General features: G+C 39.9%; 1 protein-coding gene across 3 annotated transcripts; it reads left to right on the top strand.

The window, feature by feature from the left end:
- Positions 1-21861: 21861 nt before the first annotated feature.
- Positions 21862-99302, top strand: LRRC8C (leucine rich repeat containing 8 VRAC subunit C). Of its 3 annotated transcripts, XM_004420867.3 has the most exons (3): positions 21863-22092; positions 66862-67003; positions 92670-99302. In XM_004420867.3, exons 2-3 carry the CDS (start codon positions 66866-66868, stop codon positions 94941-94943), a joined length of 2412 nt encoding a protein of 803 aa, XP_004420924.1. In that variant the 5' UTR covers positions 21863-22092; positions 66862-66865; the 3' UTR covers positions 94944-99302. The 3 variants fall into 3 exon arrangements, with proteins under 3 accessions (XP_087303963.1, XP_004420924.1, XP_087303952.1); XM_087447837.1 differs by lacking the exon at positions 66862-67003 and having other exon boundaries at positions 21862-22092; XM_087447826.1 differs by lacking the exon at positions 21863-22092 and having other exon boundaries at positions 64820-67003.
- Positions 99303-112671: the final 13369 nt, after the last annotated feature.

Here is a 112671-nt window from a genome sequence, read left to right as displayed (position 1 = left end):
GTGCCCTGGGCAGCACCCACATCTCCCTAGAAGCAATCAGGTAGCCAAGTCACTGTGCAAAGGAGGGCATGTTGGGTTCCCCATTAACAAGCCTTTATCCATCACCAGCAGAGTACTGCTGAGAACAGGGCAGTCAGTCTTCTTTGAGACCATATGCCACAGTCACTCTCTTGTCTGTCCTCCTGTAGCCAGGCAGCATGACTTAAAGGAAGAGGTCTTGTTTCTTGTAACTGTAGATAGAAGAAGCTTGAAAAAATGAAATCCAAAGCCACATGACTGGTATGATGCCAGTGGCAGAAAGATAACCGTGTTGACTTTTTACTCACCTGGTATAAGAGAAGCCCCTAGCCTCAGTACCTTGAAAAAGAGACCTCGGCAAATACAGTCATTTACATGTGACTCACTGGAAATCTTACTGTTCTTGCCCTTTTGTGCCCTGTGGGATTTAACAAAGCAGCAATGTGACCTGACCCCAGTGGTTTTCTTTTGGCCAGAATCCATATCCTTCGGGCAGTGCTGGACTTCCCACATACATTCCTGCAAGCCCACCATATGGAACTGCATGGCCATCCTCTATGCTATGCCTTTCCAAACCTCCACGCCTTTGCCCATGCTGTTCTCTCAACAGAAGTCCCTTCCTTCCATATAAATAGGAAGATATCTATCTATCATCTATCTACCTATCTATCTAATGTCAAACCTCAATTCATTCTTCAACACTAAGGTGAAATATCATTTTGTTTCTAGCACCTTCTCTGACCACCTCCCTTCCCCCAAGTCAGAGTTAGGTGCTTTTATTCCTAACCCTTATAACAATTTAGTGAGGTTATTTATAGATTTCCTCTTCACTGAATTGACGACAGCATCCAAATCTTGTTCATCTTCTTATCCCCTTCAACTAGTATAGTGCCTCACACATTGTAGGTACAGAATGAATAAAACACAGAAAGCCAGGCATTGGCAAACTGTCCTGAAGCCAGTGGGTCAGCCAGAATGCCTCAGGGCAAGTGTATGTGCCAGAAACTACTAGTGGGTACTTTTGTGGACAGACTGTTAAAACAATGAGAAGTCACTGAAGGTTTGTGGGCGAGGAAATGGCATGAGGAAGTAGAACTTTGGGTACATTATTTGAGGGTGTAATGGTGGGTATGATAAGGTTAAAGGATGAAAATCTTATGCCCATTCTACAGAAGAGAAAACTGAGGCTTGAGGAAGTTAAATGTTTTACCAAAACACACAAAGCTAGTAAGCAAAGAAATCTGGTTTAGAATCCAGATCTGATTTCAGAGTTTGTGTTCTTAGATACTAGGCAACAACTCAGCCAAATCTGCCAACATCACCTTGAACTAAGGTCCTGTAGGTCTTCAGGAAATGCTGTCCCAGCTGTGTTAAGTTTGACTCCAGAATGTCACTAACCCTCGCTGGGCCCACTTCGGTTTCCTCTTCAATAAGATGAGGAACGTTGAGCTAGGTGACTGTAAAGCCTATTTCAGGCTCTGAGATGCTATGATTCTCTGTAGAATACAAATGGACTTCCTAACCTGGAAATCAGCTCTACCAAAACATAAGTGCACTTGTGTATTGACCCCAAAAACTTTTTCACAGGTTGCAATCACAACTCCAAAACTCAACAAAAGCTGTGAAATACTGTCTTAGAGGTCTAATCATTCTTCCCAAAAGGGCATTTAAAATATGCTCAGGTGCTAAAGTATAACTGTTGAACTCAAAGAAAGTGTCTGTTTATCTGAAGAGTCACTCTTAAGTCACAGCAAAGTTTCCACTCACTCTCTACAGCCTTAGGGCCTTTATTCAACCTGTAATTCTGTATCATACTGAAATGAAGTTGAGCATTGTATTACCCAAACCTGTAGCACCCCACCCCATCGCATAAGTCTCAGTCAGACATACATGCGATTCTCTGACTTCAGGCTGAATTTTAGGGTAGAATGCATCAGAAAATATCTGTGTGGTTCAGAAGGAACTCTGAAAAGTTCCCACCCAAACCACTGAATAACATCCTGTTGTTGTTTTCATCAAATCTGTGCAGTAACTCCTTTGATTCGGCTCTCATTTGGAGTGATCTGTCCGATGCCATTTTTCTGAAACATTCGGAACAAGATACAATCTCATTATGGTCAGCTACATAGAGTGGACCTTTCAGAGCATAAAGAAACATCTGTCCTCCATCTGTGGTGCCTAAAAAATAGGACTTTCAATAGAGTACATTGTAGGACACTAAGACTTTTAAAGGGCAAGAAGTCCATTTTTGACTAAAATCTCAATAAATATGTCTACCAGAATATTTTCATCTTACATACTCTTTTTCAAAGAGCATTTCAAAGGCCACTAGAGCAGAGGGTTTAATAAGAATATAATCTCTAGGTTCAGCCAGACCTGGTTCAAATATTTGTTCTGTCATGTACTAGCTGTGTGATCTTGGAAAATGACTTAACCCTGATAATTGTAGGTTTTCTCAGGGATATAAAATAGAGAGAATAATAGTACCTACTCTGGGGGCCGGTCCGTGGCTTAGCAGTTAAGTGCGCGTGCTCCGCTGCTGGCAGCCCGGGTTCGGATCCTGGTCGCGCACCAACGCACCACTTCTCTGGCCATGCTGAGGCCGCGTCCCACAAACAGCAACTAGAAGGATGTGCAGCTATGACATACAACTATCTACTGGGGCTATGGGGGAAAAATAAATAAATAAATAATTAAAAAAAAATAGTAGCTACTCTGGGAGATAATGTTTTCAAAGAGACTGGCACATAGCAGAGCACTAAATAGACATCAATTGTTGTTCCTGCTTTGCTGTTGCTGTTGTTAATACCAGGGGCAGAATGGCCTGATTCCTGGTGCAGCTGAAAGAACACGGGATTTGGGATTAGAAGACCTGAATTTGTGCTCCACCACTGCCACTTACTAGTTGTGTGACCTTGGGGAAATCACTGAATCTTTGTCAACTCAGCTTCCTCGTCTGTAAAATAGGGAAAATAAAAATAGCTAACGCACGAATAACAACCATGAGGTGCAAATAAGGTGATTTACGTGAAGTTACTTTGCCAACTGCTAAACTCTGTATGCATGCGTTATTTTGTTAGTGTTAAGGGCTGAATGGTTGTGTCTCCTCCGATACGCATATGTTGAAATCCTGACCCCCAATGTGATAGTATTAGGAAATGGGCCCTTTAGAGGTAATTTAGTTTAGGGGAAGTCACAAGGGTGGAGCCCTCATGAGGGGAATCTGTGTCCTAGAAGAGGAGGAAGAGTCTACGGCTCTCTCTCTCTCTGTCTTGTGATGACAAGAAGTTGGCTGTCTGCAAGCCAGGAAGAAGGCCCTCACCAAGAACCAGATCAGCCAACACCTTGATCTTGGACTTCCAGCCTCCAGAACTGTGAGAAATAAATTTCTGTTGTTTAAACCACCCAGTCTATGGTATTTTCTTAAAGCTGCCTGAGCTGACTAAGACAAGTACACCACCAGAACTGAAGAACATATCTAATTTTTTTATTCAAGAATTTTCATTTACAAAAATTTTAATTATGTGCTCAAGTGATTATAACTGATTTTCACTTAGCCACAGAAGTGAGGATTCTCTGGATGGACTAAGGCAGCACTGGGGTTAGAACGTCTGCCTTCCCCAACAAAACATCGCCATCACTGTGTGCTTGTCTTAGACCTGACCTCTGTGAACATGTAAGGTGTCCTGGTCAAGAGTCCCCATGTCTGAGGAGGTGCTGAGACAGAGAAAGTTGTTGCCTATGGTCTCTGCCTATCAGGTGTTGTTTTTGATGTTGTAATTGTTGGTTTTTCAGATTTCTCCTCCCACTCCCTTCCTAGAGCATTTAAAACAACTCGCAATTCAGTCACTTTCCACCATCCTGGGTACCTGATCCACTCTGTCCTTCCCCTAGGGTAGAAGCCGTTGGACTTGGGCCTTTGATATCAGCCAAACTTAAGTTTGAATCCTGCCCCCACAACTTTCGAGCTGTGTTACCTTGGGCAAGTCATTTTACCTTTCTATACCTCAGTTTTCTCGTTGCAAAATAGGAGAGAATAAGCATCTCCCTGAGTGGTTGGGAAAATTACATAAAACAGTACATTTAAAATTCTTAGAGTCATATCTGACACCCAGAAGGTACTCATCAGCTTCACCTTCCTTTCCTTGAGCCCTCCTTTTACCCACTTCTAGCTTCTTATATCTGATTATTGACACCTCTCTGGGGCCTTTGGTGAGACAGTCACTAACAGAGTCAATAGCTATTATGAGCCTGTAAGAAAGTGTCCCTGGGGAAACATTAATCAATACTCCTAAACTAGAACTCTTGCCCCAAGTCTTTACAAACACTTGGGGCTTTGGAATATCTCAGTAAGAACAACAGACTTCTATTGAATATATTTGCTAATTGAATATTTGAAAGTGTGTGTGTGTGTGTGTGTGTATGTGTGTGTGTGTGTGTGTGTGTAAGCTTGGATATTCACAGAATATCTCTGTTGGATGCACAAATAACTGGTAACACTGTATACCCATATCTTTTTGTATTTTCTTTTAATTTTGCATCATGTGCAAGTATTACCTATTCAAAAATTACTTTAAAAAATGTTAGCGATATTGGAATAAGTTCTCAATTTAGATATCTAGAAAGAGTTCTTCAATGCCTCGAAGATTAGTATAGCCTCCAAAACTTTCTAATATATGAACAAGGGAAATTGTGGCTCTTGAAGTTCAAAATCACAGTCTATTAATAGCCAGAAGAAGAGATTCTAATCCTGTGACAGCCTTGCCATAGAATACGGCCATGCAACGCTTAACAACGAGGTGATTTCATCGTTGTGTGAACATCATAGAGTGTCCTTACACAAACCTAGATGGTATAGCCTACTACACACCCAGGTCATATGATACTTATCTTATGGGACCACTCTTGTATACGCAGTCTGTCATTGACTGAAATATTGTTATATGATGCATGACTGTATTTGTAAACAATTTCCTCAAGATTTGTAACATAACCATTTGTCACCAACAATAGTAGTAATGTTTATGGAGAGCTTACTCTGTCTCAAGCACTGTTCTGTGTTTATTTCACACATTACCGCAAATTAATTTTCACAGCAATCTTATGAGGTGATTCATTATTATTCATACTAGAAAATTGAGTCTCAGAGAATTTCTTAACTAGCAAGTGACAGAGCTGAGATTCAAACTTGTTTATTATAAGGCACAGGACTGTCATAAGGATTAAATAAATGAATACATTTAAAGTGCTTAGAAGAGAATTGCTTGTAGTAGCCCTCCCCATTAAGTGCCAACATTAACATTCTGGAGTCAGGGACAAATTTTAGAAACATGATTGAGTCAGCAAAAGTATTTTGCTGTCATTTTGAAGTCATTTCAGTAAACTGAAATGTAAGTTAAAGTCCCATTTATTCTGTGACTAAGGGCTCTATGTTTTTCAAGATAGTTTTCCCTTTGTTTTTATTTCCTATGTGTGTCATTTCCTAGAAGACCATCTGCCACCAATTCCAAGTTATTTATGTCCCACTTCCCACTATTTTTATGCTTTTTCATCAGAGAGATTTTTAACATAAAATCGGAGAAAGGTAACATTTTTAAATCTCACCATTAAGATGACCACCCACAGAAGCCAAAGTTGTGTTGTTGGATCTTTCCTTTGTGGTTTTTATTGGATTGTGCTTCTACCTGTGGGAGGTGAGAACAGTTGGAGCAGGAGACCCAAAGGGCAAGTTGCCTTTCCAGGTGGTTAGTGCACAAAGACAGTTTGAGAGCCTCTGGTTCCAGTGTGTTCAGGAATAGCATCCACATAACTGCCTGATGCATAAAGCAAAGGAACAAGTTAATATCTGAGCCTGACTGACTGAAAACAGACCATGTTTCTGCATTCAAATGTCAGGCTCACAAAAACATAAAGGACAAGAGAAAAATACCTCCCTATTGCTGCCAGAACTGCACTGTCCAATCTGATAGCCACTAGCCACGTGTGGCTGTTAAGCTCTTGAAATGGAGCTTGTTTGAATTGAGATGTTCTGTTAGGTGTAAAATACACACTGGATTTCAAAGAATTCATTAAAACCAATAAAATATATCAATGTTTTTATATTGATTACATGTCGAAGGGATAATACTTTGGTTGTATTGGGTTAAACAATATAATTAAAATCAATTTCATTGCTTTTTTTTTTTTTACTTTTTAAAATGTGAATACTAGAAAACTTAAAATTACCTATTTGGCTCACATATTTCTACTTGGTAGTGCTGCTCTAGATTAAAGTGTAAACTTCACCTTGACCTGACCCTTAAGTCTCCAGTACCTTAGAAACATTAATATATAAAGTGACTGAATTCAGGTCTAGAAATAAGTATACTTATTATGTACCTACTAAGAGTACAAAGATTAATAATGCAGAGTTCTTGTCCTTAAGAAAAAGAAACTGAACTAAGATTCATTGAGTCCTACTATGAGCCAGGCACTGGGCATCCTTGCAAGCTAGTTATTATAATTCCCACTACACAACTTGACTCCAGCATTCATAGCCTCCTCCATTAGGGGCCCAGAAATCTTCTTCAAAGCAATATGAATGGAAGCATTCTCTTCCCCATGGTCTTCTCTACACCCTCAGTCATAAATATTCCCTTTCCAACTCTAGCCTATGTGTCTTAGTCCTTTTGGGCTGCTATAACAGAATACCACAAACTAGGTGGCTTATAAACAGCAAACATTTTTTCCTCACAGTTCTGGAGGCTGGGAAGTCCAAGACCATGGCACCCACATGGCTAGGTTCTGGTGGAGGCCCTTTTCTGGATTACAGACTGCCAACTTCTTGCTGTGTCCTCACAAGGTGGAAGGGGCAAGGAAGTGTCTGGGGTCTCTTTAATAAGAGCACTAATCCCATTCTTGAGGGCTCTACCCTCATGATCTAATCACCTCCCAAAGACCCCACCTCCTAATACCATCACACTGGGAATTAGGATTTCAACATATGAACTTTGGGGGGTACACAAACATTCAGACCACAGCACTGTGTAACTTTCCCAAAAGGAACAACTAAATTGGCCAGTGGATGTGTACTTTCTATAATGTATGCCGCAGTGACAAGACCTTTCTTTACCTTTAAATTTGTGAACTTTTGAAATCCCATTAGATAATTAACTGCAAGGAGACAATATTGCCATGCTAGGAAAGCATTGAAACTGAGTTATTTACTTCTCAATCATCTCAGCTTCTCACCACAGAGGAATCAGCAGAGATTACTCATTTTTCTTGAAGACAAAAGCAGTAGTTCTTTTAGATTTATTTCATTTGATAAGTTTTGTTGTTCAATAAGTAACATGTTTTCATTTTACCCATTTGGATATCTAATTGGCATCTCAAACTTAACGTATTCAAAACTGAATACCAGATTTGCCATCCCACCTCACCTGTTCCTCTTATACTAGTCCCCATCGCAGAAAATGGGCACTCCATTCGTCCTGATAACCAGGCTAAAAACCTTGAAGAAATCCTTCACTTCTCTCTCATTCACACCCCACATCCAATCTGTCAGCAAATCCTGTCAGCTCTACCTTCAAAATAATGTATTAGCTGGAATTCAACCACTTCTCACCACCAAATGACAATTCCCCTGGTCCAAACCATCACGGGGCCTACCTCCGATTACTGCCATGGTATTCTAGCTTTGTCCCCGTTCAGTCTACTTTCAGCACAGCCGCCAGAGTTACCCAAACACAACTTGGATCCTATCCTCTCTGCTCAAAACCCTCCAGTATGAGAGTGATCCCAGTGAAATTCTCTTCAGTGGCCCCTAAAGCCCCACGCTCATGGACTCTGGCCGTATTGGACATCTTGCTGTTCCTCAAAAACTGCAGATAGTCTCCAACTTCAGGGCCTCTACCCCAAAGGCTCTTCCTCCCATATCTGCCAGCTCACTCTCACCCCACTTCAGGCCTTTCTCCAACGGCCGCCTCTTCAGTGAGGACTTCCCTGACTGGCCTATTTTAAAGTTGTACTTGTGCTGCCCAAATACTCCCCTCCCCTGCTTTATCTTTCTCCATAACCCTTATCACCAGCTAACATATCGTGCATTCTGCTCATTTGTTTTACTAGTTTCATTGTTCGTCTCCTCCAAATAGAATCTCAACTCCACAAAGGTAGGGATCCTATTTTCTTCACTGCTGTCTTCCCAGTTTTTAGAACAGTGTATGCCACAAAATAGATGTTCAATAAGTATTTGTTAAATGACTGAAATTTTCAGATGAGGAAAATGAGGCACAGAGAAGCTCAGTTTATAGCCCAAGGTCACAGGACTAGTAAGTGCAGGAGTCAGGGTTAGAACTCAGCCAGTGCTCGCTGGTTCCGCGCTCTCAGTCTGGTTCAGGAGGCGAGAGGGGGCTTCCTATGCAACCACAAGAGCTGGCTGGCTGTGCTGTGCTGTGGGGGAAGCACACACCAGCGTTCAAATGTAAATCCTGCTAGAAGTCCTGAGTTGAAACAGAAACAACTCTTTTGGCAGCATTGTTGACAGTTGCTGAGATTAAGGAAAGTAATTTGAAGGCGTATGCTGAAGCTTTCCAGTTTTAAGACTGGCTTTAACTATTTTTCTTTCAGCTGTAGCTTTCTGGGATAATGAATGTACCATATGTCTGTATCTCTGAGTTCCCATACAAATTAGGAAACTAAAAATGCCAGATGATTAAAACAGATTTCTGCTTGTTTCCATGGGAAATCAACTGCTGTGAAACCTTAGGAGACGGGAGGGAGACTGTGTCAGCCCGAGGTGTTCTCTGCAGCCCAGGCTCCAGTCCACAGGCTCTTCAAAATTTTGGACAGGTGAGATGCTGTCCGAGGCTGCCCGCCCTGCTGGTGGCTAAGTGAGACTGCGAAGGTCAGCACGTCTTGTCCTACTCCTTTCAGCGTCCTCCACCAGGGGACTGGGCACTACATTCCAGGCCCTCCAGTGTTAAGTCTCCAGCCAACCATGCTAGGAAGGGCCGCTTACTAATGACAAATAGACAGTAATGCAGGGCCCCAGCCTCATCTTCCCAGTGTGGTTTCAGCACATTTTGAGCCTTCTAGCAGATCTTCTGGTGGACAGAGGGGGCACCATAAAGGAGCCTTGCAGGAAGAGGCACTGCTGACTACTCACAACTAGACAGAGTTAATTTCGGGGGGGTTGGGGGGGCAGCATTCTGTATACACACCAGAGTGTGCCCTGGGCAGCTGTGCCAAGGATGTCTCCAGGAGGCGGTAATGATTACTTGTTCCCACCTGCCCCTGAATTAGCACCAATTTGCCTAAAAGAGAGAATGCTGAGAGAAAAACCTGCAAGATTTCAGTGTTGTCTTGCCAGTGGCAATCTCTGACTTGTCTGGAGAAGATTGGCTCAGAAGCTCACTCTAGCCTAAGTTAAGGGTTGATAAAACCATCCCTCTCCCAGGTTTAGGGGGAAGAGATAACCTTTTTCTGCTTTTCTAATCCAGAGTGTGACTCGGGCATGCCAGAGTGAGGCCCAAAGCTGGAAACTCTGCAGTCAAGTTGAGTGTTGAGTTTAAATTTGGATCCAGGCAGCCCTGAATGCTAACGCTTGTTCTCTAACTGATGAGATCTGAGACCTCAGGGAACTCGGAGCCACCGTTTGAGTGTCTATAAAGTGGGGATGACAATACCTCCTCCTCGGAGAGGTTATGAGGGTGAACTAAGCTAGCTTAAGTAAAAGCATTCATACCGAGCCTGGTGGGCAATAGGTGTCCAATGCCTTTTGGCTTCTCTTTTCTTTCCCTCTGTTGCTATGTTTTACTGCCAAAATTGGAAACAGATAAGTTGGTGAACAAGAGATAGACAATGCCCTTCCTCCTCCCATAACCACTATCACAGCACTAGCAGCTTGATGCTTCTCAGAATTGCTACTGTGGATGCAGACAGTGCAGAGGATTCCAAATCTTCACACAGAACATACCCATTTACTCGTAACTCATCAGCCAGGCTCGGTTGCCTTGTCTAGGTGGAGTGTTTCTCAGAGAAATTAAGGGGAGAAGGACACTTACGTTGTCTTCTGCCAAAATAAACCATTGCCAGGACCCCGTGGAATTAAGATCATAGATCACAATGCATTCCAAATACCTTGACCTGGGCTAGTCAAAATATTTTGACTCCTCTTGTCTTCAAATGATTCACAGACATGATTCTCTAGTATGAGGCCATCCTAACAGGTTCCATGTAAGATAGATTAGAGAAAGCAGTATTATCATTTTGTGGTCCTGGGGAGGCTTTTAGTAAATCAATCTTTCCATTACAGCTATGATATACAAAATCATGCTCTGGTGACTTGATCTATTTCTGTAGATTCCAGTAATAGCTACTTAATACTGTCTCTGTTCTGTTTCCACCCTAACCTGCTTCTGACACTGACAACCCAAAATTGGCACAGACTCCACAGGTTAAAGGCAAAGTCCCCCACAGGACTGCCCTCACTTCAGATGCTAGCCACAAGTCTTGAGAGGTCCCCAGGCCACCTACACCTCTGCCCAACTGGCTACACATGCGGGGGCTCCATGACCCCCTCAGTTTTGATAATTCACTAGAATGACTCACAGAACTCAAGAAAGTGCTATTCTTATGGTTACAGCTTTATTATAAAGGATACAACTCAGGAGCAGCAAAATGACATGTCTAGGGTGAGGTCTCGGAGAGAACGCAACGCTATGCCCTCTCCCCATGGAGTCAGGGCATGTTACCATCTGGGCACATCTATAAGTTTGCCAACTGGAAAGCTCCACTGAGCCTCAGTGTCCAAGCTTTGTATTCAGGTTTCATTATGTAGACATGATTGATTAAATCAATGGCCACATGATTGGACTCATCTCCAGACCTGCCCCCCACCACCCCCCAGGTCACGCTGGCCCAAAGTTTCAACACTCTAATCACATGGTTGGTCTTTCTGATGTCCATCCCCCATCCTGAAGCTATCTAGAGGCCCACATGAGTCACCTCACTAACTAAACAAAGACACTCCAATCGCTCAGAAAATTCCAAAGGTTTTAGGAACTCTGTACCAGGAACCAGGGACAAAAACCAAGTATATTCTTTTTCTTTAATCTTTTTTTTTATTGCCATAATGTTTGTTTATAACATTATTTAAATTTCAGGTGTACATCATTATATTTCAACTTCTGTGTAGACTACATCATGTTCCCCACCAAAAGTCTAGTTACCATCTGTCACCATACAAATATGTCCCTTTACCCCTTTTACCCTCCTCCCGCTCCCCTTCCCCTCTCCCCAGTAACCACCAATCTATTCTCTGTATCTATGTGTTTGTTTGCTGTTGTTGTTGTTTTATCTTCCACATATGAGTGAAATCATACAGTATTTCTCCATCTGACTTATTTCACATTTCACTTAGCATAACACCCTCAAAGTCCATCCATGTTGTCACAAATGGCAAGACTTCATCTTTTTTTAATGGCTGAGTAGTTTTAAAACTAAGACAGTGAATTGCTTATATAGACATAAGTTCTGCAATATGACAGATATTTCAGATAAGAATTTTTCAAAAAAATTTCATGGGTTTAAATTTGGGGGGGAGAAATGGTGATTATTTTAATGTATCACGAGTGATATGTTAAATTGAAATAGAAATGAAATAGTAAAAGTTTATATATATATAGTTTATTCAGGCAGTAAGTACTCATAATGTTTACTTTTTAAAAATTATTATTATCTATCAAGCTACAAGATGTTGACTTTTAAGAAAACTAGCAACTGGCAGCTCTTCATGTTTGTCCATATACTTTAAAAAACTTGAAAGAAAAACTCCTCCTTTGACCTTATGTTAAAATAATTAAGTCAACAAATAATTTTTGAACCTCAACTATATGGGAAACAAAGAAAAAAATGTAAAAGTGTTAAAGAAAAGACGTAATTAGCTGTTGAATGTTAATAAAAATTAACATTTATTGCATGTTTACAATGTGTCAGATGCTGTACTAAGACACATGTATTAAACCATCTAATCCTCACAACCACACTATAAAGTAGGTACTGTAATTATCCCGATTTATCTATGGAGAAACTCGGGCTCAGAGAGGTTAAGCAACTTATCCAAGTTCTCACGACTATGGAAGACGAAAAGATGACTAATTACTGTAAGAGATTACAGAAAAGAAAGTGTTAGAAAAGCTTTATGGAAATAGGATTTGAATAGGACATTTAAAGACTAATGGAATTTGGAAGAAAGTGAAGAGAGGAGAAAAGGGGAGTGAGAGACATTAGAAGGTAGTATAAAGACAGGGACAAAATCCAGAAGGTGGGAGAGAGCTATAAAGCCACCGAAGGCATGTGCAGATTTGATTAGAGGGTTTCCTCAGAGCAAATATTACAACACTTAGGAAGGTGATTTTGCCAAAAAACGTTGGCCACATAGGCATTCAGTTAACATATAAGTTATGAGAACACGCAATACAAGTTAAAATCCAGATAAATTCAAATCCTTTTAGCTAAGGAATCATATAACTTCCATGCAGCTACCTGAGGTCTCACAAAGATCAGGAGATGGATTCATACTTGCTTCTCTTGAACCTCTAGATTCACTCCAGATTTGAGAGGTAGAAAGTTCCACTGAACTCTTGGTTCTTCAAGGCCTTGACAGGAAGAGAGAAAAACACCCACCAATCTCCACAAAAGTTATTCAGCATGACGATTCCCTCATTTTCTTGTGAAAGTGGTGGCAGAGGACACAGAAGTGAATCTTGCTTTTATATCTGAAATTTGTACCATACCATTCATCTTCAGTGGCCAGAACACTGAACAGATCTAACATTGCAGAGTTTTACATGAAACCTTCTTATCACTAGCTTTCAGAAATCATTCTGGAGTTTCAGAGGCTGGGCAGCAGTCTATAAATGCTGTACATTGAGTGATTTCCTCATCATTCTAAGAAATAATCATCCAAGATTTTAAAAATTCCTTTCCCCTTAAAGTCCTCAGAAGCCCCCACTGTTCTCCACCTCCACACTCCTTGGGAGATTGGATGGGATAAGCTACCAGTCTAACTTGAGGAAAAGCATTGTGATATGATTTTAGTCTAGAAAGGGTCACAATGTGCCCATCTGGGGACTGTGGCAATTGTAGGTGATTTGGTGGCTGATAGTAACACCGCTCCTGATCACCAAAAAGTAAACCTTGCCCAAGTAAAGAAGTGATAACTTAAAATATTGTTGCTTTTTCCTCCTTCTCTGGATACAGACTTAAAGACAAACACTCAACATCTATTGTGTATTTGTTTCAAATTATTAAAAGATTTTTCAAATGTATCTTATAGTAGGAGTTTGAGACACATCAAAAGCTTATGTGGAAGATTTCAAGGTGGCTTAACTGGAGTGGCTCTCTACTCAAAATGGGCTACAAAATACCTCTCTTCTCAGTCAACATCGGTCGATGATGGATATAATTTACCCTTAATGGTTCTGAAATATATCCCTTATAGAGAAATGAAGAAAAATCCTATCTGGGAAGATAAGGATCTAGAGATAAAACTCCAAAGAAGCAAGAAAATTAATGTTTATTTCTCTTAAGCATGCCAGGAAAAAAATCACATTTTCCAGCAGTTTAAAAAATTCTTATAAGGCAGAAAGGGAGTGGTAAGAGTGTGGCCTTTGGAGTTAGGTTGGTCAGATTCCATTCCTGGCTCTGCCACTTCATAGCAGCATGACCTTGGGCAAGTGACATTACCTATCTGTGCCTCAGCCTCCCTATCTGTGAAATGGGGACAGTGATAGTACCTACTTCATAGTTTGTTAGGTGGATTAAATGAAGTAATACATGTAAAATGCTTTAAACCACACCTGGCATAGAGTACTCAACAAATGTTAGTTTACTACCCTATTTGTGATGTTCAAATCACTGTGGCAAGTTATCAGCCTACCTCTTAAAATTTCCAGACTAGATTGTTCCCAAGCTGATTATTGTGATATTCTAAAGTCCCTGAAAACCTTTCAATGAGAAAATGTTTGTTTCAAAGCAAATGATCAGAGGCCTTATTACAGAAAGCATAATTTTGAGTTCTGGTTTAGCCAATGAAATCAAGAGTTAATATGAAATGACATCAGATCAGATATAAGCAGACTGTTGTCAGCAGCATTTTACAAGCTGAAGACTATTGGGGACATTCAAGAAATCTGGACGTTTTCAGACTCTTAAATGAGACCGCAGTTGTTTTCATGTTGTGGAAAAAGCATCCTCCCTTTGGTCAAATGAAGCAATTTATCGTATGTGAACTCTAATCTTTTCCTCTTTCTACATTGCTTTTGGAAGCAATCAGTGCAATAAACTAAGAAGAATGCCCCCCCCCACACACATCCATTCTTCATGTAAGATGGTACTTCCTTTTCATTGAAGATTAAATTTTAAATTCTTTTTTAAAAACAAGATAAAACGTAAAATATTTTCTAATAATTGTAATGAAATGTTATCATGCTGGACAGAAATTCATAGTGCCTTTCTTTGAAATTCCAAAATCAGAGTGCATCACTTCTAATCTCTCTCTACTGAATGCTCCTCAGAAACGAGGATGGATGACTATAAATGCTCAACAGGGGTAGAAAAGCATGCATGGGAGAGAATATTCACAAGACCAGGGATGATTCAGGAGGGAGAACACCCAAGGGTATAAGTTATTCTACCCATGTCCAACTCATAGGGAGGAAAAAGCCAGTTATTATCAAGAACTGTGAAAGGTCTGAGACTTTGTTCTCCTTGCAACAAAAAAATTAGCATGTCAGTTTCTCAGATGCTGATAGAACACATGAAACTCCTGGATCAGAGATGAAAGAAAGTTTATTACTCACAGCAATAGCAGGAGCCAGAGTATCAGCATTTTTGTGTCAGTTCCTGGAGCCCCAATTCCCAAGAGAAGATGCAAAGAGGGCCAGATGGCACCTTCACACACAGTAGGTTGTGTTACAGGAGAGGAACCATGAGCTCAGGGAATGTGAACCTTTTATAATGAGTGTAAGTATGCCTGCCCTTTGCTCTGGAGAGAAACATTATAATATTATTATTACACTGGACAGTAAATATGCTTGCCTTTTGCTCTAAAGGGAGATATTATCTCTATCTTCGATGGCTATTCACTATACAAATATCCTTAAAAAATTTAGTCTGGAAGAAAGGGCAGTCAGTGCCTTGCTCACAAGATGTACAGAAATATCAGAGACCACGGAGAATTGTCTCCTAACAGTCATCAATAAATAAACTATTCTATGCCATTCCTTTGAGTGTTCAAAATGTATCTTTGTCTTACACTAGCTTCAACTATTTCTAAAAGGATGTCAAAGAACCCAGAGGCAAATCGCATATGTAAAAGCGAGGGAACTATTCTTCAGTATAAAAAGGAATAAGGCTACACTATTACCAGTGAGAATGGGTGCTCTTTGTCCTACTAAAGATGACAGGCACTCTATTATAGCTGATGTTTGTAAGGAAAATAGCTGCAGAAAACATCTACCAAGAGGGCTTATCTTGGTAGGCATTCATTAAATGAGTTAATAGGGCCTATAATTCCCTTCTCTTGCCAAGGAGAAAAATAAAGATTCTGCAGTCTTTAACTCTAGAATAACAATTTAAATATTCTATTCTGAGAGATTTTATTCTTCTTGGAATGTTGATAGATGTGACAAAGGAAATAGTTCCATGGTCAAAAGAGCTTAGAGAAATGCTAGGTTCAGCAAAGTTAAACAAGTATTTTTAATGCAGGTCTTACAGCCCTAGGCATGTTAATACGCACTGTGAATCTCCAAGAGGGATATAACATTCCCCAAGTGAATTTGACCTACAGACCCCTATTTCTCAGGATAGTCAAAGGGTAGAGTTCCTCAGAAAGCTGCTTGAAAATGCCTCAGTAGAGGAATGGCTCTATTTCACCGGCAGTGGATGGTGGAAGATAAAGGTTCTTTGGGAAGATGCTGCCTGACTGGTCTTCCCTATTCTAGACAGATTTCCCATAGACAGCAGCCTGGATGCCTTCTTTCTCCCTTGATTACATGTTGGTGATTATATCCATTACTTACTGAAATCTAGGGAAGATAAATATGTACATTTTAAGATCTATGTGAAAGTTTTAACACTGAACAAATCCTAAGAAATCACCCATTCTAACTCCTTCATTTCAGATATAGAGACTGAGGACCCAAAGATATTAAGAGACTTGTCCCAAGTCACACAGTTAGTCAATGGCAGAGGCACACCTGGAACCCAGGTCTCATTAATTCCAGTTCATGCTCTTTTCACTCATAGCAATAAAAGTGAGCATTAATGATCGTTGTCATTGATACTGAGAGGGCAAACCAGGCTTTCTTGTTGTTTTTTTCCTAGGGGGGTAAACAACATGAGTGAATTCTGGAAATAATAACTGAACTTTAAAAAGGCTCAGGAAAATGTATCTTGTATCAGTATGGGTGGTGGTTTTAAGAAGACAGCATCGGGGCATGGTTGTAGCATTTTCTAAGCATACAAAGCGCCACTCATGATAATTTTCCAAAGAGAGAGTCATGTTTATGTGAGTAACAAGAGCATCTTCAATTTCACTACCCTGATAAAATTTCTTGAGCCATCGATCTTCATGCCTCAGAGAGAGCAGCTTCTTCGTCAAAAGAAAGAAGAAATTCCTCAGGCTTGAAATTAGGTGCTTTGTCAGGGCTGATGTCATTGAAATTTGAAGCAAGTCAATGTTAAACTGTGATCTGAGATGTTCTATGGTATCTTCTATACGCATAATAAGATATGGTGTTAAGAAAAGACTGAAAATTTTGAATCCTGGGATAAATGAGTTACCTTCCTTAAGAAGTATATCTTAACGTATTTTTTAAAATAGATAAGGAAGTTCTAAACCCCTTAAGAGTGTTTCATTATCTTTATAATAATTCACTTCATGTATAGAGCCAATCATTTGTAGATTTAACTAATAAGTTAATACATGTAGCATTCTTAGATCAGTGGCTGTATGTGCTTAACAAATAGTAGCAAGCAAATATTATCTAGTAATGCAGTTATAGCAGTGATATTTAGGTGCAAAAAAAAGTCACTCCTGAGAATGTCAAACTTATCTTTTACTTTAAACTTATACTACATATCTATCATGTGAAGGTTACTTATCATTGGCCCATGTGAACAATAATTCTAAGAATGAGGCTCTCTGCCTCATATATTTCATATTGCTTAAACTCAGAGCCACAGACACTTGATCTTTCATTAAGAAGTTTGCTTTCAGTCATAAAATGCTTTTTAATTAAAGAGTAAGCTGTAAAATCACCTCATGAAGGCACATTTTTTTTTAATAATTTTATTTATTTTTTTTTCCCCAAAGCCCCACTAGATAGTTGTATGGTCATAGCTGCACATCCTTCTAGTTGCTGTAATGTGGGATGCGGCCTCAGCATGGTCGGAGAAGCAGCAGTTCCGTGCGCGCCCGGGATCGAACCCAGGCCGCCAGCAGCGGAGCGCACGCACTTTACCGCTAAGCCACGGGACCGGCCCTGCAGGCACGTTTAGGATGTGAGTATGCTATTGGGAAAAGCACAAATGAATCCAATTTCAAAAACTACTGAAAAAGTGCATCATTAACCTTACTGAATATACTTGATGGAGACAATTTAAAAATAAATATTCCTTTTCCATTTGATTGAGTACTCTGAAATTAGACTTGCCTGAGTCCAAATCCTAATTCTTCCACTCGTTGGTCATATGACCTTGGCTAGTTACTTGATTATTATGTGCCTCAGTTTTCTCCTCTATCAGTAGGAGAAAATACCACTGCCTACCTAACAGATAGCTACGGAGATTAAATGAGGCAATACATACAAAGCTAGTACTTACTTAGCAATGTAGTATGCACCTAGTAAGTGCTTATTGATTATTATTATTATTTCCAAAGAATATCTCACAGGTTAGTGGGACCAACTACTTCTATCTTGGCGGGGGATGGGGGGGGTGGTTTAAAATATACAGGGCTGATTTTAGAAGAATTTGACCCATAGTTTTGTAGTATCCTATTTTTAGGTTCTCAGCACCACCACTCTCTCCCTTGGCACAAATTCAACTGCCATTTTAGGGTCAAGACCACATTTGACCACATTACCTCTTGGGGAACTTCCTGCACACAGAACATTCTCTAGGAGAGCTTTTATTCTCCCTGTCCTAGCATTTTTAATGGCACTAAGTCAAGGATTTCAAAACTGTTGCTAAAGGTGGGTTTTGTCTGGCAGCTATTAATTCTGAAGGTGCTATTGGTTGCAACAGTGTTAACAGCCTAAACTTAAAACAACAATGTTTGCTGTTAGCTCAGGACCTTCCTACAAAGCACAGAAACGGTCTGGGGAGCAGATGTGCACAGAGTGGGTAGAGAACGCTGCGTAAAATCCTGCGGGTGTTTTGGTTTAGAATTTAGATTTTACTTTCGCTATTACTAGGCCAGGATCCACTGACATCAAATACCAACAAAACAAGCAGAGCAGGTTGGTCTTAAAAAACAAGCCCAGCACCGAAAAAATCAAGGTTTAAGCAGATACATATACATAATTGTAGCATAAACTCTTTATGAGCTAAAGGATTCAGGTTCTAGAGCCCGCAGTTTAATACAAACTATCCCAAAAGTCAGAACCAGTGCAAGAAATTGAAACAGTTTAAAATTCCTTCTTTCAGGCTGTATGCTAGGTGTTAACATAGAGATGAAGAAAGATGTGGTAGTGGAGCAAAAATGTAAAGAGCCAAATGGCAGCACATCACAGTAAGTGCTGAATCAGAGGTTCGAACTGAGTGCAGTGGGAGCACAAGGAAGGGAGAATGACACTTGTCTGCAGCCTGCAGAGACTTCACAGAGAAGGCGACTTTTGAATTATGCCTTCAAGGAATGATACAGCCCAGCCTGCATTTTCTTGTAGCTAACAACAAAACAACAATGTAATATAATTACCATTTCCATACAACCCACAGAGAGGTTGCAGATATTCTTTCTAAGTCTCACCACAACCCTACAAAGTAGATATTGATGTTCCAATAGACCGATGAGGAAACTGGGGTTCAGAGATTAAGAAGCTCAGGGTCACGTAGCTAGTGACCCAAGATTTGAGCTCAGATCTGTATCGTTCCAAATCCCTTACCATAGCCCTGCACAGCCTAGAAAGATCCACTTATGTTCCCTATTGTCAACCAGTACATGGTTAACTTGTAACCATGTGGAGTCTAAGGGTGGGAACTCACTCTGGAAGACCATCTAGAATGTCAAACTTTGGCCTAAAGAATTGAGTCTTAAGTGAAAGGTCAGGATGATGGCTCTATACGTATACGCAGTTCATCTAGTCCAGAGTACCCTCTCCTTTCTCTGAGCTTCAACCACTTGTAGTTCAAAATAGATTATTCTGATTTATGTGCATGCTTGATTCCCTCTCCCATGAACTGTGAAAACCTTGATGTCAGGGAATAAGCGTTATACTTCTTTGAGATCCTCAGGGTCCAGCACTCACAGAAGTTGGCTGATTGCTGATTCGCCTGGCACTTTACTGAGGCCTTGAGAAGCATGCATGTTGATTTGAGTTAGGTTGACTGAGGTGAGGTGACTAGACTTAAGGTTTACATGCTATAAAGTAAGGAAAGGAGACCTAAGCAGTATAACACGGTGGTTTTCAGACTAGTGCCTCTCAGCCTTCAGTGTGCATGTGAATCACCCGACTCCATGTAGAACTGTCCAGTTCACCCTATCAGAGAGCAGGCACAGATCAGACAAAAGTATTGCAATTAAGCAACTGAGAGCTGGTGGTGGGGGCTGGGGAGGGAGGGACTTAATTTGCAGGGATTCAAATCCCATTTCCAAACTCTGTTGCTGTTCCTCGTCCTTTTGCTTTCATGGCAATGAAGAGCAGTTAAGTACAACAACAGCTACCGTTTAGTCAGTACTTATGAAGTGCGTGGTACTGTTCTTGGTGCTTTCAGCATCTTATCTACTTCTTACAGCAACTCATAGTACTATATTTACAGACTGATGACGGAAAAAAATAAAAAGTGTCAGTAACGTCCCTACATTTACACAGGAAGAGCAGGGATTTATTCCTGGTTCACCTGAGTCCAAAGTCTAGCGTTGAATGGCTCCTTGACACTGGGTTGTGAGGGAGCACTTGAGGGATGCCTAAGCTAGAGGTCAGAGGGCCAACAGTACAAGGAGGATTGAGGTGCACTCAGAAAGCACTTGCAGAATCCAGCCCTCCACAGGAGGTTGACTTGCCTCACTGAGTGTTTAAATCCAGGTAAGGTGTTCAGGAGCTGGAGCCACCTCAGATAGCACCTAATGGCTCGCAATGGAGTCACATTTTTTAGCAAACTGCTAAAGTCAGCCTCTGCCTTTTCCCCAGGAACTCTGAAGGAATTTTTCCACCTGCCATCTAGGAGGAAGGCCCCATCCTAGATTTTTGTCTTGATCTAGGTTTACTAAGACTGGTGTTAGTGTCATCTCCTAAGGCCTCAGAGGGTCTAAGGTGTCTTCCGGGAAAGACCCGACAACAGTACCGGAATTGGAAAAAGTGTAGTACTTTGTCGGACAAGTGGGGGGAAAGCAGGTAAAAGCCCAAGAGAACAATTTTTGGACAAATTTTCTTTTCATTTTGGCTTTGAAACAGAAATAGGGTAAAATGAGGTGCCTGTTTTCTTAAGGGTTGCTGTGTAAGAGCAAACCAACTAGTGAAAGACGATAAGTTGTCTATTAATTGCTCTACTCAGGTGCATCTGGCTTTCCCCCACTGCCAGGACAGAGCACTAGTTTAATTTTTGGTGCTCTTAGAATAGTATTGACGAGGCATCTCAGAGACTTTATACTACTTAGTCATCTTGTCTACATTTTTTCACTGAGCAGAAGATTTTCCATACAGATAGCTGTCAGCTTTCAACAAGGTAGAGTTGGCGTTTTCATCCTGAAATTGGATAGGAGAATGTGGAGAAGAAAAGCAGGGCTCAGATCAACAGATAAGGGAGAGCCCCTCCCCCATCCTCTTTAAACAACAGGTGGCTTTAATGCGCAGCGTCAACTCCTTTATGCACAGCAAGAAATTGTAGGCGGAGCATTCAATTTCAGCTTCCCTAGAACCTGCAGCTGAGAGATCAGGGAGCCCGCCTGTCAGTGTCCAGGAACACGGTGGTTCCTGCCGGAGGGGAGACTCGGGGGTCAAGGGGCTCGTTGGCTTCACGTCCAGGGAAAATTCGTTTTTGCCTTTCTCCTTCTCGTCTCCCTCCGTGCGTCCCATCACTGCCTCCCACCCTTCTGTTCTCGTGGGGAGAGGGAGCTAACGAGGAGGGATTATCCTATCCTGACCCCAGGCCTTCAGAGGAGTTCCCAGAAGGGCTATTTTTAGTGGTAGCTGCTCCTCTCTAACTTACCCAGGGGAGGAGCTGCGGTAGTGGAGCGGACGCTGAGCGCAGACAAGCCTCGGGTTTTCCGCGCATTGTTAGGGATGAGGGGGAAGGTAGCAGAGGCAGCCAACTCCCCAGGCAGAGGCCGCCAGGTGGGCGTCTGGGAGGCCGAGTGGCCCCGCCGGACAGTGGCGGGAGGATTTTGTCCACGTCCTGAAGAAAGTCGCCGGCGGCCGGCGGCAGCCCTCGCTGGCTGGTCCCGGGCGCGGGGTGGTCTCTGCAGGGGAGGAAGTTCCCGGCCACGGCGGCCTGCGTCACAGCGGGCTGGGACCGCCGAGTGGGCTGGCGGGCGGCGGCGGCGACCCCGGGGCCGGGCGCTGGGCGGCGCTGGCTGCCGCTGGCCGGGCTGCGCGCGGGGCGGCGCTGGAGGCGGCTCCGGCCGCGGCCGGGGAGGCGGAGGGGAGGAGGGCTGCGGGGCTGGGGCGTTAGCTGCGTCCCGGCTCGGAGCCCGCGAAGAGGACTAGGAGGAAGGCGCCGCCGTGGCCGCGGCCGCAGTGCTCCGGGCGCGACAAGCCATGAGCAGCGGCCCCGCGGGCGACCCCGCCGTCGCTGGCCGTCGCTGAGCCGGCCGGGAGACAGCTCGCCGCTCCCCAGCGCCCTCCCCAGCCGGCACCCTCGCGCCCAGAGGTAAGGGCGGGGACCGCGGAGGGATGGAGAGCGGCGGCCCGCAGGGGACCGCGGGCTCGGTCCGCTAGGTGCGCGGGAGCCAGGACGGGCCCCGCCTGGCTCGCGACCCTGCCTTCTCCCTGCTCTAGGGCAGGCAGAACGTGGTCGCCCGCCCAATGTGTGGTCCTTGGAACCATCCGCTGCTAGGGCTCAGGGACCCGCCAACCCCCTACCCCACCCATCCCACGGCAGCCCCAGTGCCCGGGCGAGGGACCCCCGGCGCCAAGCACACCGCGGCAGGTTCTGCGGACTTGGCTGGGGGCGGGGGGGGGGGGCGAGGGGGACAGCTGGTGGAGGATGAGGAGGAAACGCGGCCACGGCCGGGGGCCATCCTCGTTCTTCCTACCTTAAAAATCCCTGAGACCCTAGGGCCTGTCCCTTCTGATCTGCTCTCCCCTTGCTACCCCTGAGCCCCTGAAGTTAGCACTTTGGAGGAGAGGAAGGAATTTGAAGGTCTCCGAAGGGAACGAGAGCGCGATGTCTGCTCCTTTGCAGGACCAGAGGGAAGAGCGGGTTTAGCCGGATCGGGCGGGCCCCAGAAGCCAGGTGTCTAGGCCGGCGGTAGAGGCCAGGACCCGCTGCTTTCAACCAAACCCAGGCTCGGCGGTCTTTCCCTTTGCAGCTGGTTCCCAGCAACGAGGTGGTTCTGGATGGAGTTAGCAACTCGGAACCTTAGGATGTGCTCTGTAGACGCTAATTCCTTTCCTTTCCCCCTCAGCCAATTCTTCCCTCCCCCACCGCGCGCTTGCCGGTGTACATCAGATTACACTTCCTCCAGAACCTCGCACCGTACCTAGCTTTGAACAACCACAGACACCTAGCCCACATCCCGGGACGGATATTTCAGAGTGTTAAGGCCAAACTTCACTTGGTTTCAAATTCTTTTTCAGCGTTTTCAACTCCCAGCAAACCAGTTAGGAAACACTTTCAAGTCCGCATCCTCCTTAAAGTAAAAAATATGAACCAGTCAGTCCTTGTGGGAGTGCTGGCGCTGGGCAGAGGGAGGCTTGAATGACCCCATTTAATTCAGCCTTATGGGGGAGGAATAGATGAAGGAAATAGCAGTCCTGTTTTAGTCACGTACTTCTTACAAGCCCTTGGTAATGTAAGAAATGGAGCCTTAACCAGTGGTCACATTTCCCTACAGGTATGTAGAGGTTTACGAAGGCATACATAGGCTTCATAATGGACAAGTCAGTAAAATGCCATCTAGATGAGAGAGGAGGAAAAGTGATGGCACCCTCTCACCTGGCACAACTCGGCAAAATCGCCAGAGCCAATCAGCTTTATACATCTATACATTTCCTTTCTTTATTTTTTAATGATTTGTGTAAACCCAAAATGTAAGCTGAACCTCCCAAAATTGGCTCAGATTCATAAACCATATGTTGGATGTCTGGACATGGATAACAGATTAGATGTATATAACTCGATGATATTTTCATTTCTTCTGACTTGCTTAAATAGGGAAGACCAAGGTACAGGTGTAACCCTGATTTACTTTACTTTGGAGTGATTAACTTAAATACTGTCTTGAGGTCAGTTAGTTTGTCTGCTTTTGAAGGGGAGGTGGGGAGCAGCTTTGCAAGGGTGAAGACTTTTCATGGTCCTCATAATGGATTGACCACAGATAGGGCCCACCAACCCGAGTGGTATCAGAGGTAGCAAGCATGTTTAACAATTTTCTTATTAATAAAATTATCAAAGCCTTTGTTAATGGTACTAATCTCTTATTTCTCAGATTGACTAAGCACTTTGTTTAATGAAATGTTTTTAGAAGGGAATGCTTTCAGTGAAAAAAATGTATTAGGGACTGTGAGAAAAGACTAAGGACTAAGAAAAGAATGAATAATTTTCCACTTATATGAAATTTATCTTTTAAAAAAAGAACGAAGTTAGCAATATTTTTAACTCCTAAGGTGTCCAGTTTTTACCAAATTGTTATGATTTTTCAATTTAAGTTATAGTCACCAATAACATTATAATAGAGCCCAAGTTTAAAAAGAAATGGTGTGGAAACTTATTTTGCCAAGCATTGTGTTAATGGTTTAATATGGTACATTACTATGATATAGTCGAGCTGCTCTAGGTACCTAACATACATTATCTCAGATTCTTATAAGAAACGCTTAAGGTGGATGGTGCCATCCACATTTTACAGAAGAAGAAAGAGGCTTTAGAGTTTGTGACTTGCCCAAGAACATACAGCTAACAATGCCTGAATGAGCCCAAGCCTCTTTAGCCTTAAAGGTATACTTTTCTGTTATCCAAAGCTGCCTCTTTTTTTCCTACACAAATTTATTAAATTACCATAACAACTAAATGAAGAAACTAAGATTGAGGAAGTAAAGTCACCTGTCCAGGGTTTTCCATGTAATTAGTATATAGCGAATTCAAATTTGGAATCAGGGCGATCTGTTTTGAAAACCCATGTTCTTGCCACTGATCTCTATTAAATGACTGATTAAGAGTCTAAACTAATGGACATTTCACTCCTACTCATCAGCTCTTCTCATCCACGTGACAATGATGGTCTCATGGGCTGCAACACACTCCCAAGATTTTATACTCAATCCCTGGAGTGCTTGCTGTATCTCCAGCCCCGGATCACTGATGAAAGCATATTGCAGCCAGTGGGGGTGACATTACTGTGGAGGTATCCTTGGATCCACTTAATTTCTCTTAAAATGTAAATCATTCCAGATTGGCATGGGGAAAAGAGCATGGCCTCAAGATAGGGAAAGCTGGTATCAAATTCTGGCTCTACCGCCCAGTAAGAGTGCAAACTAATTGACCTTCCTGAACTTCTCTGAGCCCAGTTTTGTCATATATAATGGGGTTAATAAAGCCTACCTAGTTGGATTATTGTACAGATTAAATGTAGCAAACCATATAAAGGACAGCTCCTGTTCCTAGTAGGTGCTCAGTAAATGGTGGAGATTAATACCCCTGTATCCTAGCACTGACTGAAATTTCTGCTGTATTTCACTTTCCGTGTATTTAACATGCATACAGTGATTAGTCATTGCTATCACTGCTTCACTCTTCAGCTATACAAAGGTTAATCTGGTTTTTAGCATCTTTAACTTTTGAATCACATCCTTTTTTTTTTCGTAGTTCTGACATAAATATTTACTCGCCTTATGTAGTTTTTCCTTTGCTCCACTCTGCATATTTTTTGGAACTTTATTAGCCATATTTCAGTGGATTGGAATTTGTAATTTTTGGTGAACATACTTTCCTGTTTTCTGCCTCTCTTGATTTCTCAGCCTTGCTTATCATTCAAGGCCCCATGACAATCCCAGTATCTTCCCACCATACACCTTACCCTTGACCAAGCCTCTGTCAGCTAAAATTCTGCATCTTCTTTAAGGTCCAGCTACCTCCTTCCTGAGCCCATATACCTTCCATTTTAAATCCTTTGTCAGTTCCCTTATAATTCAGACATGTACTCCTATTTTATTTAATTAATTAATTTATTTTTGCTGTGGAAGATTCGCCCTGAGCTAACACCTGTTGCCAATCTTCCTCTTTTTGTATGCAGGCTGCCGCCACAGCATGGCCACTGACAGACCAGTGGTGTAGGTCCATGCCCAGGAACTGAACCTGGGCCACTGAAGCAGAGCATGCTGAAATTAACCAACTAGGCCACTGGCCCTGGCCCTCCTAATGCTTTTTTTTTTTAAATTAACTTTTTAAGTTATTTGCCCAGGTAATATCCTGTAAGACTATAAACTCTTTGAGGACAGGGACATTTTTCTATTTCTTTGTATTCTTTGCTTAGTATGAAACAGATGTTTTCTGTTTCCTGAATGAAAGATGAGTCAGATATTCTGAGAGAGATCCTTACCCAAATTATTTGTCTCTGTTACGTGATAGTTAGTGGCACCTTCCTCTCTATTTTGAGACTTGTTCATCCCAGCCTTCTCCACCAATTTAACTGGAATTACATTTACTGGAAGCCCATAGTTCTTAAACAAAGCCTTGGCCATTAGGTACCATGTAAGATAGCTATGTTTCATTAATAAATTGCTCCTGTGGTGGTATAATAACCTCATTAGGTTGCAAATAAATTAAGCATGTACATCAACAGTATTTGAGTAGTTTGTCATTTTAGACGGGGTAATGGTCCAGATGGATTTCTTTAATTAGGAATAGGATTTATTTACCTGAGGGAAAGGAATACCTACCTTAGAGACAAGGTTGAGGTAATAAGCAAGGAGGATTTCAAACCCCTTTGGTTGGAAATAGGACTAATCATGGCACAGTGTGGAGGCTACAACTAGAAGTGCCCTTCATGAGAGAATTAGCACAGGAAAAAGACCCAGACATTCTCACCACAGATGTGAGAGGTGGAAAAAAATAAAGGAAGAGGTAAAAGAAATGAAGCACAACAATAATATTGTATGACTGAGGCCTGCTCGATATTGGTCATTCCTGGACTATAGAAATAGGAAAGGGACTGTGGGGTCAAGGTGGGCAAGGGAGGAGAGAAACTAGTGTGGCTGTGATCATCTCGTACGTTAATGCACTCCCATTTGCTCCCAGGACTGGCACAGAAAGGCAAGAGGGTAATCCCCGAGCTTTGCTTGAAGTCGTTTGGCAAGAATATATTGAAAATTTCCTAATTATTAAAAGTAGAGAATGACCGAACTCTTTTCCAATATCAAGCATGAGACAAAAAAAGAACCTGGGCTACCTACTTAGAAGTATAACACACTGTCACAAGTTCTGGGAGTGAATTTAGGATCATTTTATGGTGCTGGATGGGTGTCCTCTTAAAATACAGTTCTATAATCTATGGTGTATCTAAATGTGAATGGCAGTTGGTAGAGAAATGGTAAGATGGGTTCAGAAAATAAATAGCGTTCAGAAAAGAAAAGAATTGGCAAAATTGAAAAATCAATTTTAAGAAAGATGTTTTAAAGCTTAAGGAAGTAACTGAAAATGTTCCAGATGACTGAAGTATTTTGAGTCAAAGGAATCCAGAAATATATGTTGTTTGAAGAACCCTTCTAAGGACTTGGAAGAACCAAAGCTATTCCCATACTGGAACAAGGTGGGAAGGTAGAGCAAAAAGAGACATTTGGCTGAGCCAAAAAACTGCCCAAGGGCTTAAAACACTGGAGAGAACATAAGGGAGCTCAGAGAGAAGTGTTTCTCAACCTTTTTTTTCATTATTACCCTCCCTCCATGAGCCTTTTTTAGATAAATTGTAATATAGTAGTCCTCCCTTATCTGTGGGAGATACATTCCAAGACCCCCGGTATGCCTGAAACCGAGGATTGTACCAACCCCTATATATACTATGTTTTTTCCTATACATACATACCTATGATAAAGTTTAATTTATAAATTAGGCACAGTAGAGATTAACAAAAATAACTTATAATAAAACAGAACAATTATAATAATATACTGTAATAAAGCTACCATAGATCTTAGCATATGATTTTTTTTCTTTCCTTATTAAGTCGAGAACTTTTACCTTTTCACTTAAAGGAAGCACTTTACAGCTTTTCTTTGGAATATCCGAATTGCCAGCATCACTACTCTTGTGCTTTGGGGCCATTATTAAGTAAAATAAGCGTTACTTGAACACAAGCAGTGCAATACTGTGACAGTGATCTGATAATGGAGATGGCTACTAAGTGACTAACGGGGCAGTAGTGTATACAGTGTGCATACACTGGACAAAGGGATGATTCACGTCCGGGATCGGGCGAGGGCCAGATGGCTCAAGATTTCGTCACGCTACTCAGAACGATGTGCACTTTAAAACTTATGAATTGTTTATTTCTGGAATTTTCCATTTAATATTTTTGGACCGAGGTTGACCGCAGGTAACTGAAACTGCAGAAATTGAAACTGCGGATAAGGGGGGAACTACTGTACCACAGATACACTGTATATCTGTTTATGTACTGTAGTCTTTTGGCAGGCTACAAAACATTATTTAAGATTTTTTTCTACCCCCCAGGACGAATTTTCGACGGGGACAAGATTGCCGCTCCATTGAGGGCACATGGTGTAGCATGATTCGATATTATGTTCGAACATCACACAAGAGCCATATGGAACTAAAAAACATGAAGAAAAGTCAATATATATATTTGTATGAATGCACATGATACCTTAATTAACAAATTCTCTGGAATTAGATTGCTTTCTTTTTTTGCCAGTATAAAAAAGCATACTTATTGGCTCTTACATTGAAATACATAGGTAAAAAATATAAGGCTTCTAGTTGTCCCAGTTCCACCTTGGCAAAATTATTAAATTCATAAAGTTATCTTCCAAAACCTCCTCTAACTGCATCCTTTGGTTTCCTGGATGGGAAGAGCTTCCGAAACTTTAAATGCTCAACATCCTTTATTTGTTTCTGTTATACTACAAAGACTCTGATATTAGCCATTCATTCTTGTGACTGGTCAATTATACATGAGTATAAATTAGTTTGTCTTTAATAGATCATTTGTACTTCAAGCCACTTATTTATAATTATGAAACACTGTGTTCCCTATGAAAGAGATTTTGGTTCATGGCAAATAGATATTTGGGGAGAGTGGGGCCTCTGAAGTCATTCTTAGATTTTTCATGTTCGGTTCCTTATCCAGTTCCCTAGGGAGAATAAGCCTGGGCTTCTGATGTCTAATCTTGGGAGTTCCAAGGATTAGAGGCGGTTGGCTTCTTTATTAATTGCCTTTTTTCAGCATTTGGAACCTGTCCACTCTTGCATGCTCCCTTCCCCCAAAACAACTCATCCTCATCTCCTCCAGCTTTTATTTTAACTATATTGTTCTTTTCTCTTTCCTTTACCTTCAAACCTCCAGTAATGTATTTGTTTTTCGACATCTTTTCTCTTTGTTTGATTTTTGGAGCTGCACTGAAACTTCCCTGAGGGCAGAGGCCATATCTGTCTCGTTGGCTTCTGTACTCACAGCACCCGCGCAGGGCCTGGGACATAGCTGCTCGAGACAGAGTCATGGGATAAATATTTAATGATATATTTTACGGTAACATTTCTAACCTACAATCTTGGAGTGTATCCATTTCCCTTTCTATTATTTTAAATTCTGGTAATGAAATTTGATAGTGTAATTAGAAGTTATCCTTCTTAATAGGGTCATGAAATATGTACATGGAAATAGTTCTATATGTGTTTGGAAATTAGGAGCAAGTATTATATAAAATATGAAGTCAGGACGTCAAAATAAATCCTAGGCAAAAGTTACTAAATAACCTAAATATATGAAAATCATGGATTCTGAGAGTTCTCCCTGTGTATTTGAAGAACTCATCAAATTGATAAAAATTGCTAACTAGTCTTTCTCATATCTCTCGAAGTTTATGAAAATTAGAAACAGCTTCAAATATATTTTTTTTTTAATGAGAAAGATATAACATAAATCCAACTGCTGGAAAAATACTACATAGGATTATTAAGCTAATAACATCTTGATTTTTAGAAATAACTACAAGAATAGCTTCATTAGGAAAACATTGTCAAGCTAATTTGTATTATCTCCCTTGACATTAGCAAGGTCCAGGATAATGTTCTTATCAGCAAAGTTAAGAAATACTGTCCAGCACACACAACTTTCTAGTTAATGCACAGCTATGTGAGTGCCTGTATCCAGAAAGTCATTAAAATTGAGGAGCTAGTAGCTGGAGGTGTCTAGAGTTTGGATCTGAGTTGAGTGTTTAAGCATTTTATCTAAGGATCTGGATGGCATAGAAAACATGTATCTGATATTTCTATAAGCAGCTCCATGGTGGATAGAGCAGCTTGACATTGAAGCAAAGATTGGAAATTAGCTTGGCAAAATAAAATGAAATAAAAATGAAAAGATAAGATCGGGCGCATTCATGGTGGTATGGCCATAGACAAAAAAGAAAAAGAAATAGCCAAAACTAAGCAACGAAATTCATTTAAGGAAAGTATAGGGTTATACCTGGAAGAAAAATAAACAAACCAACTACACAAATATACTAAATTTGTTTTGGTTGTGTTCATTTCTGTATCACCAGTATTTAGAATAGTGCGTCACATGTAGCAAAGGATCAATAAATATTTGTTGAGTGAATAAATGAATGAAATGCAAGATGGAGGAAGACTAACTATATGCCATTAGGGCAAAAGTAAAAGTATTCCTAAGGACATGGTGATGGATAACTAGCAGACTGAATAGACTGTTAGAAAAACTTTTTGGACAAATCGTTTATGAGCATATGTTAAAGTTTTATTTCAGTCTTAAATATAAGAGAAAAGGTTTCTGGTAGGTCACTTCAAAAATTCATTCTTACAGGGGACATTTTATAAGAATAATAGATGGTTAGATATCATTTTTAGACTAGATAAAAAATATGGGTTCAAGGTTACTAGACTCTTGACTAGCAGTTGACAGTTAACTGGGTGGCTCTGTGGCTGGTTTCGAAGGACAAATCTTATCCTCATTCAGTATTATACAGGAGGCTAGCCAGTGTAATAAGGATGAAAAAAATTAAAGACTTAAGACTGGGAAGGAAGTAAAAGTATCTCTCCTTACAGACTTGGTGATTAGAAATTAGAATTCCATATCCTAAGGAATCTACAAAGCAACAAATAAAAAATAAGCACCACACTAATCTCTAATTGATGTGTGGGTATTTGAAATTTAAAACAAAATCTTAGAAGTTAATCTGTTGACAGCTGCTGTTTCAGTCAGTCCTTGTGCATGAATGTAAAGATGCTTTTCCTTATCCTGAAAGGGTATCTAATAACAGAATTACATTAATAACATTTTAGCTATCAACTTTTTTTTGTTACTTCACAACTTTCCCCATAATGTGATTGCAATAAACAGAACAGCCTACTGTTGACCTAATTGAGGAATTAAGGAGCAAATCAATTAAAACTAGTGATTTCTCGAATCCCTTTTACTTGTGAATGCCACATCCTGGTTTATAGGAGAGGGAGCAAATCTCTGGTGCTACCTAGATGCTGTCTAGTGTGTATCAAAAATGTTTTGGGTACAAAAAACCTGTTCCTTTTTTTTTTTTTTTTTTGAGGAAGATCAGCCCTGAGCTAACATCTATGCCAGTCCTCTTTTTGCTGAGGAAGACCGGCCCTGAGCTAACATCTATTGCCAATCCTCCTCCTTTTTTTCCCTTTTTCTCCCCAAAGCCCCAGTAGATAGTTGTATGTCATAGTTGCACATCCTTCTAGTTGCTGTATGTGGGACGTGGCCTCAGCATGGCCGGACAAGCGGTGCGTCAGTGCGCACCCAGGATCCGAACCCGGACCGCCAGTAGTGGAGCGCGCGCACTTAACCACCAAGCCATGGGGTCGGCCCCCCGTTCCTTTTTTTATTGCTTCAAATTTGGAACATAATCTTAAAGCAACATTATAAAATATTGTCAGATAAGAATATAGATGCTTAATGATAAGAGAAAGCCATATTGTTGGTTGGCTTATTAACTAGTAACAACTAAATCAGAAACTATATAAGAAATATCAGAATTTTAATTTCTGTAGAGGCCAGGAATCTCTTATTATTCTGCCTGTTTGCTTTCAGTTATATATAATTTTGAAATACCAAAAAGCGCAAAAGCAAGAGAGCTAATTGCCCTTTCTGAAAGAACACATTTGGGTTGAGTGAGGAAAAAAATAACCTTTGCCATCCAGGTAAAATGTATAGTAAGTAAATAATTTTACAGCTTCACATTGAGAAAAGGTCATCTCAAAAGTAATTGTTCTTTCTAGTTACCAGTTATTTATTCTATTAAGCTACTTTAAAAAATAATTTTATCTCAATATGTGTTTTTTATTTATCATATAAATCACATAAGCTAAACAATGGTGGATGACAATATTTAAAGTGTTAAACTACTTTTTAAGATAGGATTAATTTTATAAAGCATGTTATAAAGCAATTATTATAGTCTTATTATTTGAATATTATGAAGAACAAATTATGTTTACATATAAATATGATACACAGGTTTAAACTATCATATGATAGTATTTTGTCAAAGATTACTCATTCATTACCTAATTTTAATATTAGTCCCAGGCTTTAAAATTAATTATCTTGAATTACAATTTGCATTGCCACTTAAAAATAATATAGTCGCTATTCATATTAAAAACTTATCATAGAAATATGACATTCTGTTGTTTCACGTTATTGCAGCATTGCCTGAAATTTACAACCATTAAAGAAACAGACACTAGTTATAATTCAATGTTGTTGAATATATCTACAAACACTTCAAGTTTTAGTGTAAATAATGATCTGACCTATGAGATAGATAAGGAGTTTATTAACTTCCAATTGAATACGCATCCTGTCAGAGAACAGATCAGTCATGCATGAACTAAAATACATTTAACAGCTTTATTGAGATATAATTTACATACTATAACATTTATTTGTTTAGAGTATACAATTCAGTGGTTTTTAGTATAATTACAGAATTGTGTCATCATCACCATAATTTTAAAGCCTTTTCATCACCCCAAAAAGAAAACTGTTCCCATTAGCTATCACTCCCCACCATACTCCCTACTTCTCCTCCTCTGAAGCTCTAGGCAGCCCTTAATCTATTTTCGGTCTCTATATATTTGCCTATTCTGGATATTTTGTGTAAATGGTATCATACAATATGTGGTCTTTTGTGATTGGCTTCTTTCACTTAGCATATATTTGAGGTTCATCCATGTTGTCGCATGTATCAGTACTCCATGCCTTTTTATTGCCAAATAATATTCCATTGTATGGATATACCATATCTTCATTCATTCATCAGTTGATGGACATTTAGGTTGTTTCCACTTTGGGGTTATGAGGAATAATGCTCCTATGAACATTCCTATACATATTCCTATACATATTTCTGGCCCCAGTCTTCGTTTCTCTTGGATAGATTTTCTAGAAGTGGAATTGCTAGGTAATAGGTAACTTTGTGTTTAAAATTTTGATGTAAATGAGGTGCAATTCTTGCATCATATCCCAGACTAGAATAAAATCAGGGCTAAGACATTTAACTGTCTTTTTAATGAAAATTAACAAAATAGTTTAATTTGTCAAAGTATTCCTCATTATCAGGAATATTAGCAGAACTTTGAATTTTATATAATTCAATCATAGTTTGCAACTAAATCTCTTTAAATTTTGTATTAATAGTTCTGGTTAAGAAATATAGAAAGGTTGGGGCCAGCCCGGTGGTGCAAGGGTTAAGTGCACGTGCTCCGCTGCAGCGGCCTGGGGTTCGCCGGTTTGGATCCCGGGCACGCACTGACGCACAGCTTGTCAAGCCATGCTGTGGAGGCATCCCATATAAAGTGGAGGAAGATGGGCAGGGATGTTAGCCTAGGGCCAGTCTTCCTCAGCAAAAAGAGGAGGACTGGCAGATGTTAGCTCAGGGCTGATCCTCCTCACACACAAAAAAATGAAATATAGAAAGGCCTGCTGAAGGCTGACTGGATAGCTCTTTGCATATTTTTTGGTTCCTTATTGTTAGTGACCTGGACACTACCCATTAACTCCAAACTTCTGTTTTGTGCATGTTTTCCTTTTTTTGTGTGGGGTGGTGGGAGGGGGGATATTTTTCATATTCCCTTATTCTAGATGTATGTAAGTGTTTATTAGCTTCTGCCTAGAAAACATGAACTCTGTTCATTGGAAAGTCTTTTAGCCTTGTTAATTTCCCTCTGGAAAGAGGTAAAGCCACTTTTAAAAGTAAAACACCTTTCTTTGCTTAACATTCTTTCAGGCACTGCTCTTTTGCCGGAGGTGGTGATGGATGGACTATCTTGATAAATTGTAGATTTTATGTGTTTTGGTCTATTTAGAACTATTCTTTTAATTCACTGTCAGACCTACACCTGGCAGAAATTTCCCTTAACCCTTTCTCTTCATACCCTCGGTAAACCACCCAGGCAGATTTTCCCTTTCCCTTCAATAGAGTGAATTTATTTGATTAAGGAGGTGTTCTCCTGACTCACAAAGGACAAACTCCTGTGACCACTTAACTTTCATTCTTAGAGGTGTCCTAAGCAAGGGGGAAGCTATAGGTCTAGTAGGTGCCCAAAGAACTACTGACCACAAAAACGGAACACTGTAAATAATGGCTTCCAGACACAGGCAAATGTACAGAAAACCTTTGAATGAATTCTTATGTACAATTCTGTTAGACAGATGCAAATATAGATGCAAATATATACACAGACTCACTGCAAGCAAAATACAAAATAAGACTTCTGTAAATGTTGTCAAAGGATAATTTTCAAAAAGTTGAACATGACTCTTAAATGAATATAGAATGAACATGTCAAAGATTTATTCACCTCCTTGATAAAGGAGCCAGTTGATTCAAAGAGCATTCAAGGAACTATTTGAAAAAAGCATATTAGAATGGCATTACTAGGTTAGATACAAAACTAGGTAATGTCCTTCAGGGCAATAAAAAACATAATGTTTGGAGTTTTAATTAGCAAGTCAAAGAAGGGTGTATTTCCCTAAATAATCCTTGGGTGGGCCAGTTAAACAGTTCTTCAGTATTACATTGAAAGGATATACTGCCCTATCTTTGCTTCATTTCCAAGTTTTGGAAACTTTCCTTTAACAATGCATACTTGCTCATCCTAAACTATCTTTTTAAGGGCTTTGGTTGTTTCTTACTAATATAACAGACATTTAGCCATGGAACGTGTCAAACGCAAAACATTGGCCTTGGAGATCCTCAAACTTAGAACATGGGGCATAGACTTTGGGTTCTACACTTGACTCCCCTTCTTGGGGTTCATTTTGTCACTCAGATATCGAAATACCTCTCTAATCTCATCCTGGAGAGGAGTTCTGTTTTAACTCCAACCCCAAGTTCAACCAAGTCTTAGGACCCAAACTGCTCTCCAAGCTCTCAACTTAGATGGCAAGTCATCTTAAGCCCAGTAGAATGAGAATCCTTTCAGATGGCTGTTAGACTTTGACATTCAAGTGCTCAAATTGCCGTGTCGCAGCAAAAAATCCAAAGCTCAGGAAGAGAAGCACAAAGGATCTCAATGGCATACATGCATGAAGTTCCTGATCCAGAGGCTGCCAACAGCTCTGCTGCTTTTGAGATGAGCAAGCCTCTGTGGAACCTTCAAGAACCATTACAACAGGAATTGGCAAACTGTGGCCCAGTAGTTTGGGTTTGCAACCTGTTTTTGTATGGCCCACTTGCTGAGATTGGTTTTTACATTTTGAATGTTGTTTAAAAATTTTTAAAAGAATATGTAACACAGACCATATGTGACCTGTAAGGCCTAAATAGTCACCATCTCTCCCTTTATAGAATAAGTTTACTGATCCCTGCATTAAAAAAAAAAATGTATCAAAGTTTTATAACAAACTTCCTGTGAGGGAAAATTCACTAGTAGGCTAATTCAAAGATTTGCTCTTGGTAGGGACATTTTATAGGAAAAGAGAAGGGTTAGAAAAGCATTAAATTTGACATCAGAAGAAAATATTTGGTTAAAGGCCACTAAACTTGGTTAACAGCTGGTCAGCTGCGTGGGTGGTAACTAATTTCCCAGAACAAGTCTTAGTGTCATTAAGTTCATGAGAATCAATTAGTCAAGCATTGTATCAAGAACACATTTCTTTCTGGGAGGAGGTTGCAAGTTATATCATACAAACAGATGCAGAACAATTTTGCTTTTACAAGGCAATGTATTGTATATTTTAAAAGCATACACTGGGATGCAGTAAGAGAAAAGTAGGCTCTAGGAATCTTCTGACGCCACACTAACTCTTACAGTTTAATTTAGGACTATACAAATAGGAAGATGAAAAGCTTGGAAAAGAGTCGGAAGACCATCACAGGATTAGAGCATTGAAAAACTGAATCTATGTGGAAAAAATGAAAGGAATTGGGATGTTTCAGCTAAGATGAGGAGGACAAATAGAAATTTAATAATTACTTCTAAGGGTATGAAGGGGTCACCAACTGAATATGAAGAGCGATTGCACATCTCTTTTGAAAAGAGATAAAAGTTTAACCTGCAGCATAAGGATGACATCAGGTCATCAGCCTTTCACAAATTTTCACAGAGGCTGGGTCTTTAGGAGATTTTAAAAAGAGAATAGAGTTGGGGCTCTCTGCCATGGGTTGAATATAGTCTTGCCTGAAGGTTTAGCCAGATAACCCCTTGAGATCAGCCATATATATTTTTTTCCACCTCTTTTTTTTTTTTTTTTTTTTTTGGTGAGGAAGATCAACCCTGAGCTAACATCTGCCAATCCTTCTCTTTTTGCTGAGGAAGACTGGCCCTGAGCTAACATCCTGCCCATCTTCCTCCACTTTATATAGGACGCCGCCACAGCATGGCCTGACAAGAGGTGCGTCAGTGCGCGCCCGGGATCGGAACCCTGGGCACCGGCAGCGGAGGGCGCGCACTTAACCACTACGCCACTGGGCAGGCCCAGCCATATATCTTTAATTTAAGACTGTACTGGGTGCAAACCACCAGATCTGCTATTCTTTAAAGAGGTTAAAAACCAGCCACTGTCCCTGAGGACTTACTCGGTGACAGAGGGGGTAGGGTAAAAAAACACTCCAGGGCCAGCCTGTGGCTTAGCAGTTAAGTGTGCACGCTCGGCTACTGGCAGCCCGGTTCCGATCCTGGGCGCGCACCAACGCACCGCTTCTCCGGCCATGCTGAGGCCTGTCCCACATACAGCAACTAGAAGGATGTGCAACTATGATATACAACTATCTACTGGGACTTTGGGGGAAAAAAGAAAAAAAAGGAGGAAGATTGGCAATAGATGTTAGCTCAGAGCTGGTCTTCCTCAGCAAAAAGAGGAGGATTAGCATGGATGTTAGCTCAGGGCTGATCTTCCTCACAAAAAAAATATATATATTCGAGTGGCAAAGATAAGGGGTAGCACTACCACAGGAGAACAGGGAAATATTTGCAAGTATTTAATATCTGGCAAGGGAAACAAAAATATGGCTCAGAAGGCAAAGATCTGGGGCTGGCCCCGTGGCTTAGCGGTTAAGTGCGCGCGCTCTGCTACTGGCGGCCCAGGTTCAGATCCCGGCGCGCACCAACACACCGCTTCTCTGGCCATGCTGAGGCCGCGTCCCACATACAGCACTTAGAAGGATGTGCAACTATGACATACAACTATCTACTGGGGCTTTGGGGAAAAAAAAGGAGGAGGATTGGCAATAGATGTTAGCTCAGAGCCGGTCTTCCTCAGCAAAAAGAGGAGGATTAGCACAGATGTTAGCTCAGGGCTGATCTTCCTCACAGAAAAAAAAAAAAAAAGAAGGCAAAGATCTGGAAGTGGGGAGGGACTCATCCATATCTGAGGAAAGAGAGATCCAAGCAGAGGGAATAGCAAATATAAAGGTGGAGGAACAGCAAGAAGGCCATTGTGGGTGGAGGGCACTGAGCAAGGGGGAGAGTCGTAGTTATTAAGAGAGGGTGTTGTAGGCTCATGAGGTGTCTTGTCCACCTCTACGCTGAGTGAGATGAGAAGCCATTAGAGGGTTCTGAACAAATGAGGGTCATAATCTGACTTGTCTTTTAAAAAGATCATTCTGGTTGCAGTGTAGAGAAGCCCTTAGCCTACTTTTTGGCCTCAGGGCCTTTGCACTCTTAAAAAATTATTGAAGATCCCCAAAGACTTTTATGTGAGTTGTATGTGTAGCTATTTACCATGTTAGAAATTTAAAACTAAGTATTTATTTTAAAATAATAATAAAGCCACTACATGTTAACACACACAACATATTTTTATGAAAATAGCTATATTTTCCCCCCAGAAAGCGAAGATGACATTGCTTTAAATTTTTACAAATCTTTTTAATGTCTGGCATTCAGTCTGTTCACTGTCACATGTCATGTAGCTTCTAAAAAACTCCATGGTATACTCATGAGAAAATGAGAATTAAAAAGGCAAATAATGTGTAGTATTCTTATGAAAATAGTTTTGACCTTACTGATTCCTTGAAAATGCTCACTTTGAGAAACAATGGTAGAGAAGAGACTAGGAGACAAGGATGGAAGCATGGAGATTAGGTTACGAAGCTGTTGCAATAGATCACTTGAGACATGCTAGTGGCTTGGATTGTAGCAGTAGACATAATGAAAAATGGTCAGATTCTGGATACATATTTTGTGTGTGTGTGAGGAAGATCAGCCCTGAGCTAACTTCTGCCAATCCTCCTCTTTTTGCTGAGGAAGACTGTCCCTGAGCTAACATCTATTGCCAATCCTCCTCCCTTTTTTTCCCCTTTTTCTCCCCAAAGCCCCAGTAGATAGTTGTATGTCATAGTTGCATTCTGGATATATTATACAGATTGACACAATAGGCTTTGCTGACAGGATAGACCTGGATGTGAGAGAATGAAGTCAACATTAACTCCAAAGTTTTGAAGCAGAGGAACTGAAATGTGGAAGATTATGGGAATAGCAGATTTGGGAGTGAAATGAAGAGTTCTGTTTTGGACTTACTAATTTTGAAATACCTATTAAACATGCAATTGTAATTGTCAAGTCAGCAGCTGGATATTTAAGTCTGGAATTTAGAGGAGAGACTTTTTATTGCCTTTACATCCCTCAGTACTTTTTAAAGAAAGAAGGTATAAGTTTTCTGAGTCCTTCAATGGCTGAAATATATTATTCATTCTACTCTCAGATTTGAAAGTTAGTTTGGCTGGGTACTGAACTCTAAATTGACAACTACTTTCACTAAGAATTTTAAAGGCTTTTTTACCCATTATCTTCTAGCATCCAGTATTGTTACTGAGAAGTCTAATGCCATTCTGATTTTGGTTTCTTTGTATATGTTCTCTTATGCCTTCTATCCCCCAGAAGCTTCTAGGATCTTTTTTTATCCCTGGTGTTCTGAAACCTCATGGTGGTATGGGTCTTTATTCATTCATCGTGCTGAACACTTTAGTCAGCGTTTTAATATTGAGTCTCATATCCTGCAGTTTGGGAAAATTTTGTTGCAATATTTTTTCTGTAATTTCTCCACTCACTTTCTGTTTTTAATCTTTATGAGATTTGTTTTTCAGATACTAGATATGAAATCTATATATCTACTTTTTCTTCCCATTTGCCTTTTTGTTCTACTTTGAGATAAATTTCCTCAACATTATCATCTAACCCTTATGTTGATGTTTTTATCTTATTTTTAATTTCTAAAATTTTTATGATGTGTTCATTTTATGGACACAATATCTTCTGCTATCTCTCTCAGAACATTAATTGTAGTTTAGAGTTTTTTAAATATGATCTGCTGCTCTCTGCTTTGTATGTTTCTCCTGCTTTTGGTTTTTCTGTGTGTTCATTTGCTCCTTTGATTGTGTGCTTGTCTTGTTTATATCTGTCTTTCAGGTTGGAGGCATTCCCCAAATGGCTGATAATCTATAATTATGTCTTCATATTTAATAGTGAAGCATAGAAAGCTATTTGGGAGTTCTGTGTAGGATTTTTCCACTGAAGAGCTTCACAATAGGTTGTTCAGATGGTGAGCAGCCTTTTTTGAGAAGACTTGCACAGAGATGTCATTGTTCTAGGATTACAACTTCTAGCATCTCATTGCCTTCCAAGATCATGTCTGTCATCTTATCCCCCATGCAACTCAAAAGTATACATATGTATGACAATGTAATGACTGGACACATAGATGTGTGGCCCTGTTTTACAAATGTAAAAGCACCAGGGCAGAAGGACTTGTCTAATATATAATATTCAGCAGTAGAATTGGGTATAGAACCTTGACCTCCAGTCTAATGTTCTTTCTACAGCTAATGTGCCACATACTTTCCATCAGAGCCTCCCTTAGGAGAGATTTTCTGCTCATTTCAGAAATATGGAGTAGAACTAGAAGCATTCTGTTTGAAGCACCATATTTCAGTTAATATCTTATACTTTAACTTTAAAAAGCACATGAAACTATATCCTTCTTGGTTTCAATATAACACTTCCTTTTAATCCAAAACATTTGAGTAAAGTCAGTGTGCCTGGAAAATATGCCATGTGTATCCTGTGGCTTCTCATACTCCCCACCTGGCATGCATCACCTACTCCACTGTGGGCACTGCCACATGTGACTAAAGAGTTAAGTTATGAGTTCCAGTGCTGTCAGAGAGTCTGCCTCCTCCTTCCCTAATAGTGGCTTACACAAGAAAGAGCATTATTTCTTTCTCTCTCCTACTGGTAGGAACATAATTATGTGGGTCTATCAAGGGTTCAGCTTCCTTAGGTCTTGATGTTCACCACTGCTATCATGTATCCCCCGCTGGTCGAATGTAGGCTTAATACTAAGCCTACATCCCAGCTCAGAAGTGGGGAGGAGGTATGTTGAGGGCAAGCTCCTTTCCTTTAAGGATACAACTCAGAGTTGAATATATCTTTTCTGTTTATATTTCATTGGCTGGGAATAAGTCCCGTGGTCACAGCTGCCTGCAAAGAGGCTGGAACATGTACTATCTATTATCACATAAAAAGAAGAGACTGGATATTGGGAGACAGTAAGTGATCTCTCCCACCATTGCCATCTTATAGCTCAGGGCACAAAGAGCACAGGGGCATAGTAATACCTAGCAAGAAAGATTCAACATGAGGGTCCTTTCACTGACTCCTGGAGATCATGACTCAGCTTCTGGGAAATCTCCCTTAAGGGAACATGTCAGTCCCATAGGTTGCAGCTGGTTTCCTCAGCCACAGCTGCTGTCCATCCTGTAGACGCCAGAAATGCAGCTGTGTTTGTGAATGGCAGCGGTCAGAGGAACAGCCTTTCCATAGTGATGTGATCTTCACGCTAGCAGGTCTAACCACCTAAGGTGTGGGGTAGGGATAGGCCCTTGTTTTTAAGGAACTGCTAAGTTGACCTCATCATTACTGATGTTAACTATTGAGGTTTCCTTAAAACTTTGGGTCATGCTCCAGAGATGCTAGGTGCTGAGTAAGCTCCAGCAGCCACGTAGTCCGTGGGGAGGTTTAGCAGATTTGCACATCTTGGACCTCTGGATTTCCAGATATCTAGTTCAAGAATTGGGGTAAGTTGGCATTTTCATGGGCTTTTGTTTCCATATATCCATGCAACAAGGACAGGTAACACATGGAATTAGAGATGGTTGATTTGAAGAAACTGGCCTATCTTGAGGCAAGGGAAACAATTACCAATATTTTAAAGATGACACCATAATTTGGGCGTACTTTTAGGCACTCCACAAACCATACATATAGAGGGACATACAGTAGATGGGATTTTTCAGAATCCAGAAGCTTCCTAGGAGAGAAGCCTAGCTAATATTTTCTTAATTAAATAATGAGGTTGATAATTGTCATATTTACAGCTAGGCACTTTTCTAAGTGTGCATAATTTAAAGAGCTTGGCACAGAGCTAGATTTCAAGCCTAGATCTTTCTGGCAGTAAAATATGCATTGTAAACCACTGCATTATGTTGAACAAAATGGTAAGTAGAGATGACTTATTTTTATTTCTACTTTTTAGAGTAATGTGGCTGCTTATGACTAAACTTAGAGTTCTAGGAATGCAAATGTTCAATGAGGTAATAGATACATATAAGGTAATAACAGGAGGATTTTTATTAGTTTTACTGTTGGCATATACTGTTTTGGACTAAGGACTTCACATCTTAATGTGTGAAACAATTTTAATCACTTCATAAAGAAAAGAATTTGCACAAATTACCTTTAAATTTTGTATTAAAATGCTATAACTCTCATGTCAGTGCCCTAAGTAGGGGCGTATCCCATCTTTATGAAGGTCCTCCTGAGTGTGGTAGTGGGCTCAGTAAGCAGTGGCCATTATGATTTAGAAGAAAGATGCTTAGTGTGATGACAGACTATTTCTGCAAAATTTTCGGGGGACCTGTTCTTCAATAGAAGGGAAAAAATATTTAGACCCAAAGTGGAACCGTGCACAAAGGGCCATGTCACATAAGAATATTTTATATGCAAAACCAAAAATGTTTTATGTGAGGCGATAAGGTGTGTTATTAATGTTAAGCAGCAGAAATATTTATAGAGAGTCTCAGGAATGTAAGTTTGTGACTGAGAGCATCTTTACATTTACTCAGCTGTATTGAGGTTTTTATTTTTTTAATTGAAATATATCATGCTCTCAAAAAGCCCCCTTGTGCCATATCCAAATGAGAGCAGAATAGGTCCCTTATTTGAGGAAACCACAAATCGTGAACACAGTGGTGTTCCTTGATGTTCTTTGGCCCCACGACTGGTTTAACTAACATTTCTGGTAATGGAATTGCTTGAGTCGCAGAATTAGTTTGCTTAGAATTTTTATGTTTCTGCCAGACCTCTTCCTGTTGACATATTCAAACTGAATCAAAATTATTTGTGTGACATCATAAGCAGTGTAAGTTTAGCATTTGAAAACAGTCTAAGGCTCTGATATATTAATTGATCTATTTGGGTGTGTTTGCTTAGAAACCTGGAATGAAACCTGTTTTAAAATATATTTGTTTTTAGAATATAATCCAAAAAAGAGTTAGAAAAATTTTAACCTCCATAACATTTTAAAATAGTCATTCTCCATCTCTCAACATCTCATACTCCAACTAAGGCATTTCTTTAGTGGAAGTGGAGAAGGTAACAGAAACACTATATTTTAAAAATAGACAGCTATGTCCTTATTTTTAGAAAGAATATACCTAAGAACCATCACTATTTTTATATTTAAATCACCTATGAACAAGATTAAAGAAATCCTCATTATCTTTATAAATCTAAGTTGATATAAAAATTGAACCTGTGTATCATCTTTCATTATCTAGAGATAAACTATAAAATGTTCATTAAAAATATGAATGTACAATATGCTGAAAATGGACACTTTCCCAAAAGGAAAATGGACTATCTGTGCTCTCAGTTAGCTATTGGATGAAGTAGATTCTACCCTTTAAATTCCTTAAAGTTATTAAGTACTTGATCAAGAGACTGAAGAGCTAAGAGATTTAAAGCCAGAGAGTTAGAAGCCACTGCCAATGGAAAAGCAAATAGAAATTCAAAAGAAGACATCTCTGAGTATGTATTATACTCTGAGTGTAATATAAATTTAAAAGAAAGCATCTCTAATACTATAATTTAAGTTAATAGGAAATTTTAAGTAGTAGCACTCCTAGTTTTTAAGAAACTATCTGTAAAGGAAAACACCCTTTCTTGCTAATTCCTAAATCAAAAAGGAATTCAATTTTCAATTCTCTTGTTTTTGTTTTCCGTGCAATGTTAGGTTTAGTGCCTTAGAATAATTGGCTCTGAAAACAGATTATTTGGGTTGCATTCAGGCTCCTCTACTTACCACTTTGTAACCCCAGGCAGGATATTTAACCTTCTGAAGTCTCCATTTCTTCTGTAATAGTAGGCTAATAGGCTAATACCTAGAGTCTAGGGATGTTTGGGGATTAAACAATATGATACATGTGAAGTGCCTGACACCATCTAGGTACATAGTAAACCTTAGCTCATGCTGTGATAGAGGTGGGGTTTTCCTTTATACAAAAAGAGATCTTTACCAGCTAAGATCAATATTCACTGTTATTCTAAGATAAAATACCTATAAAATAAAAAAGGACCCCATCAGAACTACACTTCTAATGTCCAAAGCATCGTCTACAGTCAGAAAATGTTCTGGAAGGGTAAATCATTGCTATACATGTGGAGCTCCTTGTCATGCAAAACCATTACTGCTCAGACAACTAGGTCAGAGGCTGGGAGTGCCAAAATGAGCAACTTGCAGTCTCTGCTCTTACAGAATTTACAGTGTGGGAGGGGAGATAAATGAGATTATAAATAACCTAGGGGAGTGCAGGAGTGAACAGAGCAGGTAGGGAAAGTGTTGTTATTGGACTGCATATGAAAATACTAAGCCACAGGCTTCCAAAATAGGACAGTGCAGTTATGGTCTAAGACCCTTTCAAATGTTATCCTAGCAGCTTGCTCTTCCCGCAGGAGGGTGGACCATGTAGGGGAGCCTGTCCATCTGATGTGGTGGTCTGGGGAGAGATGGAGTCCGACGTACATAGTAACTAAAGATGTGATATTAAAATATAAATTCATAGAGTACTGCAATCATTTCAAGTATGTGACTATACTTTGGTAGGCCCAGAAAAAGCCCTGATTTTCCCTTAACACTTCATCTGGTGCATAAGTTTATTTTTTATCACAAGAAGAGGAAATAAGATGTTTCTAGGGGAATAGGTCTCAACCTCAGCTGCATGTTGGAATCACCTGGGCACCTTTAAACAGAAACCTCATGCCTGGGTCCCACTCCAGGCATTCTGATTTAACTGGACCCAGGCATTAGTATTTTTAAAGCTTTCCAGCTCATTCCAGTGTGCAGTCATCGTTGAGAGCCCCTACTCTGCCTACCCTGGATTTTATTTCCCCCAAGATGTTCTTATAAATTTCAGGAGAGTGGCTCAGCCCAGATTCTATCAACAGGTTTTCCATGGCAGTTCCTAATTTAATATCAGTTCATGTGTTTTCTCTTTGGAAACACATGGCCCTTTCTGCTGTTTCAGTAAGTGATGTTGGCTCTTGGAGAAATACTCATCTGAGGCTCTGAGTGGAGCAGCATGGGGCTTTCTCAGCCAGCACTCTGCCTCCAGAGAGCGAGTCTCACTTATTTTTCACATCTCTATGGCATGACCAATCCATAGGTTTTGTTCTAGAACCTTCTATTCAATCATTTAGCAATGGAGTCTTCCTGTCTACCTTAAATCTCTCATGCAGCAGATTAAGCCTGTTTTTATATATGAAGTTGAAGCATTTTGTATTTGGTGCTTTAGTCTGTCCATATACTTCTCAGTTCTTGACTCATCTGTTAGACTTACAAATTCCTTTGCTTATCTCAATTTATGTAACATTTCTGTATAGGTTCTGTTTCTACTACTTTACTCTTTCATTCAACAAATATCTATTGAATGACAAATATGGGCCAGGCACTCTCCTGGACATCTAGGGACAAAACAGTGTCCAAATCAGGCAAAAATTCCTGCTTTCATGGGACTTACGTTCAGGTGGGAAGAAAGAGAAGAGAAATACGTAACTAAAATATGTAGTATGTTCAAAAGTGCTAAGTGCTGTGGAGAAAAACAAGGCAGGGCAGGAGGAAAGGGAGTGCTGGGGCTGGAGGTGATGCTGTAATATCAAATCGGTTTTGCAGTGTTATCCAGGCAAGGGCTGGTGAAGGCTTGGACCAGAGTGGTAGTAACAGAGATGGTGAAAACTGGTTGGAATCTGGATAAATTTCAGCAGCCCTGAAGAAGGCGAGGGATTAAGCCATGCAGTGTCAGGAAGAGGAGAATTCCAGGCAGAGGGTACTGCAAATGCAAAGGCAGTGAGGCAGGAGTGAACCTGGGATAGTCAAGAAACTGCAAGAAGGAACAGTGTGGCTGGAGCAAAGCGAGCAAAGGAAAGGACTGACACTGGTATTGGGTTGGGAGGGTGCAGATTATGTAGGGCCTTGTAGGATTTTTGTAAAGTTTTTAGCTTTTTCTCTGGGTGACATGGAGAGTTATTAGAGGGTTTTGAGCAGAGGAGAAACCTAATATTTTAATAGGATCATCTGGCTGCTCAGTTGAGACTAATGTACATGGGTCAATGGTAGAAGCAGGGAGACCAGTTATGAGGCTATTACAATAATCCAGTTGAGAAATGATGATGGCTTGGACCAAGGTAGTAACAAGGGAGATGAGTCAGAAATGGTTGAAATCTGAATATATAGGTTTCCTCTCCTATCGGAAAGTAGAGCATTCCTATGAAAATTTTCAGCCTAAAGTGAAGAAGCAATTACCATTAATTTATATGGGAAAAATTGTTGAACATTCCCAGACCCCAAAAATAACCTACTAAATCATACCGAATAACACATAAACCTAAAATAGCACTAACATATAGTAAAAGCAGGAATAAGATAAATACACAGCCTGTATAGACTAGAAATAATATACGTGCAGTGTAATGTCCCTTACCAGAATTGGGAAGACAGGAGCACCCTGGAAGGCTAAGAGGTGGTGGTGGTGACAATGGGGTGTTAGGCTGAGTTGTTGGAGGTTGGGGTGCTGGGAGGTCCAGGAGACTGGGGTGTAGAAGACAGAGGAAGAGGGTCATCTATTAACATCTCATCGTTGTCTGAATCCATCAGGGCAGGCAGGTCACTAATGTCTACACCTTCTCCTGTGCTGGCCTGCCTCGACGTCGAAGGTGGAGGTTTGTGGTCTGCTGTGGCTGATGTGGAAGGCTTGAAATGCCAGAGTATGTCTGACTGCTTAGCCTCTATAACGGCTCGCAGCAAAACAAATGCTGAATCCTATTTTCACTTTTTTTTTTTTTTATAAAAGTCCTCTTCGGATTTCTTTTGGTTAGCAAAAACAGGTACTAATGGAGATCTTTCATAAAAGTGAAAGTTCAGAAAATGAACTTTCAGATAGCAGGGAAAACCTGTGTTTCCAAAGTTAGAATTTGTTGCTCTTAAATGTGTCCATCTAATATTTTTCCACATTTGTCTTAAAAGATAGAGCCTCGAACTCCAGTAAGGGACCCAAATAATGCTAGTTACAGCAAAAGGTTAACTTTCTGGCTCTTGAATACCACAAATTCAGTATCATGGTGTTTTTTTTAAAGAACGATGGTATTACTGATTTGTTCCACTTCTGACACACCGTAACTTCCCACAGTCCTCACCCTCCTATTTTTCTGCACTTACGCATTGCTGGTCATTTGCCATTGAGTATTTTGACCCAGACTAGCAGTGATCACTATTCCCCTGCTGTTGCGTAGTAAACACCTGTCCTTCCCTTCTTGCTGTCTTTGCCTTATTTGAAGACAGGTCCTGGAAGGTGATTCAGGCAGGCAGTGGGAGTAGAGGTAACATGACACTGCTAATGTTATCATAAAGGAGCCCAAGATTCAAAATAAATCAGGCCGAGAACACTTTTTTTCCACTCCTCTCCCATCTTTTTTCTCTGAACACCCTGAACAAGGCAAAGAAAGAAGATTTTCCTCTTCAACCTCCACATACATCTCCCAGGTGGCCTTTCATGTCTTCACTGCTTTTCCTTTGCCCCTAAGCAGAGTGCAGGTATCATGAGAAAATGCAGAGTGTTGCAAAAGAAATCTGGTGGTTCTCTTCCCCAAAGCCAAGTGCACCTAACTCTAAATTCTGATATTCACAGAAATATTTCTGTCATACATTTTTATCAACTGGGAGAATTTCAGAACAAGTATACACTCATTTTTCATTCATTCATTCAGCAACTATTTATTGGGTACTTTCTATGTGCCAGGCACTGTTCTGCACACTGGGAGACAGGAGAGAACGAAGTCTCTGTTTCTTATGAAACTTACCTTGTAATGTGATTGACAGACAAAAACACAGGTAAACGAGTACATACATACATAGTACATCTGATAAAGATAATACTGTTGAGAAAGGTAACTTAGGCGAATGATAGAGGGAATGCTGGGATGATGTGCTCCTGGTGGTGGCAAGCTAGTGTTAATATTTTAAATAGGGTGACAAGAGAAGGCATCTCTGATGATGTGACACTTGCGCAGAAAGCTAAAGGAAGTGAGAGAGTATATCAATCCCACATCTGGTGGGAAAATGCTCCTTGCTGCAGGAAGTCCTTAGGTAGTTTTCTTCTCTCTATATACTTCCTAAGTGACTTCATCCTGACCCGTGGCTTTAACCACTTCCTATACTCTGATGACTCCCAGATTTATATCTCCAGCCCAGATCTTTCCTAACTCTAACCTGGGATATCCAGTGGAGCTCCTCCACTTGGATGTCTAATAGATGTCTCAGATTTAGCATGTCTCTAACCAAACCCCTCATCTCCGCCCCCCCAAACCTGCTCCTTCTGTAGCTTCCATCTCCCTTTGGTAAAGGGCAACTCCATCCGTTGTGTTTCTCAAGTCAAAAACCTTGGTGTCATCTCCCTCTCTCTCAGACTCCACATCTGATCCATCAGACAGATGGGGTTACTTGAGTTACTTGTATTGGGGAAAACTAGAAAAGGAAGAAAGCAGAGCAGTAACAGAAGTATCTGCAGAGTGGCATTTGATGACATGAAGAAAACTGCTGCTAAGGGAACGTGAGCCCTGGAAGTCAGGTTGATGTGAAACACCTCATAAAGTCACATTCCCCTAAAAGAGCTACAGCTTCAGAGTGGTCCCCTATGTTTGGATATGTCTTACCATCAAGAATTAGCTGGCAGAAAGACTGTAGCCCCATGGATTAGAAAGAGACTTTAGGTACTCATGGAAATTTTTTACATCAAGTTCACCTAAAGCGTTTTCTGTCCCCTGCTGTGGAAACACTGTGGGACCTGGATGGGAAAGCCAGAAATGCAGAGTCATAATTTTAAAAAGACAGTGAATGTTTGAACCATTTTTAAAAATTTTTTTTTTTTAATTTTTATTTTATTTCCCCCCAAAGCCCCAATACATAGTTGTATGTCATAGCTGCACATCCTTCTAGTTGCTGCACGTGGGATGCGGCCTCAGCATGGCCGGAGAAGTGGTGCGTCCGTGCGCGCCCAGGATCCGAACCCGGGCCGCCAGCAGCGGAGCGCGCACACTTAACCGCTAAGCCACGGGGCCGGCCCGAACCATTTTTTAGAAAAACTAATCCTCTTTGGGGGCATATCTGCAATAAAGCAAAACACTTTGCTGAAACATCAAGGAAAGGAGATTCTGATAATTTTCTAGGGACAGAGATGGTTAATAGTTAACGTCTTTTTTTTTTTTTTTTTGTGAGGCAGATCAGCCCTGAGCTAACATCTGTCACCAATCCCCCTCTTTTTGCTGAGGAAGACTGGCCCTGGGCTAACATCTGTGCCCATCTTCCTCCACTTTATATGGGACGCTGCCACAGCATGGCCTGACGAGCAGTGCATCGGTGCGCGCCTGGGATCCAAACCCTGGGCCGCCACAGCAGAGCACACGCACTTAACCACTGTGCCACTGGGCCAGCCCCTAAATTGTTTTTTCTTTTTTGCTGAGGAAGATTCGCTCTGAGCTAACATCTGTTGCCAGTCTTCCCATTTTTCTCCTTTCTGGTTGTGTGTGTGGGGGCCACTGCCATAGCATGGCCACTAACAGTCAAGTGGTATAGGTCTGCGCCCAGGAACCGAACCTGGGCTGCCGAAGCAGAGCACACCAAACTTAACCACTAAGCCACTAAACCACTAAGAACAAGAACAATGGAAAGGAAGTAAGCAGTCACTGTCCTTCTATTTTAATTGGTATATGTTTCCCGGTATTCAAATTCTCAGTACAGAAGGTTCTTGCTGTTTTGCTGCACTGAGTTCCTGGAAATCTAAAGGAGATTGGAACAGTGCAAAATTTGGGGATTGCACTCCCCACTCAAGAGTTTAGCATCAAACGAAAAATAGGTATAACCAAGAGTATAACGTAAAAGACCTCCTGTGGCTCTGGTAAAAATCTGTTTTTCTAGCTATTTACGATAAAAGAGTAAATCCCATACCAGTGACTCCTTTATGGAGAGAATCCGAGTCCTTTATAATCTTCAGAAAGATCTTTGCTCAGACTGGATTTCTCTCTCAGTGCCAGATTTTAGGCTAGAGTATGCAAATCGCAAATATGATTGTCCTGAATTCAGTCCTCAGATAGCTAACTCCCCAAATAGGTGTTTTTGCCAATGGATGACAAGGCTGAATTTCCCATAAAGGAGGTTATTAGAGACTAAAATAATTTCTCGTGAAGTGGAATGAGCTTGGGTGTTGGACTCTGACAGACCTGAGTGGAAATTTTGCTAAGCCATTCACAGGCTTTGTAACCTTGGAGAAATTACTTAATCTCTCTTTGCATATTTCCTCTTCTGTAGAACAAAGGTAATACCTACCTCATGGGTTTAATGTGGAAGCACAACAAATAACATGTTTAATGCCTGGCAATTCATAGGCGCAATCATATTAAATGTTCATTGTTATATTTTTCCTTTATCATTTAACAAAAATGATTCTTTCAAAGTTTGTTTCCTCTGTTATTGTAAAGAATTATTTTTTAGTGTGATACCTCAAGTTAGAACTGAAGCTCCAAACATCATGGAATTCTTTTTCTTAGTGGTCACCTCCCTACCACACTTATCAAACGTGATTGGTAGCTCTATTGATAAGTTAGTAGCTGTCATATATTGGTGCTGATTTCCTCCCTAGGATTGCAATTAGTATTTGCCACAATGATCTCTTACACACTTCCCAGCAACCCTGTGAAGGAAGATACTATCCTTTTCCCCATTTTAGATATGAGGAAACAGAAGGATTAAGTAACCTGCTTGGGGTCACCCAGCTCACAAGTAGCAGAGCCAGGATTCAGACTCGGGCACTCCCACTTCAGTGCTGAGCCTCCGACTGCTGTCCTACTAGAGCAATAAATACTTCAGTACTCTAGTACCTCATTAATATGAACGTCTGTTCTTGCCTGAATCACCAGGGGCGTATCTCCTCCAAAAAAGTAGAGATTGAGTATGGAAAATGTAACCTATTCCTTATGTTTGCTTGCTTGTTTCTTTTGCCTTTTCCTATAATAAAACCAGAGCTCTAGAATGAGTGGAGATTCTGTACCATTTGGGGAAAAGTGAGTGGGTAGAAATAATACATAAAGCTGAACTTTTAAAATCATTTAAGATCACATGTCACTGAAGAAAGTCTCATTTGATCCCTGCAGACCCTTTTACCTTCCACGTATTTAATTCTGTGAGTTAAAGAAAAGAAAAGTACAGAATATTTATTAGATTAGCTGAGTCCTCATTGCTGGGCTTCCACTGCCTTGGAGATGTTCTTTCTTTAATCCATTTACATGTTTTTTGCCTGTTGCCATGGTAAAGCTCGTGCCATGTTGTGAGAGACCTTGGTGATGAAGAAGGTTTTCTTAACGTTAAATCCTGCATTTTCACTTCCACATTTTATCTTGGTGTTACTAGGGCAACCCAACTAATTTCATTTTCTCTTTGAAGTTGGTACCTTTAAAGCTGTTATGCCCTCATGCTGACTCATTCATGTTCTTACAATTTTTTTTTCTAGTTTAATTCCTTCAGCTACTTTCTTTAGACAGATGTTTTCTGCTTTTCTATAGTCATAATAGCTCATGTACTATTGGTGTAGTGGTTAAGTATTTGGAGGGATTGCAAATCCCACTGAGGATTAGCAAAGAGCTATGGACCTTTTCACCAGAAAAAAAAAAATGCCGGTTTAAGAAATAATGGATGAATAACCAATGGGGAGAGGATTGTCTCTTCAACAAATGGTGTTGGGAAAACTGGTCAGCCACATGCAAAAGAATGAAACTGGACTCTACCTTACACCATACACAGAAATACACTCAAAATGAATTAAAGACTTGAACATAAGACCTGAAACCATAAAATTCCTACAAGAAAATATTGAAGGTAAAATCCTTGACATCAGTCTTGGCAATGATGTTTTTGGATTTGACACCAAAAGCAAAGGCAACAAAAGCAAAAATAAACAAGTGGGACTACATCAAACTAAAAAGCTTTCATTAACAAAATGAAAAGGCAACCTATGGAAGGGGAGAAAATATTTGAAAATCATATATCTGAAAAGGGGTTAATATCCAAAATATATAAAGAACTCATACAACTCAGTAGAAAAAAACCAAACAATCCAATTAAAATATGGGCAGAGGATCTGAATAGATATTTTTTCAAAGACATACGAATGGCCAACGAGTACAGGAAAAGGTGCTCAGCGTCACTATTCATCAGGGAGATGCAAATCAAAACCACAATGAGACATCACCTCACACCTTTAGAACGGTTATTCTCAAAAAGGCAAGAAATAACAAGTCTTGGAAAGGATGTGGAGAAAAGGGAACACTTGTGCACTGCTGGTGGGATGTAAGTTGGTGTAGCCACTATGGAAAAGTATGGAGTTTCCTCAAAAACTTTAAAATGGAACTACCATATGATCCAGTAATTCCACCTCTGAGTGTTTGTCTGAAGGGAATGAAAACACTAACTCAAAAAGATATCTGCACTCCTGTGTTCCTGGCAGCATTATTTACAATAGCCAAGATATGGAAATAACCTAAGTGTCCATCGATGAATGAGTAGATAAAGCAAATGTGGTATATATATACAATGGATTATTGTATTTGTATACCATGGAATATTATTCAGCCATTAAAAAAAGAAGGAAATCCTACCACTTTTCACAACACGGATGGACCTCTAGGGCATTATGCTAAGTGAAATAAGTGAGACAGAGAAGGACAAATACTGTGTGATCTCACTTACATGTGGAATCTTAAAAAACCCCAAACTCATAGATACAGAGAACAAACTGGTGGTTGTCGGGGGCGGGGGGGGGTGGGTGAAAAGGGTGCAAGGGGTCAAAAGGTACAAACTTCCCACTCTAAGATAAATAAGTCCTAGGGATGTAATGTACAGCATGGTGACTATAGTTAACAATACTGTATTGTGTATATGAAAGTTGCTGAGAGAGTAGATCTTAAAAGTTCTCATCGTGGGGCCGGCCCCGTGGCTTAGCGGTTAAGTGCACATGCTCCGCTACTGGCGGCCCGGGTTCTGATCCCTGGCACGCACTGATGCACTGATTGTCCGACCATGCTGAGGCAGCGTCCCACGTGCAGCAACTAGAAGGATGTGCAACTATGACATACAACTATCTACTGGGGCCTTGGGGAGAAAAAGGGAAAAAAAGGAGAAGGATTGGCAATAGATGTTAGCTCAGGACCAGTCTTCCTCAGCAGAAAGAGGAGGATTAGCATGGATGTTAGCTCAGGGCTGATCTTCCTCACACAAAAAAAAAGTTCTCATCACAAGAAAAAAATTTATAACTGTGTAATGATGGATATTAATTAAACTTATTCTGGTAATCATTTCACACCTATGTGTATATCAAATCATTATGTTGTACACATAAAACAAATATAATGTTATAGGTCAATTATATCACAGTTAAAAAAAGAAATAATGGATGGAAATATTGAATAAATAGTATCTCTAATCCAAATCTATTTGGTTCTTGGGTTTTGAAAAGCAAGTTGCAAGAGTTTGTATAGCAAGGGATTTATCAAAATATCTATCCCAATCTGTTGTTTCTAAGTTCAGATGTTAAAAGTTAAGATACCGGTTTCCATTTTCATTTTTACTTCATTCCAGAGCAACCTCATACTTGGTTTTATATCTCTGTCCTTTTCTGGCAAGTCTCTTGGCAAACTACCTGCAGGGGCTCAATGGCTAGTTGGTACGCATCTTTCCCAATGCTGCACTGGTTCCCACAAACCCTTTGGGTTTGAATCCATATAAAGAGCTGAGAGGCAGAGAGAAGGGATAGCACATTTTGAGTCTCCTTGTTTACAGATGTCACCCGCATATTCAACTACAGCTTCTTATTTATCTTTTCTCCTCAGTACTTGACACACGGTAGTTGGATAACAAATGTTGAAAGAAGGAGGGAAGGAGGAAGACGGAAAAGGAAGGAAGAAGGATCTATCCAAGGGAGGGAGGGAGAAAAGAAGAAAATTGAAAAACAGGCCAAAGGAGACTATCCTCTAATCAAAGACTGAATTTCCTGTGTGTAACTCAGAAGTCAGTTTCTAAGGAAGCTGGGTTTTGAGTGAGGTGACTACACGGCAGGGTGACTCATGTTTGGACAGATGCAGAGGAGAAGAGCAGACTTTGGCCCTCGTTGTTGCCACTCATATTCAGTCCCAGAAAATTACTAAGCAGCCGACTTACTGGTGATGACTGGCCCACTGAAATTCTAGAACAACATTCACTACTTGCGATGAGAATTTTGTGAATTCACTACCAAACTTGGGCTACTCAGCCAGAACTTTGGGGCATCTTTACACAGAATTAACTAAAGAGTTGAGGCATGCTGGGGAGGATGATCCGGGAGATCCAGTGGAGGTTGGTCCACGTGTTTCAGAAGGCAGGTTAGCAGCAGGGTACAAGGTGAAGCTGCTAAGGTCTATGTGCTTCTACAAAAAGGTTGCTTTGGGTAAATTTTCACACATACCTTAGAAAAAGACTCTTGGTGAGTCTCGGTGACTTTTTTCCATTTCAGTCTAAGAAAATGTAACTTGTTGCACTCTTTGTCTCACAGGATCTGGATTAGTTTATGATACCCCTACACTTTTGTCTCCAGAGATGGAAAATATCAGGTCCAACCTTATTCAAAATGAACAGAAACAAAATATTTATAATGAGTGATGGAGGGCAAGATACATCTTAAAGGGGGAACCAGAAGCCATCATATAGCAGACCTTTCATCCTGCCTGGAATAGTCTCCTGGCCCTGGCATCCAACTTGACCTAGATAACTATTCCTACCTATAATTCATAGTTCCAGGCAGACATCACTTCCTAAACACCCAGTAGCTCAAGTACCTCAGTATACTATCAGAGTATCCTAAACTTCCACTTCATCATAACCTATCACAATTGTCATTAAATGGCTGTGTGTAATCATTTACTATCTCTTTCCACCATAATGTAAGGTTCATAAAGATATGGGTTATATCTGTCTTACTCATTGGTGAATCCACATTAGTGAGCTCACTACCTTCCAGAGAAAAGCTACTCTAGTACCTGTAGCAAGAATGAATAAAGCTGCCAGACACTGTGGTAGGTGCTAGGGATATAAAGCTTTTCAGAGACACCACATCTATCCTTGAGAAACCGTGTGCTCCTGGAGTAGCTGTCTCCAATTATAATCGATCCCTCTCTCAGCCTCCAGAAGAGAAAGACCAAGGGTGAATCAACATCCTATGGCTTTCTCCACCTCATTTCCCCAAATCCCACAAGAATACCGACACTGGCCCTGCTTATATCTAAGGACATTGACTCGAAATGAACCAACTTATCTTTCCACCAATTTCTATTTCTCTGTTGAGTGGACATTTGTTTTTACAGAAATAATTTTAATTTATGTTTGTGTAACCATTTTTTAGGTCCCTAAACCATTGGTCTGTTAAGTTTTTAACATGAGTTATCTGAAAATAGGATCAAACATTACAGAACAAATGAAAAACAAATCCCCACAGTTGTTCCATAAACTTTGTCTTGTCCCTTGGCCCTAAGCTACCCAAAAGATTATCCACTCATTCCTAAATCCCATTTTACTTCAGAACTTCCTAAGATCTCTCAGCTTTGAAATATTCGACTTTTAAATGTAAGTTTTTTCTTGTTTCTTCCTTATTTTTCCTACAAAATCGAAGTTTTTAGATAAATTCCTATGACCTCTCTACACAGTTTTTCAATATTTATGATTAATAGTTCAAACCTCGTAATTTAACAACTCTTGAACTAGTTTTGCTCCTTTCAAGCATCCCCAATTGACCTTTTCATCCTACTGATGAAGTTACTGAACAAAACCACTTCTGAAACCATCCGTAGACAACTAGATGTCACCATGCGAGTTGATATGTTGCTGGGCTTCAGTGTCTTGTTTTCTGAGTCTTTCAACCATCTTTAAAAATACGCTTGGCAGGGTTCTCAATATCTTTGAGATGGTTTTCTCACGAAGACCTCATCTGGCCCTAAGCCATCTTTCTTACTAATAATAGCAACTGCAAGTAAACAATTTCAAAATACTATGCAGTTTGTGAAGATGGCATGCCTTGGGTCTTATTCCAAGTTAGCTAATGGGCCCTAAATGTTTTCCTCTATATTCTTTTTGCTGACAAAGTATTCGAATGAATAAGTCTGAAATCTCACACTTAGACTATTCTTGTAACTTTGTTTTTAATTAATTATCCATTTATTTGATGAATATATATTGAGCACCTATCATGTGCCAAAGACTGGTAGGTGTTAGGAAAACAGTGGAGACCAACGTTAATTCAAGAACTGCACATATGACTGGAAAATGGTGAATGTGACAGGGCTGTCAAGGGAGGTCCACGGTACTGTGAGAGCCCGTGATGCTGGATTTGACCTAGTCAGGAGATCAGGGATGGCTTCCCTGAGCAAGTGGTGCTAGAGCTGAGGTCTGCAGGATGCGCAGGAGTCTGTAAAGTAAGGGGGAATTGAAAGAACATTCCAGTTGTAGGGTTAGCACCACAAGGCCCTGCTACTATTGCTTGTATCTCCTTTGCAGTGACTTCTCAAAAGCGACACACATCACTTGACCTTGGCAATCATAATGTATATCACCTAGTTTCACTATTTCCTTTTGGTGATGAGGAGGGTAGTTTTTTTGTTTTTTTAACTAAAGAACGTATCATCTGCAGAAATAGATGTATTTTAATAAATTGGTTCATATTTCCCAAGCATTTCTTTCATTTAGATTTTTGGCACAGTCTTGGTCTGAGAGGCAAGTGGCCTTTCACCATATTCTCCTAGAGCCTTCATATAAAGAAACCTTGTATGCCCTCCTTCAGCTTCTAGAATGTGAGACTTTAGGAGTATTGAATATCATCTTGTTAGATTTTATTTAGCTTTGCATGAGAAAATAAGAGTTGGAAGAGGGAACTCATATAATGTCTAACTTGGAAAAGATGGCCATTAAATCAATATGTTAAATTTAGAGCCAAACCCAAAAAATACTTTTCTTGTAGGCACAAAGCTTTACGTTAAATATTTATTGGTTGGATGGACAAAAACCTAATATTCTAATTTTTAGGTGCATTCATGTCGGTTTTAATATTCTGACAATAAAAGTATGATGGGTGTTGATTTCCTCCTGCAAAGTTGTTTTTTCCTGGAGGATGGAGGACCTGAACTTCCTTCCATCATGGATTTTACTGAGCACGTCCAACAGGAAAGACAAACTAAGAGGTGACTTCTTTAGGAGAACTTCTTGAAAAGCCCCAAAGAGAATTTTTCAGCAGTTAATGTTTTTCTGCTATTATCAAACCTTCCACGGTCCCTGATCTTAAAAGGGAAATTTTAAATAGTAGATTCCTGTAAAGACGAGTTTAATACAAGGGGCGATAAAAATGGTCAGACTGTAAATCCATGAGTCTGTCAATCTCTCATGTTAAACACCGATCTCTTGTTCTCAGAGCAGTGTTACTTTGTTTTTTAGTTGTTGTATTTAACATAGCTGAAGTTTTACATTTTACCACATAAAAAAAAAAAAGCTTAGTGGGAAAGTGTTTGATAACAAGTTGTTTTAGCAGTCCTGTCACACTTTTGGTTGACTCTGTTTTTATAAGGACCCGTCTGTCTATGTTTGTGAAAAGGTATTTGTAAAACAAGCCAAATTTCCTGTTGGAACAGAAAAGGCAACTGTCACCACATAGAATCATTAGGAATTTAACTCGACAAACCATTGAGCATTTTAGGCCCTGGAGATAGCAATGTGAAATAAAAGGTGACCCCTGCCTTTTCCAGCTACTCTAAACTCCAGAAGTGAAAAAATAAACAAGAACCTTTAGTTTTAATGTTCTGAAGGGCAGGGGTCTTCCTGTCTTCTCCACCATCTTCTCCTTGCTATTCCTTTGTCAGAAAGTAGCCTTCCAAAGGTAGACGGCTCAGCCAGCACTTGCTCTGTCTGGATTTTCTGGCCTACGCTGTGTGTTCACGGTGTGTCTGCTGCCTAGAACTATGGTGCTTTCTTTGCTCAAGGGGTAAAACTGAATTGGAGATTAACCTCCGTCTTTTTGTCCACTGAAGGAAGAGATAAATAGTCTTCAAAACAATCATTACAGATTACTGAATTGAATCCTAGACTTAGTTTTTGGAGGTTGAGACTGATAAGATGAACTAAAACCTTGTCTAAATCACATTTGAATAATATTGAGAGTTTGAGGGCAAACATACAGTCTTTTCAAGGGTTTAAATCCTATTTAGGGGAGTGGAGGTTTAAGTATAGACTCTACCTCCTGGGAGACTCTTCCTGGTTTAAAGCAGATAGAAACAACATGGAATGAAAAGGTGACCAAGAAGACCAGTGGGATGCAGAGAGCTGAAGCCGTATTTCTCAGAGAGACATTAGGTGTATTCAGAAGAACAGAGATGAGGGAGGGAATGAGTAACATTTGATGAAAATCTTTTATGGTCAGGTTTTTTTTTTTTTTTTTTTGGTGAGGAAGATTGGCCCTCAGCTAACATCCGTTGCCGATCTTCCTCTTTTTTTTTTAATTTGATGTCATAATAGTTTACAACATTGTGAACTTTTAGTTGTACATTATTGTTTGTCAGTCACTATATAAATGTGTCCCTTCACCCTTTGTGCCCACCCCGCAACCCCCTTCCCCCTGGTAACCACCAAACTGTTCTCTCTGTCTGTGTGTTAGTTTATCTTCCACATATGAGTGAAATCATGTGGTGTTTGTCTTTCTCTGTCTGGCTTATTTCACTTAACATAATACCCTCCAGGTCCATCCATGTTGTTGCAAATGGGACAATTTTGTCTTTGTTTATGGCTGAGTAGTATTCTATTATATATATATACCACATCTTCTTTATCCAATCATCAGTCGAGAGACACAGAAGTTGCTTTATGATAATAGTTTTTAAAGACTATTAGATCACAATTTAGCCTCATTTTAGAAAATATTTCTGAATTCAGATTTACTTAAAATGTACAGTGTAAGCATTAAATAATTACTAGTGTCATATAAATGCAGCTAAAGGTCTTTGACAAAAATCCCAAAGAAATCAAAGCCTCCTTTTAAGATCTCACCAAGATTTAGAAATGCAATATTCCAAACCATTATATGTAAACAAGACTTTTATGTTTGGATCTGTTTTCTGTCACTTGTTTCTTAATAGGGTAATGTTCTGATAAGGGAGTCACAAAATTTGGCCATTGAGTGCAAGCTGAGGCCTAGGAAGTCATTATTGATCGACAGCCTCTTTAGCACTAGTGACACAACATTGTGCAATAAAATTTCAATGATCCTTAACTTTGAAATTATAAATTATTCCTGACTCTTTTCCTCTTCTCAAACACTCTCTTCAGTAGTGGATGTTCTTTGAATAATCATTATTTACGATGTGAAGCTACCTGATAATAGTCACTCTTTTATTTATTGCAGTATCGAACTTGATAACAGAGGATAATAGCGTAAAAGAAGAGTTTGGTCTTTACTGCAAAGTGCTCAATTGAGTGTGTGAATCTGTGTGTGAGTGTGTGTATGTTTAGGCCTAGTTCAAGTTAAGAAATATGTATTGAAGGTCTATTCTAAGGCAGTGTGTTGTGTCTTAGAAGATGCAGAGATAAATAAGATATAAACTCTGTCCTCAGTCAAATAGAAATAACAACCGCTTTAAATGCACCATTGGCATAGGGAATAATAATCCATCACGTTTACAAAGCAGATCAATTACAATTCTTGCTTTTTGTGTGTGTGTGTGTGTATGTGTGTGTGAGGAAGATTAGCCCTGAGCTAACTAACATCTGTCGCCATTCCTCCTCTTTTTGCTGAGAAAGACTGGCCCTGAGCTAACATCCGTGCCCATCTTCCTCCATTTTTTATATGGGAGGCCGCCACAGCATGGCTTGACAAGCGATGTGTCAGTGCGCGCCCGGGATCCGAACCCCAGGCCACCACAGCGGAGCGCACACACTTAACTGCTATGCCACCGGACTGGCCCCTACAATTCATGCTTTTATAGGAATTTCTTTAACGCACATTCTCCCATGAGAGTGCACACAGATGAGGGCAGGCATCTGGTCTGTTTTGTACACTTCCATTTCCCCAGCGCCTAGCACAGGGCCTGACATATCTTACACTCTTATAATTATTTTATAGCAAGTACATGAGTAAGTGAAAGTAATCTATGCTTGTGAGACAGAAAAATCAGCTACTGATCATAATATGTAACAAATTTTTAGTGGATTCCAAAGCTTATGACTATGATAAAGATAACTGTGGAAACTATCATGTAAAGCAAAGGCCTTGAGATGTACGGCCTGAAGTAGAGTGATTAAAGGGATTTTTCTTTAAATATGTGAAACGTATAATAAGGAAGAGGTATAATATCTTATTTGATTAAGAGAGAATGAGAATTTCTAGGTAGGAGTAATTTTTGCTCGCTACCACCACCACCCTTAGGAAAACAGGTTAAGCTCAATTTGAATATTTTCCAAATAATGTGATTGTGCCATTAATTTGACATATGACATCATGGAAATATCCAAGGAGATGATAGTACAGAAGTATCCACTGGGTTAGAAGTTCAACTTGCCTCTTAGGATTCCTTCTGAGTTTAAAGTTCTCATTTATGGGGCTGTAAGAACGTTATGGCTTAAGAATCATTTAAATATATTAATAATAGTTTATTTTTTATTTTATATTGTCAAATAGGGACACGAAAAGAGAAATTGAGTATAGGAGAAATTCTATTTAAACTGTTAGTTTCTTAGTATATTTTAGATTCTTTACCTTGGAATCAGCATGATGTAGTATTAACTAAGAGTTGTAGAGTAAGGGGTAAGATTTGGTTAGAAGTCCTGGCTCGCCATTACCTGTGTTGCTTGGGCAAATCACCTAATCTCTCTTGGCTCAAGTTTTCCACTTATAAACTGAGAGTTATGGACTGGATGACCTCTGAAGTGCCTTTCAGGTTCTGAAATTTTATAACCCGTTTATGATTTTAATTAAGTATATTTCTGTAGAACCATATAATTATGGTTTTCTTCAGTGGATTTTTCTAGAAATATTTTGTCACGCATACCACAATTACAGAATTAAACAAATCCAGAGTCATGCGCTCCCAAGAGAGAAAGATATCATTTTTATGTAACTGGAAAATTTGGCATTTTCTCCCGTTTTTTTATTTCCATCTTTGCACTGCTAGAGGAAAAGCAGTTTGTTTTATAATTGATGTTTTGAGCATATCCTGATGACTTTATTTTGATTTAAGGAGACTGTGGGTACAACTGAGAAGAACCCGTGAATAAATTACGGCGTTTCTACGCTCTTCCTCTTTGCCCTCCTTCTCCATGCTGGCCTCAGCTGTGCTAATGTCCTCGCCCTGCACTGTGGGGTCTTCCTCTCATGACGTTAGTCAGACACACACTTTGCCTTTACAATTATTTTTAAAACTAAAGGCAATTGCACCCCCCTTCTTCATTAAAATTGCAACATATTTACCAATTCATTCAGCAAATATTGAGTGCCTTCTATATGCCAAGCATTATTTTCCAGGTAGTTGGGATATATCAATATACAAAATAGAACTGAAAAGAAAGTCCCTGCCTTCGTGAAACTGCATTCTTGTAGGAGGAGACAACGATACATTAAGGAACATAATAAAGAAATATTTTTTGACAGATTGGATGTGGGATGTAAGAGACAAAGAGTAGTCAAGGATGACTCCAAGATTTTTGGCCTAAGAACTGGAAAGATGGAGTTGCCATCAACTGAGATAGGAAAGTTGCAAAAGGAACAAGGCTTTGCTGGGGATGGGGAAGGTAGGAATAAGGGAATGCAACTGGAGTTGGTTTGGGACATACTGAGTTTAACGTGTCTAGTGGATATCCAGATGGAGATGTCAAGTAGGCAGTTGAGTCCATGAGTCTGGATGCAGATATGAATTTGTGTTTAATATAGATGTTATTTAAAGCCTTGTGACTAGATGTGATCACCAGGGGATGAGTGACTTAGGGAAGAGAGGAGGACCAAAGACTAAGCACTGGGGACTCCAAAGTCAGAAGTCAGAAGAGGAGGAAACATCAAAGGAGTTAAAGAAGGAACAGTCAGGGAAGTAGGAGGAGAACTTAAAAGCTGTGTCATCCTGAAAGTCAAGTAAAGGATGGTCAAATTATACCAATGCTTTTGATAGAGCAAATAAGGTGAGGGTTGAGAAGGGAGCTTTAGATTTAGCAACATAGATGAACAATATATGTGGGTTTCTTTCCTGTAGAATTCATATTTCATGTGCTCAGGAATTATTGAATTTTTAAATTCATTTTTGTAAGGGGACGCTCACCACGTTACTGATATGACACCAATTATCATTTGGAATTGGCCCTTCCCTTGAATGGTATTTAACTGTTCTGTCTGAAGGTGATGCCATTTTCCGACTGCCTGAAAAATGTGGAACAAAGCAGATGTTAGCCTGATAGCTGTTGGAGAGCAGTGTTAGCAGTCAGGTTTGAATCAAAGTAGAATAAATTAGATATTCTTAAAGTCATAGGTTAATAGAGTAGAATTTGTTCTGTGTAATTAATTCTGAAGAAGAAGATATTAAAATTCCTGAGAGATAGGAAGACAGATTGATTCAGAAAGAGCCAAATGAATGAAAGAAGTAAGAAACTCTGGGTTTGCAACTAACTTTCCAATGTTCTTTACCAAAGGATTGTATGATATGATATTTTTGAGAGGTAAAGTTTTGTAGATAATGGAGTCATTAAAATGACTTTTGGTAATAAGTATTTTTAATAAAGGAAATGCATATGGATTTCTGCAAGAGGACACAGAGGCAAAGATATAACATATTGTAAAAGTTTATATATGTTTAATTAGGATACCAGAATCTCTTGACTGAATTTGAAATGCCATATTTCCAAAGACATCATTTAATTAAGTAAAGTCTTACATAATAAGTTGGAAATTAGAGTTGGAAGAAATATAATCATTTATATTTCTAAAATAGAAAAAATTTTAAATATAAATAAAATTATATCCTGATTGATATTTAGGGCAAAAAACCATTTAAACCCAGCAGTTTATTCAGAAGTGGCTCCTTCAGCTTGAAACAATAACTCTTGAAATGATCACAAATCAGTTGTAAACTACAGCAATAATGAAAGAGAAATCAAGTGTAGTCACTGTAATGCATGACATGCAGAGGTGCTGAGATTTGTGAAAGAAGCATGTAAAATTTTTTTCAATTAAGCAAGCATCTAAATCTCTTAGTCAACTTCTCCTTTACCTACCTCCTCCTCCTTTTTTCTATATCAAAAATAATTCCAAGGATCAATGCTGTGCTGGGTATTGGCTTTCAGCCTTGTGATATGTTCAAACATTAAAGTTTGTGTGTATATGTGTGTATGGAGTATACATCTGTGTGTATATTATACATCTGTCTACATATGTTTATATATAGTATTTATGTACATACACATATGGGCATGTAATACACATGCACATACACACACACTTACCCAAAAGAGGTTAAGTGCGTTAAGAGTTGAGTTATAACTAAAAAGCTGTGTCTCTAACCAGCTGTTTCTCTGACGACCCTAATACTGTTGCTGTGCCAGTATTAGGAAGCAGTAGATGATACTTTAGTTTCTTAGATTCCTTAGTTTGTCTTTAGTTTCCATATTAAGAGAATGATGCCTATGAAGGCAACTCAGCCAAGTATTCGGAAAACCTCACTCATTATGAGTGCGCAGGCCTTTGCTTTTTCAGGGCGAGCCGTAGATAAAGAACAGTGAGCCTCCACCCCAGTGGTTCTCAAAGTGTGGTTCATGGAACCCTGGTTGCCTAAACCATTTTAGGGGGTCTACAAGGTGAAAACTAATTTTTAATGCTAAGATGTTTTTTGCCTTTTTCACTGATGTTGCAAAAGCAATGGTGGGTAGGGCACCTTAGCATGAATCAAGATAGAGGCGCCAGACTGTTCTGTAGAGATTGTATTCTTCATTGGCACACACTTACAACTTAAAAAATGCCAGTTTCATTTAATGTCCTCATTGAATCAGTGAAAATTATTATTTTAATAACTCTCAACCCTTGACTACATATTGTATTAATATACTGTCTAGTGAAGGGAAGAACATATAGAGCACTTCTGCTCCATTCCAAAGTACAATTGGTGTCTCAAAGGAAAGTCCTTATTGAGTTAAAAGTTGAATTAGCTACTTTATCATATTACACCATTTTTACTTGAATAAAACAACTGATTATTCAGATGAGTATGTGGAAGATATTTTCTCAAAATGAATGAAGTAAGCCTGATACTTCAAGGAAAACAACGGATACTTGGTGCCAGAAATAAAATTAAAACTTTCAAGTGATGATTAAAATTTTGGCAAACATGATTCCATCACCATGAGTTTGACAGCTTCCTAGTACTTAAAAACGTTGCTGATGAAAGCAGTGGTGATATTAATGAATGTGATTTTCTTTATATAATTTGTCAACATTGGAAGATCTGCATAACTCAGTGATTCAATGTTTTCCAGATGACTGATGCATAATGTTACAAAATCATGCATGGGTAAAAATCCATTCAAAGTGTAAGATAGACGAATGAGTTTTAATATCATGGAGTTTGAAAAGTGCATTGATACAGTTTTTAGACCCGTATTGCAACTAACCAAGTCAGTCTGATATTTTATCAAAAATTAATATCCACAATTATATGAAAAGGCTATTAAGATACTCCTTTTCCAACTGCATATCTATTTGACTCATAAATTTGAGTCAAAACAACATATTGCAACAGATTAATGCAGAAGCAGATATGAGAATCCAGCTATCTTCTATTAAGACAGATGTTAAAGAGATTTGCAAAAATGTAAAACATTGCCATTATTCTCATTAATTTTTTTTTGTTTCATAGAATAGTTATTTTTCATAATAATATAAGTTAATATGTAATGGGTTTATTATTTTTAAATGAGTTAATATATATTTTTAACTTTCTTGGTTTTAACCTCTAATATGGTAAATATTGATAGGTATAACCCACATAAAAAAGCTCTTTGAAGTCCTCCTCACTATGTTTCAGAGCTGAAGGGATTCTGAGATCAAAAAGTTTGAGAACCACTGCTCTACAGTGATGCATTTTATTCCTGAAATTGTTCCTCACTTCAAAGAACAAGCCCAGTTCCCTCCAAGGTGTCCAGGAACTTATCATGAGGGAGACACCAACCAAATCTGTCCAAGAATGGCGACGAGAGCACAGGCGCTGTACTTGTGAGCGCTGTCACTGCAGCGGGTTAGGGTCACCCCACATCAGATTTGGATGAGCAGTGCTCCATGAAGGAGCATCTGAATTCACCCATTCATTTATTCAACAGACAGTTGTTCAGGGCCTTTTGTTTGCCAGACCCTGTGGTAAGTGATGGAGATGCAAAATAGAATAAGACAGTAGCTTCTGGAACAGAATTTGGAAGTTAAGATGAGTTAGTGCCTGTCTGTGACTGTGGCTGGAACAACTGTGACAAGAAAACTTTTAAGGCGGTGAGATTGTTGTAATGATTCGTTGATAAGAAAAGAGGTCATGAAGTGTCAGGAAAATCAAACTTTGAACTAATCTGGAACGTTAATGACACTAGGAATATGCAAAGTTATTTATTTAGCTTGTGTGGCTTGCCTGCAACACGTTTTGAGAACACACATGGGCATAACAAATAGGTTCTACCTTCAAAAAGCTTGCCGCCTGGTGGTAGTAACAGAATGGAGTTAAGAAAGTTGTGTTTCAGTAAAATACGAAAATCGTATCAAATGCTGCACACATGTCAAGTAGGTAGGTCATAGGTGAGAGCAGCGCCAAGCAGTTGAATTTTCAACATTGTGTTAAGGAACAAATCCAAAAGGAAGACAAATTACTGCTAAAGAAAAAGTCGGATAAAGCAGCAAGACAGAATGGATAATGTCGTAATCGTTTCCAGAGATACCCACCAGTGGACTCAAAGAGAGGCTTTGCCTTTCCTTGGGCTGTTTATTGTACAGCCCTTAATTCAGTATCAGGGACGGAAGGCCAGGAAAGAAACAAGCCTTGCAAGAATAAGCAGCAAATGTAGCCTTTCCCTTGCTCTTTAATTAGGACTCAATAACCAGAACAGATGTGGAGAGGTCGCTTATTGGATCCAAAGATAGCAGAAGGGAGAGAAATTCTTTTTGGCCCTCATTGGTCACCCTTATCTGTTGCCATAAGATAAGGAAAGAATATTACTTCTCCCACTAGCAGGATGGTTAACTTGGAGTCCTGGATCATAATAAAGGCAGTGGGACTGAGCGGTGAGAAAGGAGAACGCAGACTAAGAAAAGGAGGCGTCTCTTTTCCCTTTTCCCAGATCCCGAGGTGCACCCTCTTCATTTATCTTCTGTCATCTAGATAGAGATAGGAGTTTCCAGGGCAAACTGATTTCTCAGAGAAGATGAGGATAATTTGAGGTTCACAGTGAAATATGAGGAATACAGGAAATAAAGAAATAAAGGTAAAGGCACAGGGAATAAGAAAAAAGGGGACAAGAAAAAATGAAGCCCCCACCACTACCACCACCAATGAGATTGTCTCCCTTACCGGACAAGGACCATGTGGCAAAGTCGCTTGCCTTCCCCAGGGAGCAAGCAAAATGCTTTACAAATAGGTCTCAGGAAATAATTAACACAAACCAATGCTGAGAATACACTTTAAAAAAACAGTTTAAAGCAACAACCCAAGATGGTAAGATAAACAGCAAAAACATTTCAAAGGATGGGCTCTGCTCTCCTGGCATCTCGGTGTACTGTTTTAGGAGAAGGGAACATCCAGGAAATAATGGACTGTTCTGGCCATGGTCTCCTGGTCCATGTGGAACACAAAGAGAAGCCACTTATTGCATAATAGTTCAGTAAAGGTACTTGCCATTTCCATGTGGGGCTTCTTCTTTCCTTAACTGGTGGTTTTATTCAATGGCTTATTAAAACACCAATGAACTGTGACAGCTCCTGGACTAATTCAGAACACTGTTTCTGGTGGGTTGAAGCAGCATTTGAAATGCTGTTAACAGTGCAGTATGTTGTACGTGAAGGTAAATTAATTCCTGGTGATCTCTCCTTTTTCAGCAACATGATTCCGGTGACGGAATTCCGGCAGTTCTCTGAGCAGCAGCCTGCCTTCCGGGTGCTGAAACCGTGGTGGGATGTGTTCACCGACTACCTTTCGGTGGCCATGCTAATGATCGGTGTGTTCGGATGTACTTTACAGGTGGGTCCCTAGACTCCTGTCACAATGGGAGCCAGAGCAAGACACTGTGCTGTTGAAACTCTTCAAAGAGCTGACTATGACTTATAACCATATAAGTATTAGTTGCTCTTCTCTACTTGTGTATGGTATTTGTAATCATGGCAGGGAGCTTGAAAACACTTATTTACTGAACTTTCCTATTAAGGTAAATATGGTACTTGTAAGATTTCACTGAGCCCAAACAGCAATTGACTATAGTCAAATAATATTTGATGTCACTAACAAAGGGAGTCCATTATCTTTCAAAGTTAGCTTTGTATAAGATATAGCATATATATCCACAGCGCCATTTATATTGCCAAAGTGGAGCTTTTTTCTTTATTTCTTATACTTACCCCAACAAGATTTTCTGGAAGAACTAACATTTTGGTGAGATATCATCATTTTACCCAATGTTTAGTTCTGAATTAAAATGTAACCCTATCAATATTTATTCTGTATAGATGCTATGTGTTTGTATATTGAATCTAGATTTTTTTGGCATGTCTGTTGTGTGCCAGGCATCATACTTTGAGGACATATATACTTATAAGAAGTTCGTTTCTAGGGGAAAACTAAATAAACAAGCAATCAGAAAAGGGTGTGTTATATTGTGATAGAAGCATCCATAAAGCACTAAGGGAGTGCAGAGGGGCGCTTGGCTTGGGAACAAGAGAAAAGGTGATGATTGTATTAAAACTTGGAGAACCAGCTGAATTTAGTCAAGGAGAGGGAGCTGGGGGTGGAAGAAGGTGCCGGGAAGAGGAGAGAAAGCTCTAAGTCATGGATGACAAAGAACACCACATCTCTGGGAAACTGCCAATTGGGTGTGATGACTATGACTCTCATTGGGTGTTGTCAGTGTGAGAGTTGGAGCCATGCCTGTGAGTAGAATCACCCAAGGAGAATGTCTTGAGTGCGATGATGTCTGGAAGAACATTAAAGACTGAATGAAGGGAAAGGGGGCACCTCGGAAGAAGACTGAGAAGGGGCAGCTATAAGGCAGGTAGAAACCAGGCGCGAGGAGGGGCTCAGAAGTCAAAGGCAGGTGCAATCAATGATGGCAGGCAGCACAACTAACTCACAGACTGGAGAGAAAAGGAGCAACTAGGTCATTAGAAATCTTCATTTCAGTGGTTGGAAAAGTGAATGGAAATTAAAGTAAAGGCTGTGGAGTAGATGTGACTTTCAAGTAGGTCATCTGGGAGGAAGAAGAGCTAGGAAGAGAGAGAAATAGCTAGAAATGGTGCAGAGTAGAAATAAAGGCCTTTATAAAGTTGATTGTAATAATAGTTAACACATAGTGCTTCCTGTGTGTCAGGCACTCTTCTGAACACTTTACACGTATTTTAACTCATTTCATCCTCATGGCAACCCTAAGATGTAAGTACTATAATTCTCCCCATTTACAGATATGACAACTAAGGCACAGAGAAGTTAGGGAAATCTCCCAAGGTGAGTGGCAAACCCTTATTGAAACCCAGGCAGTTTGGCCCCAGAGTCCCTGTCCTTGATCCCTAACACCATGCTGCCTTTTGTTTGTAGGCTGAAAATATTTTGCCCTTCCCTCACCCCCAAAAGGATGCCAATGAAAAACTAGAGTTTGAAAGAGAGGGCATAAATTCATTCATAAATAAAACAAATAGCTGTTGAAGAACGTACTGTGTTCTAGGCACTGCTGTAGGTGCCAAGAATTACCAGTGCGGGAGGAAAATAGGTAAATATCCCAGCCTTATGAACCTTAAATTCTGTTGGAAAAACAAGCAAAATGAGCAAAATCAATTAGTAAATTACATATGTTAGAAGGCAATAAGCACAATGGGAAATAAAATAAAGCATACGAGGATGGTCGGAGGTCCCAGCAGCTGAGATTAGGAGTTGCAGTTCTCAAATGGGGTGGCCTGGGAAGGCATCATTGGGAAGGTGACTTTTGACTAAGGAATTGAAGGAAGTGCAGGAGCCAGCCGTGCAGATGTCCGGGAGGAGCCGTCCTGGCAGAGGGAACAGCAATAGCAAGGGACACATAGACAAAGGTTCGCAGAACCCTTCTCCTTCTGCAGGAGAATTTGACATTTGGCTTTCCCAACTTTCTAGCTCTGTTTCCCTGGAGACTAGATAAAGGTAGAATGTTACTGTGTTGCTAGGCAACATTGCTTATGGTCTAAATGACTACTGATTGGTCAACTGCATCTAGGAGAATGATAAATGTCTGGTAGGAAGGCATACTGTGGGACTTCTGTCATTGTGGTGACACTTGTGGACATGTCCCTTGACACATAGAAGATGTATGTATTGAGTTACAAGCGATATTGGCTCCTTTGGAGCATAAGACCTTTAAGCCAAGGGAAGTCCAGAATCCACCTGGATCTCTATTCCTTACACCTGAGATGATCTGGGGAGGAGAGGCTTGCAGAGAGACTAGCTCCTGGGCAGCAGTGTGGCCCACTACACTGACAGTTGTGAAGATTTCCCCAAAGGGAGAAAGGCTGATGCTGCCTTGTTGGCAAGCTGTGACTCCAATCCTGTATCTTTCTAAGTGATTCTGGTGCCAAATGAGGTTACAATAATCTTATATGTCTGAATGTTGAGAAGAACCTAGAAAGACCCCTGGTGATGTTACAGGCCTGAAGGAGGGGTATCCCTGGTATGTTGAAGGAAGAGGCAGGAGGCTGATGGGCTACAGCAGAGTGAGTGAGGGGAAGGATAGTAGAAGAATGAGGCCTCAGAGGCAACAGCTGCCGGATCACGTCGGGCCTTGGAGGCCACTGTAAAGGTTTTGGCTTTGCTCTGGGTGAGATGGGACATGTTTGGAGGATTTTGAGCAGAGGGTTGTCATTATCTGACTTAGGTTTTAATAACCACTCTAGCCAGTGTTCTGTTGAGAATACGTATAGGCGCAAGGGTGGAAGCAGGGGAATTATTTAGAACGCTAGTGCAATAATCCAGACACAACTCAGAAAGCTTGGATCCGGGTTGAAGCAATGGTTCTGAATATATTTTGAAGCAAAAACACTAAGATTTGCTGAAAGATTGAATGTGATGTATGAGAGAAAAACAGAAATCAAGAATGACTAAGATTTTTAGGCCTGAGCAACTGAAAAAAGTTTGTATTTGAGCATGTTAAGTTTGAGATATATGTTAGATATCCACATAGAAGTATTAGGTAAGCAGTTGGATAAAAGACCCAGGAGTTCAGGGTAAGTGAAGAATGGTCATTTTCAAGAAGAAGGAGGTGATGAATCCAGGATGCAAGGGGAAGGGTTTCCCTAGATTTGGGTGGAGGGGGGCATCTTCCACCAGAACGGGAATGATGGCTACAGATGCATTTGGGGGGGGGAGGCCACAAAAAGATGGGAGTTTATGTCTTGTGGCTTCTGTGAAGTAGAAAGTGACACATCTGTTGAGAGACTGAGAGGGCGAGGGAAGTAGCCGTATGTGGCAGCAAGGAAAGTAGTGGAGTAGGGTCCTTGAGAAGGGCAAAGATTTGGAATGGCCAGTTTGGGAAATAGTAGAGGGAGGTGACATAGACTGACAGGAGGATGAGACATCTGTCTTACTTTGTTACTGCACCACAGCACCCAGCACTGCTATAGGATCTGCTATAGGAATCCTTTCTCTTGTTTACATATTCTGTGGCAGGAAGAAATGCAGAAAACAGAAACCACACAGAAAATCTATACGAACTAGAAGTTAACTTGGAACAAAATGAAGAAAACAAGAACGTGTACCTACAAAAATGTCCACAACGAACATCATCTAGGAGATTTGTCCTCAGTGAGTGCAGGAGGGGATGCCAGTACAAGTTAAGCACGTTTTCCTGTACTGTGGTCAGAATCATCTTCCTGGAGCACAGCCTGGTCATGTCTCTGTGCTATACTGAAGCTCTTCGCTCTTTCCACTTAGCACCCTGCCCAGCACCACCACTGCTATCTCCTGTGTACAATGCCCGCTCCTCAGATGACCTGGGCCCTTCACACAAAGGCCTGTTTCATCTTACGGTCTTTAAAAAGAAAACGGATGCTTGTTGATTGGGTACAGGAAGTATAGTCTGAGATGTCAACGTTCTAAAAAATGGGAAATTCCCCAAAGGAAGATTACATCAGAATGAAGGCTACCAGGCTCAGAATTCACGTGGGGTGGACCATTCGATTCAACAAACATCCCTGAGCACCGGCAATATCTCAGGCATTGTGTGGGATGCTAGACACTGAAATAGAATATAGTACAGCCCCTGCCCTCAGATTGCTAATAGTCTCAAGACAGTAGAAGTACTTAAATCTGCCATTCAGTGTGTAAGCACCTTAATGGAGGTAGACTCCAAGAGCATTAAATATGATGTTGTCATCTCAGCTACTGGAAGTTAGGGACTTGAGGAGGTGAAAATTGAGCTAAGTCTCAAAGATTGAATATACAAAGCCAAAATATATATTTTAAAAAGGGGAATGGAAGAAAAAATCAGCATAAACAGAAGATTTAGTATGATCACTTCAGAAAGCTCTCATTGATGGGTACTAAGGGCATTTTTGGGGGCATCCTTCAATGGGTGGGACATTCCCACACAACAGAAGAAGAATTGTGCTATCCAGAAGGCTAATGGCACTTCCATGGAGTGACACTGGGAAGGAAACCTGTGCTAGAATCTGTAGGTACTTTACTTAGCTCCCAGAAGGAACCTGTAGAGGTAGATTAGTCCCATTTTTCAAAAGAGAATTTTCTTCTGTTAGGTAACTTATCCCAAAGCCAAGAGGGCTGCAGCCAGGGTTCAAATCTCAGGTTGATTTTCTAACGTGTCTTTCACCCCTGTGCACACTGCTATGGAACATTATAGAATCATTACAGTTGCAGGCATTATGCGGCCAAATTGTGGCTTGTAAAACAGCATTCTTTTTTCTTTAATTTTATTTATTTATTTTTTCCCCCAAAGCCCCAGTAGATAGCTGCATGTCATAGCTGCACATCCTTCTAGTTGCTGTATGTGGGATGCGGCCTCAGCATGGCCGGAGAAGCAGTGCGTCGGTGCGCACCCGGGATCCAAACCCAGGCTGCCAGCAGCAGAGCTTGCGCACTTAACCACTAAGCCACAGGGCCGGCCCAGGATTTTAAGTATAAAAACAAGTGCAAAATGACTAAAAGGGAAAGCAGAAAGTTATTAAAAGAATGAATTTTCTGAATTACAGCTTACATTTTCTAAAAGATTATTTACTGTATACCTGCTATAAAAAAGAATAACTTCAACCTATAATAAACATTAAAGAAAAAAGAAATAAAGTATGGGGGCCGGCCCATTGACACAGTGGTTGAGTTCACACGTTCTGCTTCAGCGGCCCAGGGTTCATGGGTTCGGATCCCAGACGCAGACCTACGCACCGCTTATCAAGCCATGCTGTGGCAGGCGTCCCACATATAAAGTAGAGGAAGATGGGCACGGATGTTAGCCCAGGGCCAATCTTCCTCAGCAAAAAGAGGAGGATTGGCAACAGATGTTAGCTCAGGGCTAATCTTCCTCACCAAAAGGAAAAAAAAAAAGAAAGAAAGAAAGTATGATTTAAATTACTAAAAGAAGTAAAACCCTTCAGTATCCATATTACAAATGAAAGTAATGTTCCTTAGGGGGAGAATTTAAGCTCTTATTTTAGCTCTGCTATGATAATCCTCTGAAATTGGCTTACTGACTGATAACTTCATAAACAAAAGGTTCTCTGTGAAGCTTAAATTCCTTTCCTATTTCCAAGGCTATTTTACAATAATTAAAATATGTTTTTATGCCTTGATTTTCCCTTTGTAAAATGAAGTGCAATCATTCTTTCTGACCTTATTTACAAAACAAGTTAACTCTCTGGGTTTGAAACAGGATGAAGGAAAATCTAAGGTAAGGTTAGAGTGCAGTCATTGGTAATAAAATAGTAATCCAATAGCTTTTTGACTATTTTATAAATGGCTTTTTCCTATGCCAAATAATAGTTGATTATCTGTTTATTCCTAAAAGATTGTATTTATATGGGTTAAACACTACACAGCTCTTTGAAAATACTTGGGGGAAAAGGAAATTATCTATCAATGGAGTGTTGATTCTTTCTCGCCCTGATGTAAAAGGATTAGAATCAACACTAACACTCATGTCTTACTCATCTGACAAATATTTATTCATTTCTGAGCAAGTAGCTCTTTTCAAGGCTGCCCTGGAATAAGAGCGTGTATAAAGAGCATTGCTTAGATTACATCAGTCCACATAAGAAACAAATATAAACTCATTGTAAACCAGGAGAGTGTATGTATCCTATTCCTGTACAGTCATACACCCTCAAGGACCAATAGTGTAAACACCCAACTTTGTGCTATAAACAACACTATTCAAAAACTCAACACACTCGATAAAATAGACCAAATCCTGAAAGGTCAACACGTTGCTTCCTGGAAAAATAAGATTGCTTTAGATCTCTGCTGAGTGACTCCAGGTTATCTTATTATGACCAAATCCAAAACAGCCCACAGGCAGGCCGTTACCAAATATAGAGTTAGCAGTTAGAAACCAGAAACAGGAACTGGAAGATACAAGCCCCCTGGAAGCCCTGGGGGACTGCCTGTGACTCCTACACAGGAAAGACATTTCCTGCTTTCTGAATTAGGGGGAAGAAAAAAGCCAAAAGAATGATTTCAATGACTTGAAACCACTTACAAAAATCCTTGCGGGCTTAACCCAACCACCAGGAGCAAACTGACCTGCAGGGTCACTGCTGGAGAAGAGTTTGGGACATCTGAGCTTGTCAGGTGAAAATGCTCACAGGCAGTTCACTGGAAAGTACAGGCAATAAAAATTATAGATTCCAGAGTGATTTCAGAGGAGTTCATTTTGATAATGTGCCTTGAATTCTTGCTTCTATCTCCATCCCCCATCTTCTCTCCCATACCGTCTGGGATTTACAGTAAATCCTTCTTTTGCCAAGTCTGAATTTTTAGGTGGAGGCTCAGAAATCCTTACTTAGATTAGCCTATTGTTTAAAGTGAAATGCAGAATCCTGATGAAATAGAGCAGATAGCACTAATGAGTAGGCTTAAAATGAAGACTCATCTAAGATATGTTTTATAAAGCTTCTATGTACCCATGACATGTCACCATTCTACTTGGGTCTTTGGGGAATATGAAATAAAAGTCATTTGATGGTGAAAATAATTTTAAAGAGCAGCCGTTCTCATCTCTGGAGGGATGGTGTTTGAGACTGTGAGAGAAACACTATTTCAAAATCCCTGTTACATCTAGTAACAAAAATATGCCTTAGTTAGGACTTGCTTGTTATGGTGGTTTACTCAAACTGATACTTTTGATCTTCCCTAGAGCTTTTCTTATTGCCATCTATCACCTTGACAATTTAATGTGCGGTGAGTTCCTGGCTGCAGGAATAATATTGAGTGCCTTTCACCTCACCCTTTTGGGTTTAATACAGGGCATGAATCTAAATGTTTTTCTTGGATCATCTGATACTGCCCAATGACAGTCAGTGAAAGGGGAGTATTTCCTTTTATCTCACTATTATGGATTGTTATGATCATGTTGCCTATTGATTGTTTAATAATACATCTTTTCCCTCAAATAAAAAAGCACTGACAGAGTATTGGTTTTTTTTTCTATTTGAAGCAAATGAGATTTATGGTATATTTAGTCTCTGTTGTTGATCCTGAGTTGTAAATCACCAAAACCTGTGTTTTAAGGTCTCTGTTAAATAGGTTTACTATGATATGGAGGGGAAGATCTTGTGTTTCTAATCAGGGCCCTGGATTTGAAGATCCTCCCCAATCCTCTAATCCTGTCTGGCAAACAGATCCACTTCCTCCATCGCTGGGTTCCTCCCAAAGTTTCCTCTTTTCTATTTCACTGAGAACACGGGCAACATCTGGACACTGTCAGCCACGTGGGGGCCCTGTGGTGAGGATTAGGCTAACACTGGGACTATGTTTTAATTGCAAAGCTAGTAAGTTACCAGGTTATATTTGGAGTCTTCTGTTTAATATAAATAATGAACGTTGTTCCTTCTTCCCCTAAGCTGCTGTTGTGCGTTACAAAATCCTGCATTTTTGTTATGTTTATTTTATAATTCCTATTGTTTTGGAACATCTAGCCATTCTACAGTAAAAAAAAAAAATCTAATTCAGTATTATTTTTTGGTATCCATTTTTTAAAATATGAAACAAAACACTCCCAACTAGAAAGATATATTACCAATGACAAAATTTAACAAAAAATGTCATTCAAAATAGCAACAAATACTATCAAGTATCTAGGAATTAAGCTAACCAAGAATATACAAGACCTTCGTAGAAAACTTCAAATGTCTACTAAATGACACTTAAGACAATTTGAATAAATGAAAATACATTGTATGTCCTTGGATGGCACAAACTTGATATTACGATGTCCAATCTTCACAAATTATTTTATGAATTCAAAGTAATATTAATAAAATTACAGTTAGATTTTTTTGCAAAACTTGGTGAACTTATACCAAAATTTATATGAAGAGGGCTCATTATGGTGGTAGAGGGGAATAGAATGGCATAAGGGGATAAAAGGAAAGGAAAGAAGGAAGGAGAGAAAGAGAAAGAGGAGGAGGGAGGGAGGGAGGGAGGAAAGGAGGGGCTTTGCAAGAACTGATAATATGCTACATATTGAGGAATATGAATAATTCAACCTTCTGCCCCTGAGGTTCCCCTCTCCCCACCACACACACATGAGAATCACCCTGACTATATGAACTAATTTCTTCAAATTTCCTTTATAGAATATAAGTGAATAAGAGAATATAAGCTCCATCTAAATCTCATCCTTTTTTTCAATTGTAAACTTCTAAATCTCTGTGAAAATATTTCTATTGTATTTCACAAGCAGGAAATTTCTTAACTCTAAATTTCAGAAGTGGGAAAATCATTAGCTCTAAGATTTATCATCCCTTTGTTTCAAAAACAAAAATCTAGTTGGAAGAATTACCTCTAATTGTTAGGAATATAGACTTCATAGGGCCAGGCCTCCTCTGTTGGGTTCACTCCTGTATCCGCAGAATGGAAAACCGTAGTGGGCACGTGTAAGGGCTCACCAGAGTTCATTCCGCAGAACAAAGGGATGAGCGAGTGAGGAAGAGTAGATGAGACATTGTTGCCCTGTGCTAATGTACTGTGAGCATCTAACAGCCTTGGAAAGGGACTGAGACCTTTAAATTACAGAAATAGTATATTCATTTCTGGGTACTTTATACCATAACTTAAGAGATTGTGACTAGTAGATGAGAGAGACTATAAACCCTTGTATGAGGCCCGGTTGAAGGTACGCTTAGCCTAAAGTTGAAAAGATTGAAGGGAACAAGAGAAGGGAGAGCACACACTTGAAGGGCTGCCACGTGGAAAGTTTAAATGGCCTAAACTTATTCCACGTGTCCTAGAACACCAAATAGAGCCAATAGCAGAAGTTTTAGGATGGAAGATTTTGGCTCAATACAAATCCAAACTTTCAAAAAGTCAAGAACCTCCTAAAATTGTCATGTTAGAGAGTTTCCTGCTATTGAAGATGCCATTCCAGAAAGTGAATGGCCTGGTGCAGGGGAGGCTACAAGGAGAAGCCATGTGTCATGAAAACCACGTTCATTTGTTCTTTACAAATAATAAATAGTTCTAGGCAGTGATAAAAATGACAAGTCCCCGCCAAAAAATAAACAAATACATTTAAAATGTAATGTCAGGGGCTGGCCTGACAGGGTGGCGCAGAGGTTAAGTGTGCGTGCTCCACTGCAGCAGCCGGGGTTCACAGGTTCGGAACCCCAGGCGCGCACCAACGCACCGCTTGTCAAGCCATGCTGTGGCGGCGTCCCATATAAAGTGGAGGAAGATGGGCACGGATGTTAGCCCAGGGCCAATCTTCTCCAGCAAAATGAGGAGGATTGGCAACGGATGTTAGCTCAGGGCTGGTCTTCCTCACCAAAAAATAAAAATAAAAAAAAAATGAAATGTCAGGTGTAAGTGCTTTGAGAAAAATAAAGCAGTGTAAGGAGAGTAACAGCATCCTATTTTAAATAGAGTGTTCAAAGAAGTCGTCTCTGAAAAGGTGACCTTTGACAGAACTAAAGGAACTGAGAGAGGGCGGTATGTGGGTATCTGGAGGAAGAACATTCTAGGCAAAGGAAACAGAAGAGGCCAGTGTGGCAGGTACAGAGAGCACAAGCGGGAATGGCTCTTGCAGCTTTTTCTCGCTTGGATCCGCTTTGTAAGCCTTGACATCAGTATCGGCCTCACCACTGGTGAGTTGAGCGTCACCACTAGTGCCCTGGAGCATTTGTGCTCCCAAAAATGTCAGGTGTCTTAGGCTTAAGCTTCCAGGTTTAAATCTGACTTGTCTGAGTTAGGACAAAGAATTTAATCCTACAGTGTTTGGAACCTGGGACCTTATGAACTGCCAAAGCAATTACTATTACCTCTTTGTTGACACTTAACTAGCCACAGTGTGGCAGAAACTGTTACCAGCATATTTCCTTGCCCCTATAAGACTTCAAGTTGCTAAATTAGGCAGGATTCGTGTCTTGTTCATTTTTGTACCCACCTGTGTGTCTTAGACCTAACACGCACTCAAGAAGTGTGTTGAGTGAATGCATCAATGCGCTTAAGCAGCTCTAAGAATGCGTTGTCTTAATAATAAAGAAAAATTATACAAACATGCAGTTTGAAACTGCATCATAAACTGATGGAGAAAAGCTTTGTGTGGGGTAATTAATGAGGAAGTGATAAAAATCAGATTGCCCCTCCTCCCCCAAAGTAGAAAAAGCAGCCAGTAGCAAATGATCTTCCTTTAGTAGTATCAGACCTCTGCAGAACTGGGTAGGAATTCAGGGAGCATCATCCTTAGAATAATTAGCACAAATCCAGTGCCAAAGAAACGAAATAGGCCTTAAGTTTGAGAAACAAACTTGAATTTAAAAAATGTCCTTTGAGGGGGCCGGCCCCGTGGCATAGTGCTTAAGTGCGCCCGCTCAGCTGCTGGCGGCCCGAGTTCAGAAGCCCAGGCACGCACCGATGCACCGCTTGTCAGGCCATGCTGTGGCAGCGTCCCATGTAAAGTGGAAGAAGATGGGCGTGGATGCTAGCTCAGGGCTGGTCTTCCTCAGCAAAATGAGGAGGATTGGCATGGATGTTAGCTCAGAGCTGATCTTCCTCACACACACACACTAAATAAATAAATAAATAAATATTTTTAAAAAATAAGAATAACAGATTTAAAAAAAGTCCTTTGAGGATGTATTGCAATAATGTGCTAATAAGAGATAAAAAAAATCCTGACTTATATATATGGTTATGTGCCCTCATGTTAGAAAACTACAGCCAAAATTGTGTAAAAAAAAAAAAAAGTCATGCTGTCATGGCAAAGAAATTTAAGAAACTATAGAAATTGAGGCATCTCAATAGAGCAAGTTACAGTCATTTCAATAAGACCAATGGAGTATATTTTGCAAAACTGAGAATTTGTTATGTTTTGGCCATATGTGGTTTTATAATAAAATTTTAGTTGACTACCATGGTGAAAACCAGGTTTTTCTTATCCAGAGGATTGCCCATTCGTAGGGATGTTGTGTGAGGTATATTGCCAGCAACCCAAAGTAAACCACATGATGAGTGGTGATTACGTCCTATAACAGTATTAGTGCTTGACCCTGTACCCATGGATTGGATTTTATGAGCTGCCCTGAGAATCTAAAAACCTCCATGTTGTTTTGTGGGAAAATGGTTTCTTCATTCTAAACAACCAATTTACAAATGAACTTTGGAGAGCTTGCTCATGTTAACTATTTAGTATACTTTAGTCTTTCTAGTATTTTTAAAAATTCATTTAAAATTTAGTGGTTCTTGAGTAATGGTGATATTTTCATGATATTGGTTTATTCTAATCTTTGAAGGTTGTAGTCCTGCACTAGTTAAATTTCTTTAATAAAATAAAAATAAAGAATTTCAGAATTGAAAGAGAATTTAGAAGTGATTTAGTATCAGTTCCCATCCAATATAGAAATCTCTTTTATAACATCCTTGACAGATTAATATTTAGTTCCTGTTTGAGTATATCTGGTAATAGAGGGAAGTGTTCTGTTTAATGAAATATTTGCTGTGAAACTGCAATTAAATAAGTGCATATTTATGGAATGTTGAGTAGGTTCCCAGCACTGTTGGATATTATGGGGAATACAAAATAATTTAAGGCTCCATCTCTGCCCCAAAAGAGCTTAAGGAATAGTTGGAGAGGCAACATAACACATTCATTCATTGTACCAATTTATTCATATGCTATGTTATAGGCACTATGCTAGGTTCTAACAACACAAAACTTGGTCTTGGCCCTGAAGATGTTCAAACTGTTGCAAAGATACACATTCATATACATCTTCCTAAAACACAAGATAGTTGCTGCAGTGTGTGTGTGTGTGTGTGTGTGTGTGTGTGTGGTCATATTGCAATGACCATATATTGCAATGCTGCAAAGGAGAAAGAATAGGTAAGTCTACCTGGGGAAATCAAGTTTGTCCATATTCTATATAGGATGGTTTAAATTATAGTCCTGAAAAAGAGTTTTTTTATTTATGATGTGTTACAAAGAATAAGATTTGTGAGGCAAAGTAAAATTTAGTAAATGTCCACTTGGAAGTTTCTAACAAATAAAGACTTTCAGCTTTTTTGATGTAACAGCACTTCTTTCTAAGAATAAAGGAATAAAGGCTTTTAAATGTACATAGTGACTTTTCATCATGTAATAGCAAGTTCAAAACATTAGCTTTCCTAAGAAGTAAACTATGCTAACTGGCAATATTAGGGTCAGCTATTTGAAAGTTGAGCTGACATCTCCCTACACAAGGTGTATTAGTCCTTAAGAACTGGTGAGATTCTTTGCACTGATACCTAATGCCAAGGCTATGTAAACTTAAGTTCAAATATGTTAGCTTATGTTTTAGGCTATTGATGTTCACTTTTAAAATGTAGGTGCTAGATATTGGACTCAGAAACTGCTTAATGCATGATGAGAAAATGTTGTAGAGATATCCCCTTCTGGATCACTTTTGTGCATGACTGTATTGGTTAGTCACTTAATTTTATATTTTTAGAAATTCTGTGCTACCAGCCACATATCTTTTGTCTAATAAACAGGCCATCAACTACATCATCATTTTACCTTGTAAGAAACCTCATATGCTCAGTGGAAATACAAAACCTGGGTTGATCTTTATAATTTCAGCCAGATCAAGTAAATTTAAAGAGAAAAGTTAAATCTTTCCCCAAAACTTCAAACAGAAAACATGGACTCTGCCATATGATTTTAGGTAAAACATGGCTTTTCTGAGCCTTAGTTTTATTACGTGAACAGAATAGGCATCATTTCCATTTCACAGATTTATTGTGAAAAAAAGTGATGATAAAATAGAAATTTACTATTTTTAGTCTGTCTAACTATAGACTTCAAATGCTTTCTCTTCATCTGGGGCATTTTCATATAGTCATAAGTGTAATTAGTTGGGTTTCTGGCAAACAGATTGAGAGAGGTCTACGAACAAGGACCAAACACCCAATTCTTCCCTCGCATAGCTACCTGCCTCCCTCTCCCAGCAGACTCTGCAGGAGCCGTATAGACAGAGGACAAGACTAAGCAAAAGAATGTTTAATGAAAGCTAAGCTCTGGCCCCAAACCTCACCATCAATCTCCTTATGAGCTAGGCCAGACCTCAGATAAGTCACAAGGATTCCTTTGCCTAAGCGCTGAAGGCCTACATGACCTGGACCAGGAAAGGGTAGGGGGAACAGTGCAAGAAGCCTCCTTATCCTCTTTCCCTGCACTTTAATCTCTGCCTGCCCAGAGCAGGAAAAGAGGAGGTGGGGGTGTGGGGGAGGAGTGGGGTAGGGTGGAGGAGAAGATTGATTTTTGGTTCTCCCTAAAGCCAAGAGGAGAGCTTGTCTGAGCTGTCCTCCTCAGGCTCTCCTAGGGCATGACCCACTTCCAAGAGAGAGGCAGCTCCAGACCCATCATATCATATCAGCTTCAAGGAAGCAGAGAGACTTCAAAGTGATGACTCCCAAGAGAGGCTCTAAAGAGAGAGTGCAAATAGACTAATCCCCAGGGCAGGGCCCTGTCACTTGAACTCAGAGCCCAAACCCCTTATGAGCACCAAGACTCAATACTTTTCCTTTAATCTTATCATCTCTACTAGCCCTCTCTCTCCTAGAAAGAAGTAAGGAGGAACAAAGAAGAGTCTTGAGTTCTGTCCAGAGATCAGCCGTCTAGAGTCAGAACAAAGAAAAAACCCATAATTGAAATTCACCCTATATGGTAAAGATCTATTTGCCTGGAATGTGTGGAACCTTTCTTATCCAAATTAATAGTATTTTTAGAATCCACATATCTTATCTTCCAAAACACATGACTGAAAAAAAATTTTTCCTTACCATCCAACACACCTGAATGGCTAAGAATTGCCATGATTCTTGCCTTGCCTGTAAGCCTTCTATGATGTCACAACAAGGTACAATATTCTGTCTCATAAATGATACCGTCAATTCCTTCACATAGATTGGACCACAGCATGGCAGTTGACATCATTCACTTGCTAAGTACTATAGAAAACTATAGTAAATTTCTAAAATAAATGATCATTTTTGAAAAAATCCTTTCAGTACAGTTTTTTTGTTCATTTGGGTGCTTCCAGTGTTTGGAATTCTGTTTCTTTGTCCTATTTGTACATTGTGTGTGGATAGTCCTGAGGATTTATATTTCTCTTTGGACTCTCTCAATTTCTTTCATCTTACTCCTGCTCACAGATTTATCCGTGAACTGCTGGGTGTCCAGAGATAAATCAGTTGAGTATAGAACTAAGATTTCAGTCCCTGGGGATTGCTTCAAAAAGAGCTTTTCCATCATTATTTCAAGAGAATAATTATAAATATTTCAAGTTTTTCAAACAACTGAAACAAATTGTCGCTGCTATGAATCATAAACTGTCTCTTCCTAATGTTTATCCATAGTTTTTCTATGTTTACTGAATTTTCTCACATGGTTTTGACTTTGAAATGGATGGTTTCCACTTAAATCTTAAATTGCCATGGGTCAAATAATTCACTAGCCCACTTGGCTTATGGAAAAATGCCATGGAGAAAAATGAAAACAGTTTTGAATCTCATCCACTCCCTCATTTTTGAATTTTTTTTTTTCTAATTCTGTTTGCATCTTGGAACAGCTTTCCTCAGAAGACGAAGAGAAAGAAAACACAATGTAAATTCAACTAAGATACAGGACATGAAAGCATCCCTGATGGCTGAAAAGTCTCAGGCTAACCAAGGGTTAAAAACATCAACATTCATAGTATGTATGTATTGTCATCTTTACCCTTGGGAAAGCGGTGTATCTATATTTACAGTGGTAGGAGAATTGCCTATATTAAGTGAAATATCAAAGTGCAGACATGATCCTAATGTAGATGTGATGGTTTCTTTTTCGCTTAGAAATAGATGGATAGTGCCTCCCAACTCTGGCGCCCTCTTTGTATATCTGAAATGAGTCAGCACTTTGCTCTGGCTAGTGATGTCACTAGACTGACATCACTTGGCAATTTGGAGAATGTGTGAAATGAATTGTTTCATCTCAGAGGAAGGTAGCTAGAAGCCAAATATTTCCAGATGTTCACTGGCATCTGATTTTATGAATGTGTATACTTGCCATGGTTGTGGTTTGTTTTCCTGTTGGTCGGGGCGGGGAGGGGGGTGGGGGGCACAGTGTTTATTTATCACCTCATATTTATTGCATACCTACTTTGTGCCAGGCAGTGTCTACAAGGATCAAGCCTACCGTTAAGGAGCTTATTGATCTAGGAGGTGAAATGATAAGTAAATAGACAATTACACTGTGTGTTCTTAGGTGCTATGATAGAGGGAAAATCAGGACTTAAAAAACTGCTCCAATGCTGTTTAACTGTATATTCTTGTTCTGTATAATAATGACTCAGGAAATTATGCTTTAACTTTCTCAATGTTTAATTCTTCTACCAGACTAGCGGCATTTAATGTTCCCCCAGCATAGAAATTTCTGATAATGCTTAAGTCAAGAAGAATTGCTTGATTTCTGGTTTTTAATCATGTACAGATGAACCTTATAGCGAGTGTACTGTTGTTATACCTTACCACTGAGAGAATTCATAAATTCAAAAATCCAAGTTTTAATCAGCTCATCCCTCCAACTCCTTGGATTTTTTCCAAGGACATCTACTCCATGCTTCAGAAGTGCCAGAGTATGATTATTTTCTTTTCCTTTTCCTGTTATGATTGGGAAAATGAGCAATCAATAAAAACAGACTTTTTATTCAGCTTTTGTGTTTATTAATAACTTAAAATTTGACAATTTGCTTTAGACTAGGCTTTTTTCTCTCTCTCTCTCTCTTTGCTATCTGAGTCTAAACTTCATACAAAGTGTGTTATTTCCTGTTCATCATATAAGTCTTAAACATCATCATTAACAAGAAGGAAGGTACCATGTGCACAGCAGGCCGGAAATGATGCCACACCTTTGCAGTTAGACTTTTCCACATCCCCTGGAGGCAAGGATCTGGTTGGTGCTATAAGAGCAGTACAGTGCATGTGGTGCTCATGGACACCTGTTTTTCTGCTGCAATGGTGATTGCCCCAAATACACATGTACTGGACTTGGAGACTAGCAAGACTTGTGAATAAGACATTTGCTAAGAATGAAAGCATTTAGATGTTCACCCCTTTAGAACCATCTTTCCTGCCATTTTAATGTTTTCTCTTTCTTACCAAGATTTTTTTGTACTTAAAATATTTTCAGAGGGCCCAGCCCCATGGCTGAGTGGTTAAAGTTTCACATGCTCCGTTTCGGCAGCCTGGGTTCACAGGTTTGGATCCCGGGTACAGACCTACTCCACTCACCAGCCGTGCTATGGCAGTGTCCCACATGTAAAGTAGAGGAAGACTGGCACAGATGTTAGCTCAGGGCTAATCTTACTCAAGCAAAAAAAAGAGGAAGATTGGCAGCTGACGTTAGCTCAGGGCAAATCTTCCTCAGGGGAAAAAAAAAAATTTCAGTAGTTAGCCTTGAAACAAAATCTGCATTTTCAGAGTTAATCCTATCACTGATGAGAGTAAATCTCATGTCTCTTTAGGATAAATGCTTTCTTTGTCTCCTGGCACCTTGTTTCTGGGAGAACATGATTAATTAAGTTTGTACATTAAATAATAACTTAGTGATATGAAAGCTAATTCCCTTCCCTTGTATCTCCATCTCTTTTCCCAGGAGAAATGGGTATACCTCAGTAAGGAAGAGTGACAGTCCATCTTTTTAATCTTTTCCCTTGCTCTTCCCAAATGCAACCCTTTGCTCCTGTCTCTGGGACACACAAGGTTCTGACCTTACCCTTCCCTAATAACCTATCCAAGCCTAGTGGCTTCGAAGCCCAAATGAAGTTGCTCCTACTCCCTGAAGACTTCCTTTCTCTCTCCAAGCCTGACTCTTATTGTACTTACCACACAATTCACTTGGTGTATTTATTGCCTTGTTTGCACTTTTCATATGGCTACAAGATTAAGTGCTTTTAGAGCAGCAAACATGGGTTATGTCTCTTTGATTTTCCTAAGATGCTTAGCATATAGTAGATATTCAGTAGTTTTAGTTGATAAAGGATAGTCTGTCCTTAGTATCTCTAACAAGCCCTGGGGAGTAGGTCTTTGGGATCTATTTCTTACTAGGTCATTCTTAGGTCAACAGAGATAACTTGTTTTGTTCTATCACACTGGGGACAAATCTCCATGATCAGCTTCAGGGTAGACCCCTTTGGAACCAGCTGTATTTGAATCTATGGGGTGGAAGGAGGGTAAAGCATAACGTTCACTACCTTTTTGTTGGCCCACCTGCCTTTTTGTGGCTCCAGTCTACCTGTTTGTATCAAACTTGCCATAACCAAGTTGCAGCACTGTCTTTTTAAAGAATAAGCCATAATCTAGAGAATACACCTGGATCACAAGTTAAAATATTGGAATGATGCCATTGTTTTATCATATGCAGCAAATTTCCTTACTTCTTTCAGTTATAAAATAGTCATAACTATGAGTTAGTCTAAACTGGAGAAGTAATTTTTGGGTTATAGTTCATAGAACAAGGGTAACGGATTTAATTGTTGAGGTTGCAGGAAAATAAGTATTCTCATATGCTGTTAATGGGAGATGTGTAAAGAAATTCAGCTCTTTTTTAGTGGGGAGAGGAATTTGGCATCACAGGTATACCTTGTTTGGTACTACCCAAGCAATGCTGACTCTTCATAATGTTAGTCTTGAGACTAATTTTTATATTAAAACACACACGCAAGCTCTCTCTTCTGGAAAAGATAGTAAAGCAAATGTTAACACTTTGAAACACTCCCTCTGTTCAACATATATAGGCATGATAGATAAAGTATGAAAAGAGATAACAAAAACGCATACATGGACGCAAAAACAAGATAAGCATTTCTGTGAAGCCTGAATGGAATACTGAGTGGGGCTGAAGTGAATGCTGGGCTCTCATCCAAAGTAGGCAGTAGCAGCCAGGAGCACAGCTCTTGCCAGTAAAGGGGACTGCAAATGCACCCAGCAAGATAAGAAACTGGAGCCTGGTCACTGTTTAAAGCCCAAGGCCCCCACTCCCAAAAGGAAGCTGAAAAGAATAGCAGTTAACTGGATGCTGGAGCTGGTGCTTCAGAGGAAACCGTGCATCTGGGGTGCCTCCCAACCAGGAACTGAGTCAACCTGCCCACTGTCTCCCTGACTGGATCTGTGAGATCCTGACATCACAGAGGAACATCAAAACACCATAAGACCTAATGGTGGACTGGGGGGCTGGGGGTTGGGTGCAGGAAACCACAAAAGAGCACGCGAGAGGTGGTGGAAACAATCTCCTTCTCAGAATGAGCCTACCACCCAGAACACATGAAGAAAACTATGCTAAAAAGGCTCTCAACAAAATTAGCTGTTGGAACACTGATTCACTTGAGATGAAACAATGAATTTAAAATAAACATATTTAAAGTGGTCAAAGAGATAAAGATATAACACAAAAAAGTAGATAGATATGACATAAGAGCAAATGGATATAAAAATTTGACAAATCTAAAAAATAAAGAAGTCACTGAATTTAAAAGTATCAGCAGGTAGAATAACTAGACTGTACTCAGTTGTAGAAAGAAGTAATGAATTAGGTAAGAGTCTTGAGTTCACCCAGAGCTCAGCACAGAGAGACAGGGATTAAAAAGCACACACACACCCATGAAAGATCCATTGAGAGGCTCTAACATACATTTAATAGGAATCGCAGAAAAAAGTGGAAGAAATGATGGAGCAATTTTTGAAGCAATATTCTATAGATATTTTGCTAAAATTTTCCAAAATTGAAGAAAGGCAAGTCCTTAGCTACAGATATTGAGCAGGATTAATCCACATGCATTCAAAATTAAAGTGAAACTGTGGAAGATCTGGGATTAAAGGTAAACTCTTAATCAAGCTGACAGCAGGCTTCTCATCAGCAAAAATATAGGCCAGAAGAAAATGGAATAATATTTTAAAGTACTGAAGGGAAATTACCGTCAACACAGAATTTTATAACTTACTAAACTATTATTCAAGAATGAAAGCAATATAGACATGCTCAGACATAAGAGGTATATGAGTTTTCTATCCACAGACCCTTATTAAAAGGATTATTAAGGGATATCCTTCAACCAAAAGGAAATTGAACCCAAGGAAAAGATCTAGGATCTAAGAAAAGTGGTGAGCACATAATTTAATAAATATATAATCACAATCAACTATAGGTTATTTTTTTCTTTAATTATGTGTTTTAAGAGAAAGCTAAAACAAACTCTGGGAAAAACAAAATGGGGTAGTTCAGTGGGTAGTTAAAACATGCTTGGAAGGGAGGTAGGACACTGAAAAACTTTTGTGTGTATGTTTTAAGAAATTGTAGACAACTTCTATCACAGAAATACAGTCTGCACCTTCCTAACGAGCTGAGGCAGGATGGGAAATAGGAACTATGGAAAATGTTAGCAATGCAATAGAAGACAGGAAGAAGGAAGGAAAGTTATATATAAAAATAAAAAATATAGAAATAAATCCAAACACCAGTAAATATCCACATGTGAGTGAGTAAAATAATGTAATGGATAAAATTCACTTGTGAAAAAAAAAAGGTGATTGCTTTGGATTTTTGAAAAATCCGTAAAGCAGACACCTGAAAAATAAAACAAAAGCACAGACAAAGTTGCAAAATAGAGATTACGGAACAATATAAAAAAACAGAAAAACCTGGTGGAGCACTGTTAATGTTAGATGGCATTTAGCCCTCCCATCTTCAAGAATGCACCCTTTGTCAAAACAAGACATATATTTGAGTTTTAAAACGTGCATAAATGCTTGTAACCACCACCACCAACAGGATACAGAAGAATCTCAAGCCCCCAAGGAATGCGCTGGTGCAGAGCCTCTGCAGCGAACCTCTGGCCACTGCGGATCTGTTCTCTGTCCTATTTATTGTACAGAATGCCATGTAAAATCAGCAGGTAATTTTTTTAGACTGGCACTGGTTTTAATAGAAAAATAACTAAATGCACATCATCACTGGAATGTTTTTAATAAATTGTAGCACATCCACACTATGTAATTCTGTAGTCCTTAGAATGAAGTAGATCTCTATGTGCAGTGTGTTAAGGTCTCCAAGACATACTATGAAAGTGAAAAGCTCAAGGTGCAGGAACAATACTTATAGCAAGATCCCACATGTTTATATGTGGTATGTATGTAAATGCACAGATATAGATCTGGAAGTGTGTACACCAGCCTTGTGAGGGCTCACTAAGGAATGGCACGGGGGTAGGGAAAGGTGAAGGGAGGACTCTACCTGTGTTAAAAATAACTGTTTTTTAAAAACGATTTATGATAGCAAAAAATAAAATATTTAGACAAAACTTAACAATAAATGTCCAAAATCTATGTGAGGAAAGCTATAAAGCACTCTTGAAAGACACAAATTAGATATGAACAAGTGGAAACACACCATAGAGAGGAAGAATCAACACCATAAAGATGTCAGTTCTTCTTAAACTAATTTATAAACGTGATGTAATCCCAGTAAAAATACCCCCAAGGTTTTTTTTTCTGGATCTAGACAAGTTGATTATAAAATTCATTGTGAAAGGCAAGCATGGAAAACAAGACAAGTGTTTATCACACTAATTACTGATTTAGATGTCTTTCTCCTGTGCATGGCCTTAACTGGCCTATTGTTCTTGGTGTCCTAACATAATCTCTGACATATAGTGGGTACTCCACGATGGTTGACTTTCCTGAGAGCACACTCAGAACTACTGAGCACTTATGTTCTACATGTCCTACCCCACCCCCGGCCATGTCATTTATATCTCTAGCATGTAATAGATAAGCTGGCCCTTATTTATGTTGCTCTATCTTTGTTATTTCAAGTAGTTTCTCTGAAGCTAAGTGGTTTTGTTTGGTTTTGTTCTAGTATGCTTTAACCTCAGCCCTTTGGGGTCTCATTTTTGCAAATGTGATACTTTTTTAACTTGCTACCATAGGTGAGTTCTGCTTTTCACTGCAATGCTTTTCTGGAAACTGCCTAAATTAAGTAGATTTTATTTTTATATGATAATAATGGGTGTTATGATTCTAACAAAGGAGTGAGAATCAAATAACCTTTGTCAAAGATATATCATACAATCAAAGATGTAGGCATGATCATTAGTGATTTAAAATATTTTAATATACACTATTAAAAGACTATTAATTTTGCATTGACCATGCAAGATATTTTAATATGTGATAAAGGAGGCCCATACTCTACATAAAAATGCATCTCTTTGCTGGTATAAATTCGACAATTACAGTTTTAAATATTTGATTTCTTTTACCAGATCTGAGCAGCATTTCAGGGCGTGGTTTCAATGGCTTGTTTCCTTTTTTAAGGAAGCTTGAATTTTCGCTTCATTTCTCTTGAAAACACTTCCCTGTAGAAAGCAAAAGCAGGAAATTCAGTTTATTTCATTGACATTAGAATTAAGGAAGCTTAGTGTTGTGTTATCGCAAAATAATTTTCATTGTGTTATCGCAAAATAATTTTCAAATGAGAATTCATGAATCCAAATTTTATTGAGCCCGTTTCTCCAATTGCTGCAACCCTTTGGTTTCTTTTCCGGAAATATTACCTAGATATTATCACAGTCATGGAACAATTTTACATGTGTATTTTTATTCCTCCAGGGACTTTAATTGTGAAAACTGGAGGAGCATTTTATACATTTTTGTCACCTAGATGTCAGCTGCTCCTTAGGATCTAGAGGATATTGGGTCAAATTCCAGTCGATGGCCCTCTCCAAGTTCTGGCCGACTCCTGGAAAGATTAGTTCTCATCGTCCCAGTTCCTGCTTCCAGGGAAACAGTTTAGACTATAGATTTTTACCATCCTAGGCAAACTCTCCCTGTCTGTACAGTTTTGTTTTGTTTTTTGGTGAGGAAGACTGGCTCTGAGCTAACATCCATTGCCAATCCTCTTCTTCTTCTTCTTTTTTTTTTTTTTTTTTGCTGAGGAAGATTAGCCCTGAGCTAACGTCTGTGCCCATCTTCCTCTGTTTTGTATGTGGGATGCCACCACAGCATGGCTTGATGAGTGGTGCATAGGTCCATGCCTGGGATCCGAACCTGTGAACCCTGGGCTACCAAAGTAGAGCGAGCGAACTTTAACCACTATGCCACCAGGCTGGCCCTTCTGTACAGTTTTGATCTAAGTATGAAATCTGGTCCCTTTTTGCTGTGATTTCTACAAAATTCATTCATAAAAGGTGTTTGTGTTTGTGTGTGTGTGTTTAGCAGATTTTACTAAAGATTTGGGGAAGATTGAAAGATATTTACATCTCAAAATAGAAATAATGAATGCATACTCCAGCCTCCTATCATGTTGCTTGACCTATTTCCTTCTATTGTAGCCCCTCTCTACTCTGCTGACTTACCTCCTCCTACCTCCAAGCCTGTTGGTCCTAATACAGTGTAGGTAGATTAGCCATCTTTTTTGCTTTGGCTTCATCTGACCTTTCTCTCAGTGACTCATCCTCTGTGTACCTCTCCTCCTCATTCTCAAACTAACTTAGATATTTTCCTTAACATAGATGATTTCATTCAAGAATTATTCTCATATCCAATTTTAGGATTTCCAATTTAGGATTTAATCTCATATCTGATTACTCTCATATCCGATCTTTCTCACCTTGCTATATTTTGGATCAGATTCTCATTCATCTTGCTTTTGTGTGTGTGTGTGTGTGTGTGTGTGTGTGTGTGTGAGGATGATTAACCCTTAGCTAACATCCAATGCCAATCCTCCTCTTTTTGCTGAGGAAGATTGGCCCTGGCTAACATCCGTGCCCATCTTCCTCTACTTTATATGGGACGTGGCCACACCATGGCTTGACAAGCAGTGTGTAGATCCACACCCTGGATCCGAACCTGCGAACCCCGGGCTTCCGAAGTGGAGCTCTTGAACTTAACTGCTGCACCACTGGCCCAGCCGGTCATCTTGCTTTTTTAATGCCCCCCACCACCCATTTCTTTCCCCTCCTTCTCTCCCTCTACAGAAACATACCATGTAGCTCTAGTCTCAAGCCTTTTTCCTCCCAAAGCCTTCTGAGAGTTGCCCCTAGAAGAAAATGGTGGAATTCCTCCGCGTTGTGAGGTGTGTATGAGCTGGTGCTGATGGTCTAAGCCTCAGTGTTCTGGAGAGTGGGATGGTGGGGCGGGGGTGTTTTCTCCCTGCTCATACCCCAAGCACTCTCCCTTAGTCCTGCACCAGCAGCCTGGAACCCTACAATTATTCCTTTGAAATTTGTTTTGCAGCCTTTCTTTAAAGTTTGTTTTGCACTCTCATCTTTAAATTACTGGTTAAAGAGAAGTGAGTTATACGTTTAATTAAACTTCTCAAAAGAGCAGAAAAGGTGACACAAAAACTTTCAAGTTCTTACAAGCTGCTGTTATTTACAAAGATACCACAAAAACACCCTTTACCCCCTCCTGTGGCTGTTTCACTGTTGAAATCTTCACACTCTACCGTTGGGCTCCGTAACCTGCCCTGTTCATTTCATCATCCTGATTTAGACAACCTGCGTCGCATTCTTTGGGAATTCTACTCTGAACTGCCTTTCTGCTGGTGTCTTCTTATGATATGTTCTCTCCACAGCATGAGCAGCTACTGCTCTTATTGACTAACATCCAGTACTTTTTCTACTCTGTGCTCATTTCTGAGTAGTTAACAGCTTCTGGAAAATAGATCACTGGCTTTACCCTCCTGGGATTTAAAATAGGCACATTTTAAAAATTATATCTTTCTGGGGCCAGCCCGGTGGCATAGCGGTTAAGTTCGTGCGCTCTGCTTCAGCGGCCCAGGTTTGTCTGCCAGATCCCAGACTGGACCTACACGCCACTCAGCAAGCCCTGCTGTGGCGTGTCCCACATATAAAGTGGAGGAGGATTGGCATGGATGTTAGCTCAGGGACCATCTTCCTCAAGCAAAAAGAGGAAGATTGGCAACAGATGTTAGCTCAGGGCCAATCTTCCTCTCCAAAAGAAAAAAAAAATATTTATATATATGAAGATTGAAAGAGAAATATGACATCAGAAGGCTGAAAGGAACTTCGAGATGGTCTATGTGTCACCCTGTTACATTGGGCTGTTCTCTGTACAGCCATCCTAGCAGAAGCTTGGTGAAATGCGTGGACAGTGTGGAGAGGTGGAGGAATAGTAGGCTGTAAACAGGAGACACGTCTCAATTCCTGCTCTACCATTTCCTAGCCATGTGAACTTGGGCAAGTTACTTAAGTTCCCTGAACCTTAAGTGGTTTCTTCTTCTGGATAATGAGGAGAATATTACCTACCTCCCTAGCATGACAGATGCTAGCCAATCACATGCCTTTGTACAGAATATAAAAAGGCATCCTGGGGCTGGCCCGTGGTGTAGTGGTTACGTTTGCACGCTCTGCTTGGGCGGCCCGGGATTCACGGGTTCAGATCCTGGGCACAGACCTGCGCACCACTTATCAAGCCATGCTGTGGCAGGCATCCCACGTATAAAATAGAGGATGATGGGCACAGGCATTTCTTCCACATTTCCTCCTTCCAATCCTTTTATTTCTCATACACAAGCTAATATAATCTTGGGAGCCATCCAGTTCAAGATTGAGTCTGATAAAGGGATGTACTTCCCAGACCAGTAACTGATTCTCCCAGACTCCAGTGACAGAAAAAGATGCAAATTTATTAAAATATGTGAATGTTCTTTAAAGATTTATTTTGTTGTGAATTGTTCCGTGTCGTAACAAAACTGCTGTGTTTTATATCATAACTTAAACATGATGAACAAAGTCATATATTTCATTTTTCCAGCATGTGGGCTAAGAATAAAATCTTGGTGCTGGAATTGAACGTTGTATTCTCCAGGCAAAGGAAATGGACATTTATTGGATGTTATTGCTGCTTTCTTCACCCTAATGACATTATGAAAGCTCTTTGAATAATATAATTTGAAAATATTGTTTCTGTGTTTCAGGTCATGCAAGACAAGATAATCTGCCTTCCGAAAAGAGTTCAGCCTTCTCAGAACCACTCTTCCGTCTCGAATGTCTCTCAAGCAGTTGCCAGTACCACCCCACTGCCTCCACCTAAACCATCTCCTACCAACTCCGTCCCGGTGGAAATGAAAGGACTGAAGACGGATTTGGACCTTCAGCAGTACAGTTTTATAAACCAGATGTGTTATGAGCGAGCCCTCCACTGGTATGCCAAGTATTTCCCTTACCTTGTCCTCATCCATACCCTGGTCTTCATGCTCTGCAGCAACTTTTGGTTCAAATTCCCTGGTTCCAGCTCCAAAATAGAACATTTCATCTCAATCCTGGGGAAGTGTTTTGACTCTCCTTGGACCACACGGGCTTTATCTGAAGTGTCTGGGGAGGACTCAGAAGAAAAGGACAACAGGAAGAACAACATGAGCAGGTCTAACACCATCCAGTCTGGTCCAGAAGGTAGCCTGGTCAACTCTCAGTCATTAAAGTCAATTCCTGAGAAGTTTGTGGTTGACAAATCCACTGCAGGGGCTCTGGATAAGAAGGAAGGCGAGCAAGCGAAGGCCTTATTTGAGAAGGTGAAGAAGTTCAGGCTGCATGTAGAAGAAGGTGATATACTATATGCTATGTATGTGCGCCAGACTATACTTAAGGTTATAAAATTCTTAATCATCATTGCATATAATAGCGCCCTGGTTTCCAAAGTCCAATTTACTGTGGACTGTAATGTTGATATTCAGGACATGACTGGATATAAAAACTTTTCTTGCAATCATACCATGGCACACTTGTTCTCAAAACTCTCCTTTTGTTACCTGTGCTTTGTAAGTATCTATGGATTGACATGCCTTTATACATTATACTGGCTCTTCTACCGTTCTCTAAGGGAATACTCTTTCGAGTATGTCCGGCAGGAGACTGGAATTGATGATATTCCAGATGTAAAGAATGACTTTGCTTTTATGCTTCATATGATAGATCAGTATGATCCTCTGTATTCCAAGAGATTTGCAGTGTTCCTGTCTGAAGTGAGTGAAAACAAATTAAAGCAGCTCAACTTAAATAATGAGTGGACTCCCGATAAACTGAGGCAGAAGCTACAGACGAATGCCCATAACCGGCTGGAATTGCCTCTTATCATGCTCTCTGGCCTTCCAGACACTGTTTTTGAAATCACAGAGCTGCAATCTCTGAAACTTGAAATCATTAAGAACGTAATGATACCAGCCACCATTGCACAACTAGACAATCTCCAAGAGCTCTCTCTACACCAGTGCTCCGTCAAAATCCACAGCGCGGCACTCTCTTTCTTGAAGGAAAACCTCAAAGTCTTGAGCGTCAAGTTTGATGATATGAGGGAGCTGCCCCCTTGGATGTATGGACTTCGGAATCTGGAAGAGCTGTACCTGGTTGGCTCTCTAAGTCACGATATTTCCAAAAATATCACCCTTGAGTCTCTGCGGGATCTTAAAAGCCTTAAAATTCTTTCTATCAAAAGCAACGTTTCTAAAATCCCTCAGGCAGTTGTCGATGTTTCCAGCCATCTCCAGAAGATGTGCATACATAATGATGGCACCAAGCTGGTGATGCTCAACAATCTAAAGAAGATGACCAACCTGACAGAGCTGGAGCTGGTCCACTGTGACCTGGAGCGCATTCCTCACGCTGTGTTTAGCCTGCTCAGCCTCCAGGAATTGGACCTCAAAGAAAATAATCTGAAATCCATAGAAGAAATCGTTAGCTTTCAGCACTTGAGAAAGTTGACAGTGCTAAAACTGTGGCATAACAGCATCACCTATATCCCAGAGCATATAAAGAAACTCACCAGCCTGGAGCGTCTGTCCTTTAGTCACAATAAAATAGAGGTGCTGCCTTCCCACCTCTTCCTATGCAACAAAATCCGATACTTGGACTTGTCCTACAATGACATTCGCTTTATCCCACCTGAAGTCGGAGTTCTACAAAGTTTACAGTATTTTTCCATCACTTGTAACAAAGTGGAGAGCCTTCCAGATGAACTCTACTTCTGCAAGAAACTTAAAACTCTGAAGATTGGGAAAAACAGCCTATCAGTACTTTCACCGAAAATTGGAAATTTACTATTACTTTCCTACTTAGATGTTAAAGGCAATCACTTTGAAATCCTCCCTCCTGAACTGGGCGACTGTCGGGCTCTGAAGAGAGCTGGTTTAGTTGTAGAAGATGCTCTGTTTGAAACTTTGCCTTCTGATGTCCGGGAGCAAATGAAAACAGAATAACTTATTTTTGTTTAAAGTTTGACTGACATGCTTCTACCAAATACAGTATAAATAATTAGATAGTCTTAATGCCTTTCCTATTTTATTTTTATTTTTTCTTTTTCACACGAAACAAAATGTACACAAAGATTGAGTAAGGAGTATGTGTTTTTTAATAAAAATTTAATTGTATTTTTTCAACATTAATATTTTAAAGATTTATTTGTCCTGAAACGTAATGTATCTATTATTGTTTTCTACTGAAAGAAATAGATAGTTCCATCTGATCGGTGTTTTTGGGTTTTTGGTTTTTTTTCAATTCATTCTTGTGAAAGGGAGGGAATTTTAAGTTGCATGCTTTTTGGTATTTTTTAAATAGATGAGGATATTTTGCCAAGGTCATTTTTAGCTTGTTTACACCCGTAAAGAGTCCTTGTTTTTGTATTCATTGTGTCTGTACCAAGGAATCTGTGCTAGTTATTTTAATAACAACTGCCTTCTCCATTTTGGCCAAGTCCTTCATTCTACAGAAAACTCTTATCTGGAGTTTAAATTCACATAAGTGCATTGTCACAGACTATTATTTTTAAATTTTCCCCCCACCTCCAACAGAACCCTAAATTATGTTACTTCATATACCTGATAGTTCAAGTTATCCTTCGGCAAAGATATTGTAAGTGGGTGAAGAAAATAATCTTCCATAGTTGGCATGCTTGAATTGGTCATTTATAATTTAACTGATTTGCATTTTTACCAACATTTTAAAAATATTTAAAAACTAAATACAGAGGCTCCCCGCCCACCCCGACCTTGAATTTCAATATGGCTATATAGTACTAGTGAACAACCTTAGAAAAGCTAGATTTATTTTAATTAAAATAGTTAATTAAATTTAAAAATCAGAATTAGAAGCCTGTTTTTTGAGTAATTTAATCATCTTTAATATCTTGATATGTGGGTACGTCAGATGGAAAAAATTTCACTACTAAATCACTCTGTTAAAGAGCTGGTGCACTCCACTCAGGCCCGCTGACTCCTCTGGCAGTGTGGCAGTGGTAATCTATTCAAGTTCTGCCTGTTGCACAAAATAATCCACTTATATATATTACACACACACATATTAATCAATTTCCCTCAAGTCTGCCCTTGCTGTGAATGCTAGTGATCCAAGCACAGGAACTCTATCTGCTCTTTTTGACTTAAAATAAGTATCTTATCTAAAATGGTTCTGTTACTTTTTTTTTAAGTGTGAATACATTGCTAAGTGGATGTCACTTAGCAATAATTTTTGCCTGATTGTCAGCAGAGCTTTTATTTATCTTGGTACTTAAAAATACAACAAGTATGGGTCTTAGGCAAAATTTTTCACTGACAATTAAGCTGTGTGAAATAGGAAAATGAAAATACTAGTTGTGCCCTCAATCTGGGACCAATACTACTGATCATGGGAATTTTGTTTTATGTACCAAATCACATTGACCATTTTCCAAGCCCTAGTCTGATCTAAGAAAGTTGCCTGACTTAACAATGAAAGCAAGTAGGAAGATGATTGGGGGTTTCAAAATGCTGTTTTTAAATTTGCCCTTGATCCTGGTGACTTTGCTCAACAATGCTACTTTAAATCATGTATGGAATACAACTATAGGAACTACTCAATACATATATTGAGATATATGTACCTCAATCGTGTTTTAAATGTTATGATACATCGTGGGTGAAGGATTTGGAAAAGAGATGCTTTTCATTTATTTAATAATCTAATCATGTAGACCAAAGTGCTTCACTGTTTCTGCTCTGTGTTAAAGCGTTAGAATGGTGATTTTGTATAGCTGATTTATTTCGACCTGGAATTGAAATGTGTTTAAAATAGTAACATGGATATATTTCTTGTAGGATAAAATATTCAATTCCAGAATATTGTTAGGATCCCGATTATTAACAATGTGTTGTATTTAGCAACATAGCCCTATCTGTTTTAAACAAACAAACAAAAAACCTGGAAGATTGTCCGTGGCTGAGCATGATGAAAACACTGTGTTGAAAGGTCAGCTTAGGTAACTACTGGTAAACCTGGGTGCACTGTTTTTGTGGATAAAATTTATAGTTGTTTTCTATATCACCCTTCAAGAGGGATCTATTCAGGTTAAAAATCATATTTATGCTGAGGTCTTTATCTGGTGTTAACTCGTAATCTCATATGGGTTCATAACTGAAGTAAGTCACTAATAATTAGTTTTTATCACTCTTAACAATTTGCTCAAAATTCCAAAAGAACTTGGTTTACATTCTTAATGAGTTCACAAGCTGACCCTAAACCTAATAACCTAATAAATAAGTTCTAAATGACATCCAATAAATCAGTATACTTCTAACTAAAAAGGAAAATTCATAGATATTTCTGTTAGATTTTATAAAAATTCAAAACTCTCAAACTTCATCTTGAGTCTAAATTTTCTGACTCTGGCCCTTTTTAATATTGTTGATTTTTGTTCACATTCTTAAATAAAAAGCATTCAATTACTGTTTAGCTTTTAAATAGGAAACTCAGGTAAACGAACTGCTGACTTTTCTGAAGTCCTTTCACTGATCAACTCAGTATAACGGGTGTTGACCTAACCCCTTTCTGTATTTTATAAGTGCTCTTGCTAAAAAAGAACAGCTAGCTCTGTTTCTCCAGGCTCTGTAGAGTGCGTGAGAAAGTGCTTATGTAAATATAAAAGCATTGTATGTATTTATAACTCCAATGGCTGCCTGAAGCCCATAATGGGTATACTTTCTGGTCAGTTTTAATGGTTAAGTGTAGAACAGACAATTGTCTGGTGATGGGCTGGTTGAAACAGAGCATGTAAGTACATCCCAATGGAACTCGCCTAAAAAGACCACACCTCAGAAAACTAGCTATGTGTTGAGTTTTGTTTTTAACACAACACTTTTAATATGAAGGTTCTTGATGCAGTGAAACCTGTTATTTACAATTATAATTTTTTTCTTATTGCTCACCCACCCTTTTCCCTGGGATTACATTAGTTATTGTAACGAGTTCTAACAGTTTACACAGCATCCTGTGCCGCATCCTGAACTGCTTCTTCAGAAAGGCTTGGAAAATATGCCTGCTATGAGTATTTTGTTCATGTCAAGGTGCCTCCTCACCTGCCCCTCAAGCCATCTTTGTAGAGAGGAGCTTGAATGGCCTGGAATGTTCTTTGTGTTACTTGGGATGAGGAAAGTCCACATCCTTGCAATACGCTCTTTTAAGATTTCTGATATCAAGAAAGAGAAAACAAAACCTTTACTTGTATCTCTTGTTACCATTTCCCCCAAGAGGAGTTTTGCTGTTATTTTCCTAATTCTAATATAAGAACAGTCCATTTTTAAGTAGTTTATGTTACTCTCTAATTTCATACCAAATACCTGCTCAATAGTAATGGTATATTTACTTAAACAGCGAACATTTATGATCTATCTTTATGAAAACTGTCAGCAGTACTTTGTAAACAGATAAAATAAATTTCAATATAATTTCAGTTGTGTTTAGAGACTAAGTTAAGGTTCAATTAACATTCCCCTATTAATCCTGAATGTGATAATGCTATTCAAGCAGTTCATATTTTTGGTAGGTTCTCAATAACTCAGGGTGGGATTCCATACTAACTTTAAGTTGGCGAAACAAATTAACGACACAGCACAGTTATTAGTAAGGGGAATGCCTCAAGGGTCTGTAAGATTTTCTCATCTTTTCTTGTCTATTCAGAAACATTGTAAGAAAACTTGGACAGTCTCTACCAGACTTGCATTAATTTTTCAGATTTAGGCCTCAGTGACGTGCTTCTAATACAATTTCATACCAGCCTTCCAAACTAGGTATCCACTCGTACTCCATCTTCCCAGAACAATTAACAGATAAAGGCAACATCCTTAAGTTCATTTTGGGAGAGGGAAGAGGGTCTCCTTCCACCCCAAGGAATTTTTTTTAATCAGAGGACCACGAAAAGGGGGGTATAACTTTGAACAATTTAATTTGCTGGCCATGTTAAATAACAGTTCCTATGCATGGTTTTTAGTATGGTAAAAATTTGCTTTCTTCTGAATACCTTTCCCTTTCCCACCTGATTCTGCCTCTTGCCTGAATATTTTCACTGGGGTTGAAACTCAATGCCTTATGTGCTCACTCAGTTTTCTTTCTGCAGCTTGTTTTTTCTCACTATCTGTGTGTGTTCAGATTGTGTCAAATGCTGGCAAAACCTCTAAGACTGTCAAGAAAATGCTTGAAAGTTGATTTGTCCTAGTGCAAATTCATGATAAAATGTCTTAATGTTATTTGGCTATGTAATATATAGGAACAGAAAATAACTTAAATAAAGTCGTTTTTGTAATTTAAAATTGAGATTTGTCCCTTTCTTACTTGTTTTTAGAAATCATGTTTCTCTGTTGCATTTCTCTTGTGTTTTTTCATAAGCTGTTACAAAGGCTCCCTGTACTCTGCAGGAAATGGGCTGCATGCAAAATTTCACTTTGTGTTGAGCTAGTTTCTGCAATTGTGACTAATTATTTCCTTCCTTAATTCACTGTCCTGCATCTACCTAAGGTGCCTCTGGAGTTTCATTTGAGTAATTAGTGCCTTAATATGTAATCTGGTGTGCAATCTCTGTGCATTTGCCAGATCAGATTGTACAATTACTGTCCAGCCCAGCTTTCAGTAAATACTTTTATGGTAATGATTATGGTTACTTAAAGGAATCAGAATGCTTCTACACAGCTAGGATGCCTCCCGTAGCAAACTACGTACACTCCAGGGTTAGGAAAGCCCTTCATAAGAAAACTTTATGTACCCCTTATGCGTAAGAAAATTGTGATTGGTAACTTTTGAAGCTAAGTTGTGACTTTAAATATTTTTCTATAGTCATTTATGACTCATTTATTTTACTGATAATCGACTGATAGTGCTTTGGAGAAGGACTATTGAGATGAGGAAGGATTGAGTGTGGTGAGAGAGGCCAGGTAAATGTGTATGTCAGAAACTTAGAAGGGATTGTGTGAGAGCTCTGGGGAAATTTTGGAGACCGGAGCTGGGAAATGCAAATCCAGTGATTTCAGTGCAATTTGCACATAAGACTCTCTGTCCACGGCCACCTTCCACTGTTCCCATCTTCCAGTCCTTTCATTTATACAGAATATTGAGAGAAACACTGAAATAAATTGATTCAGTTGTTCATTAGCATTGCCTAGCAAGATAGAAATAAGCATCTTGGTTTGGGTGGAGAAGTACAGGAAGAGGGAAGTCACTAAAGCCAGTTTGAGACTCTGGGGGACTTCCACAGCCGTAGCATGAGGCCTGCATATTTCTGAACGCAAGTTTGAATGTCATCCTAAATATTCAAGTGGGAAAAAAGTGAAAAGCTGTTCATAAACTGCATTATTTTTTTGTGTAAATCTTTGAATACAGGTTATACTTTAGATTTCATATTTAAACATATTTGAACAAAGCAAGGTGCAAATAAACATTTATGTGATCAGGCATACCGTAAGTGATAGAGTACATTCAGAGTTTGAATATTTTGCATAAAAGATACAGCATTAGGCAAAGTATTTATTACCAAACATCTAAACCAAACTGGCCATTCTAATTATTTTGATTCAGGGATTCTTCTGTTATAAAGTTTGGGAACAAGTAGAAGATGGACTTTCTCTTTAGTTTATTTTTTTAATCCTTTAAGGAATTGATTTTATTTCAACTCAAGTTACATCTAGACATCACCATTAAAACAGTGTTTAGTTCAATTCTTATTGGTAGCCTCAGGTAATATAGATCTTGGGAAAAGAGACACAAGAGGCAACATGTAAGTTTTTCACTTTATATCGCCTCCATAGTTCTTCTAAAAAAAAAAAATCAACTTCCCAGCAGTGATTTTGATATAGAAAAAAATTATATCTTCAATCTGAATTGAAAAGGTTCTTGGGATTCCATTATAATTTCACATAGACTATGTAGTTTTGTTAAAATCATACTCTAAATAACATTTGGACAGCTTTGAACATCTCAGGCTGATTTAGTCCAAGAATAATTAAAACCAATGCAAAAACATGAAGATATATTCATTGTAAGTTTGAGGAATAAATGCCCACAAATTTATAAAATAGTTGATGAGTTCCGTTTGTGCATATTGAGTTGTACGTATAAATTATCTTAGTGATTTAAATTGCTTTATGAGAAATACTTCATGGTATAGCCAATCTCAATAAAAACCTGAAAAGCTATGTACATCAATGACCTCTAAGTGGTGTTAAAGAAAAAATCATTCTGACACTTGTTAAAATGGTAAGGAAGACTTTATTCAAGACTTCTTGTTTATTCAGGATTTTTTCTTAACTCTCCCCAGGTTCTAGCCTCTGGTGGTGTAACTCATCGACTTTCTAGGTAGTCATGTTCTGGGCCTTAACAATATCAGCATGGTAACAGATTTAGTTGTTCTATGCATCCAGAAACAAAGAGAGGATGTTGACAGTCTCTGCTTTAGTTAGGAAGTATTTAAAATGAGTTGATGTTTGTGAAATTGAAAACTAGAATTTCAGCTGCAATCAAAACTACTCAATGTAAACATTAGGCTACATAAATATTTTGTAAGTCCAGATATCCTCTCAAAGAAACTGAATTGGTGTCAAATGGGAAATATGAAGAATGCCTTGGGGCCTCCTAATAAAGGGTGCTCAATGCACTCTCTGAAATTCAGGCTGATGTGTTACCCTTCAAATTTTAGCAGCAACAATGTTAAAACAATCAAATCTCAAGTACAGCAAACCAGCTAGACAATTATTTTCAGATAGTTCTCCCTAACTCAGAAACTGCTAGTGACTATAGAGTGCTTTAATGTAAATCTGATCAAGAACTTGCATCCAAAATACCTGAAAGTTGACTCCAACACCTTATGGTTAATGCTGATAATGGCATTCTTAACAGCACTGACTACACCATAGTCAACAGTTGTTAAGACAGAAGTTGCATTCTGGGTTGTCTTAAAATTGTTAGAATCATAAACATTTTTTTATGTGTACAGGGAGGAAAAAAACATTACACAAAAGTTTATCTGGGCCTCTATAAATGCTTTAAATAGGCCTGACAATAAAGGGTTATACGTTATCCATGTACAGTCATGCACCGCCTAAGGACGTTTCGGTCAACGACGAACCACAGATACAAAGGTGGTCCCATGAGATCAGTACCGTATCACCCAGGTGTGTAGCAGGCTGTACCATCTAGGTTTGGGTAGGTACGTTCTATGATGTTTGCACAATGATGAAATCGCCTAACAATGCATTTCTCAGAACGTATCCCCATGGTTAACTGATGCATGACTGTACCTGAATTGATTAGACAGGAACACATAGAGTGTTAGATGTTCATAGAAATGCCTCTTCTATCTTCAGTTCTGTCCATCCAAACCTAATTTTGGCTCTAGATTTTTTAGAAGAGTTTTAAGGCTTATTTAGAACTTCTCTAACGCTCTCTACCTGCCTCATTATTTAAGGCACTTATCATTTGTACCATGGTTATTTTAGGACCTATCTTATCTCTCCTTCCAGAGTTGGAGGCCCAATGAGTACAGAAACCAAAACTTATTTGTCTTTGTGTTTTCCTAAAGTGCTTCCCACTGTGACTTGTACAAGTTGGGCTCTGAAAAAAATATTGCTGAATCAACCAAGAGGCCCAACTCTATGAAGTGAGGGCCTTAGAACTGTGAAGGGCCGTCATTCGTGTTCAAGCTGGTTCCTAGACGTATTATTTTCCTAGGGCTGTTATAACAAAGAACCACACACTGGGAGGCTTAAATAATCAGAAATTTATTGTCTGAAAGTTCTAGATCAAGGTGTCAGCAGAGTTGGTTTCTTCTGAGGGCTGTGAGGGAGAATCTGTACCAGGCCTCCCTCCTATCTTTTGGTGGTTTGTCAGCAATCTTCGGTGATCTGCCCTCAGATCTCTGCCTTCATCTTCTCAGGGCTTTCTACCTGTGTGTATCTATCTCTATGTCCAAACTTCCCCATTTTATAAGGACACAGTCAAATTGGATTAGGGCCCACCCTAATGACCTCATCTTAATCTGATAATCTGCAAAGACCTGATTTCCAAATAAGGTCACATTTACAGGTACTGGGGTTTAGGACTTCAATATCTTTTGGGGGGACAAAATTCCATCAGTAACACTGGGCAAGATATTTCTCTTTCTTGATGAAGCTATTACACTCCAGATTTATTAGCAACATAGAATTTTTCTATATTTTGACTACTTGAGGGGATTGGCTACTCCAGGGGCTTTCAAATGGTGTTCCAAGGAGCTCTAACTCTCCACAAAGTATCTCAGGAGGACTCAGGGATGGGATAGGACCCCCCCGTTTCATAACTGTTCCAATTACTATTGCCATGTAACAAACCACCCCAAAACTCAGTAGAGTAAAAACTATTGTATGACACTCTCAGATTCTGTGGATAAGGAATATGGGAAGGACACAGCAGAAATAGCTTTTCATCTCTGCTCCACAATGTCTGGGACTTCAGTTGGGAAACTCTATGGCTGGGAGCTAGAATCATCTGGAGGCATCTTCACTCCCACGTTTGGCGTTTGATTCTGACTGTCAGCTGGAACCTCAGCTGGGCCTCTGCATACAGCCTGGGCTTCCTCACAGCATGGCAGCTCCAGGGGAGTCAGAGATCTCACATGATAGCTTGGGGCTCCAAAGCAACTATTCCAACTGACAGAAAGGATGCTGCATCACCTTTTATGACCTAGCCTCAAAAGTCACATCACTTCTGCCAAGCTCTATTAGTTGAAATAGTCATAAATCTTGCCCAGTTTAGGGGCAGTGGAGAGGGGACATAGACCCTACCTATCAATGGGAGGAGTGACTCTGTTACATTGTAAAAAAAAAATGTGTGGAACAGGAGATATTGTTGTGGCCATCCGTGAAAAATACAGTGTCACACAATACAACCAACCTCTTCAACCATTAGGCAGCACCTCTCTCTGACTCTTTAATATTTACTAGCAATTGTAGATAAGAAATAAAGGATCCATAGAGGCCCCGTAACACTCAAAAAGATTGTGCGAACACAATCTTTCAGCATATCCAGTGATTATTGTAGAAAACCAGAAAATTGAGAAAGCAAGCATTTTCTTCACCCCTTTTCTTTGTTTCTTATTACTTTGGGCAAGCTAGGAGAGCCTGGCAGAATTTCTATTATGAAATAACTAGAAGAAAGCCATCATTTCATTTTATTGCATCACATTTTAAAAATCATCAACTTTTTGACATAGTTTAAACTAGGTGCTTTCACAAATTTTATTTGACTATCGTGCTTCTCCGAATGTCAGCCAAAATTTCCTAAGTTGCTCGGAGACACATGTGTACACACACATGTACACACCCCTAGTCTGTGACTGACACAAATTAATAAGAGGAAAAGTCTCATCAATGTCTGTGGTGAAAAGTGAAGAGACCTGAGGCAGGTGCCTTAGCCAAGTCCCTCAGCTTCCCTTCTCATCCAGGCACCGAAGTCTGCTCCCTGCCCCCTCCACAGTCTGACAAACCCTCACAGCAACTGGAGGACAGGCAGCCAGAGCAGGTCTCTGAAGCTTCTGACTCCCTACTTTGCAGCAGCCTTCTCTGGTACGTCCCATCCTTCTAGCTCAGAAGGAACATCTGGGCGTTGGAAAAAGTTTTCTAGGAAACAATTACTCATGAGCAAAGGGACCAGGAATGTCCCAGAGATGTTCTCCAGCAGACAATTAAAACCAATGACTCGAAGCTGGGCAGCCTGCCCTGTTACAGCCGATGTGAACTGAGTCAATGTAATGCTGCATTGAGATCTGTGTTCTCCCTCCAGCCTACTAAATCTTCAAGCCAATTCACTGAGGGCTCCCCTCGCTCATGCTCACTCTTATAAAATCCACTGACATAGTTAGCTCATTCAGAAACAATAACTATTTAATAGCACGTCTGCCATCATAAGGTTGTACCACAGATGTCAGCTGGAGTCTGAATGTCTCTTAAGATTTAGATGACATCGGCTATACTCCCTATCCCATGCCCTTTGGAAGTCCAGCGCCCTCCCCAAAGTTTCACAAATTTCTGGTGTTTATGGTTTCAAGCCACTGGCTCTGAACCTCTATTTCTACAGACTGTCTTCCACTCATCACCTCACCATTCCACATATTTGATACCTGTTCTATAACTGAAAGACGAGTCTTCCCTGTTCCTTGAATTCCCCCAACACTCACACTAGGCTTTGGTGCACTTTAGAGACTTTAATGAAGGGTTGGGGACACAGCAGAGCATTCACGAGAGCTGTGCAAGCCACTTCAAAGCCCCACATTTGTAAAAGCCCTTCGGCCTGTCCATGGAGTTATTCAGCCACCCCTCCAACATCCCCCATCCATCCACTTGTCTTCCCTCTCTCCAGCCATCTCGTCTTGTTTCTGGTCCCCGACCCCAGTCTCAAATTCCTCACTTCCAGCGCAGGGCAATTTAACTTTCCCTCTTGTTTCGTGGCCTCTTGCTGTCTATCTCCTCACTCTCACCCCTTTCCCCCTGGCAGCTTATCAGAGTTTTTCTCAACACATTTTCATCCTGTAAGAGGCATTCTGGTGTCTGTTAAATTGTTTCATCAGCCTGTTTGTTTTAAGTCGTTGCTGTGACCGGCATCTCTTTGACTGTTCCTCCCGTCTCCTTCAAAATTCCTGGCCTTTCTCCTTCCCTCTGAATATGCCACATCTCCACATTTAATCCTCAGCCCTTTGTCCCCTTTATCCTTAGTCCAGCCCTCAGGGACCTCATTTTCTTTCAGGGCTACCTCTGCACCCTTTCTATAGCAGCTCCCCCATCTCTGCCTCTAGTCACCACTTCTCTTCTACCTCTCACCTCCAACTGTCTTCTGGACATTTCCACTTGTCCTGTCATCTCAAGCTTAATGTGTCTGAGCGCAAACCTCATCTAAGCATAACTGTTGTAACAGTAACAGCTTCCTAAATGGTCTCCCCACAAACCTCTTGTCCCTCCATCCTTGCTTTCTCCTCTTCTCCATTGCTAGACTAGGTTTCCAAAGTGTAATTCTGATCGTATTGCTCCTCTGCTCAGAAACCTTCCCACTGTCTTCTTAACAGTCTGTAGACCTTAGCCTGCCTTTCAATATCCACCGCAATCTAGGCTTGACCTGCATTTCCAACACAGGTCTGGAATCCACAGTGAATTCAAATCCTCACTATCCATTTACCTGATATACGACCTTGGGAAAATTAATGTAAACTCTCTGGCCTCTGTTTATATTAAAGACATCCATATTTTGGTCCTTCTCAGGAAGTACTAAAATGTTATGTATGCTATGCTGGCAACATCCCCAATTCTGTCCTTATGAAGTTGTAAATTTCTTCTCATAGTTGATCACCGGTCCTGGTTCTAATCAAGGTAAAAGCCATCTGTACTCGTGAACTTGTACCTATATACTCAGCCACAAGTCATGGCTATTTTCAAGGTCTCTATGATGTAACCTAAGGTTTGACAGCAAGAAAGTAAAATAAAATGTCAGTGTAATAATGTATGCAGTCAGCAACGTGGATGGTCAGCTATATCGTGGAGTGGTTGGTGGGGGCTGTGAGGAGGAGTGGGTGGAGTTAGGGAAGGATGGCTTGTTCTCTTTTCTCCAAAGTTCAAATGCTGACAGGTAACTGGAGATACAGAGGGTTAAGACTAAAGCCAAAACTCTGGTTGCCCCGTAGCATCTGAATTCAAGCCAGAGTTTGCATCCCATCTCTGCCACTGTCTGGATTTGTGTATTGGAGCAAATCACTTAGCTCCTTGAGTCACAGTCTCCTCATCCATAAAATGAGCAGGGCTGTCGTGATGAGTAGTGGTGTGATGTACACCATGGGCCTAGCGCAATGCTTGCACTCAAGAAATTTGCTAGCATCACGATGACTATGGACTGAGCTCTGGATAATGGAAAAAGTAGCCTACAATTTTGCACATTTTCCTAAAGTCAACACTTACTTAACACCTAGAGTGTGCTAGGCATTGTCTTAAAGGCAATAAGGTTGTACCTTTGCCCTCAAGGAGCTGGAGCATCCCAGGGGAGTCACGGGTAAGCAGTGACCATTAGGCAGTGAGATGAGGGGTGTGGTAAGTGTGTAAATGTGGTATTCTGGAAACACAGGGGCTTTCTCAACCAACCGGCATCTTCTGAGCACTTTCCAGGTACCAGACACTATTCTAGGTGCTGAAGGATCAAAAATGGATAATATAATCCCTGTTTTTAAACAGTTCATAATCTAATAGGAAAAGATAGCTATGTAGTCAATGGTTACAGTGTGTTACAGGAGCTCACCTAGAAGTCTGTTCACACATGAGCACAGGGGAGGGAGTGGTCAGAGTCACCTGGGTTAGGAATGGTTTCAGGTGACCCTGAGCTGAGTCTTGATGCAGCTGACCCCCAGGCAGAAATGAGAGGACTGTGGAGAAAGAGCTTTTTGGGTGGGCACAGAGGCCTGAAAGACTACAGGGTGTCACTGGAGGGCCTGGGGGCAGGGAAGGGCCAGGAGCCATTGGAATGGAGGGGAAGTGAAGACAGGAAGAAACATCAGATCAGCTGGAGTGTGCCCTGTGTGTGCCACCCACCAGAGAGCTCCTTCCTTTATCCTTCAGGCAGTGGGAAACAGGAAGGAATTTAAACCCATCCTCCGTTACATTCAAAGCCTGGATAATCTTACAGGGTCTCTCTGAAACCTTCCTCTCTGTTTCCAAATCCTTGTAAAAAGAAAGAACTACCAGCTGATCTTTCAGAAAACCAAAGCTGCAGAAAGAAGCCAATCCTCAGCAGATTGACAATGCCCAGAACAAACTTGGCCGTGCAGAATGAGGCTCGTAAACATTAATGTGTTGCTTTAACTTGTCCTTGGCATTACTGGACCTCAGGGAAACCACCCCGCAGACTCATTCTCATTGTCCCCGCCTCTTCCTCTTCTTTCACACCCTAGTTTCTTCCTTTGCTTTGCTGCCATTTTTTTATTTTTTTTATTTTTTTTTTTTTTGTGAGGAGATCAGCCCTGTGCTAACATCCGCCAATCCTCCTCTTTTTTTTTTTGCTGAGGAAGACGGCCCTGGGCTAACATCTGTGCCCATCTTCCTCCACTTTATATGGGACGCCGCCACAGCATGGGTTGCCAAGCAGTGCGTCGGTGCGCGCCCAGGATCCGAACCAGCGAACCCCGGGCCGCCGCAGCGGAGCGCGCACTCAACCGCTTGCGCCACCGGGCTGGCCCCCATTTTTTTTTTTTTTTTAAATAGTCCTGCTAATTGCAGGAAATTTGCTCTGTTTAGAGTCTGGAAAGTTATAAATGAAACCACTCAATTAGACTAAACTCCGAGTGTCATTCTCAGGGCAAAACTCTCCTCCTCCCTCTGCCCCTGCACGGGTGGTATTGGGGTGCTCATTTGGAGGTGCCATTGATCTTAGGACACACAACAGTGTACACGGTTTGTATGTGCCCATGCTCTCTGAACCCTACTCCTGGGTGAGCCCAGGCTGCCTGCTTGAGTCATGTGGGCTGGATGGTCCAGACCAGGAGATGCAGAAGAGGATGTGGCTCAGCTCAGCCAAGTGTCCCCATCTGACTTCTAGCTCTTTTTCTGTCCCCAGAGAAAAGGTGGAGCTTCCTTGCCCATGGAATTTAATTTCCCTTTCCCATTCTTTACAACTCTGCATTCCTGCCCAAGCTCCTGGGGAGAACGGGACTTGGTGTTTGGTGTTCGTCCGACAGCGCTCTGCAGAATCCCTTTGTTCTCAAAACTGAGGGCTTTGACAGGCCTACTGGGAAAACTGCATGTTGAAAAGCTAGAGGGCATCCCCCTCCTCTGATGGTACCATTTCTTAGTGTACTTTGCACTCCCTGCCTCCCCCGGCTGAGGCTCAGGCTCTGGCAGGCCCCCAATGAACCGACCCAGTGTGGACTATCGTGGCCACTCTATGCCCAGGGCTCTAATGAGCCACAGAAGGGCATGCAATCCAGGCTGGAGGACATGAGTGGTCAGGAGATGCTTCCCTAGAGTAGGTGACGTCTGAGCTGTATGTTGAAGGACATGTGGGAATTGCTCAAAGAAAATTAGCCAAAGGAGAAGAGCAGTCTAAGCAGAGGCTAAGAGATGTAGAAGGGAGCAGATCCAGAGATTGGAAAAAGTTATCTGTTGATAAATGCTCTCCAGAACAATCTGCGATGATGGAAAAGTTCTACACTTGTGCTGTGTAAAACGGTAGCCCCAACTACATGTGGCTATTGAGCAAGTGAGGAAGTGAAATTTTTATTTAATTTTATTTTTTAAATTTAAATTTAAATAGCCACATGTGGCCAGTGACTACTGTATTTTTTAAACCACTTTATTGAAGTATGATTATCATACAAAAAGCTGTACATAATTGATGTATACAACTTGATGAGTTTGGAGATAAGTATACACTTGTAAAATCATCACCATGATCTATGCCATAAACATCTCCATCACCTCCAAAAGTTTCCTCCTGCCTTCTTTATTTATTATTTTTTATGTGTGATAGGAAACTTAGATCTACTGTGGCTACTGTATTGAACAGCACAGCTCTGGCTGAGATCGGCGGCTAGATTATGTACGTTGTTTTTTCCTAGCAAGTTTCATTTTCATTCTAAAGGTAAAAAGGAGTCATTGCAAAATTTCAAAACAAAGTAATTACAGGAGTAAACTGAGAAGAAAGATTACTGGCAAATTTGGAAGCAAAGTAATTTGGCCAGTTTTTTAATGCATTCACTTTCCATGACCTTCTTAGAAAGGTGACAAAAAGGAAGCTTATAAAACAAACATTGCCATAAAATTCATCTTTGGAAATGACCTGACAATGGAAACTACCAAACAATTAGCTCACCTACAAACCAATAAGTAAAAGATAGACATCACAGAAGGAAATTGAGTAGATGGCATTAATGGACCATTCACTAGGGCTTGCATACAAATGGCCAATTAAATGTGTAAAACAGTGTTCAACCTTACTAGTATTCAAAGAAGTTTCAATGAAAATGAATTCCTGTTTTTCAACAACCAAGTCAGTAAAGTTTTATTTTCAAGACCATATATTGTTGAGAATATAGGTATAAACAGTGGCTCTCTTAAACGTCTTTAGGAGAATAAATTGATACATTCTTTCAGGAGGCCAGTTTGGCAGTATTTTAGCAAAAGACTTGAAAATGTTTAAGCCAGCTATTCTGTTTCTGGGAATTTGCCATAAGGAAGTAATTAGGGATTCTTGCAAAGATTTATGCACAAGGCTGCTATGTCTGTATTACGTACAACAGTGAAAAAAATGACAACAACCTAATTGTGGTTCCCAATAGATTTATTCGATAAATTATGATACAGCTACACAACTGAACACTACACAGCCATTAAATGTCACGTTGTGTGTGAATACACAACTGCATGGGGTAAATGTGTGTAATATATTTTTTAGTGGAAAAAAATCAAATCCCTTTTAGAATGTAAGATTTCAGTTGAATATAGAAAAATTGTATGAACAGAAAAAATACTTGAGGAATATTCACCAGAATGTTAATGGTGTTTATCTCTTAGTAGTGTGATTATGAGTGATCTTTATTTTTTTCTTTATGTTTCTCTGTATTTTATAATTTTCTACAATGAAAATCTGTGACATTTAAAATAGAAAAGCATTTTTTTAAGTTGAGGCTGTTAATTATGTCTGTAGTGGTCATTTGTAACAGAAGTAATTGAAAGTACATAATTGCCACACTTCTGCTACACTAGATAAAATAATTAAACTGGTGGTAGACATTGGCTTGTCTGGACTTGTGGACAGTAGAGCTTTTAAAGAGGATAAGTGACTTTGGAGTCCTTTCCAGAAACTCTTCCCTGCTGTTGGTGGCATCAGAAGTGCTTTAATTAATCACGATAAAATGTTTTCAACCAGAGATAATTACGTATACAACAATAATCTTGCAGCCAGGTAGATGGATGGTTTATATAAATAGAAGGGATTTTTACCTTTGTTAGGTTCTTCCTAATATTTTAACGCAGATGTATCTGGAAAAGAAGAAAGGAGAGTGGCAAGGAAAGATTATCCAGAGACCAAACAACTGGAAACTTCAGCTAATGGGAAATTCTTCTGCCTTTGACTTTTAGGAGAGAATGGGAAATGTCAAGAAAGTGACTCTAAATTGAGAATTGCTCATAACCAACTTTCAGGATATTTCTCAAGACTTTGCCAACTCAGACTAGTCTCCAGACTTTCTACATCAATATTTGTCATTCTATCCAATGAAAATAATTCCTAATGATGAATCCGAAATTTTGAAGGATTTTCATTATCAACTAAAACAGATTAAATTATGTTCTATATACTCTACTTACTATGCAGAAGGAAAGGAGGAAACAAGGGGAGGAGGGAAGGGAGGGAGGGAGGGAGAGAGGGAGGGAGGAAGGGAGGGAAGGAAGAAAGGTGGGGGGAGGGGAAGGAAGGAAGAAGAAGGGAAGGAGGGAGGGAGAGAGAGGAATTATATAGACTGGGAAGACTGGACCCCATCCAAAGACTCACATATCAGCATAGAGATCTGGCTTCCAAGAGCCTGGTACATCTCTGTGTAGTCTGGTCAAATGTCCAGTATCATACTCTGTCTGTATTTCCCTTGGGGAGTGAGAGCCCTATCTCACAGCCTCCCTCCTCCTCTAGCTCGCTTGGAGGCTCGTAGACATTCCAAGGCATTCATTCCCATTCCTCCCCCCCTGACAGTCACTCCCCCCAATTTAGGACCACAACAGGAGACTTTCTCTGCTCTTAATCTCCCTTGATGCTCCTCTGGGATTAGCTGATGAACTCTAGGCAATTCTGCTCATAGGTTTCACTTCCAGTTCTGTTTAGTGACAGAAATGATTCCTGTTTTGGCATTTAGAAACTTTATTAATTAACAATGACTTCCCCTTCTTCTCCTGGTTCTGACAGATACTTAGAGGGGAGAGAAGAAAAAGTAATCTTCTATTTCTAAAGTGACTTGGGTGGGTAATAGGGTTTGAGCTTAGAAGCGGAGATAGAGTTTAGTCGATGGACAGATAATGGCAACTATGGGTCGCAGCCAATTATTCTGTTGGAGTTACTATTATGTGAGCAAGCCTGGTGGGGCAGGACTGGGTTATATGTGGGTCTCAGTATGTAAGGAAAAACAAGGACAGCATAAGAGGGCTGTGAAGAAACATCCCTACTTATATTATTTTTAAGTACATTTTAAATATGTGCTATCAGTAGATGCTGAGGCAGAGGCAGTGTAAAATGAATGAGCAAGTTCGCATTTTTGAGAGCTCAACACAGTAAGTCTAACCCTGCCTCGCAGCAGGCTTCATCCAGAGGCTGCTAGATTCCTGACTACTATGAATACCTGGGACCCAGTTCCCTGTCCTCCCAGCTCATGTGTGCACACACACACACACACACACAAGCACACACACACACACTTCTAGCGTGTGGCAAAAACAAGTCAAGAGCAAACAGCTCCCCCAGTAGGACTGGATTCACCTTGCTGCGTCCAGTTCTCTGATGCTGTGGTTTCTGACTCCTGGCTTCTGAACTGCGTGTGCCAGATCCTGGCTGAGGAAGACTCGGCTGATCTGAGATTTCTGTTCTGTACAGCCCAGGATTTTGATCCCTGTTGGGTTTGCTCCTTGAAACTTGACTTCTGTT

Source organism: Ceratotherium simum, chromosome 2 (genome assembly GCF_057802395.1).
Source record: "Ceratotherium simum simum isolate JZ-2026a chromosome 2, ASM5780239v1, whole genome shotgun sequence".
NCBI lineage: Eukaryota > Metazoa > Chordata > Mammalia > Perissodactyla > Rhinocerotidae > Ceratotherium > Ceratotherium simum.
Note: the sequence above shows the minus strand (reverse complement) of the source record. Positions and strands in the feature narration are given on the sequence as shown.

Bases quoted from the DNA above. Each gene is read 5' to 3' on its own strand.
- LRRC8C (XM_087447826.1), top strand. From the start codon at position 66,728: ATGAACTGTGACAGCTCCTGGACTAATTCAGAACACTGTTTCTGGTGG. The intron at 67,004-92,669 runs GTGGGTCCCTAG...TCTGTGTTTCAG, and splicing joins TGTTCGGATGTACTTTACAG to GTCATGCAAGACAAGATAAT.